At 27.9% G+C, this 126,520-nt stretch overlaps 1 protein-coding gene and 1 long non-coding RNA gene across 6 annotated transcripts; both read right to left on the bottom strand.

The window, feature by feature from the left end:
• Nucleotides 1–6,607: 6,607 nt before the first annotated feature.
• On the bottom strand, nt 6,608–96,067 carry LOC135930975 (arf-GAP with coiled-coil, ANK repeat and PH domain-containing protein 1-like). Of its 5 annotated transcripts, none has more exons than XM_065467794.1 (22): nt 95,995–96,067; nt 95,891–95,948; nt 70,021–70,079; nt 69,720–69,786; nt 69,401–69,454; nt 69,276–69,334; nt 69,104–69,203; nt 66,257–66,340; nt 66,059–66,103; nt 65,844–65,954; nt 43,055–43,129; nt 40,669–41,054; nt 39,149–39,230; nt 32,744–32,991; nt 28,643–28,762; nt 26,227–26,409; nt 24,670–25,126; nt 21,788–21,895; nt 21,396–21,511; nt 20,632–20,742; nt 16,309–16,355; nt 6,608–6,757 (listed from the first exon to the last, which is right to left on the bottom strand). In XM_065467794.1, the coding sequence occupies exons 1-22, from the start codon at nt 96,045–96,047 to the stop codon at nt 6,705–6,707; spliced, it is 2,676 nt and encodes an 891-aa protein (XP_065323866.1). In that variant the 5' UTR covers nt 96,048–96,067; the 3' UTR covers nt 6,608–6,704. The 5 variants fall into 5 exon arrangements, with proteins under 5 accessions (XP_065323866.1, XP_065323867.1, XP_065323870.1 ...); XM_065467796.1 differs by lacking the exon at nt 6,608–6,757 and adding an exon at nt 14,525–14,997; XM_065467795.1 differs by lacking the exon at nt 16,309–16,355.
• LOC135922290 (uncharacterized) lies at nt 91,337–92,183 on the bottom strand. Its single transcript, XR_010570829.1, has 3 exons — nt 92,133–92,183; nt 91,889–92,084; nt 91,337–91,685 (listed from the first exon to the last, which is right to left on the bottom strand). It is a non-coding gene; the product is annotated as an uncharacterized LOC135922290 (long non-coding RNA).
• Nucleotides 96,068–126,520: the final 30,453 nt, after the last annotated feature.

Raw genomic sequence — 126,520 nt, forward strand, 5'->3', positions numbered from 1 at the left:
AACTCCCAATTTCGATAAAATATCTAGTAAATGATTTTCTTTTCCTTGCCTATAATTTAATTCCAAATCAAAACTACCCACTAATAATAAGCACCGTTGAAGTCTAGGTGAAATCATCAATTCTTTATTGTCCTTCTCAAATAAATAAATTAACGGCTTATGATCCGTGTATACTACAAATTTCCTACCAATTAAATATTCCCGACAGACCGAAAATAACAGCTAATGCCTCTTGTTCAATCACCGAATACCGTGTTTCTACATCCCGAAATACTCTCGAAAAAAATAATACAGGTCTCTCAATTCCATCCATTAAATGTAACAACGCTCCACCCACACCTTTATTCGATGCGTCCACCGCTAAAATCACTTCCAATTCATTATTAAAACATACCAAAATGGGTTCCTTTCCCACTTTCAATTTCAATGCTATAAACGCCAATTCTTGTTTTCCCATTCAAAATGTATAATTTTCTTTAATAATTCCTATAATGGCGCAGCCAATTTAGCAAAATCTTCTATAAAATGATGATAATAATTCACCATACCAAAAAATGATTGTATCTCAGTTTTCGTAGTCGGTTTATTCATATTTGCACTACTCATTAAATTTTTATCTAAGGGCCTAATTTTTGTCCCTTTATTTTATGACCCAAATATGTAACTTCAGTTACTCCCATAACACTCTTTTCAAGACTCGCTTTTAAACCTTTATCTATGATTCTTATGAAAACTTCCTCCAATCTCTGATTGTGTTGCTCAACCGTTACTCCCGTCACTAAAACATCATCCATATAATAAAAAATTCCTTCTAAACCTTGAAAAACTGCCGCCATAGTGCGCTGAAAAATCGGAGCAGAAATACTTAACCCTAAAGGTAACCGACAAAAAGTAAGTACCTTTAAACGTTGTTATTGTCAATTTCCTTGTACATTCTTTCATAGGTAATTGCAAATATGCACATGAAAAATCTATTTTAGAAAAATATTTTGCCCCTCTTAAATTTGCTAAAATTTCTTCAATTCTTGGTAACGGGTATTTTACTTCAACTACCCATGGATTAAGAGTAACACGAAAATCTGCACAAATTCTCAACTTTCCATTGGCCTTCCGAACCGGAACTAATGGTGTTGCCCATTCACTATATCCAATAGGACAAATAATTCCATCACGTAAACAATTATTTAATTCATTTTCCATTTCAGCCCTCCATTCGAAAGGTACCCTGCGAACTGCACAATACTGTGGTATAAATCCCTCCTTTAAACTTATATCTACTTCATAATCCACCAAACAACCCAATTTTTCCTCAAAAATTTCTTCATATTTGACCCCTAAATTTATCACCGTATTTCGTAACTTTTCCAAATTTTCATGTGACTCTTTTTCTTTTAACAAATCTTCGTTTTCTATCTTTTTTCTTACAAATTTCGCCGGGAATTTTAGTGATACAGGCAATTTTTCATGATCTAAATTTGATTCTTTATACATTTTATATAACTATTTTCTAACTCGGATTCATCTTCAAATACCTTATTATCAATTTCCAACTTAAAATCCTCAACATTAGCTTCCAAAACATTATCGATTTTCAAATCCAAAATTTTATCCATTTCATTAATATAATTTTCGTCGCAATTAATATTTACAATTTCAGGAAAACCCTGATCAGTTTCCCCACTTATTAATTTTACATTTTCCATAATTTCCAAAATATTTACTAAATTTTCAATTTTATTAATACCTTTAATTTTATTTTCCACACAAACAATTTCTCCATTCTTTATACTTCTCTCATTACATTCTAATTTGATTTCTTCGTTCATTATTTCATTTTTACTCTCCAAATTTTTAAAATCATCATTAGTTTTTGAAACAACAACTAATTCCAAATTATGAATTTCTTTAATTTCCTGATTATTATTCATCAAATTTTTAATTTTAATATTTTCTGACATCATATTTTTTACCAATTTATTTTCTACATTTTTAATATTCAACTCCTCTACGGTCATTTTTGGTATTTCAATATTTTCATTAACTCTATTTTTTACTTAAAACATATCCCAAAAATTATTCTCCAACCCAAATTTCGATATCCAAGCCCACCCCATAATCGCACCAATTTCTTCCTTAAGTATCCAAAGATCCAAAAAATACATTGTCTCTTTAATTAATACTGGTAAATTCACCCTTCCCAAAACTACAATTTCAGTTATATTTAATTGTTTTACTATTATTTTATCATTTATTCTATGGTTATAGGGCCATAATTTATAAAATTCTTTATATCCCATGACCGATATAGTAGCTCCTGTATCCAATAACATTGTAATTTCTTTACTGCCACATTAATTTTCACACGCGGAAAATCATCATAATTACTATTATTTTTTCCCACTAAAATTGGCATATTACAAATTTGAACGTTTGACTTGGGTTGCTCATTTTCCTTATTTTTGATAACCGAATCATTATTACTATTTCTTCTTTTATTTTGATTCCCAATTTATTTTTAAAACTTACAATTCGGTATTAATTCGCTCTTTAGATTTAATGGGTTTTCCGATGTAATAACCCCAAATGTTGTTTTTTCACTATCATACAGTCATACTATAGGACAATCCCTCGCATAATGTCCAATATTTCTAAACCGAAAACAAGTTATTACTTGAGCCTTCATTTTTCGTTTCTTTAGGTATTACTTTATTATATTCATTTTTAATATTCGTTCCTGGTAATCCGTTTTTAACAAATGGAAACGCATTGATACCTGTTTGTTCCCTTCTTAAACATTTATCCAAAGTATGTTCCTCTAGAATTTGAACATGACATTACCTTTCGTTCGTTTTCCTGTATTTTAAAAGTTGACACATAACTTTTGTCTGCATTGTAAACAGTATTTCCACATCTTCCACAAACAATTGGCATAGTTTTTTGCAGAATTCTTTCATTATTTGATAAATATTTTCTCTTTTATTATCTTTATAAATACGTTCATATTCATTTTTCTTTTTTTTTATTTGCTCCTCCATTTCTTTTATTTTTATTCTCATTTTTTCTACTTCCAATTTAAAAATTTCCTTTTCCATTTTTTTTACCTCAACTTTTACCATCTCTTCTTTCTTTAGATTTTCTATTTCTTCTTCTTCCCTTTTTTCACGTACAATATCTTCTCTTTATATTTTCCTTATTCCCTCAATTTCTTTTTTTTTTATTTCTTCCTTTTCTTTTTTTACTATTTCTAATTCATTTCTTCTATTTAAAATTTTTCTATTTCATTATTTTTTATTTCCATTTTACTTTTTCCGATCCCTTTATTTTTTTTCTTCTATTTTTTGTTAAATTTTATCCATTTCCAACATTAATTTTTCAAATTTATTTTCTTCTACAGTATCTCTAACGATATTAATTTCTTTTTTAATATCGCTAATGATATTTCCTTTCTATATTTCCATTATTTCATCTTTAAATTTAGATATATCATCAATAATTTTTTCCCTTTCATCAATTTTTTCATTCATTATAACTTTTTTCTTTAATATATTTTTCAATTTATTTCTTCTCCATACATAAATTAATCCAATAAGTACAAACATAAAAATAATTATTACTACATTCTACATATTTAAACGTTTTTATATTTTGTTTACGATTAAACATGGTTATTTTTTTATATTTCAATTTTTTATTTTATTAGTAGTCCTTCATAATAGGTTTTATATAATAATTTATGAATTTTGAACAGATAAAATTACAAAAAATTAATTAAAACCTTTATTAAAAATATTTTTACTTTAGTTAACGATAACAAATATATAAGAGTGATTATGGTCATAATTACAGTAATACAAAAATACATTTTAAAATAAAATTAAAAATATATTTTACCTTTACCTTTAAATTTTTACTTTATTGTAATTTTCGTATAGTGATTAATACTTGCTTTATGCAGAATAACTTAGTAGTCTTTCTTTTTATTTTTAAAAAAAAAACGGCACCAAATTGTTTGAAATGTAATTATAGAATTCTGCAAATAGATTTTTCACACTTTAAAAATTTTATTTTTTTTTCTGAATTTTACAACATAAAAAAAATAATATTGAATAATGATTATAATTTTTCTTTTTTATTTTTCACAACACAAAAAAAAATATATTAAAACAAAATATTATTATTTACAACAGAAGATAGGGAAAATCTTCCCGAATCTATTCGTATATTTGCAAATTCTGTTAAAGCAAATGATGACAACAATCTCTAGACACTAAAAAAGTTCTTAGGATACAACAAGCATCATGCTGCCATGAACATGATTTTTATAATTAAATTTTATTTAATAAGAACATATTTGTATGTAATACGTTTCATGATTATTTATTTTACAATAAATAATTTTCCTAAAGCACAATTGGTTCTAAATTTATTTAAAATTTTATATTGTCGTAATTTTTAAGGATTAGTATTAAAGTGACTCGTTCATAAGATTGGTAGTGCATTTTAACTATTATTTGGTGCAGGGTTGCCAGATCACAATTTAGCGGTGATTCTCACGATTTTATGCCTCTTTATTCAATCACGTTTTCATAAACTTAACGCTTTCTGAGAGCAAATTAAAAAACACTTTTTCTCAAGTTACTAAATTTTTAAGAATTTTTCAAAAATTTTATGAGCAACCCATAGAAATTGAGGTAATATAGACTGGGGCGGGTTCCAACTTCTTTTAGAAAATAAGTTTTCGTTTCGATTAAGTTCATGTTATCAAAAATTGCGCTAAATAGACTTTAAAATTCTTGAACCCGAATTCGGATACAGAACCCTTTTTAGTTTCGACATAAATATTCTTAAAATAGGATAAAATAATGTCTTTTTATAATTCTTTCATAGAACTAAACCAAGTTCATATAATCAACAACCCAAAATTTGGCAATCTACCAGACATTTTTCTATAAACTCGACTCGACTTAGTCGTTTAAAAACACTAAAAACCAAATTATAAAAATATATTTAAAAAACTATATCTAAATAAATTTATTACAACATACTATTGTACTGTTGTTAAATAAACGGCTCGATTTGAGCCGATTTCAAAAAGGCAAACTCAATATTTTAGCCAGAAGAATATTGCCCATGCCTTGAGATTTCGTTAATAGATGAACAAACCTATCTGCAATTTATGAGCAAAATTTTCAAGCTTGTGTAATATTTTTAAAAATAAAATATTGAGTTAGCCGTTTATAAAAATGGACTCGAATGAAGTCGTTTTACAAAATACATGTAAAAAATAAATATAAATAATCATAATTTACTTATAAATAAATAAACTAAAAAAATTGAGCTAACTCATTCGGTTATTTGAGTGGCTTGATTCGGAGCCGTTTTTAAGAATACGACTCGAGTTCCAAGTCGTTATATGCATTCTTTACCTAATAAAAATTAATGTTATATGTTTTTGAGTTTTTAATATTTTATCAAAATGTGCAAGATTTTTTTAAATTAAAATATTCATAAAATTATCCAAAACAAAGTATAAGCCTATAGTGATAGTGTATTTAAATATATTTATATTGAGTTATGGAGCCCACTCATGTGGCTTATGGGTGCAAAACAATTTAACTTTGTTGATATTAAAGATAAAATTATCAATAATCAACACAAACAATTGGAAGATTGTAAATGCATATATAAAATTCATAAAAAAATATTATGCTTATATAAAATTCATAAAAAAAATATTTACATCATATTTTACCAAAAAATAAAGAAATAAATGACATAAAAAAATAATAAATATAAAAAAATCTTTGAGTAATCTTCCCATAAAAATTATAGAAAAATCCCAAAAGATAATTTACAAAAAATTATAAAAAGATTTCAAACAATTGAAAATATTTATTTATATTATGTATAAAAAATTTAAAAATAAAAAATAATAAAAAAATATACATGAGGGAACTTGGCATGGTACATGAATTCTAGATTATTATTATTATATTTTTTAAAATATTTAATTGACAAATAAATAAATTTTGGCTTAAATCAAGAGTCGGCTCGGGAGTCGACTCAAACGGCTCTGCCGCTAGAGTCTGAGTGGTTTTTTACGACTAGAAACTCAACTCGAGTTAACCATTTAACAACACTACTTCAAAGAGAAATTAAAAATATGATTATTAGATGCTCTTTTATATAATTTTCAACTATAAGTTTACTTTTTACATCCGTTCAGCACAGGTTTAGTAAAAAAAATATTTTCAGGCTAAGCCCGGGTCAATTTTTTATTTATGATCCAGTCATTTTAACCGGGCAGGGTTTTAGTCTTGGCAAATATTATTTTCAATTAGCGAAATATTTATATCATTGTATTTAAAAAAAATGAAAAATTTGCAATGATATAGTATTATCTTATTATTTATAAAATTGTTAAAAAGAGTAGATTAAGAATTGAATAATGAAAAAAATCCCAATCAGCTTCGGACATAGGACTAGATCAGGCCCAATCTTTGAACTCAACTTATTAAATCAAATCGATATGGATAAATTATTCGAAATAAATATAATTTATTTTTGATATATTAACAGGATTAAAGCTAATTTATTTAAGTTTTGGTATAAAGATAAATTATAATTATCGGTTATAATAATTAAATCGCTTCAATTCGAGGCGCTTGAAAACAGATTTCAAACAGTATAAAAAAATTTCAAGTCTATTTTTTCATTCGCGAGAAATCGTTCATAACCTCGGTGAATGTTGTATCGTCTAAAATATGAAAATATATAACTAGTTTAAGGTAAAACGAATAATCAAATAAATATTAAAAAATATTTATTAATAAATCACTCATAATCTCCCTCTTAATTCCTAATTTATTTATTTTTCTCCATCCTCAAAAAATATATAAGTTTAAAATAGTTATTCCCAATAGAAAAATGAATTAAAAAGTCAAAATGGTAGCCTTGATGCGTAAAGATAAATAATAATATAAGGCCCCAATACTTTTGCAGACCTCTAGCTTTTAAGATCTAGTAGCATGGGCACCCGCAGAAATATTTTATGGTGATACAAAAATATTCATTTTTAAAAATTTGAAATTTTGGTTTAATTTGAAATTTTGGTTTAATTTTCTAAAAATATTTCAAGTTTCTTGAGCTATTTTAATATATAGTGCTTTATAAGTTAATTGATAAATAATCCAATCATGATTCATTCAATTTTTGTGATATAATTTTAATTGAATATTGTCTTTAGAAAAAAAATGATATTCTTATATATCAATACTAAAGAACATTTTTAGAAAATGAAGAGGTATAAATTTTAGTTTTTGAGTTTGAACTATTTCACATATAGAAGTTTCATCATTATTTATAATATTTTCATAACCATCAATTATAATACTTGCTACTTTTGTAGAATAGTAAATAAAAGAAAATATCCTTTAATCTTAGAAATTTTATATAAAATAATATTACCATTTTATTATGAGTTTAACTTATTTCTATATAATCATTATTAGACTATTTAAGGAACGCAGGTGTCGGTAAATAGTCACATTAAAAAACTAGTAAGCTACATATATATTTTTTATTTATTTTTTGCAGCTAAATCTTCATATTGGTGTTTTATAGAAATAGATAAAATAATATATATATATATCTTAAAACTAATTTGAAAAATTGTGAAATTTAGCATTATACTATTAAAGTACAATCCTAGCCTAAACCTGACTATTATATCTAATATATATCAACCCCACTAGCCTACATCAGGTATTATTGGCCTATATAGAGATTCCTTTTATTTTAACCAATTATAAATAATATCCTCGATTTACAATTTTTTTTAGTATTAGAAATATTCATTAAAAAATTCGAAGTCATATCAAATTACCAATGTCGAAAAAGCTTGTGCATTCACCACAAGGTTACCCGATGATGAGTATACAAAGCTAGAAGCTATATGCACACCAATCGAATTCAGTAATCCTACAATTTCGCTCGAAAAATTCAAATTACTACACCCAGATAAATCATACCAATCATACTTAAAGGAAATTAATGCAACTATTCAAAACAAAGGTGAAACATTTAGCAACTGGGTAAGTCGTATATGTATATTAAACATTAAACAATAAATGTAAATTCATTGATTATAGCAGAACAATAAAGAAAGTAAAAATATTATCTATAAATAATAATATTCGCTAGAAAATTTCTCGTATAGACAATATAACCATAAGTGGAGTTTTGAAAATAGGGAAGGAAGTAGAGGAAGAAGAAATGAATAATGATATAATTACTAAAGTAGAAAACATAAAAATAGAAGGTGAAACTTCATTAATAAAACAGATAGATGGGCAGAAGGGCAAAAATGAGGATACAGATGGTGAGTACGACTACAACAGGGGACCAAATTCACAAACAAATTATGTGAATAGACACCAATGGGCACCAAGATATAACAACTATTAGAGATGTAGCTCTAAGGAAACAATTTTAACCTAAGGTATCAAAGTAATTTCAACTAGATATCAAAACAACTTTAACTCAAGGTTTTACAATAAAGAAAGAGGATACAACGGGCCAGGCGTATGATAATTTTTCAAGATTCAATAACAGGGACAATTATAACAATAATTATAATAATAATTACAATAATTATAAATATAATAATGATAATGATAATCATTACAAATACAATAGACAATACAACGAATCAAGATTCATACCAAGATACAATAATCATATAACAATAGATATCAAAACAATGATAGTAACCAACCTCGATACACGAACAAAATTTACACTGTTAACACAGAAGAAATAAGAGGACAATAATGATAAAATAGAGGAAAAAGAATATAATTTATTTAATATATATATAAACAATGAGTGCTGACAATGATAACACGATCAATCATGCTTATAAAGTCACGGTACAGGGTCAAGATTTACGATACTTCATTGCTAGAAAGATTGAAATTAAAATCTTGAATAAATCGGACACGAAACTTACAGGGTATGATGGAAGAATGATAAAAGTATTGGGCTGTTCAATTTAAAGCAAATTTCGAAGAGAAAACTCAAATTTTAAATGCTCACATGGTCCAAAGTGACAAGATTACACTTCTGGAAAGGACCTGGATAAATGTTTTTAGGAATAAACTAAACAAATTTGTAAATCTGATACGATAGAATATTTAATAAATTAATGTAACGAGAAACTCAACAAAAAGCCAATATGTCGCATACATCAAACTACACTTAAAATCAAATGCAACACCAAAAATTATACCACCAAGGCGTGTTCCTGCAAAAATCGATCTATGATAAAATTATTGAACCCGTTCAAGATGTTCGCTAGGCAAGTCCACTCACACCTGTTTTTAAGAGTGATGGCTCATTTAGACTTTGTGCTGATTTTATGAATACCATAAATCCAGCTTTGATAGATTTTAAATATCCAATACCACGTATTAATGATTTAATTTCGAAATTATCAAAAGGCAAAAAATCTACAAAAATTGATTTCAAAAACGCTTTCCTTCTAGTATCAATACATAAAGAATCTCAGATTTACTCACGATATCTACGCACAAGGGTTACTACAAATTTACAAGACTTCCTTTTAGATTGAAAACTTAGTCAGCTATTTTTTTAACAAACTATGGATCAAATATTCGGGGATATGAAAGATGTCATATTTTACATCGATGATCTACTTATAACTGGTGATGATGAAGAGGCTCATTTGAACAATATAAAAAAGTGTTCGACAAAATATTAAAATATGGACTTATACCTAATTTTACCAATATATTTTTTAAAAAAGAAATACAATTCTTGGGGCACGACAATGACGATAAAAGTATATATCCAAATGGAGACAAAATAAAAGCTATCATAAACATGCCTGAACCCAAAACAAAAGAGGAATTAGCTACATTTTTGGGCATGGGTAGTTATTATCGAAAATTTTTATGTAACTTGGCATACATAGCTGATCCTTTATATATGATAGTCAACAAAGAAAAATGGGTATAAGAAAATACACATTAGAAAACTTTGATTTGAAGAAGTTAATATATACTCAGCCAACGCTAAATTTTTACAACCCAGATTTACCTATAGGCATTGCAACTGACGCTTCGAAAAAAGGTTTAGGTGCTGTTTTATTTCACATTGAAGGTGATGGTAAAGAAAAACTTATTGGGTTAGCATCAAGAATTTCATTAAAATCAGAAATAAATTACATGAACATTGAAAGAGAAGCATTGTCTATAGTATATGCAATAAAAAATTTCAAAAATATCTCATTGGAACAAAATTTACATAATTACAGACCATCACTCGAAAATATTTTTACAAAAGGACTAAAAGATAACACTTTTATATCGACGAAATTTCAAAAATGGAATTTGGCGATGGGAGCTCACGATTTTATGATAATTCATAGACCTGGAAAACGAAATATAATACCAGATTGTTTGTCGAGATACCACAGGTTAATAAAGAAGAAGAGATGATTTAAAACATAGATAGTGAAAAAGTTGATAATATATGGGGCATACCAGTAAATTTCAAAAATATAGTGAAGGAAACAAGTGTGGATAAAGAATTAATGGAGATCATAGACAATATTAGGAATAGTGAACTTATAAAGAAAAAAACTTATAAAAATATGGAAATGGAATTGAGCTTGATAAAAGATTGCCTTTTTAAGGAAAATAGGAACATAATACCACGAAAGATGAGAAATGAGATGTTACAAGAGTTACATAAAGAAAATCTAGGCGCTGGTAAAACCAAACTATTAGCAAGAGATTACTTATGGTGGCCTGGTATAAACATAGAAATAGATTAAGAAGTAAAAAATTGTGATACATGCAATAAATGGGCAGATAATCCACACAATATACAAAATCCATGAGGAATAGTAACAAAAATTTTGAACGTGTACACATATATTTTACTAAATTTGAAGAAATTAATTGGATGGTATTTGTAGACGCATATAGCAAGTTTCCGATAATTAAAAGAATGAAAAACATAACAAAAGAATCAACTATTAAAGAATTGACGAAAATAATCAGCTTATTCGGCATACCACAAAAGATAGTGACTGATAACGGAACTACTTCACTAGCTACCTATTCAAAAAATTTTGTGAAGATCATGGAATTAAACATATACTTACAGCTCCTCATCGCCAACAATCTAATGGCCAATGTGAACGAATGGTAAGATCTATGAAAATGAGTATGAAAAGAAATAAGAAAATAACATGAAAATAGACTTTTTATCGAAACACTCCAAACGCTACAACCAACATGATACCGAGCAAATTGATATTTTCAATAACAATTAGAACCTGGCGGGGCTTGATTAAACCGCTTGAAGATGAAGATAATGAAATCGGAAAATATTAAAAAATAGAAATATCGGATAAAATTTGGTACAAAACATTCAAAGAAAATATATGGGACAAAGGAATCGTAACACATAAAGATGGGAACTTATCGTACAAAATAAATACTGAAAACAATATTATTAGATGACATTTAGACCAGATAAAAAAGAGATCAACCAGAGTTGTTAACGCTCCTTTTTAAAAGTAGCTAGCTCCCGCTCCCGCTACTACATTTTTAAAAGGAGCTAGCTCCGGCTTTAAGTAATGGTGTGCCACTCCATAACCGCTCCTTTGATTTTCATTTACAAAACAAAATCATATTTTTTTTTATCAAAAAGCTTTATTTATATTAAATGATCTATCAAAATATATTAACTTTTAAAAGTAATAAATTTTCTAAATTAGAATCTAACAAACATCCACACCTCTCCCCTAAGTCCTGTTTTGCAATACTAAATAAGCACTCCACAGGAGCATAGAGGGAAGCGGGGTATTGTATTTTATAAAGATATTTTTTAATTCAGGGAATTTATCAAAAATAGTAATTTTGGTATCATTATTTAAAAAATATTTGTCCAATATATTATCTTCTAAATCCATAATATCTAAAACTATTTTTTATTATACATCTATAAAATGAATATTAATATGACTTACAAGATTTTCCAAAAAATTTTCAATATAAAAAGGAAATCTTGATGTTTAATATTTAAAATGATTAGATGAAAAACCAATATAAAACTAGGCTAAACATTTAATAATGGATAAATTTAAATTAAATAAAATATTGAATTTTAATTAATAAATATAATTAATATTTAAAAAATAAATCAATTTATACATTAAATTTAAATGAGCGGTAGAGCGGCGCTCCTTCACACCAGCCCTAAAAGAAGCTAGCTCCCGCTCCCCAATTTTCAGGTGTTTTTGAAAAAATGTAGCTGTCTGTGCTCCAGGAGCGCCGCTCCTTAACAACTCTGAGATCAACGAACATAATTCCAAATAAAAATATTGCAACAGATATGAAAGAAATAAATTATAATAATAGTAATAAAAATTCTACACCGAGTACACAAGTTTTTATAAGGGGAAGGAGTGAAGAACAAATACAAAATCAACATTAAGTTCAAGATCAAAAATATTATATAAGACCGAAAAAGATTTTTAATTATAAATAAAAATTAAATAAATTTTTTTTATAAAATACTTACATAAAATATAAGTATAAGAAATTTTTTTTGAAATTGACGAAATATTAGAAATTTGATCAAAGATAAAATTGACGAATAGATGATGATAGCAATTGACGAATAATGGAAATTTGGAACGATAACGATCAAATAGCGAAATACCAACGAGTAATGATCCAACAAACAAGCATAGACAAATACGATGGGGAAGATTTTTTAAAAAGAGGGAAATGTTAAGATATGCAAAATAATGAATTTTTTTTGTTATCATTTTTTTTATACTAAAGGTTTATTCAAACAAAGTGTAAATTTTTTTAGTTAACTTAAATTTCGTAAAAAAAATGTTAAGTTTTACCTTAAAATCATTTGCTTAACTAAAAAACGACTTATTTATTTTTTATATTTTTTGTAACTTTGTAGATATTCATATTAGTTATTATAAAAAATATATAAACTCAACGAAATTTTAGTGAAGTAGATAATAAATAAACTTTTAAAAATAAAATGTAAAAATCATTTTTATTTTAATAAAATAGTTTTCATAAAAAAATTTAAAAAAAAAGATGGTATCTTCTGATTGATATATCAATGATACTTAAAATTAAATATGAAAAATTAAACTTAAATTAAAACATATGGACACTTGGCAAGCTATAGATGAAAACTATTTAAGACTAGATATTGAAATATTCAAAGATAAAAATTTCTTGGCTGATATGTTCAAGCTAACGTTGATGACGAAAATGCAGACCAACCACAGGCGAAAAACGATTCTCATATTAACTCAGATTAAAATGAATGAATTTAATGTGTCAATATGATAAAATAATAATATAGTGCTGATATGATAATATTTATGCCAAAATACCGAAATATGTAAAATATAAGACCAAAGACAATACCAGGTATAATTTTTGATTAAACCTAACTGTTCCACCTCAGGTTCAGGATTTTCAAGCAGGGGAAAGTTAAAGAAAATTTAAAGTAAATAATTTAAAAAATAAAATATTTAAAATAAATTAAAGATCTAAATAGATATTCGTAAATTGATGATATTTAAAATAAAGATTTAATAGATATTCGTAATTTGATGATATTCAAAATAAAGATTTACTAGATATTCGTAATTTATGAATAAAATATGATATGAAAACTAAAATTTTTTTGAATAGAAATATTCATAAATATTGAAATTAAATAATATAAACTTGATGATAATAACAAAAACTACTCTCAAATTGTGATAACTAAGTAAATACCACGATGATGCAAATAAAAAAAAATTATGATGTCTATATCAAATCAACACGTTAATAGTTTCGATACGGATGATCAAGATGATGACGATTTAGTTCTAAAAGATATGCCGCTAAAGATCGATACACAAAAATTAACTCGACGACTAATTCGTGATAACAAATGCCGAAATTAATTGCTATAACAAATACGATCGCGGAAAACAAATATAATGGATTTCTCTGAGAAGGGAATGTTGTACATGTTAAATATATGACATTTTAATATTAATTAAAATAATATATTAAATAAAATAAATTATAAAATAATTATAATATAAAATTAATTTAAATAAATTATAATATTATTAAAATAAATTATAATATTAATTAAAATAATTATAATATTCGAATAACCTTTTATAAAATATATCGCGAGTTCTACTTATGACCTTTTATAAAATATATCGCGATTTCTACTTATGACCTTTAATAAAATATATCGCGATTTTTACTTATTTATTTCTTATTTCATTTTATTTTATATTCAAATGTATATTATTTTATAATACTATATAAACTTAAAATTTTAGATATATTGGATCATAATGTAAAAAATCATTTTTATTTTAATAAAATAGTTTTCTTAATCTTAGCTTGCCATCATGTGTTTCCATCAAGTTTTATTATTTTTTTTTTCAATATTTCTTATTGTTATTTCTGATCAATTTAAAAAAATAGCATTAAGTAATATAAGAAGTTCAATATCGGTATCAATTAATATTCGAATTTTTAAAAATGATACAATCTAATATATATTACACATAAAATATATTTTATATTATAATTGTTTGGTCGAAAAAAGATAATATAATTGTTTAATATAATAAATGTATCTATTTTATATATCATAATCGCGAATATAAAAGAGGGGGAAAAGAGGTACATATATTTCTTAATTTGAGAAAGAATAAGAAAAAAATAATAAATTTCTAAATAATTAAGAGAAGAAAAAGATCCAGATTATTCCGGCCGCTCCCATGAAACATATGAAATTAGATTTTATAATAGGAATTTCTATGCTTTGACGTTAGACACCTTCTTTAGAGTCTCCTGATTAAGTTCATAAGGTTCTGCCAAACTTTTTGATTAGGTTAAGAGCCTGCTTCTAGAGGATGTTAAGGTTGTGTGTTTGTTAAGTATTACTATTTATTTTTAATTGTATTTTATATATGAGCTTAATTATTTTTCATTTGATTTCGCTGCAATTCTTATGGTTATTGTAGGAATTAATTTTGTAAATATAAATTAAGTGATTTAACTTTATAAAACCTAATATCTACAATAATAAAAACCAAGGTATAGTTAAAAAAAATAAAAATTCCCCACATTGAAAAAATTATCTAAATTTAGGTGATCATTGAATAATCAAATAGGGGAGATTGGGGACAGTTTGCCATAAAAAATTGAAGTGCTATAAAAAATAGACAAAGCAATTTTTCTAAAATTTTTTAAAGTAATTTTATTCTTTACATATATCTCTACGGTAGAAATTAATATTTAAGAAAAAAATCTTTTAGTTTTTAATTAATACGAAATTTAAAAAAATGAAAATCTAAGTTTTATGAAAAGTCAATCATCTTCATATTGTCACTAGTGGTCCTAGACAAACTAGTGGCTTATGTTTTTATAAATTTAGTTGAATGTTTTTTATTCAAAATAATCCCTGCTTAAAAATATCTAATACGCACCCCGCTAAAACCTACCCCAGGTTTTCACAATTAATTAAAATATAATTTTAAGATATTAAATTACCATAAATTGTGTCAATATTTATATATAATAAAATATATATTTCTTTATCATTTAGAATTAATATTAGGTCCAAACAACGTTTATAAAAAAAAGTTATTAGTGAAAATGTAAAAATTTAAAAAGTTACTTTGGGTATGTTGAAATTTAAATTTGCATTTAAAATTTTTCATGAGCAATTTTGTCCGAAACTTTTTTGGACCTACAAGCACCTTATTAAAATACATATTTGGCTTAAATTTCAAAACTTAAACTTTATTAATTTTAAATTATTCGAGAAGGAAATACCTATCCCGGGAACACACTATCTTTGGTCTCCCCTACTTTTACTGAAAAATTATTTAAATGTTTATAAATTATAATTAATATTAACATAGCCAGCTTAAAAATTTATAAAAATTCCGACTTTTTTAAAAGTTAATTGTAATTTTTTCATGGTAATGCAAGTGCACCATCTTGCACTCTACTGCGGGAGCCCATTTCTGTATTTATTCCAATGATTTATATTGGTTATATCTGCATTTTGTCTATTTTAATTAATTTCTTTTAAAAAATAGGGATGTGGAGAGAATTTTCAAAATAACTATAACATTAAAATATTAGATTAGAAAATTATGAGTGAATTAGAACATATTAAATTAATGATATGGAGAAAAAAATAACGAACCTGATGTCATATTATCCGTTTCTAGTCTTAATTTACCAACACGCAATCTATAAGGGCCCGGGGAAAACAAAAAAATTAAAAAATATTTTCTAAACAAATTAAACCTCTTATATTCATGGTGACTAATGATTAGTGCTACAAAATGAACTAATCGGTACTAAATCCTAATACCAAAAATTATTTATACTTATATAATAATAATAGTCTACGGTCAAGTGATAATGGTGGCTAGTTGATTAAGTATATATTAGATATTAGAAAAGGTCCAATGTTGGCTAGGAGTTTACACCAAAAGTATGCTAAATTTCACAATTTTAAAATTCTTTATACCACCTGATTAATCTGTATAAATTTATATAAGAGGAAGGGCCAGCTTTACACTTAAAAAAGAGTATATATATAGCTTTTTAATCATAGTGTCCTTTTTCAAACACATATGACTCTTTTCAAAAACCGTGTCCTTTGGTAATAAATATTTAAAAAACACTATGTGTTTGATAAAAATACCTTACATGACTTATATGGCAATATATGGCGTGAAATATCAAATATGGGACAATTTACACACCGCGCATCCTGTAGCAATCGTCGTAATTATTTTTATTCAATTCTTTTCCTTCAATCGCAAGCTAATACATTTTAATCCGACTGAATTTCATGAATACCGTTAAAATTTTCTTTCTTACAATAACTACGGTATAAACGATTTTTAAATGTTTTAATTTAACTAAAAATATGTAGAAATATCTAGTAAAGACTTAATTTATAGAGGGAGGTATGTTATAGGGCTTTTTTTAGTCCATATGTCAATGTGCGAACTGCATTATTGCGAATGTTGATTATCGCGAAAAAATATCTTAGCGAAACATCACCGCGAATTTATTATTGAGAATGCACTATCGAGAATGCATTAAAGAGAATATGTTAAAGCACATTATCACGCCTGCATTATAGAAAATGCATCATGGCGAATGCAATAGTGATTTATATTTGACAAATGGTTAATATAATTAATATAAAGTATTAAAATCCCTTTGCTACTTGTATATTTTTTCCACTTTATAATAAGGAGTTCGTCAATTAATATATTTTTATTTTTTTAATATTTCGAAACTATAATTTTGTTACCATTAAGAGTGCCGGCCCCGTAATTTTTTCCACCTTTTTCTCTAAGAAAATCTTTAAATTCTCTACTGCTATATTCTAACTCATTTAGCAAGTTCAAATTTTTTTCAAAGAACTAAAGACCCAACCTATTTGAAGTATTTATATTTACTGATATAATTAAAATTTATTTTTTATGGATATTTATATTGGTACAATACAATGAAATGTATAAATACAGGGTGGCTCAAAATGAGTATTATGACAATTGTCATCTCTACAGGCTTAACTATCTAGAAACATGCTAAAAATATTTATTCCAGCCTATTTTAACTAAAATTATTTTAAAATTTCTAAAATGAATATTATAACAATTGTCACTTTTCTAGTTTACATTAAAATTATACTATGCCAAAACATTTTTAAAATAATCATTTTTATTTATTCCAAATATTAAAAATATAAAATGTGTATTATAATAATTGTCACATTTACAGCTAAATTATTCAAAAAATAAAATAATAAAAGATTTTACCTCAACGATTATATTTAAAAAAAATCACAAAAGATTTGATCAAAAAAGATTTTGATCTGATTATTGAGCAAATGTTAAACCCTGATAAATATAAAAATGCAATTTTCACCAAACTACATTCGAGGTATTGCAGCTAGGTAATTCATTCGCGATAAGCAGCTTTAATATTTTCGCGATAATGCATTTCGTGCTAGTTTTTAAGGTATTGACTTGTAACCAGTGTTGTAGTCCTAAAATTTACGGCGGGGGCAAGCTATTCCTCTAAAAAAAATTAGGGCGACGCTAAAATGGGCAAAAAATAGGCGAATTTTCGTTTATCCAAGAATTTGAGACAACTTAAAAAAAATTTTAAATTAGTTTACATAGAAGCATTTTATATAAAATACATTATATCCACATTTTATAAATAGCTATTTAAAAAGTTATATAAAAATTGAAAAATATTGCAAAAAATATGTTACATAAAAAGTAAGGTAATTTTATAGAATGCATTTCATAATTATATAAAAATAATTTTATTAGTATAATATAATGTATAAATCGGAATAGATAAAAAAAAAGTCTAAAAGAAACTATAATATTCGCCATGGTTAATTATTTTAAATATTTTTATAATATTCGCATGTTTCCTTAATAGGAGGTTATCGTTTGCAGACCTGTGACTTGTCAACCACATTTTATTATTTGGAGAAGATTTCCAATTGAGAGAAGGCCCATTAACGTTTATCATAATTAAACTGGAAATATGTTTTATCATAAGAATTGCATGAAAATCTGTCATAATGACATTTATAAGATGAAAGCCGCGCTCACATTCGGCAATATTATCTGGAATTGTGTTAATACAATTTTGAAACTCTTCGGGGGCATTTATTACTTTATTATCATCAATATATTCCCTCATCATATTTATTGCGAGATCCACATAAAGCTTCAGTGACAAAGTCATTTAATTTGCTCTTCCACTTAATGAATGTGAATGTCTGATGGACAAATATCTTTTATAAATATTCCATATCAGATAAGAAAGCTAAAAAGATAAAACTATGTAATATAATTTAGTATTTTTAATTACAAGAATTATTGGAATTAGCATCCATTAAATTATTTTGCATTTCTTATTAAGGCAGTAATGAATAGATTTTCGTTGATCCAGAGTGCCTTCTGGTCCTTTTCAATATTACTAATCCAAGTTTATTTATTGCCTTAGTTTCTTTTTCATATGTTCTCCTTTAGAAATATTAACTAAACATTCATTTAGAAATTATAAGAAAGATTTAAAACCTACCAGACATATCCTTAAACGACTTTAGAAAAAGAATCGTTCGCTCTATTGATTTTTCAGCTTTAGGTAAACTAATTCATCTTGCCTGAAGCCTTAAAGACAGATTAAATAATTCAAATAGAACATCATACATTAAGGCAAGATCTAACACCCCTCCACAATATAGGGCGGAGAGTCCGTTAAATTTTGCACTGTTGATAGAATTTGCTTAATTTTTGAAATGCGTATACAGGGCCTCATATTTATTTCAAACAGCCTTAACATTATGAAGACTGCTAGACACCATTGTATATCAAGTACCATTCCAATCTTAAGCAACCGAAAGCCCCATTTAGATGCTATTTGTTGATCCAACTTTGTTAGAATGGCTATATAAATAAACCTTATATTGTGTCAATTAAGGCTTTAAAGTGATTAACGACTATGACACTTTTTTTTGCATTTAGAGAGCGCTAATTCTAAACGATGATTTATTAAATGCCTGGATATGATTGTTAGATATAATGTGAAAAGGCACGGTGCTACACCAGATTTCTCCCAATCATGACACTGGCTACAAAGATATCAAAGGAAAGCCATTTTTAAAAAAACCTAGGGGATTTAAAAATATTCAGTAGGGGAAGTCCCTTCTGGATCAGGTCTAGAAATATAAAAATATGTTAAACAACAAAAGAGGACCTGGTATCGATTTTACATAAGCTGGCAAGTTGTAGATTCATCTACAAGGATAGCGATTTTGGATTGTAAATTGATAATATATTTTACAATTTTCATTTAGATTTTATTGGAAAAACTTTCAATTATTGACAAACGAGAATACCTAGAATGCAAGATATGTCCTAAACCATCGTGTTCTTGGAAATCTATTAACGATTCAAAATCTAAAAATACGCGATTTGCTTTCAGTATCTTCATCTCTTTTTAACTAAAAAAGGCACTGTGAAAAAAGTCACTATTGTTTCTGAAAATGAACACGATGTGACTAAAACAGCTATAAATATATTTATTTTTTGTTTTCCTGAAATACTTTTTTTTGTTCCTTTTTTAATTTCTAAATTTCACAGGAAATTTTTGAACATTAAATTTTTGTGGATAATAAAATTTGTTTAAAAGTAGTTAATAAAGTTAATATTGTGCTCTAGATATGGTTAAAAATATGATATTTCTCCAAATAATTGTAATATCAAGGAAATTTTTTATAAATATAAATTAACAATTACCATCATTATTAGTTACCAATAAGTTAAAATAAAGAAAGGATTCAACGTATTAAAAATCTCCTGCTGCTTGTACTTTCAAATAATTATTACTCGAAGTATTTTAATCTATTAACTTACATATAGGTTAAATTTTTGATAAACTTTTAAAAATTAAATGTAAAAAAAATCTTTGCACATACAAAGTAACTATATCAGCATTTTGAGAGGCTATGGCTAACGTTAAAGAGTCAAGCCCGTTCTTATTTTTGGCTTCAATATCGGCTCCTCGCTTGATAAGTCGGCATACGACACTTAATTTTTTAATAATTTTCTTAAATTTATTTATCTATAATGAATATAAAGATAATACCTTTAAAGAGAGTTTGCTAATTACCAAGTATCAAACATTTAAAATAAATATTCAATTACATTTTCAAATACCAACAACGTCCATTTCATTATAATATTTTGTTTGCTAGACTATCTAAGTAGAGAAAATGAAAGGATCAGGATTCTAATTTGATAAACATTAATCTCCATATGAATCTAATCAATAGATCAGAGGGGACTTTAGAACGCGTCAAATTTTAGAGAAAAAGAACATGATTTAAAATTTTTTTATTTATAATATAATTATAAAAAATAAAAAGTATTTAAAATAATTAATTTATTTTTACCAATATAATTTATTTATTCCATTTTTGGATTCGCTGTTTTTTTTTAAATTAAAGTTATTTGAAATTTAATTAAGCTAAATTATTCTTCGAGATCTGGAACTCGGAAAACTCTTTAAAATATTATTATCGGAACTTTTTTTTAAAGCAAATGATAGAACGATAAATAGACAATGTTTTATGTCTCTGCAATAGACTAAAACAAGAATTAACATAATTTTTTTATCTCAGAGATTAGCTACAGGTTTCCAATAAAATGTATTGCCTTATTATAACGAAAATTATTTTACTTCGTATGCCCATTTATGGTGGCTAAATGAAGAGGAGTGAATTGATACTTAGCTTCTTTAACATCTTGTATGGTACTGCAATTAAGCAGAAAGTATTCGACAAGACTCGCATTACCCTTAAATCATTATTATAACAATATAATTATATGATATAAAAATAGACAATGATTAATAAAGTGTTAAATAGCAAATAGATTATTATTTAGAAACATCATTTTATGAATATATTTAAATTAAATTATCTTATTCCTTCAAGATTAAATTTCACAAATAATAAAATAATGTGTTTAAAAAAATATATATTATGTATATAGAAACATTATCCATTTGAATTTAAAATCAGAATATATCAATTTTTTTAAAACAAAACTAAATTTATTTAAAAAATTAACTATTAAAGAGGCGAAATGCAAAGGTGTGAAGTCGCTAACGAAAGAATTTGTAGTTTCACCCAATTTGGTAGTATTGAATTTGGCCAAAAAAGCCTTTAGATTGTCAAACTATAAATATAAAAAATATAATTAATTATAAATAAGAAGAGCAGGGCGTTGAACTCGTTTTTAATATCAGGTTTGTGTTCAGGAAAATTGGTATTATATTCTATTTATGCAAATGTATGTTATATTAGGGGTTTAATTAATAAAATAGATTTAAAAAAGATGGCATGGCATAATGCCGTTATAGTTTATTCGACGCGCTCAGAAAAAATATCGTTCATAATAGAGATTTCAACTTATATCTAACAAAAATAACCATAGGTATTAGCTGTAGGTAGTCTGATTATGAAAGACTTAGCTATAGTTAATTTTAAATAGCTCTGGATAATAAAAATTTTTAAAATCAGTGAGCCATATCCCCAATGACTATAAAAAAGATGAAATAAAAGAAAATGAGAAAAATTAAAGAAAAATATTTTTTTATTTTATATAAAATTAAAATATAGACGACTAATGGATTACATACATATGGGTGGCTTACTGATTTTAAAAAAAACCTAATAAACTATTTGACGGAGCTATTCAAAATGACTCTGGACATTAGCTAATAGCTATTGATATTTTTGTAGGCTACAGCTTAGAGGAAAGCGACTAATAACTGAACTATTCCCCATCTATAATCCAAGCGTATAATAAAAATATTGCAAATAATCATCGAATAAGTCCTTGTTGACAAAAATTGTATACACACGCATTGGAAAAATCAATCAGACATAGGTAAGATTTTTAAAATGTTGTTAATATCCTTTGTTGTTTATATTATTTCTCATGAGGAATACGGACACAAATTGCAATATCATTCAACCAGTGGCGTCTATAAAGATATATTGTAAATATTTTCTGGCATAGTAGAGCCGAGGATGGAGAAAAAATATGATCTGCATATCATGAAGGATATTAATTGAAAAGCAATTATAAATTTAATAATATAATTTATATTGTTAAACAAATTAGATAGTTTTAAAAAATTTTTATAATTATAAGAAAAATCGTATTTGGTAAAGATAAATAACAAGCTTTTATTTTTTTTTGACGGTTGAGTCTGAATTGTAGATAACACTTGAAACGCGAGAGGATATTAAGAAAATCTCAGAGTCTTACTCTGATGGTATATCAGGATAGTAAGATTTTGATGTCGAATTTTGGTATAAAAATCTTGACACAATAGAGTACTCTTTGAGACCAAAATATTTGCAGGCCTTTTCCATGTGTAATTGCACATATTCCCCCTGATATCAAAACATTATTTTTTTATTTTAGCTACCTTACCGATTAGTACCTGCACTAATGAAAGGTCAGTTTTTTGAAAAGGTTAAAAACTCATTTAAGAAATAGCACAGGTAAAAGCGTTTAAATGGATTAGCCCTATTAAATATTTATAAGGAGATTATTCTAAATAAAAATTTGATTCTAGATTAGCCAAATCTCAGAGAAAAGTTTTATAAATTCAAATCATAAAATTGCAATATGATTATATGTTCCTAATTATATATTTTTTTATATTATACTATTTTAAAAGCATTGCATTTGCAATAAGAGTTATTTTATATTTTGATATTATAATCATTTGCATTAATTATAATTGTTAAATTATATTTTTTTAAATACTGTTATGTGCAACAAGATTTACTCATATTTTGTAATATATTTTTTTAAATACAGTTAATAGGATTTTATTTATACTAATTTAATAAAAAATAAAATATATTGAAATTCTCTGTAAAATTTTGTTATATGCAAAAATTAATTAAAATAATTATTTTTAACATAGAAATTGAGTGATCATAAAAAATGGGAGGTTTGAGGGCGAATTTTTTTTTCTACACCGAATGGATTGAATTAATTTACAATTGAACACTAAACATTGATAAAATATTTAGAATAATGTTTACAGTCGCCTATTAATCATAAATTTGGCCAAAATTTTGTTAATAATATTTTTTCATTTATGCTGGCTACTTAAGTGATTAGACACTAATAAAGCACAAAATATTGTAAATTTTAGAATTAGTATTTCCAATTGTTCAGCCAACTTTAACAAATAACAAAGATGATATAAAGATATCTACTGAAAAATTAATATATATAATATTATTTAGGTACTCAGTTGAAGGTGGGAGGAAAGGGAGTTTGGGGACGAAGCCTCCAAAAAATTTTTTAAACCCCTCTATGTAAAAATCTTGGCTACGCCAATTCTTTCATCCAATACTTATATCCAGGTTTTTGACCGGAATTTTAGATATTTTTCAAACTTGATGTTGAAAGAAACCGAATTCCATAAAAAAAATTTATTCACTGCATAAATTTGAATTGTAATAATTCAATAAATGATCAAAAATATGAATCCTAACTAATATATTAAATATTAAAAAATGTCTGTTGATACATTGCTCTTTTTAAACCTAAATTAAGATTCTAATATCTTTGAAAGAAGTTACCTTAATGATAGCAATCTATAACCCAAGCCCAGAGTAGATTCTGATGAAATATTTGTAATTATATTATTGTAGATAAAATATAAAAATCGGTTAATCACAGAACCTCAATTCTATCCAAAATCCTAATATATTGATGCATTTTAATTTTTGAGCCCGACCGAACCCGTATGGGTCCAGGTTCAAGGAAAAAATAAGTTAGATTTACAAAAAATCCTTTTGAAAAAAATACATAAAAATCGGTTAAATTATTTTATTAAAAATATATAATTATTTTATCAAATCAAAAACCCTATTTTAAAATAAAACATTGATAAATGTCGATTAAAAAAATTCCTTAACTAAATAGTCAAAACGTGAAGTATGAAAAGCGGGCAAAAGGCGAACATCGAAAAGAAATTTTTTATTAGGAAAGCAGCCTAGAGATAATGCACTCGCTACACTCTTAAAATCCAATTTAGTGTCATTAAGCAACCAAGGGGAAGTTTCTTCGTTACTACAATTGCTTTCGTTAGCAAAAGACAGCAACCCTTGCAACATCAGTGCGTGCCCGATTTCAGCAATATTCACTCCAATTCCATTGGTAAAATTCTCAAAAAGATCAATTTTGGACTTTATGGGATCAATTTTAGCTGTTCCTGATTCTATGTTACTATTGGTGGAGAGCTGTTGGTTTACTGAATCTGGATGATTGTTCAACAGGCGTGTATACGCAGGAGAAAGAAATGTTATGAGGTTGTTAGGATCCATCCATTTTTTTTGGATATATTTGGATCTGATAAATGTTTCTCGATCTTCCCTTGTAATAAAAGACAAAATAATATAAATATATAATAGTTTTAATACTAATATTCTTTTTATCACAATGTTGATAGATAATAAATAAAAATTATCAGTATATCTGCAAGCCCGTGCCATAGCCCGGCTAAGGTAAAAATTTCTATGCTTAAAATCCCGACATTTTTTATTTCCCTTTGAAAATATTTAGAAAATTATTTAGAATAAATTCTTAAAATGCGGGCTGGGCCTAAAATAAGAAAATCTAAACTTGGCTGGAAAATTAAAAAATGTAATGTATACTTGAACTGGACTTGAAACTGGGGTACCCAAAAATTAAATATAATGTAATTAAATTTATATTATTTTACAATAAAATCTAATTTCAAAATCTCTTACAAATATTCTGCGCTCTATTAATTTATTTAATCTAAATGAGTTACTTTTTTTATCAATCCTGAATATTAGATAGCATACTCCCTTTCTTGAATTATTCTATATTATTTAACCTCCTTACCTTAATAATATAATTCTGAATCCCTATATTCTTAATTATTTGGTTCCTTTGTTTAAAATTTACCTCCATTTGTTAAATTTAAATACCGATCTATAAGCCTAATTAATTAGCAATAAAATCTGTTAAATTATGGCATTCCATTTTCTTAATTAGATTTATCTATGTTAAATATAAAAAAAACTTTTATATTTTTATATTAAGGTCATTTTAACTTGTTTTAAAATGATTTTGTTTAACATTAAAACAAATTTTTCTTTTCTTACTTTAATGTTTAACCTTAAAATAATTTGTTCTTTTTCTTACTTTAATATTTAACCTTAAAAATAATTTGTTCTTTTATTACTTGTATATAGTTTAATTTTTGTACATATCTAATTAAATGAAATATAATATATAGAATAGAATTTTGTCAAATTGTAGCATATATTTTTAATAATAAAGAAAATAAAAATTTTAAAACGTTTTTATAAAAAAAGAATTTAAGAAAATAAAATATAAATTTATCTATTTTATCTCTCTTCCTTGTTTTTAATCTATCAAGTTATAAAAATTGAAACAAAAAGTTGATAATAATAAATAAGTGGTATTTTACGCAAGTGTTATACCTAGAAGTATTCTTGTTTATGTTTATCGAATTCGTTTCGTAATTTTTGTCACCAAGGGCAGTTGAATAAGAATATACTGAATTTATAACCAAATTTCCCAAATTCACCATAATTTTAAGGTGATCGCGATCCCAAACATCTAAATATATGGACCGAACCTTTGATTTGTGCACTCCTAAACTTCTATAAATTATAAAGGAAATCAAACAAATGAATTTTAATCTCCATATATTTTTACATTTCTCATTAAGTTATTTTTCATAAAAATAATTTATTATCTTATCATACAGAAAAAAGAAAAATTTTATAACTTTTATCATTAATTTATTAACAAGATATAATCACTATATTAGAGCTGTCCGATATAATGGAGTCGGATTGGAACCGATATCGAGAATAATAGGATCAGCTCAATGCCATTTAAAAACATTCGATTTTAAAAAATAAACAGGCAATAAAATAAATTTTTTCTTTGGCGCATGCACCTATTTTTAAGAAAATGAGTTAGAATAACATACAATGTTTTCTTTTTATAGATTATTTATAATTGTTTGCAATAAGATGGAAGATTAATATTATAAGAAAATTTTTTTTAAAAAAATTAGTTACTTTCTTCTGCTATAAACATTCACTGATTAACTAGAATTTGAGAAGTGATTTTTTAAGAACTAAAATAAAAAAACGCTTTCACTAAGAGAAATAAGTAAGGGAAGAAAATATTCTAATTAGGGGAGACTGGGCTAATTTCAGACATGGGGTAAATCCGGGCAGCCTTGGTATTTGAAAATTTGACTTAAAATTTATAACTAAAGGGGGTTTATATAAAAAAATTGATATGTAAAAATTTAACTTTCGGACATTTTGAGAAAATTAAAATAAAATTTCAAAGATTTTTAATAAGAACTTATTTAATACCAATCGTATTTATGTATATACTACCTCCGGGCGAACACTATAAATGTTTTCATTATTCATTCATTTTTTCAAAATGCCAAAGTATAAAAAGAAAAATAATCACATAATAAAGATTATATCAAAATTTTCAAAATGCATGAGGGCAAAGTATCTATTTTTGTAATACATTTATGATTATTTTTTTTAATATATTAAATAAAATTATAAAAAATGAATGAATAAATTATAGTGAAGGACATATCCCCGGAGATAATCTATATAAGTGATCAGTAATAAATAAATCCCTGTTCAAAATCTTTGAAATTTTATTTTATATTTGTTAAGGGTTCAAAATCGTTCACAGTATCAATTTTAATGTGTGGAATTTAAAGAAACTAATCTTAAACAAAAAAAATTTAGCAAACTTTTTTTTAATTTTTAGTTATTAAAAGGGGTTTTTTACATTAAAATTTTCCAGTTTAGAAGCTGATATTTTTTACAAATTAATTTTTTATATATTTCAAGTCTCAAAGACAAATATTTTTTAAATATGAAGGTTCTCAGGATTTACCTCATGGAAATAGCCCTGGTTTCACTTACACTTTGTTTAAAGAGCGGTTATCCACTTGTAATAAAAAACCCAAAATTTTATAAGATGGGATCCTATGCCAAATATTAATCAACAATAGTGAAACTATTCACGTATCATATATATATTGATCAAAAAATACTTAAACTGACAGTTCTCAGTGAAAAGTGTTCACCCCAACAAAATTTGAGATGTTTGAAAGAGATATTGATTCAAATATCCAACATGTGATATGTTTTGGTTCGTATGAGAGGAAAAAGTCTAAACAGGTGTTTTGCTAAAGAAATTATATATATTTTTCTCCAAACATAGAGACATTTATCTACAGAGCCCATTGACTTGACAAATGTATGGTTTTCGCTAGGGGATTTTATATTTTAACGAGAAATGGTGCCATGTCATACATTAAAATCGACAAAATTTTTCATCAGGCAATGGTTTGGCTTTACTGTGCATCTGCCCAGATTTTAATTCAATAAAAATGTCTGAGCTATTAAAAAAATATATATGCAAATATAGATCTAAAAATAGATGCGATTTGATGAATAGAGTCAAGTACCTTGAAGGAAACCTTTTAAAAAAAGTGTAAAATCTTTATTTGAACTGCCTAAAAAAAATAAGCATGTCATTAGCTTTAAAGAAATAACCAGATATTAGAGCGGAAACTTTAAAAAAATAACCAGATACTAGAGCTGAAATGATGACTATTTTGATTTCTCGAAAGTTAATGGCATTCATTTTGATTTGAATACTACCTTTTTGATGCATCATATCATATTATTTTAGATAATATTAATAAAAATTAAAATAATTTATTATACCATATAAATATTAAAAAATTGAAGTAATGTGGATTTTTTTTAGTCCGGCGTTCTAATATGATTTAAGGTAGTATATGTATGTTGATTAAATTGGGATTTAGTCTATATAAACCTATGAATTCCTGAACATTCAATGCAGAGGGTAATTCCAATGTTAATACTAGCCCATTCTGGATTCGAGGCATCGCAGTCACAGCATTTAGAGTTACCAGGTAAATTTAATATATCCTGTCTAAAAAAGTTTAACAAAAATGAACAGTACAAAAATTTGTTATAAATTATGGAGGTTATCAAGATATTTTCCCGGTAAAACATTATTTATAATAATAAAAGGTATCTGGATTATCTTATTCATAAGGGGTGGGCTAATTTATTTTGTTACTATCTTGGCAGCTAAAACATTATATCACCATATAAAAGAGCCTTGCACAGACCTGCCCGAGCCCTATCTTAGATAACTCAGATATTTTCTCAAACTCGGTCGGGCTGAACTAAGATATAGGTAAAATTTCCACCTTCATTAAAAAATTGTACCATTCAATCAAATATTATTTTCATTTGGATCAGAAAATTGTTAATTGGATATGTTGGACAAAATTATTTCTGGCCTGGACCTGAAGAGTACCTGTTTTATTATTATAATTTAAACATTTCTAATTATCAAGAATTTACTTTATAAAAATGATCGATAAAAAAAATTTTGTTTCAATTATTCAAAGTATTCTAGAAGGTTTAAATGAATCAATAAAAATTTGTGCAATATTATTTCATTTTAGAAATTAAAGTGCGAAATTAAGAAAAGCGTATCACGACATTTCGGCCCATTTTATTTTAAATGTTTATAAAAAAACTTAGTAAGCAGTATATTTTTTTTAGTTTATTAATTTTACTATTAAAAAACTAATTTAAAACAAAGGTCATAAAAAACAATTAACGATTAAAAAAATATAGAGCATATATATATAAATTAAAAATATGTGTATGTTAAAATAATTTTAGAAAGAACACCTGATGGGCTGGTAATTCATTTAAAATTTGTTGTATTTCTTTCTACTACATTAGAATAGGTATTGTCTAAAGAGGTCTTAATTGTAGTGAAACCACTAATTGGAGAACCAAAACGAGTAAATTCCTAGTTGGTGAGAGAAAATTCAGACTATGACATGTTAAAGAAACCTTTAATGAACATAAGATTATTAATAATGTCCGGAATTGTCTTTGTTAAAGAGATGCCACCGTGAAGGAATCATCTAAATACCAGACGTAGTTGATAACTTGTATCGAATGTATTAATGTTTAACATCAAGGCAAAATAATGGTACTCAATGGGTCATCTTGTTATATCAAGAAAGAGTAATTTTGGCATAGAATTTTAAATATGTGGGCTCGGAGTAGGTATGAAAAATGAATCTGGTATATTCTGGATAGTTATTGCAGAAAATGGGAATAAACTAGATGAATTTACTATCCAATCCTCCCTTAGCCTAAAAAAATTGATATGCACGATGGATTTTAAAGGTTAATGATGCTTACTACCTTAAGGTACTACCTATCAAATTTGAATTTTATTTATTTTTCATTTGGATAGGCACTACCAAATATATTTATAATATATATTTGAAAAATCGTGATTTATGGAAAGCCTCTATGGCCTAGTAGGCAAGAGCTTGGCTTACTGATCCCATGGTCCTGGGTTCGAATCCCGGGAATGGTCATGTTTTTATATTTAATCTACTTGGTGGTTCCATTCTTGGGGGGATAATATATAGGAGGCCGGACTCGACCACGTAATTCCGTAATAATATATTAAATAATGGGTTATATTACATTTTAATAAATTTTGGTCGGTATTTAGCAAATTAGGTTGGTATTTAGAATATTTCCATACATTTACTAGGGGGTAAGCATCATTAACCGATTTTAAACATATAATTATTTTTCCATATATCCATTTTTTATACCGAACCGTTATAAAGAAATATAAGCGAACCGAAGCATCATTAACCTTTTAAACACATAATTATTTTTCCATATATCCATTTTTTGTACCGAACCGTTATAAAGGAAATATAAGCGAACCGAATTGATATAAATATTTTAAACAGGTTCATAATGGTTTTAAAAAATAATGAATTATATTAACCTAAATTTTATAATTTTCCTTGGGGACAATTTAAATTCGTGATTTTCAATTAAAAAATTTTTAAACAATTAAATCGCTTATCTTCATATCAATCAGTAGCAAGTTTATTGTTTTTACTTTATATACTCAATTTAATAGATATTAGGCAAATTCCTAATTAATTTGATAAGAAATAATCTTAAAACAGTTATCAAACAAAACTATTTTTAGTTAAATAACAAGTTTATTTTTATATATATTAATGATTAATATGTTTTTATAATAATACTTGCTTTTAATTTAAGTATAATTCCAATATTCTCTAAGATCTGTTTTTTTAATCTTAAAATAATAAAAAATCTTTCAATAAATCTTCATTTTAAATAAGTTAACTAAAACTGCATTAAATTATTTTTATTATTTTCATTAAATTATATGATTATTTTTTTTCAAAAATAAAAAAAATCAAATCTATAAAAACAGGAAAATTTTAAATCGGAAGAAACCGAACCCTATACTTAACGGTTCGAAACCCTGGTTTATAATATTGTTTCCTAGCCCTAATTTCCAAATAATATTGGCAGATTATATTTAGATAATTGTATTATTGAAAAATTTACATTAAAATATTCATTTTCCACAAGGATTGTAGTAATAATATAAAAGAAATTAACAAAAAAACAACTTTGCTTCCCTCCCCCAATGCTTTTAGCATATATGAGATGCTTAGGGCTAGGTATTAATGTTACCGAAGATATTGGAATAGAATTTTAAATTGGGTTATAGATTTCCAATAACGGATATTTAGATATTAGTATTATTATTTATATAGTTTATATTTTACATGGCATTGACCTCACTATCAGACTATTTTTCAAGTTAAATAACGTGTAATTATTTTAAAAAAAGTTGCACTCCTGCTCAATATTTACGTTATTATGTGAGAGAATTGTTGCCCTAAAGCTATGGAACAAGTAAAATGCGAGATATGTTTCGTCTGAAACTAATTTATATAAAAATTAGTGGATAAACATTCATTCCAATCAGATAAAAAAGATAAACTGAAAGAGGAACAAAAATTACTTATTATTTTCTGATATCTTCACCGGTAGATAGTTCTAGACTTTTGAAAAAATAAATTTAAATCTTTCTTAAATACTTCCACTTATAGCCAAAAAAATATTGTGCCCCGGCTATAAGCATACCCAGTAAGAGTGTTTTTTCAGTCGCTGTTTACTTTAAATTCAGGAAATTCTTAATTATGCGCTCAAATTCAAACAAAATAATTTTTACATGTTAAATATAAAAATTGTTAAATTTCTAATATTTTTATATTAATAAATTTTATTTGGAAAAAGTTATTTCAAATAAATTATTATTTTAGTTTTTATGCAAAAAATTAATAAAAATAAATTTTCAAGGTAAGAAATTTCGGTGCGCTGCCATCGATATAAACGGCTGTTTTTTAACAAAATGCCTCCGCTGCCCATATATTCATCGGTGCCCAAGTCTAATATGCTATATATGGGATGGCTAAAAATATTAATTCATTGATAAATATTGATTAGTTGCATCAAACTCTGGAATGATTCTTATAAACACTACTTAAGTATTGAATGCTTAAGTTATTTTTTACTCATAACCCTGAGTCCAACACCACTAACCTTGATTGTCCTTAAACTTGATTCACCGCTTATTTTTTATTTATTTTATTATTTAATCAAAATTACATTTTTTAGAGGTCGCGCGCTAAATTTTTTTTGTACCAAAGTCACTCTGCCGAAATGTGGTATAATTAGAAAAAGGGGTGTTAAAGTTTGAATTATTATTTTTTAACATAACTTATTAAAACTTTATCTTGTAAATATGAATCATTCTATTCTATTTTATATCATCTTTAAATAATTTGTTGATTTCTAAAATATCATAAAATCGCTATAAAAAAGGAATAGATAGAACAATATTTAAATCAATTAAAAGATTTATGATCCATCCTTATTTTTTTGCCCAGATTTAAAAGGAAGGCAATATTGAGATATAAATTTCAAATTCATCAACTAATTTATTTGGAATAATCCATAATTATATTACATAGTATAAATTCGATCCCGTTCTAATATCGAATTTCGCGAATCGTAAATGGCACCAACATCGATATCGAAAGTATCTGCTTGCCAAAGGCCAGAGTTTTCCACGTTGAAACGATCCTTTTTTCCGGGGTAATATTCAAGGGATTCGTTCGAAAATTGCTGGTTATTTTTAATCTCAGAAGCATCTAAGCTAGAAGCAGAAGGCCCTATTTTCGATGAATCAGAACCTTCGACATGGTATTGCTCGTTCTAAAAATGCATGCAAAATATAGAATTAACTTAAATGTACAGTTAATATTATATTATTTTAATGAAATCAAAGGTCACTGAATGAAAAGTTAACAGGAAAAGAAAAGTGTTAAAAAACAGTTTTGTTTGCAATCCATTTTATTTTATAAAAAGTAATTTTATTCGCTCATTATAAGATTTTAAAAAATGACACAAAATTAAGGGCGATGAAAGAAACCCATAATGTTATTAAGGGATAAATAAAATTCATAACATAATTTAATATTTATGATTTTAACTTTTAAATAAAATTTTATATTCTTAAATTTAAATATGTTTTTGGGATAAAAGGAGGATGCGAAATAAAATCACATACAGTACGAATTTACCTACAAGATCTTCCTCCCAATAGTGTAATTGTCAAATTGGATTTCAAAAATGCTTTTAACAGCTTTGTTTCATAATCATTTTTTAAAATGTTTCTATAAAAAATTCCCCGATTACTCTAAATTTTAAAAAAGTGTTAAGACATTATAACTCCCTCTTATTCAGCACAAATATAAAAGACTTCAATGAAGGCATTCAACAGGGAAACCACTTGAAGCTCTCTTATTCAGTCTTGGTACTCATGACCTCACTCATGATCTTAAATCTAAATTTCATTTAAATATTTGGTACCTTGACGATGGAACAATTTGTGGTTCTTTTTCTAAAGTATTCGAAGTTTTGAACTTTCTTAAACCCAATTCAAAAAACATAGGTCTAATCCTAAACAAAACGAAGACAGAAATTTGTTTTCTTATAATAAAGTAGTTTTATCTGGTTACAAAACCATTGAATTTATTAACACTTTATCAAACATCATTTGAAGAATCTCTAGTCAAAATATTTGACAACATATTCAGCTTGGACTAAATATCCTTCCATCAGATAAGAGTCTCTATTTAATTTGCAAATAAGAAGTTCGGATAAATAAAATAAATATAAATGTTCAAACTTTAAATACAATTGCATCGAAATTTCCACAAGTTTTTTTAAAAAAAATTAGGAGAAATTAAACTCCAACAAGCAGTTAACCACATACAAAAACGCATTACCGATAACTTTACCAGCAAGAAGAGTTCATTTCCGCGTCGAAACCATTGAAGCTGAGTTGGACAGACTTTTAGAAATTGAAAAGGTAGATCCAACAACAGTTCCAATCACCTAAGCCAACAGTTATCATCTTAAATAAATCTGGTGCCGTGCGGATATGCGGAGATTTTCGTTTAACAATAACAAATATTTAGCGATAGATAACGATTTAGTACCAACTTTCGTCGACCTGACAAATAGGATGGCAGGTTATAAAATATTTCGACAATAGATTTAAGAGATGCATTTTTACAATTCGGAGCTAGTACAGAATTAGGGACCTTTTAGTGATTTCGACTCATGTTGGTTATTTACCTAAGAATCCCTTTTGGGATGACTAGCGCTCCAATAATATTTCAACGCTTTATGCAAAACCTATTAAAAGGAATTCCTATTGTTAGTGTATTTTTAGAAGACGTAATAATTGCGGGCGAGAATAATTGATCATATAGTTAATCTATAAGAAGTATTAGGAAGATTTAATAAGGCTGGACTAGCAACGACGTCCGATGAAATTAAAATTGGAGAAAAGTCAGTTACTTATTTGGGTCAAGTTATTGACGAATTCGGAATTCACCGCACAGAAGATAAGATTACAAACATAAGAAATTGTAAAACACCGTCAAATGTTAAAGATCGTTTCTATACAAAATTTATATTCTATTTGTGCGCCTTTACACCTACTAATGAGTAAAAATGTTAGTTGGTTTTGGTCAGCTCAAGAATATAAAATATTTAATAAACTTAAAATATATAATCAAAAGATGATACAATAATTCCTCTTTCAGCCGATATTTCTGTAGTGATTTCTTTTGACGCTTCCGAAGATGGTCTAGGAGCTGTTATTGCACACCTATTTCTTAATGGCCAGAAGAAACCGATTTCTTAAGCATCGAAGACACTTTGGGCGGCTGAAAAGAATTATGCCACCATTGATGGTTAGGCTTCGGCGATCATGTTCGCCAGAGAAGTTTGATCAAAATATTTATGGAAGACATTTATTTTGGTAACGGATCATAAACCTTTAAAAATATATCTTAGATAAAAGAGACTTAAATAAAATAACAAATAACCGTTTAATATGGTGGACGACGAAGCTATTAAATGATTATAAAATAATTCATAGACCTGGTATTCAAAACAAATGTGCCGACGCTCTGTCCTGTTTGGGGGTAGGGAGAACAAAAACCAATGAAGTTATGAAAAAAATCGAAGATGAAATCAGAGAATTAAAAATTAATTTAATAGAAGATTTATCTTTCACTCGCAGCAAAGGAGCAATGATACCAATCTAAAAGAGATTATTAAATTAATTAAAAATCATTGGTATATTGATAATTAATAATTATTCGTAGATTTTAAAAAAATTTATTATAATTAAAGATAATATTTCGTTTGAAAAAGGATTATTATTTTATAATGATAGGGTTATTATCCCTGATAATCTAAAGAAGGAGGTTTTTAATGTTATTCATCAAGGACATCCTAAGATAGTTGAAATCATGATGTAGACAATATGTTTTTTGATCAAATCTTGATCGTGATGTTTATGATTTCGTTAAATGCTGCAAGAGTTGTCAGGAAGGAAGACCGGGAGCCAGAGAAGTGTCATTATACAATAGGAACATTCTTACCCGACCTTGGGAAGAATACATATAGATTTGAGAGGCCCCGTATCTGGAAAATATAGGTTAATTTGCGTAGACGCCTTCACCAAATGGGTTGAAGTTGCAATTTCACCACATATTAATTCGACGAGTGCAATAAATAATCTGCGTAATTATTTCACTAGATTTGGGTTACCTCGTTACATTTTTTCAGATAACAGTACTCAGTTTACTGGATCTGAATTCAAAACGTTTCTTTTTAAAAACAACATAAAACATTTTAGACCGACCCCTTAGCCAAAAATCGAATGGTTTGGCTGCGCTATATAAGCAAGATAAAGACGCGTTTCTATGCTGGAAGGAGATGTGGAACTCCGGACCAGTTGAATTTAGCGAATATTTTAATTACTCGAAATATTTTAAATGCGACTACCGGTAAACCCCTGCCGAAACGATGTTTGGAAGGCCGCTCAGGACGACGTTAGCTTAGTGGAAACTATCAAGTTGCGTCTGAGGGTATTGTAAAAAATAAGCATGCCGACCAACTAAAGGATGCTCATGTACAAGCTAAAGCACCCTTAACAATGACTGAAGTTTTGGACAATGCAGAATATAATGAAAATACAACCTTTAAAATAAAGAGTTTCGAAGCCCCCACTACGTTATCATGACGAATTTAATTTGTAGTAGGGAGAACTGTAATGTATTAACTCTAAATAAATTGTATATTGTTATTTTGGTTTGAGGATACAATTTGATTATCGCAAATGTACTTTCGATATATAAACCAATGACATATATAATACCTAGACTGACGATTCATTCATTAAAATGCATTTTTAAGCGTCGTTAAAAGCAAATCAGCTGGACCCGCCATATTGGTAACACATATAGTAATTATTCTCATGTTAAAAACTACTAATAAATTGATAACTTGCTTCCTTATTATCTCGATTATCCGGTAATTTTTAAAAAAGTTTGCATCAGATATAGGAATAAATTAGGCTCTCGTTTAAAATTTTAATAATGATTAGTGTAACCAAGATGGCGTCTCCAGCTGATTTGCATTGATGTACACTTTTAATGAATGAATCGTCAGTCTAGGTATTATATATGTCATTGATATAAACATAGTATTGTAAAAGGATCTTTTTTTATATTTTTCTCAATTTTAATTTATTTCAATAAACACCACATTTAACAGATACAGCTTTTCCCGATATAATAAATCACAAAATATGTTTTTACCAATAATTTCAAAGACTTACACCATTTTATCCATATCTTCCCTCCTTAAAGACATCCAACTCTTTCAAAATAATGATTAGACGGACATGAATGGTTGAAAGCTTTGCCTAGAAAAAACGGAATCTATAAACTAATGAACAGATATTAGTTACCCTACGTCATAGATTCGAATGCCACATAGTTCAATCTCATAGTTGCCTGAATTGTAACTTACTAGTTAACATTAAGGGTAAGGATAGACATGGATTAAATTGTATTAACTAAGTCAACAGCGCCATTCATCAATAAGCTTTTCAGTCTATTCCCTAAAAAAAGCAGATATCCCTAATATTTTAGAACCTTGCAACCTTCGATGATGGCCTCACAACTATCCTTCTCATCCGGGATTCAACCAATGTTACCACCTTATCAAGAGCAAGCAACACTCACTCAGTGGTGTAGCCAGGATTTTCCAATGGAGGGGGCGGGGTGGGTTTAAAAAAATTTGGAGAGGCTTCGCCCCCAACTCCCATTTTACTCGGCCTTCGGCAGTGTCCCTAAAAAAAATCATATATATATTATTGATTTTAGGTGGTCTTTAAGTTAGCTGAACAAGCCCTAATTCTAAAATATGACAATGTTTTGTACTTTATCAGTACCTGACTTTAACCGGTATAAAGGAAAAAATTATTGGTAACAAGATTTTGGCCAACCTTAAGATTAAAAAGTGACTGAAAGCATTTATTCTGTAAATTTTATCAATGTTTAGAGTCTAATTGTATATTAATTTAATCCGTTTGGTAGACAGTATAAAGAAAAAGGAAAATTGCCAAAATAAATATCGTGCTAAAATTGAAAATATAAAAAATTACATATCTGGAGTACGCTAATATTTAATGCCTGGCTAGTACTTTCGATTAATGATTAATATGAGAACCACAAAAAGAAATAGTTATAAACAAAATGAAAACTATGACATCAAGCTTTAAGCGTAAAGTGAGCCAAGCTTTTTAAACACTAATTTAGAAACTTATACTAAACCATTAAGTAGAGCTTAATTAGTAAATTTTATTTCTGTCTAATAGTTAATTTGCTGAGAATAATTTTTGATAAAAATTAAAAATAGCCAAAATTGGCATCATGCTAGAAGGAAAATTATAATGCATTATTAGTACTCATTTCATTAGTTCGTCGATCAGTTTTTTCAGCTAATAAATAAAAACTAGTAATAAGCGAAATAAAAATTACGGCACGTCTTAGGTTCAATCTTAAATATCGGATTTTAAATGATTCAAAAATCATTTCGTCTGAAAAGATTTTTCTTTCCCCGAAGATATTTTTGAATCTTATGATTCTATGAATTTCATAGATATTATTTTTTCTTTTCAGTTTGTTTAATAAATGAAGTAATTTTAATCTCATTAAACAAGATAAAACGAAGATACTAGAAGCACAAAAAGCAATTAAAAAATTAAGTAAACGAAATATCTAAAATAAGTTTTACTCTTATTATCATTAAAAAATATCCTATCATCTTTTAAACTATGAGACTTAATGTGAGGTAGCTTTAATACTTTTATATTTAATAGCGGCATAAAAAGATGGTCAAATTGTGGCATATCTGTGCTTAACATTTGTTGAAATAAGAATAAATTATTGATTGTTTCTTCATAATGAAATTGACAAACTAGAGAAGTTTTTTGCAAGATAATTCAAAATTTATTTAAAAAAATATTAAAAAATCAAATACTGAACAAATTATTATTTATAAATTAAAAACATAAAAATAGTTGTTTTTTATATTTTAGGCATTTATATTATCAATTTGATAAATTAATAAAATTTTTATTTTTTTATGGGAAGGGGGGAGGGGGGAAGGGCGTTCTGTCTACGCACTGTCTCGCTCAAGCCAAAATAAAAAAGATAAGCAAATACAAAACATTGGAGAACTTTATTTTTACTCCAATAGCCATATGCATGGACATTGGACATTTTGCCTCTAACACCTTCCTTTTTTAAATATTAGGGGAAAAAATAAATATGCAAATGTGACAACTTTACAGAGAGAATCAAATAGTCTCCTTAGATTTTTGATTAATTGGAAAATGGCTTATTTCAAATACGATGGATAAAAAAAATTATAGATGCTTAGCAAATCCATATAAAGTTATCTGAGTTGTTATAATATAATAATTATGAATATATTATACGTAGGCACTGCTAATTCCAGATTGAAGAGCGCTTATCCAAAATTGGCAGAGGGATTCTGAATCGGCTTGCAATATATGACTCCTTGGGTATTATTATTTTTGTATATAAATGTATTTATTTAAGTCTACTTATCTCGCATATTATGAATTTAGTGAGAGAGGATTTTAAGAAACATATTGAATGAATGAAATTTTGAGGGTAGTAAAATTGGGCTGGAAGATCAGTGGAATTTATGAATGAATTAAGTTAAAAAAAACACTAAATAGTTTGAAAAGGATATTGATTACATTAAAAAATTCATTAAAATTTTTTAATTTATTTAAATTATAATAACTAAAAAACAAAATCTTAGAGAGGAATATAGGAGAAATAAAATAAATGAAGATTACATGTTTGATGGTTCAAATAAAATGGAAATTTTTAATTGACTTTAAATAAGAATATATATTAGTTAGCCGAGTTGGAAAGTACCGCGAATTCTTGTATCTAATATATAAGATTTTTGTATCTTGCGCTCTATTCTTCTTGAAATTTTTATAGATATCTAAGATACTATTTTATTTTCAAAAGAATCTTGTATCTGACAAATAATACAGATACTTTTATATTTGTGTTTAAAAAATTAAATATTTACTTTTGATGATTTTTCATTCTTGAGTTAACTTTGTTGTTTTTCTTTCCTATCTTTATGTTTCAACTAATATTAATATATTTAGGCATACAAACCTTACTATTGTATATTAAATAATTCAATTTTGTGACTATGTCCATGTTTATATTAATTATTGTAGAAAATAATCATCATATCTTATTTTAAAGGGTGGAATTTATATCGTGAATATTTTGTCCTTTCACAATAATTGGTATAAAATAAATAATATTTGTAATGTCTGTCTATTGTATTTTCAAAAATTTATTTTATAGTGATGTCTCTAGTTGTTAAATATTTATATAAAATATCGTAAGAATATATTATTATAGTCGTCGAAATATCGTGTTTGCTAATGTTTCCGAAAATTTTAAAAAAAAATGAAAAATTTTTGGATAGTTGGGGAAATAAATCATAGTGATGAAATTTATTAGGAATTTATCTTTCAACTCGTTGAAACAAACAACATATACATGGTATTTCTCTATATACATCTGCTGATTGATTACAAATCTCTCCATTTCATCTATTATTGTTGGGAGTTGGGTTGAAAAGCGATGATATTGATTCTTTGTTAACCAATGGATTATCTTGACTTCCTTATTTATTAACTTTATAATACTTGGCAGAAAGAATAGATAAATTTTTTATAAAGAATCTTTATCTATCTAGATTCATTTTTAAGGACCTGACCAACGTCAGTTAACAAATAATTTGAAACTTTTTAATAAATTAAATTACTTGAAGAAAAAAAAACAATAAGAATAGCTAAAATAATTAGTTTATGGTTTCTATTGTTTTTTTCCAGTTTTTCTTTTCTTCTCCTTTCCTTCCCCCCTAAAAATGTCTTGAATGAATAAACTATATAACTTGAGAGGCGATATAACTTCAAAACAAAAACGTCTATCCACGAGGTCGGTCGCGGGCTTGACCGAACAAAGTCTTAAATCCGGTTCCATTACCTTGTAGCTCGATTGATGCCAATTAGAATTCTCGATCTCGTTATTCCTTCCGCCCGTTTTATCGTAATCATTGCTTTCACTATTAGAATTGCCATGAGAAAAATGGTTAGGGGTAACAGTAGATTGGGGATGATTTTCCGTTCGCCTGCAATAAACAAGCTGGTTATCTTTGATGAGGAACCAGCGTCGGTTCCAAGATTTAAATTTCCCGGTAGTGCGCTTGAAAAGGTACCCACAGACTATGCCGATATAGGTAATAGCGGTGTTGATATTTGAGGAGTTGAGAGAAAGTTCCTAATCAATGAATACAACAATCAAAATTAATGGTAAAAAGAATGAAAGAAGGAAGGATAATGAAAGAATCTTCAGAAAAAAAGGTTAAAGTGAATATTAAATTTTTTAAACAAAAATATAAAAAATAATGATATGATTTTGAAAAGGTTTAATATAATCAATGTGCCATTAGTGCCATGCCTATGGTAGTGTTGGCCAGCCATGAATTGAAGTCCTTGGTTGCATTTGCTACATTTTTCCACCCATGTCTCTATATCTTGTTTATATTAGGCAATCACAGGTATTACCTTGTTAGCATTTTCATTTTTACCATCACCGTATGTTATATCTAACACGCTATTTCGGTATTCTTGTGGTAACATTTTTGTTTTCCGCAATAGACAACCTCTGTTTTAATTTTCTCCCTTTTTTCTTTTAGACTGGGCTATAGCGAGTTTATTAAACTGCCCTTTTTCGATTTCGTTCGCATTTTCAATCGTTTGTATTAAATCGAGATTTTCATATTTTGAAATTTTATTTCCTTGCATTGGCAATCGAGATGTTACATTCTGTCTGCTATTTTGATTTTGATCCTATTTCATTTTCATACCTCTAATAGGACGGCAAAGCCCATTCTGCAATTTGGCAGTGGATGTTGTGGGTACATCTTTCCTCGGCTGAAATAAACTTATCGGTAGCTTGCGATTTGTTAATAACGTGAACTTTTACTTATATATAAATTCTATGAATTTGGTATTTCAAAATATGATGGCGAGGGCTTTTCTCCCTATTTGACTATAATCTCATTTAACATTCCTAACGCAAATGCAATCGGTCTCTTCTTCTTTGTCCCATGTTCATCTACAATTTACTGCCTTTTCTAATAATTTGTATCATGGTTTAGCCATGTATGGAAAAATTTGAAATGAATTTTGATGAGTACGTTGCCAAACCTAAAAAAAACTGTAATTGGTTTACGTTTGTGGGATATGGTGCTTGTATAGAGGATAGTAAAAATAATGATATAAATATTATTGATTAAAATTTTTTGCATTCATATCAGATTTCACAGTGTTTAAAGAGTTCCATCTTTAAAAAACACTCTTCATAAAATACAATACTTCTCTCTATCCAATATTGTTCTCCAGTTTAGAGATTATTTAGTCCAGCAAAGAATATTTTTGGTGAAAAAAGATGTTCGTTCCTAGATGCAAACTTTAAGAAATTGTTCAAAAAGCTACAAAATTTATCAATTAAAATTATATAATATTTTATTATAAAAATCTTTATTATGTGTTATTATATTTCAAATTTTAATAAAGATTTTATTTACAATTATAGAAAAAATATATAATTGGGGCTGCAATATTTTATAGGGAAATTTTTTCGACATAATTAAGGTAGCTACTAAAATAGACATGCTAAAGTAGGTAGTCAGTACCGCCGCTACTATTTTAGAGTCGTAGATATAGCATGTTACTTTTGAAAAGTAGCGTTAATTAATTGATTCATACCCTATACCTTTTATTTTTCACATGTAAGTTGTTAACAAAGAATGATTTAGTTTCTATCCAATCTAGTTCATTTATTATATTTATCCTAGCTTATGTATCCAATTCCATCTATAATAATTTATTTCACATCTACCCAAAATTCTGAATTATAACTTTTGTTGCATGATCTAAAAAAATTAATTGTCTCTTTCCTACATAAACGAGCAATGTGGCCGATTCTGCTGCACTTGAAACATGTTGCATTCTTGAATCGGCAATTTTCTATTTTTAAACTTCCGTCATAGAAATGGCATGGATTCGTTTTTTTTGTAAAATTTTTCATTTATTAATGTTATAATTTGTTTTTTTGTTTATTATTATAATTATAAACTTTTTAAATTAGATTTATATTATCATATTTATATTCTTTTTAAATATAAAAATTATTGTCAAATTTAAAGAAATGTTTATGTCAAATTTAAATCAAACATCATATTGTGAATAGGATAATATTTAAAATGAAAAAACCTTTTCCTTGACGAGGCAATGCCTTTCTTCCATGAGCTTAATAGAGTCGATCAAACGTTTTTGAGCGGTTTTAGCCTTTTATTAGTTTAGTGTAATAAAAAAAATTGAGCTATAAAATATGAACAGTGACCCAGAGACCAGAATAAAAATTTTTGTTCCATTTTAGAACCCGTTTCTTTATAGTCTTTTAACCCTTTCATGCACAGAAATTTATGACTAAAAAATCCAATTCTGCAAGATAATTTTTTTATTTAAAATAATGAAAATGTATAGCAAAAATCTCATATAATTTTGTTATAATTTTATTTTTAAAAATAAAAAATATTTCATAATATATTAAAAAAATTAAAGTGGGACATTTGCTATACCACTGTCCATATAAACATATTTATGATTTATTATTCATGATATGGTTTAAAACAATTTAGACTTTATGAAAGATATAACGCCTCATCACAAAGAGCATATCTGAACGATGTTCATCGATAACTGTTGAACAATGAGAATATCTTTTCCTTTGCTCTGATCACATTTGCATAACCAATAGGGGGGAAGGGGAAATCCCCCATGGCAAATTTGATTGTTTTCATAAATATCATTTTAAGTTAATTTTGTAAAAATCGGTTCACCTAACCCCAGTCTCCCCTACTACGTTTAGCTATTTTACCTGAGCATGCTATTGATGCGCTCAATCGGTGTAAAGAAACCTTGACTCAAATTACTAATATTTTGAAGTTGTTTTATATTCTACCATGTTTGCCTATTATAACATGTACGAATGAAAGGACTTTCCAACTTAAGAAGGTTGATATTTATGAAGTAGGGGAGACTGGGGTTAGGTGAACCGATTTTTACAAAATTATTTATAGCTCCTGGGTTTTTTTAGATAATATAAAAAGCAATATATGATTAGATACCTAAAACTATACTCTATAAAGGTGCCTTATAAAAAAATTCTAGAATATAATCATTTTTTTGAAATTTTATTTTTTGTAAAAGTCGTAAATTTGCCCAACAAGCCCCAATAGCGGGGTGAGGCAAACCACTTCAAGGGGCTTCCTAAACCAATGGTTTTTTTAGGCCATAATAAATTGAAATATATTTTTATTTATTAATAATGATACATATACTATAATTTTATTCTTTTATTGTTAAAAATATCATAATACATATAAATTGAAGCTTATTATATATAAAAATTGAAACTTAATTTTGGTTAATTTAATACACATTTTGGACATATAAAAAATTTATCAAAATTAGGACATGTACCATGTGCCCATTCGTGGCACATTCTGCACTGGTACCACTCTTCACCATTATGATGTTTGATATATTCCAGCTTACAACAAACACAAATATCTTTGTGAATAATTTTTTTCACTATTTTTCTCTTGTTAATATTTTCTTTTTCCATTATTTTCTTTTCTTTCTCAATTAATTTCTTTTTATAAGGAGATGATGTAAATATCTAAGCTCTCCTTTTAACTCTCTTGACTCTTTCCTTTTTGGGATGAGGCAAGGATATTGATAAATTGCACGATGGTCCAGGAATATTATCTAAATGAACATAAGACGTAGATGGAGTATCATTACATATATCTAAGTTTCTGTTAGTATTTAAAATATCTTTTAATACCAAAGATACTGAGCTTGATTCTAATAATGGGTTTTTTGGAAGTTCACATATAGAATCTCCATAAACTGAGGCTACATAATCTTCTTTATTGAATATATCTGTATTCAGTGGATATATTCCACAATATTGAGAGGTGATGCTGCTAAAGGCAAGACATCCTTAATAACTGATGGAATATCATAAATTGTAAATAATTTATGAAGTGCATTATTGTAATATTTTTTGAGAGGCCCAAAAACAGACCGATCAAGATGCTGTAATTTATGGGTGCAATGGGTGGCAAAGATAATAGAATTATTCCCGTATCTATACAAAATTTGACAGCTGAATAGGAGTGGTGTGATATATGATTGTCAAGGATTAATAAAACTTTGGACTTTGGAGTACACCGAGTGTGTTTAGAAAAGTGCTTCAAAAAAATAATAAAATCCTCCTCTTGCATACATCCAGAACCATTTGATACCCCTATAGAGCCAGATGGACCATCTCTAACAAAATAGTCATAATATTTTTTTCTGGGAAAAAGAAACATTGTAGGAATTGTATGACCAATTGCATTTACAGTAAGCGCTAATGTTATTAAGGTACTCCTTTCTGCGGAAGTAATAGATACTACCTGTTTTTGACCCTTTTGTGCAATAATCTCGGATGGGGTTTGAACTGTGGTAAGTCCAGTTTCATCCATGTTGTAAATTGCCATACATTCTAATTTATGTTCATCTAATATTCCTAAATATTAAATGTAAACATTTATTTAACAAATCATTTAATAAACTTTTATATAAATAAAAAAAGTATAGAACATTTTCTTCATTAATCCAGTTGCCCTAGCCATACTTGTAGCTTCAGGGGATCTTAAGGAGAGAGTAGGATTTCTTGACATAAATCCTAAATACCAGTCATGGCCAGCCATTGAATTGTCCTTCCAAGATTTAGGAAATTTTTTCTTCATAGCTATAATATATAATTAATTAAACACACTAAAATTACACGAATGATTTCTTTATCAATACTTTCCACACAAAATAAAATCTTCAAAATGTCATATCTATAAAATTAATTAAAACTGCGTTTTCGTAATTTTTTTATTCAAAACTTAATTATTTATTAATATCCTTTTCCTATGTTATATAAAAAAAACATCACGTGATTATAATTGACGTGTTATAATATAAGATATGTATTTATAAACTATGATTATATCTAATTATCCTGAAGATAGGACAGATATCTCTGATAACTCTACTATTAGATCATCTTTCATCGTTTTAAAGTTATCTGGTATTTTATTCATTAGTGTCTGGGGGCATAAAATTGTTGTACCAGGGGGATAGAGTTTTAATCATCATGGTAAATGATGGATTATCAACTAAGGACATTGGCTGAACTGTATTAATTATAAAATCAACAATAATTTTATCAGCCAATTTCTGAGAAATATTGTCATTTGGATTATTAATTAATTTGGTTTGAATTGAATTAGTCTTTTTGGATGTAGAGTCGCCTATACCAAAATTATTTTCCATTTCCTTAAAACTCATGAACAGTCTTATAAAATAAATATTATTAGAATGTAAAAATGACAATTTACCTTTAGGTGTTTCTTGAGGTTATAGCTACTGGATTGATTTGGGAAAATATTTTTTTTTACATTTTAAACAAATAAATTTGAAACCAGTTTTGGTTATATATTTATTTAAAAAAATTTTCAAATCTAGGGAATGGGGAATTTGTATTATAGCTATTAAAAACATTTTCTTCCCTTGGTATCTTCCATTTCATTAATATCATTGTCTGAATCACTTTCAACGATTTGGATATCCATAGGCCATGACATTTTAAATTATTAACACGTGATTTAGGTTTATAATACAAATGAAAATATAAATTACAAATTGAAATTATATTTTAATTTTAAATTTTTTTTTTTTAAATTAAATAATAAATAATATAATTATAATTAATTATGATATTATATTTAAATTTTTATGTTTATACTTACCTTCATTATATTTTTTAAAAGTAGTGCTTAGCTACTTTCAAAAAAAGTAGCGCGCTAAAAAATTAAATTATTACAAAAAAAGTAGCCGCTATTAGCTATAGCTACCAAAAAAGTTAGGGCGCTAATTAGCGGTCTACTTTAACAACTCTGCATTTTTGATAATTCTTTTTAGGAATGATATTTAATTTTCACTAAATTTTTGGCAGATAATTTTTTTATATTAGAATTTTTTACATATCAAATTATTTAATTACAATTGCTAAATTAAATTAATCGTTTGGTTATAATCAGTGTTGTTAAACGCTAATTTTAAAAGTAGCGCGCTATACTTTTTACGCGATTTTGATTTTTTTTTAAAATATTTTTTACATAACTTTATTTCCACAAATAAAATATTGGTATAAAAACATGACTATAATTTGTTACATATATATATATATATATAATTTATTTAATATTGCACTTTAATAATAATAACATTTCGGTACTGTCATCCTCAAGTCTAGAGCGACGATCAGAAAATATAAGCTTTGCCATACTAAATAATCGTTCAGCACTAGCACTTGAGGGCAACGCAGTATTAAATTTAATAAACACACTTTTTATATGAAAAAAATCATCAAAGATATTTAAATGAGTATTTTTAGATTTAAAAAAAGCATCTAGAGGTTCAATAATATTATTATTTTAAAAAAATCATCTATGGAAGGCCGCGGTTTCCATCTTTCTATAGTATTATATCGTGGTTAGGCATGACATTTTTTAACGTTACCATCAGCCTAGCAAGTTGCCCTTTAGATTCAGTCAAATTAATATATGGCCAATTTAACTTGAAACTAGGATGAACGATAGCAGCTATTACATTATCATCATCATACAGATTTGGAAATCTAATTTATATAAAGCGATTGTATTAATTATAAAATAAGAAGAATACCTTTTTAATTTTCAAAATTTAAATTTATCTGAGATTTAGATTCATTTATAAAAAAATATTAAAATAGCATTAAATTATGGTAAATAAAGATTTTAAAAATATAATTATTATACACAAGGTAATTATTAATATATTAATTTTGAATTTTATATTAATATTAATATTATATATTATTATAGATTGTGTTGTAAATTAAGCCAATTTAAATTATGGCTAATCAAGCAATAAATATATAATTGTGTAATAGAAAATAAAAATAAGTTTTGACCTTTTCTCAATGCCTTTTAGCATAGACTCTGTGGTTGGCAAAATTTTCTTGCATTGAAACCGATATCCAGTAGTAATTTTTTCTTCAAGATTAAAGTATTTTTTGAATTTTGGGAAAGGATAATCTATATTTTTCTCATTTTTCAAAGAAATTTCGCTATCTTCAACAATCTCACACATTTTTAATAACTAGATTTATAATGCTAACTAGATTTATAATGTATATTTTTAAATATAAATTAAATTTCAAAATTAAATTAAATAAAAGGATTATAATTTTAGATTTAATAAAAAATATATTTTAATAATTTTTAGATGTATTTATTATGTAAAATTAAAAAAATTAGTAGCGAGCTACCGCTATCGCTATTTTCTAAAAAAAGTAGCCAGCTAAAACTACCGCTACTGAAAAAAGTAGCGTGCTATTTTAACAATGCTAGTTATAATATACCTTTTTAAAATTAAATAAGTTTGAACTGTAATACTTAACGATATGTAAATTAATAAAATATAATAATTTTTAAATTCTTATTTTTAAAATTTTATTGTCTGCAATTGAGAAATAAAAATTAAGTGAAAATTAAAAATAATTACAAAAGGAATTTATCAAAATGAGGAGAATTTTTTTTTTAGAATAGATCAGAAAAATAAAGATTAAAAATGACTTAAAGAGATTGAAAAGGTTAGAAATGTATGTAAAAGATTACAATATAAGGAGAAAGAATCATAAAAAGTCAACATAAATCTTATGTTTGATGAAAAAAAAGTAAAGAATTGTTTAAAAAAATGGAGCAGAGAGGTAAAGAAAAATAAAGGAAGATTTATAAATTATTTTTAAAAAGATAAAAGAATTATCAAAAATGAGAAGAAAAATAAATTGAGAAAAGATAGTAAGAAAAATAAAGTAAAGAAATCGCAAAAAGTTAGAAATAAAATAAGAAGGAATAATAAAAATTTTAAAAAAATTGCGAAGAAAAAAAATAAAAATAACGATTTTCCTTTTTTGAATGGGAATTTTCATTTTTTGATCGGACCTTTTTCTTTTATAATTGAAACCCTTCCTTTTTTAATTGGGACTTTTCCTTTTTTGAATAGGAAACCCTATACTTTGGTTCCTCAATGCGAATCTTCTGATTTCGATAAACTTTACAAAGTCCGACCTTGTATCACTTTGAAAAACTTTAGAAGGGCTGGTATGCTATCAAAAGTGATTGTGGACAGTTTATCAGCAGAGCTCAACCATCCAACACCATCTAATAAAAAGAAAGTGCAGGAGATATGCTGCTTTACATTTACCTATAAGATCAGAGCAGTGGCGTATCCAGGATTTTCTTATGGGGGGGGGGGGGGGGGTAATTTATTTGGGGCTTCGCCCCAAACCTCTTTTACCTGGCCTTCGGCCAGCTTTTCACTGGCCTTCGGCCTGGTCTTATGTTTTAGCTATTCTAATAAATTATTCATAATTTAATAATAATTATATTTCTATTTTTAACTATTATTTACCAATTCATGCTTATGGATATTACAAGCCTATTTTTTATTATTTTAAGTTAGGTATATTATATTTAATAAAGTTTTTTTAAATGTAAAGTTGAAATAAAGTTTAATGTCATTTTTTTTATAAAATTTGCTTTAAAAACTAGCTTAAATTCTCATAGAATATATTTTTTTTATTGAAAATACCAATAGTAGTGTGTATAAAATATTGGCTAGAAAATAATTTAAAAAACAAGTTTTTTTTAAACTTCTTATCAAATACAATATTATACAAAAATTTTTATTAAATACTATAATTATAATGTGATTTTTTTTTACCAATTCATCAAGAATTTCGTTTGTCGTGGGAACCAAATATCTGTGGATATTCAACAGAGCTAACCCATTTAACCGAGATTCGGAAGTAATAGGGGAGACTGGGGTTAGGTAATCCGTGGGGCTTGACTAACCATTTAATATTATTTTAAAATTATAAAAACTAGAAGGTTAAAATTTTATCCTAATATAGATTTTATTAGTTTACATCTATAGACAAAAAATCTTTTGAAATGATTTATTATTAAAAATTTTATTTAAGAAATAAAATTTTGATGAAATTTTCTAAAGATTTTTACATGACAGAATTTTAATTTTTATTAAAATTAATATTCATTTATATATAAATTAAATTTTATAGCAAAGTTTAAACATTCTTCTATAATTTGGGAAAGTTTTATGAATATTTATTATGTCTATATAGTATTTCAATCATGATTAGTAAATTTAGAGCTAGCGGGGCTTGCTAAACCATACATGTCAATCCATTTCAATAATTTTTTTTAGCAATTATTACATTATTCGATATGGTGCGAAAATATAAATCCAAAAAAATTAATATAGGAGAATCATTTAATATTGATAATTATTTAGAAGTATATAAAAATTTAATGAATTAATATTATAATTGTAATTAGGCTATTAGGGTATATGAAAATTGTAAATCAACAAGGAAGACTAGCCAACTTACAGGTAAATTTATCTACATTATCTGTCTTATTTTTAAGATATAATCACAATAATTTTATGTAATTTTTAAACAATATAATCAATTTTTAGCAATATTTAATAATAGAAATTATGTAAATATTTTTATTAAATGTAATTTATAAATGATCTTATATTTTAGATTGATTACAATTTAGGTGAAATATAGTATTATTGTATTAATTTTATGTAATTTTTAAACAATAAAATCAATTTTTAGCAATATTTAATAATAGAAATTATGTAAATATTTTTATTAAATGTAATTTGTAAATAATCTTATATTTTAGATTGATTACAAATAAGATGAAGTATAGTATTATTGTATTAATTTTATGTAATTCTTAAATATTAAAATCAAATTTTAGCAATATTTAATAATAGAGAATATGCTAATAAAATCTAAATGGTAATGGTAAAGAGATTATCATTTTTAAATTTTATGTTCTTAAATGTTAAACTTATGATTAAATAATTATATATTTTACTTGACATTTTTATTTTAGGTATTCCTAGATCAAACTTTATGAGATATTATAAGAGATATCAAGAAAGTGGCATACTTACTAGTGTAGGACAAAATAATAAAAAAAGGATATTCACAGAAGAAGAAGATATAACTAAATATCTGATTCAATCTAGCCAAATTTTTTATGGCCTTTCAATTAAAAAGGTATAGTTTATTCTTCATTATTTTATATTGTTTTTTAGATAATTTCGTTTCTGCTATCTGATTTTTGTAGTTTCGTATAGTTTTTTTTTTGACAGTAGTTTTTTTGGTTTCGAGGATTTCTATTTCTGTCTGGTATTTTTTAGTGGTGCTCGTGACGAAGATCGGAAGAGTTAGAGTGATTCGGTTTTAAAGGTAAAACAAAATTTTTATTGATATATATTTTATCTGATAAATTTTTGGCAACGCAGTAGTACTAACACTAAATACGGATTTCATTGGGATTTTTTTTTTGTAATAATATCTGTATATTCTTTTTATATAAACATTTTTATTTAATTTAAATTAATTGGGCGATAATATTAATTAAAAAATTTATGAGCAAATGGTTTATTTTTTTAGGCATAGTGGGGAGCATAGTTTTGGGGATAAGGTTCTCTTTTATAAGGATTTGGGTTATAAAATTTTGTATAAGAACTTTAATGAATTGGATTTAGGTAAGCAGGTGATTACTATTGGGATATTGGTAATGATGTATTTATTGAGTATTATATTGAAATATTTGATAAAAAGGGGTACTGCGGTACTGGCAGGCATGTATTGCAGTTGGAAGAAGGACACTGCGGTGTCAGATGTTTATAGAGAAAAAATGGCGGAAAGGTATTTTAATTTAATATCGGATATATATGGGAAGAAAATAGCAGACTTGGAAAGTAATCTAAAAGATGTTTTAGAGGAAATCAAGGCTGAAAATGTTGGGGAGAGGTCAGTTAGGATCCTCCTGGAAATAAAAGAAATGAAAGAAGCCATCAATGCGTTGATAAAGGAGAGCAAAAATCCGGTTAAGAGCCAGGTGGGTGATAGAAATATCAATAAAAAATTTAATTTACGAGGAAAATAAGGAATTGCCAGGAAATAAAAGATTCGTGGAAATGATCATTTGCCATCGTTGCGGATGGAGAGGACATAAAAGGGATACCTGCGTGGTCCCAGAGCATAGGTTTAAAGATGGATTTCCGTTAAAGAAATCTGAAGTAGGAAATGCTAATGTAAAGATGGTTAGTTTAAACGGGGCCAGATTATGTTTTAAATGTAAAAGGCCGAGACATGTAGCTGTGGACTGCATGAAGGTATCTCAGAATTTGTGTTGACTATATGATTGCAAGGTGAATCATATAGGAGTCGGGGCTCCGAGAGTTCGGAAAAATTTGTATAATAAAACATTTAATATTGTTAGTCGAGATAATGGGAATGATAGAATAAAAATAAGAAATCATTCTCGTAATTTCCCTGAGAGGGAGGTTAGTCGATTTAAGTGGGAACAATATCCGAGGAATATTGTTCGTTATTCTCTTAGAAGAGATGTTAGAAATTTTATTTGGGAAAGATGTCCCACAAATCTTGTTAAAAGAAATGTAATTGTCAGTAATAAGAATTTAAATTCCGAGTTGAATTTAGGGAGCAATGTGAATGGCAATTAATTTATATAAAATAAACGCTGATTCTCCGATTAAAACATATGATATTTTAATGACGGAAAGATTAGATAGACCATGTTTGTGTCCGAGGGTTAGTTTGAAAATTGACCATAGGAATATAGAGATGCTATTTGACACCGGGGCTAGTATTTCTTTAATGTAGGAGGAGAATTTTTATAAGTATTGGCCTGGGGGTAAAATTGAAAAAGAGGCTATTTGCGTCAGGCAATTTGATGGGTGGGAAGTCGCTGTGTTGGGAAAGACCAAATTGGGAGTTAATCTTAAGGATACTATGTTTTTTCTTGATTTATGGGTAGTAAAGGAAAATGTTGAGACGGTTATGGGTTGGGATAGGATTACCAAGATTGGTCCTCCTAATAATTATTGGAATTGTGAAATTTCGGAGGAGATGATGGAGAAACCGAGTAAGTTGGATTTTAATGATGAGATAAATGAGAAGCAAATTATGGTCGGGGAAAAAGAGGACTGGAGTAAAGTTATTCAAGTTATTCCCGTTTTAGTGAGGCAGTATGGCATCATTTTTGATGAAAAATTAGGTTGTTTGAATGATTATCAAGTTGATGTTCAACTTAGGGAGGGTTTTTCACCGATCTTTTTAGCTTGTCGGCGAGTTCCTTTCGAATGGAGGAAGGAGATCGATGAGGAATTAGATAGATGGGTAAAGGACGGCATTATTATTCCTGTGGGATATAGCGAATGGGCAACCCCGTTAGTACCAGTCAGGAAGGCAAATGATAAATTGAGACTTTGTGCGGATTTCAGGGTCACGGTAAATCGATGGGTAGTGGAGGTAAAATATCCGTTGCCTCGGATTGAAGAGATTTTGGCTCAGTTAAAGGGGGCTAAATATTTTTCAAAGTTTAATTTTTCTTCAGCGTATTTACAGTTACCATTGAAGGAAAAAATTCGTAAATTATTGACGATAACGACGCCAAAGGGGTTATTTGCTTTTTGTAGATTACCGTTTGGGTTGAGTGTATCGGCGCCGATTTTTCAACGGACCATGGCGTCAGTTTTTCAAGGATTGGAAGGAGTATTTTATTATATGGATGACGTGTTAATTACCGGCGTGACGCCGGAGCAGCATAATCAACGTTTGGAAGAAGTGTTTAGGAGAATTTGTGAAAAAGGATTGAGAGCTAGTAAGGAGAAAAGCGTTCTGGGCGTAACGGAGGTAGAGTATTTAGGTCATCGCATAAATGGTATTGAGGTGAAACCCCTTGATAAAAATTTGAAAAATATAACAAATATGAAGCAGCCGAATAATAAGATGGAGGTACAGTCGTTCCTGGGAATGGTAAATTATTATCATCGTTTTGTGGAGGATTTCGCCAAGTTGGCGCACCGTTATATGAATTACTGAAGAAGGGAACTCATTTTGAGTGGAAGAGTGAACAGCAATTAGCTTTCGAAGTTTTAAAGGAAAAGATTGGAAAAGAGCCAATTTTAGTGTGTTTTAATAACGACTGGGAGATCATTTTGGCGGTGTATGCCTCGAGTAAAGGGGTTGGAGGGGCGTTGTTGCATTTAGTGGAGGGCTTGGAAAGACATATTATATTTTTCTCGCGTGTTTTTCGTGAAGTGGAGACCAGGTATTCTGTGATTGAACAGGAGGCCCTGGCAATGATTTTCGGTTTGACAAAATGCCGTGAATATTTGATTGGTAAAAGATTTGTAATTTTTACTGATCACAAACCGTTAATTCACTTATTTCGAAAAGACAACCGAGAGATGATGATGTTCCCCGGGTGGAACGGTGGTTGTTGCTGGTGGGCAGTTTTAATGTGGAAATTCGTTATCGTCGTGGCAAAGAAAATTGTTTGCCGGATATTTTATCGCGATTAGGGTCGGATGATGGAAAGTGTGAGTTGAAGGAGGACAAGGTCGGGGACATTGAGAAGGCCCTGGTTTGTTCGCTTTCGCATATGCTCAGAGGGAGTCCTACCAATTGGGAGGATCTTAAGTTGAGGATTAAATTATGTTTAATGCGGAAAAAGCCTTGGGAAGATGATTGTAAAGTTTTTAAAAAGGTGGAAGAGGAATTGTCTGTGGTGGATGATTGCCTAATGAGGGGTAATCGAGCCGTAATTCAGTTCAAATTACGGGGTAAAATTTTAAATTTGTTACATGCTGGACATCAAGTCAAGGAAAGATGAAATCGTGGGCTCGTGAGTATGTTTGGTGGCTGGGTATGGGAAAGGATATTGAAAATATCACAAAGAAATGTGAGCCGGGTAATTCGTGCACGGCGATGCCCCGAAAGGAAGTGGGTCAGATATGGCCCATGTCGAGGAAACCATGGGAACGTTTACACGTTGATTTTTTCGATTTAGATAAAAGGTCGTATTTTTTAGTGGTAGATTCGTATTCGAAATGGATAGAGTACGAGGAGGTACATGGGTATACCACGAAAATTGTTGTACGGAAAGTGAAGGCATTAATGGCAAGGTTCGGATTACCTGATACAATTGTATCTGGTGGAGGACCTGCCTTTGTTAGCGAAAATTTCAAGCAGTTTTGTAAGGAGTCTAGGATTAAACACATTTTGACCCCGCCCTATCATCCCAGCTCAAATGGTAAAGCTGAGAGGATGGTAGCAATTGTTAAGAATTGGATAAGGAAGGCCGGCAATCACGGGGACAGAGCGTATTTGGCCCAGTTGTATTACCTCAATTCCAGGAATAAGGAGGGAGTGACACCTACTGAATTGTTTTTGGGCAGGTGGTCTAGGGTTCCCCTAGATTTTCTAAGGGCAGAGAGTCACGAGAGGGGAATTCTGGAGGACCGAAAAATTAAATTTGGAGTTGGAGAAAAGGTATGGACTCGTCTGTTTGACGGGAGGGGCAGGAAATGGGCCATAGGCATTGTTGGGGAGAACAGAGGTTCAAAGTTGAATTTGGTTCAATTGTAAATGGGCGGTACAGTTATGCGCCACAACGATCATATACGACCCCGGGAGTAGACCAGAGGTAGCTTAGATGACAATACAAATATGAAAATATATACATAAATAAAATGAAGGTGCATCCCGAAGGATTAGACTCGTCGCCGAGCCGATATATAATGTAGTTATGTGATAAATGAAGATTTGGGGTAATGTATTGTACGTGGGAATGGGAGGTTAAAGGGATCAAATAGGAGAGGGGCTCATCTTAGAGAGGTGATAAAAATGTTTATGTGAAAGCGAGAAATTGAATAAAGAGATTATCCCGGTAATATTACGAGAAATTAAAGTATATGTATGTATATGTAATGGTAAGTTAAACTGGTTTAATGTTCCGGGTGTCGGTAATAAAAAAGGAAAAGAGATTGAAATTGTGGTAGTGTAATTATTGTAAAAAGGAAAAGAGATAGAAAAGTTGTAATTCATTTCGTGAGTATAGTGTAATTATTGTTAAAGGGAAAAGAGATAGAAAAGTTGTAATACATTTTTGTTCATAGCCTTATAGGATAAATCACGGCTGTTGAACATTAGTATTGGTACTGGGAAGATATTTGTAAAAAAAAGAGAAATTAAAAAGTTTTTTTTGGTTAGCACGTGCGGCGTGTTTGAGTTATTTGGTACTGGGAAGATATTTGTAAAAAAAATTAAAAAGTTTTTTTGTTTGAGTTATTTTTTTTTTCTTCCCCCCTTTCTCTTGTTTATAATGTAATGGCCCGTGTATGTTTGGAAGACCTTAAAAGGAAATAGGAATAGATTTAAAATGTGTTTATGTTTCGTAACACAATCATTGATTGTTATTTTATTGGTAAATTAGTCAGTGTTGTAAAAGTTGTAAATACATAATCGGTAATTTTTTTTTGCATTAATTAATTTATTTGTTTGTGAATTCATTTTTTTTAAAGAAAAACATTACCATTATTCATTTAATTTTTGTGTGAAAGTTTTGTTTTAAAAAAAAAACATTAGCATTATTCATTTAATTTTTGTGTGAAAGTTTTGTTTTAAAAAAAAAACATTAGCATTATTCATTTAATTTTTTTTTGTGTGAAAGTTTTGTTTTAAAAAAAAATGATTACCAACATTTTTCCCAAAACCTCGAATAAAAAGGGCAATATATATCCCTGAACAATAATCTCCTCATAGTTTCAACGTATAGCATTGGAGCATTATCTAACGGTCTATCCATAAATATTTTCACAAATCGGCGTAATGGAGACTACCTCTAGGTTGGTCGACCTTGGGGACTTTTATCTCCAGGTCACGTTAATCAAAAAAAACAATGGCATGATCTTGGGCTCAAGACCCACTGATAAAAACCAACCACCTGACCCAGGAGTTCGTCGGAAAAGATGTTTCAATTGTCAGGGCGAGGGACACCTACGTCACCAATGTTCCAGACCCCTAAGGGGAACCCGGGTACCTTTGGAGACCGTTTCCGACAATGCATGGCAGGGACCAAACGACGGGAAAAGACGAGCGTATCGCGAGTTAGGACCCGTGGCGACTTCGGTTCCTCAAGGACTCATAGCCAGCATGGGTAGACCTCCGCAGAATGATCAAGACGGTAAAGTATCGATACCTTCCGCAAGGGGATCTGGCATTTCAGTTGGGAACGATATATTGCATCGAGCGGTGGCTGCGTTGGCCACGCATGTACAACCGTCAGTGGAGTCAGCATTTGGAGAGCCTAGATCGGGCACAGATGATTTTTGAAGAAATGCCATGTCAGCATAGGGATATATTCGGGGAGACTGAAGTAAGTCAATGAACTTTCCCTCGTATTTTTTTTTGTTTGTGTAATATGTATTAGATTTTTTTTTAAATATATTTTGAATACATTTTTGTTTTCTTGATATATATATAGGTGTGCCGGGCCCATAAAGGGTGGGCATGTCGTATCTTCAGGATACTTAGATATAATCATAGTTTATAAATACATATCTTATATTATAACACGTCAATTATAATCACGTGATGTTTTTTTATATATTTTGTTTATATAACATAGGAAAAGGATATTAATAAATAATTAAGTTTTGAATAAAAAAATTACGAAAAAGCAGTTTTAATTAATTTTATAGATATGACATTTTGAAGATTTTATTTTGTGTGGAAAGTATTAATAAAGAAATCATTCGTGTAATTTTAGTGTGTTTAATTAATTATATATTATAGCATTGATTAAGTTTTTCTCTAGTTTGTCAGTTATATTTCGTTTCTGCTTTTCGTATAATTTTTTTTTTTGACAGTAGTTTTTTTGGTTTCGAGGATTTCTATTTCTGTCTGGTATTTTTTAATATCATATATATGTACCACGGGAGATAGTTGAACACATAACAGAAGGTAAAAACTTATTTATATTTATAAATTGATCTGATTAAATATTTTTGAGCTTATTTGGGAATCATAGGCCATTGACTACACCCTAGAACTTTAAAAAGAAGATATGTGGCATTAGCCCTCAAAATGATAATAGGATGCCAGACATACGATGTACTTGCAAATAAAATTATTGATAATCTATCTTATATTAAAAATATGTATATAAGATTAAATACGCCCTTACCCTCAAGTGCTAGTGTCGAGAGATTATTTAATAAGGCAAAACTTATACTTTCTGATCGTCGTTCTAGACTTGGGGATGATAATATTGAAATGATTTTATTATTAAAATGCAACAAATTACCATAAATATTTATTTTTATTACATAAATTTTTTTATAATCAAAAGCAACTATATTTTAATATTTATAAATGTTGATTTTTATATATTTACTATACAATAACATTATAAGCAAAAAATAAAAAATTTGTTTGTAAATTTTTTTTATAAAAAGTAGCTTAAAAAGTAGGTAATAGAGAGCTACTTTTTTTTGACAAATAGCGATAGCGGTAGCGCGCCACTTTTAAAAGTAGCGTTTAACAACTCTGCAAAAATGAGAAGAAAAAATTTGAGAAAAGATCAAAAAAAAATAGATTAAAAATGACTTAAAGAGATTGAAAAGGTTAGAAATGTATGTAAAAGATTATAATATAAGGAGAAAAAATCATAAAAAGTCAAAATATTGTTATGTATAATGGAAAAAAAAGAGTAAAGAATAGTTTAAAAAAATGGAGCAGAGAGGTGAAAAAAAATAACCAAAAATTTATAAATTATTTTTAAAAAGACAAAAAAATTATCAAAAAGAGAAAAAATAAAAATTGAGAAAAGATATAGTAAGAAAAATATAGTAAAAATCGCAAAAAGTTAGAAATAAAATAAGAAGGAATAACAAAAATAAATAAAAATTTGACAAGAAAAAAATTTAAACGAGTTTCCTTTTTTGAATGGGAATTTTCCTTTATTGATAGACACTTTTCCTTTCCTTTTGGGAATTTTCCTTTTTTGATTTACCCTTTTCCTTTTTTGATTGAACCTTTTCCTTTTTTGATTGACACTTTTCCTTTTATGATTGACCCTTGTCCTTTTTTGAATGGAAAACCCTGAATTACTATAGTTTATATGGATATGGATAAGCAGCCATTCAAACATATTTAAAAGCATTCGTTTGGCTACATATTGTTCGTAGAAATCGGGCATTATGCTCCAGGGGCGTTGCTAGCCTTTACAATCTCAGTGGGCTCAACTAAAAAATTTCTTATGGGGCGCTTCGCTTCCATACGCCCCAATTTGCGGGCCTTCGGCCCGCTTATGCTCGGCTTTCGGCCGGGTTTTATATTAATATATTATACTTTTTAAATTTTGTTAACTCTGAACAATTATTCTGAATTTCATATTTTGTATATTATGCATACAAAATAAACAAGCATAAAAATTATTAAAACAATACAAGACATTTTTAAAAATAATATTTTTTAATATAAAATCTATTTATTACAGTATAAAATATTTTCGATTGCTGATATAAAAAAAATTTGCGTCTAAAGAATTACAAGTGATAAAATAAATTTATTAATTCATACATATGCCTCAATTGATAATAGTTTTTAAAACCCACATTGCAATAATATAATTCTTAGCATTACATTGACAAAAGGTTAAACTAATATAACTCTCTGTTACCATTTTAGACTATGTTTTATAGAATGGACTAATAAGAAAAAATTTGTAGGCCTTACCAAATCAATAATTCTTGAAGAAGAGAATATATACGACTAGTCCTAATCATAAAATTATATCTCTTAGATGTTATGGAAGCTAGATAAGTAATCGAGAAAATTATTGTGAGATATTAAATTTCTTAAAGATTATCTTCCATTTTTAATGATATATACGACTAGACAGTTGATCATTGTTACTCATCTATTATGCAATCAAATGCTTTCAGCAATGATCTTAAATTAAATATAAGATGCTGGTTAATTTGCAGTCATAGTCATGACACTCACGATGTAAACACATATGAATGTTTATTATATTAGATAGATTGATAAAATAAAACACTAAAAATCTTTAGAAGAAATAATTATGCAAATATATTGAAGCCATGAGTTATTTATATGGTAAGGATGCCATGTTAAAGATAAATCATTTAGTAACTATAAATATAGGACCAGAATGATAATGAAACAATTAAGATGATTTTTTGTCGCACCACCTCTAGTTGGTATATTATATCTTAAATAGTAGTTTGAATAATATCAAAAATATACTTGTATTTAAAAATTTAACTCAAAACTGTTTTTCGAAAAAGAAAAAAATAGCTTTCCTAAGAGAAGAAAAGATATCAAATTTATTACATCTATTGTAAGATAAATAATAAAATGTTTAATTTTTAAATGATTTAAAACTAAATAGATGGCGTTAAATACTTAAATGCAATTGTTACTATATTTATTATCAAAAGCATTTATATAAAATTTATTATAATATTAACTGTAATATATTATATAACTGTAAAATACGTCTATAAAAGTGGCATTTTATCTAATATTTTATAAACAACTGTATATAAATAGGTGACAAGAAAAATGGGAGAAGAAAATAAAAACAAGCTTTGGAGCAGAATTTGACGCTGAGTTCGAATCCGTTTTCCAAATGATTATATTTATTTAATTATGGTTATATAATAATTTAAATAATAATAGTCAATTAAGCTTCAACTGTTAATGCTAAATTAATATTTAGTGAGTGATATTGATATTCTATTTTTAACACAAAATTTGATTGCAAGCTGACATAGTGAAAATATAATTTTATGTATTAATCTAATCTAATATTTAAAATAGTACATTTAATAAATATTTAGACAGTCTTATTAATTTTTTAAATAATAAAATTAAATTGATATATTACTTAATAGAATTATAAAAGAAATCGTTCAGGGGGCAAATCAAAAAAATTTATTTTAAGTTCAACGGGTTAAGATTTCATTTTAAATAAATTTTTTTGCTTTAGAGGGCTACTCAAATTTTTCAGGGTGCTCGAGCCCCTGCGCGCCCCCTCCCTAACGACGCCACTGTTATGCTCCAATAATCCCAGTAGGCTGGTATGTTATTAGCAAGTTTATCGCTAAAAAAATTATTTCAATTTCAAAAATATTGGCAAATTTAAATCTATAAAATAATAATAAATATAAGTACTAAAGAAAAAAATATTTATTTTAACGTTTCATACTTTGAACTAGTGAAGGTCACGGTCCGGTCTTTGGTCCGGACTGGACTGATATCCTAGGACCGGACCGGACCACGACCCTTAAGAAAAAGATCAAACCGTAACATTTTTTTTAACCTAATTTAATTTGTTTTATCATTTTATTAAATATAAGAGTATTATATAAACAATATAAAATTAATTATGAATAATATAATAATTAATGTAAATATTTAATTTAAATAAATCTAATGTCTTTGTTTGTAGAACTGCCATGGAAGGAATTAGAAGAGGGATTTAATGGAGGCGGTAGATCTATTCCATTCTTTAACCAAGAGTCCATACACATCAAAGCTTGTATTGTTTTGTTTGAAAACCTGTTCCTTTTTTTAGTGACAAGATCTCCTGCTTTCGAAAATATTTGTTCACAAGGGACAGATGTTGCTTGAATTGCTAAAAAATTTCTAGCTGCTAATGAGATGACTGGAAATCTACATAATAAACTATATTGACTATTTACAAAATATAAAAGAACTTTTACTATTGGCTTTCCACCATACTAATATGTCATCCTTTAATGAAACAAGAGGTTCATTCAAATAGGTGTGAAGTTCTGATATATTTTCTTCAATGATTTCTGCCGATATACAATCCCTTTCTGAATTTCTTTTTGGGGATAAAATTCTTTTTAAAAAACTAAATTCATTGATTTCCTCCTGGCACAAATGTTTGAAAATTAGGATTTAATAAATAAATATTAAAAATATACCTGAGAATCCGTTATTCCTGTATAATTTTTATTTTCCTTAAATATTTTGAAAATTTGGTCATATACTCAATCTATTAAGAGTATTAGGCATGTAAACTTGTTTTAATCTCGGATCATGTTGAGACATATGATTCATAGGAAAATAATTCTTTGAGATATTTCTGGATTTTAACCAGCATGTTATTAAGAATTTCTTTTCTTGTATTGTTATTATCTTTTTTTAAATTATTTAAAATTTCATTATTTATATTCTCCATATATAACATGGAAATCCCAATTGTAGGATATTTGGATCCTGATAAATCAAGTGTGGTTTTATAGAAGGGCCTAAGAAAATCTACAGCCACTTTAAGGTCTTCTTTTTCACACTCAGTAAAGAAAACCCCTTTAAATTGTTTGTAATTCAAAAAAAAGTACTTCTTCTATAGCACCCATGTTCTAAAAATTAAATATTTTTTAAAAATAATTGGATAAAAATGTAAATACCTCATAAATTATATTCATCATTAAATAGGAGCTATTCTATCTAATAGAGATATAAGAAGGGATTTTAAATTTTGTAATACCATTATTTTCACATATAATTTAATCAAATATGCTACAATTTGGTCTAAAAGCAAAGTTAAAAATTTTTAAACAGCTAATTTTGAGAAAATAAGAAATTCTTTAAAAGATATTTTAAATAAAAATAATTCTTTAATAAGCTTTACAGCAGATATGTGGAGATATTGATTCTTCTTTTACATTAAAAATATTTTACTTGATATAAATCATATCCCATTTCCTCATACTTCTGAAGAAATATCCTTAGCTATAAAAGAAGTAATTGATGTATATCAATTGGAGGAGAATATACTGACCTGTACTACAGATAATGCCAATAACATCCTAAAAAGCATATTTTGCAGAATATTTAAATGGAACGAAAATTTAAAGGCTTCAGATGCTGTGCCCATATTCTAAACCTAATATCTCAGGAAGGTTTATCATTCATTACAACTATTCTAGAAAAGTTAAGAGGCATAGCCTTTTCTATAAATAAATCGCCCAAAATAAATCAAGCATATGTACAAATATGTGAAAATAATGGTATTACAAAATTTAAAATCCCTTCTGATATCTCTATTAGATAGAATAGCTCCTATTTAATGATGAATATAATTTATGAGGTATTTACATTTTTATCCAATTATTTTTAAAAAATATTTAATTTTTAGAACATGGGTGCTATAGAAGAAGTACTTTTTTTTGAATTACAAACAATTTAAAGGGGTTTTCTTTACTGAGTGTGAAAAAGAAGACCTTAAAGAGGCTGTAGATTTTCTTAGGCCCTTCTATAAAACCACACTTGATATCAGGATTCAAATATCCTACAATTGGGATTTCCATGTTATATATGGAGAATATAAATAATGAAATTTTAAATAATTTAAAAAAAGATAATAACAATACAAGAAAAGAAATTCTTAATAACATGCTGGTTAAAATCCAGAAATATCTCAAAGAATTAATTTTCTATGAATCATATGTCTCAACATGATCCGAGATTAAAACAAGTTTACATGCCTAATACTCTTAATAGATTGAGTATATGACCAAATTTTCAAAATATTTAAGGAAAATAAAAAAAATACAGGAATAACGGATTCTCAGGTATATTTTTAATATTTATTTATTAAATCCTAATTTTCAAACATTTGTGCCAGGAGGAAATCAATGAATTTAGTTTTTAAAAAGAATTTTATCCCCAAAAAGAAATTCAGAAAGGGATTGTATATCGGCAGAAATCATTGAAGAAAATATATCAGAACTTCACACCTATTTGAATGAACCTCTTGTTTCATTAAAGGATGACATATTAGTATGGTGGAAAGCCAATAGTAAAAGTTCTTTTATATTTTGTAAATAGTCAATATAGTTTATTATGTAGATTTCCAGTCATCTCATTAGCAGCTAGAAATTTTTTAGCAATTCAAGCAACATCTGTCCCTTGTGAACAAATATTTTCGAAAGCAGGAGATCTTGTCACTAAAAAAAGGAACAGGTTTTCAAACAAAACAATACAAGCTTTGATGTGTTTGGACTCTTGGTTAAAGAATGGAATAGATCTACCGCCTCCATTAAATCTCTTCTAATTCCTTCCATGGCAGTTCTACAAACAAAGACATTAGATTTATTTAAATTAAATATTTGTATTAATTATTATATTATTCATAATTAATTTTATATTGTTTATATAATACTCTTATATTTAATAAAATGATAAAACAAATTAAATTAGATTTAAAAAAATATGTTTGTTAAACAAATAAAAAGATCGGTCCAGGACCTTTTTATTTAGGACCACGGTCTGATCTTTTTCTTAAGGGCGGTGGTCCGGTCCGAGGGTATCGGTCCGGACCAAAGACCGGACCGTGACCTTCACTAATCATATTTCCAATATGTGGGAATATATAATAAAGTTACAAGAGGCATATTGTCTTCTGAGGCAAAGGATTCATCAATATAATCTGCTTTCATAAGTTAACGGCATTCTGTATAGTGGGATTCATTGGAACCCAATAATTTTAAAAATAGGATGCATTATATATAAAAATAACGAGTTATATATATATATATCAACAACGTTGAAATAATATATGTACAAAATGTAACAATAACAAATTAAATATTTTTAGAAATATGAATTTTTAAAATATCCGTTTTTAACGAGATTTTTTTAAAAAAAATATTAAATAAACATCATCTATTTATTTTATAAAAAAAATCAATGTTTTAAACATGTAAAAATGAAATAAATATATTTTACATGTAGTTTATGAAGGCCTAGCGTGAATGAAAGGGTTAAATTAAAAATGTTCAGTTCCTGTTCTTCAGATTTTTATATTTGAAAAGCTCCGTAAGCAGGAATATATTCCAAATAATTTTTTTAAACCATGTTCCCGTTCCGTTCACATGTTCTTCTAAAATCTATTTTAATAGATCTAAGTTCTAGTGTATTTTTTATTGGTCATACCAGCGCATAAGCAATCATTTATTTTAAATATATTTCAGTTTGAGGTGCGATGTTTTAAATTATATAAGTTAATATGGAATAAATTACAAGGCTAATCCATCTTGTTATATATAATAAACTGTTTTGAATTAAGATTTCTTATTTAAAATATTGAAAACCCAAAAAAATTATATCTTAAAATTATTTTACATAATAAACCAAAAAGGAATAGCCCTTGCGAAAGAAGTAAACAATGAAATTGTATGATTTATGTTTTATCCATAGTTCACTTAAGGCCTTTATTTGTATCTAACATCAGCGCATCAATAATTTTCTTAAGGAAGGGAAAGGGACTTTTGAGCGGTTTCTCCCATAACTCTTATTGGACGGCTTTACGCTCTTTTTTTTAAGGTTTCTCGCAGGTTTACATTTTTTTTAAATAATCTTGGTTTTACACTTTTCTTAAATACATTTTTTCTAAAAAATTCTAATTATAGTCATTATTTTAAATTATTAGCTTACAATTTTTTTTAAAATTAATGGTTATAATGTCATTTTCATTGTCAAATAGCTACATAATGCCTTAGCCTATCGCTAATCGCGCAAATACTTTGAAATGATACTATGAAAGCATGAAATTACCAAGACCCTCATTGCCAAATGGCCACATCATGCCTTTTCCTATATCTAATGTACGCTAATCGCGCAAATACATTGGAAGTCATTTTATAAATTTTTTTTTATAAATTGATGTTCAAACACACTGGTAGTCATTTTAAATTAGTAAAAAAATTATGTTTTCGAAATTTATCGCTTCAAAGGCATAGGTAACCATTTTATATTTACCCAATAAAGAAAACTTAGGAACTTAGATGCTATTGGCATTTTTTTGTTAAGAAACCGGGTGCCTTAAATAAGTATTTGATATTTAATTTTAAAAAATAAATTAATTACCAATTCTTCTAAGTGCTGCAAATCGATTGGAGTTGTATTGGAGCTATTTTTCCGTAAAAGTTGATGACCGCTCTCGAAAAAGGTTTCGTGGCCTTTAATTAAAGATAGCACCTAAAATTGAAATAAGTAAATCTACAACTAAGTGGATAAATGAATAGGACTAAAACATATTGATATTTATTTATAAATAAATGTATAGATATTAAATAAATTACCAAATTTATGATTGCAAGTCTTTTTGATTGAGCAAATTTGTTGATCTATATTTTATATTAATTGGTATTTTTAGAATTTTTAAGGCAATCGACATGGTATTAAGACCCAAATATCTTGAACACAAATTCCTTAGATAGAAAGAAATAGCTTGTCCGGCATTCAATAAATATAAGAAAATTAATTAAGGAAAAACATACGTGAAAGGAGTAATCTAAAACCGTGTGGCCGAAATAGGATCTATGAGCTTTCAAGATTTTGCAACTTTCTTCCGATTCCATAGTCTTAAAATTAAAAATTATAATTTCAAAAAATGTAAATTTTTTAAAACCCCAAGAAGCCAGTTCACGCTCCCATTATTGCGGAACATAAAATCATATTTTCATCAAAATTTTATTCAAATAAAATTATTAATTAAAAAAATGAATAATTATTAAATAATAATAATATAACAGCAAAAAATATTTATAATCTATTTTTTAAAATGTCAATTTTATTTTATTTACAATTTCAAATATTAAAAACGTTTAAAAAATATATTAAAACTTATATATTAAAATTTGAAATTTAAAGTAGCAAGCAAGTATTCCAAATTTGAATTAGGTAAGTGATCATACTTCTCTCCTAAACCTGAATCATAATCCATCTCAGCAGAAACACTTGAGGAAAGATGGGTGATAATTTATAAAAAATATTTTAAGTGACCAAAATGATTACCTAACTAACATAATTAAAATGGAGAATCGTTGCTATGCGCCCAACATAATATAATTTAAATATGCAATTGACATATTTTAGTAAAAATGCATGATCCGACTTTTCTAGCCGTTACCACCGATGATAACACAGTATCAGCCGATACCACACATAATATTGTAGTATACATTTATTGAAAAAAGCAGATATAATTCATAAATATTATTTTTTATTTTATAATTAATTTATGAAATTCATTAAATTATAAGAAATAAAGATTAACAGTATCTGCAAATCACGGCTTTGGGTTCTATTTAAAAAAATTTCGGCCGGACAGGGTCGGCTTAAATTCTTATATTACATTTTGTCAAATAAATTGATATATTTTATAATTCTTGCAAGAATAAAATTAAATTTTTCTATATTTAAATAAATTTCGGTCGGGACAACTAAAATTTATTTTTATTTCGGGTCAGGCTTTTAGGGACAAATTAAAAAAAATTTGTTCCGGACTTGAAAAATTAAGTTAGTTGATAGGTCTCCTTTTAAATTCATTAAAAAATAAAACAGAAAATAATAGTTTCTTAGATTACTCAATGAGTTGTATTGTAATGCAATATATAGATATGGTTAATTTTTAGCAATATATGTATGTACAATTAAATATATCTATAATAAAAGTATTAATAAATTTTTACAGGAATATATTTTACCCTATTTCATCTAAAAATTTAACTAGTAACCGCTAAATTTAGCCTATCCCACTTAGGTGCCTACTAGAGGTCTGCATTGGCAAGATTTCGGCCTCCCGCCCATCTAAGTGAGCGGGCAAAAAAAATTTTAAGAAGGGGCTGGCGGGTTGGAAATAAATTTTAAACTATGGGCGGGTGGGTTAAGAAATTTAAATAATGGGCGGGCGGGTTAAAAACATTTAAATCATTTAATAAAAAATTGTTCCTATGAACTTTTTTGGATATTAAAAATTTTGGTATCATAAAATCTTTTTTCTTAAAATAAATAAACTTTTTTGGTATATTTATAACTACTTTGGTGGAAACGGCAAGAGATTTTCCAAAGCTATCAAGATTAGCAGAAAAATACAATTCCTGCCTTCTTCTGAACGAGGATTTGCATTGCTGGAAGGTTTTTAGAACAAAGAATGGCCATAATTAAATTTTATAATAGCAGGATTGGGTTAAAAAAATTTATAAACATTGGGTGGGCGGGTAAAAAATTTTAGACTAATGAGCGAGCGGGCGGGTAAGGAAATTTAAACTAATGGGTGGGCGGGCGGGCATATTTTTTTAAAAACTATGGGCAAGCTGGGCGGGCTGGTTAATTTTTTAAAAACATTGGGTGCGGGCTTATAGTCCAAAAACCCGCCCAATGCAGACCTCTAGTGCCTACTCCCTTTAAGAAAATTTGGATACAAGCTGCTAATTGACCCCTTATAAGTTCAGGAAAGGTTTCCTGTCCTAATTTATTTACTAAAAAGATAGACATATCAGTATTGTTAGCTATGTTTTTTATCTTCATTGGAATCATTACCTCTTATAGGAGATTGCGAAAATATATCAAAAAATTGGATAAAAATGAATTATCAAACTGATATGATTTCATTTGAATATTTTGAGTATTAAATAATAGTGAGTTCCTTATACTTTTATTGGCATTATTAGATAAAATATTATCAATGTTGAACATTTTAATTTAAAAAAATATATTAATTGGTAAAGATTTATTTATAAATGGTTTATTACTTGTAAAAAAAGGAGTTTTATATAAAAATTTTTAAAAAAATTCCCAATTATTATTATTTTTGTGTAATTTTTTAATATTTCAAGCATCATTTATATATCACTTAATAATCTTTGTTTTTATTGTTTTCGTAAAAATAACATATGCAGCTCTGCATGTGATAGCGTTTGCCTTGTGTAGTCCCACTTTTTAACAATTTTAATCTTTGATCCTACAAACTGACTTGTAGCTAATAAATATATTTGGTTTAGATATCTCACTTCCTTTTGTTCCTTTTAAAGGTAAGAAAAAATTAAGTCCCTGAAACACATTGTTTAATTAATTACAATTTAAGAAATTTAATTTGTAAGTATCCGTGTTTCGTTGGTTAAATTAAATTTTTTTAAAAGAAACGTGTTATTCATTCATTTTTATTTAGTTATCATAATGGAGACTGGATATTATTTATTATTAGTGGTAATCAAGATTTCCATAATTAATTATAAAAACATTTGTTCAGTTGTGTTACGACGTCACTTAACCAAAAACAAAAGCTACTTCTTAAAAAAATAATAATACACCACCAAATAATTATAAAATTTTAATAAGATAACTTTAGATCGAGATATTTGAGAATTTTTGATCAAGGCAACATCCAGATCGTCGCTCAATTTGTCAAAACATTTCTTATTTTCGTGGAGGGGCTTGATCTCGCTAATGAGAAAATTAATGACTTTTAAAAAAATGAATTAAAAAAGGACTATATTTATAAAGATCATGTTTTACCTGTTAATAAAATAGGTCCCATATTTGAACATACATCTGTTAACGCTATCTGCCAAATTCTTAATTATTTTTGATTTATAGAGGGAAAAGGAAAGAACTAAATAAATAATAAAATATTTATTTACTTCTTGTAGTAATTTGACTTTAGTAAAATATTCGAGTGTGTCCATGAGGCATTCCTAAAATTGGATATATTTCTTTATGACATTTCAGAAAATTATAATTCGGGCTAATTCGCGTAAAGCTATTATAAATGCTCTACAGATTATCAATTTAACTCTGCGGTTTTGTTATTAAAATAAGGACTACATTCACGAACGTACATTAACATTCACTATTAATCAGTATACTTAGGGTAGTTAATCATTATTACATTTACCAGAATACTTTTACTAGGTAATAAAATAATAAATAATCTTTTTCAATATTATAGGTCCTTTAAACCTTAATTTCGATGTCATTTGCTTTGGCAAAATATTCGGAAAATTCAGCTAAAATCGGTAAAAGAGCTCTGAATTTAAAAATAATTGATATTTTATGAATAGATATTAGATAGTATGTGGTATACAAAACCAGCCCAAATTTTTTAAACAAGTCTCATAAATATTATCCCAAAACGCGGCCTAATTTAAAAAAAGGCTAATATGGGGATACGAAAAATAATATTTTAAAATGTATTTGATCTTTTCAGATAGGGTATAAGGGTTGGTTTCCAAACTAATATATTGTACATTATATTATATACTTGAAAGAATGAGAATATAATTTTGAGGCTTCCTGGAAAAGGTGAGTTTGGTATATCAGCTAAATACAAATTTAAAAAATAATATTTAGGTAGATAAAAGAATATATTTTGAATTCAATTCTGCTAGGTGAGAACTGTATGTCAATAAAAAATTGAGTATAATATATGCAAATCCTCACCTAACGAGTTTAAAAAATTTTGATAATAAATTTCAAATATAAATGTTAAGAAAATGTAGGAAAAAATTAATATATTATTTTGCTAACATTTTATATCTAAATAACAGAAATTTTCTGAATCACCTCTTAAAGGTACATAAAATTAAGAAGAAATTCTGATTCACCCGTCATCAAATAAAAAAGAAAATTCTAATTCACCCGTCATTCGTGAAGGGTTATCTGTTAGTATATATTTTTAATTACCACTAATAATCTAATAAAATATTTTTTAAATAAGAAGCAAGTAAAAAATAAAGAAAATCAGTTAAATTTCTTGATTTAATTATAAAACCTAATAAAAATTGAGTATATTAATTATTTAAATATAACGGTACAGTTCCGAGTGGGTTTTTAGCTTTGAAAATATAACAAATTTATATTAGTTCATTCCGGTTTTTCGAAAATAACATAACATAACCAATTAAATTATTCTTATTTATCATTTTTTTATATTATATTTGATAATTCCTTTTGGAATATTTTTAAGATTATGTTATGACTCAGAAAATTGTTCTTATATGTATTAAGCATAAATAAAAATATATAGCAGATATCTTCAGCAAATTATACCTACAAGGTGAGAAGAAAAAATTTTATAATTCGATCATTCTAAGAGCTTTGAGGTCAGTTCAAATTCCGTTGATTCTAGAACCTTTATGTCGTGATCTGATTTTATTTGAACCAATGGCTCCCACTAATCAAACTGCGAACTCCCAGAAATTTCTCAAGATTACATATTCATTCGACGATAGTTTCGACTACCTTAACAACCTTTGGGAATCGCGCTTTATACTTTTTTAAGGAACTAGGTTCTCACATTCGTAAACTTATTGATAAACCTCGTGTAGGCTTTTTCTAGAAACATACTACTCCTTGCTATTCATAAGGCTATACATCAGCTTCATCCCATGTAAGATGATTGTTTTTAATAGTATTTGTTTTTTAAATTTTATATACTTTTTTTTTAAATATGAATTATAAGCAATTTTAAATATTATAATGGGTTTTTCTTGAAGGCATACGCATTGCATGAAAATTAAATCTTCAAAACAAGTAGCATGTTTTTTTTAACGGAGGTTTTCCTCTATTACCCATCACTGTTCACAAAATAGAATATTTTGGAGGCCTCAAAATAGCTCATCAAAATCAGATAAATTTTATTTATTCTCTTCTTCTAAATACAAGTAAATATTTTCTATTATAAGGATAATAAACAAATTAATTACCAATACATAACTTAATTATTATTATAAATAATTAAGCTTCATCATACAAGATTTTTTAAACATAAATGATATTATTTCTACTAATATAATTTGCATTAATTATTAAAAACACATTTTTTAGTATACATATTATATTCTTTAATTAAACTTTATCCATATTTAGGAATGAGCATCTCAGAGAATTATTTTAAATTTGATTTATAACTTGGATAAATTAATGTTACTATTTTTCATTGTTAATTTATCAATAATAAAAATAAATATATTAATTCATTTATTTTTTAAAAGTTTTAAATGTTAACTCAAAAAATATTTTTAAAAATTGGCCTAATATTGATTGAAGTATATATTTATTTTATATACTTCATAAAATCAATTAAATATTTGCTCCAAATAAGAGGTATGAGAATATTTTATTTTCCATTCAATTAAGTTTTCAGGAAATTATTTCTATTCCAGTGTTTCATTTTTGTAAATATTAAAATAATCTGGATCAATTAGTGTGACTATTTTTTATTTATTAATAATAAAAATATTTTTTAAATTTTTAAAAAAGTTTTAAATGTTAAAAATAATTTTAAATGTAGTAAATCAAGTATATTTATTGAATTTGTGCATGTACAGGCCTAAAACCTTTAAAAAAAGATAAAAAATTTATTTCGTCTTTTTCTTCTCTTAAAGAAAACAATGATTGAAATATCTCTGGAATTAGGGCAAAGCAATTATTGCTGTTTAACTTTGTAAAAAAGTTTTAATTAGTTTTCAGGGTTAGTTATTTTAAAGATCCAGGCCAGACTGAGGCATAATTTTTCATATAAATCAGGGGAAGGTTTTAAAAATATCTAATGTTCTCTCTTCTTTTATAAAATAAATTATAATTTGAATCTCTGGGATCTCAGAATAAAGTGATTTTATTCTAAAACTTTACGATCAATGTCTAATTAAAATAATGATGACGATGAAACTAATGAGAATGAATAAATAACATGGATGATAATAAAAAGATGATAATACAGACTAATAGAAATAAATGAAAAGAATGATGATAATGATAATGTGGCCAATAATAATAATGAAATATCATTTGAATGATAATAAATATACTTAGGGCCGTTTACTGTAACCAGAACAAACGACTCAACATACAAAATTTCTTCCTCCTTTAGAGAATAAGAAAAATTACTCATAAAAAATATATGAGGAAAAATAAACAAATTGGATAGTCAGGTACATTATATTATGATTGCATATTTTCTACAGATACCACTATTTCACAGGAAACGAAATAATATATAACCAATATTTAAATTCCTTCCTTCTACACTATTAGCAGGCTACATAGTGGTACTGTCCACTATAATAAAACGGGTAGACATCATGTATGGGATTCATATATTAATGAAAATACGTGGTGCACGTTCAACCCCTTTGTGAGTGATGAAATTGCATGTGCAATTTCTGGCGTGATAACGAATGAAATATTATAATCTTCCTTAATATATTATTTTTTCAATTTATTTAAGAACATTATGTTGGTTTTAAATAAATAACATTGGTTTTGTAAAAAAACATAAAATAAATTTTTTTAATAAATGAGATTTAAAATTATACAATTAGATAAAATATAAAATTAAATTTTAATTTATATATAAATTTCAACTAAATTTTAATAAGTTAAGAGCGCAAACCATAAGCCTCTCCGAATAGAAAGATCTCGTGCTATGAGTTAAATTTTTTTAATTTAAAACCGACATCGATGTAGGACCGGACCGGATTTAGTCGATCAAAAAAAATAAAATGAAATGTCAAAAAATGACTAAAAATGAATTTTAAAAAAAAAGAAAAAATAAATAAAAATAACATTAGGTTATATAGTCTCCTTAAATTCTAATACATATATAATTCAAAATTAGTAAATTTTGTATTAACATCAAATTTTAGCGTAATTAAGCAAGAATTTATTCTTTTTCAATTTGCAACAATTCTCTCTCAAAGGGCATCAATAATAATGCCCTATCTTATCCGATATTTACCATCGGCCTGTAGTTTAAAATTTACTAAACGTTTTTCAGAATTTACTTGAGTAAATGATAATGCTAAAATATATTCACATTAAAGTAAGTTTATTAATGTGCATAGTATTTATAGTTTCGAAGAATTTCCTAGGCAAATATTATTAAGCATTGATTATACCTGACATTGTACTCGGAGTTATTGTTATTATCTTGAGTTATCTTATTTTAATAGACTCCACACTCAGTCTTCATCAACACAAATAGTGTTGTCGAAAACATTGATTTAGGCGCTTTTTCCAAAAAATAACCTAAACCTCATAATTTAGTCTAAGGAAAGACATCCCTTTATCTTGCAGGTATTTGACAACACTAAATATAGGTGATGGAATTTCCATTTCTGACTGTCACAGGCAAATGAAGAAAATTCATAATTTGAAACTGTATACTTTCATCACAAAATACCCAAAGCTTTTTCCGAAATACCTTTGATATTTATTTCATCAAAGCGCGTTGGATGTAAATAATATTGCACATATTTATATGTACTTTATTATAAAAAACTGTTCGGTCAAACTATTTAGAATTTGATCAATTATAGGGTGAATACATCAACTCTTAAGGTCAATCGATTCTGTTGGGAGTTTATTTTCTCATTAGTTATTTTTTTAGCATTTTATTTTGTACTAGATGCTATCTGAGAGCTTTATATAAGAAATCATTTAAATGTGCAGTCGTTGCATTCGGATACAAAAATCTGTGAAGAAATTATCGAAACATCATGAAGGATATAATAAGTGATTGTTACTTTAAAAGCATACGTTCTGAACAATGAATCTAGGAGATAATTCTCCGGAAAATAATTCCTGTAAATAAATTTATCAAACAAATTATTAAAAAAATAATTATGACAATAACAAGTGGTTAATGTTAAACTTAACCCAATTTTTAAAATATTAATTAACCCTAAACAATATAATGTATAATGTTATGGTTTAATCCTGAACCCAGTTTTGGTGAAATTAGGGATGTACCGATAGTTTTTATAGTATCGGGCCGATATTATAAAATATTCTGCGGATAAAATGGAGCTTAACTATAAAAAAAATTTATATTATAAAAGTATGATGTTATAAAAATTTTAAAAAAAAGTTATATCTAAAAAAGTCATTTATTTCTATAAGACGACAAATTATTCTGGCAATTTTTTATTAAGAAATGGGCTGTAAAATAAATCAAAATGGGCAGTAGAAAAAACATTTGGTAGGTATTTTAAATATTCGGGCAGTTAATATTTAATTTTCAAGTTTTTTATTGATTAGGAGAGTATTTAAAATAAATAGATAGTTTGAAAATAATTTGGTAGGTATTTTAATTTTTTATTCCAGTTTTTTCATTTACTTGGGAAGTTTTAATTTTCTACAGTATTTATTTTAGATGTAATTTAGTAAAAAAAATATAGGAAAGATGTTACAAGAATTTACCTTCTTTATATGATAATAATGACATTACAGACATCTCAAATTCTCAAAATTCCTAGTGATGTAAAATTAGAAATGAAAACTTTATTTAAAATGGGTCCCAAACTTATAAATTAGGCCTAAAGCAAATTATTCGTTATTCGATTCGTATTTTACGAATACGAATAGCATAATTATTCGAAAATTTGAATCGAATATAAATAAAAAGAAAAATTATTCTCCGAATAGTAAATTTTTATTATTCGTTCGAATTATTAGTATTATTCGAAATTATTCCTAATTGAAATTATTTGTAAATATTCGTTTATATTCTTAATTTTTAAGAAACATTTTATTTTCCGTTAGTATTCGTAAGTAAAAATATAAAGCAATTATTATATTTTCCTATTTTTTTTATTTTACTTGTATTTCTTTTTAATCTTCATAAGAAGTAAAACTTTTAATTGTTGTATATATGATAATTTAATTAATTTTTTTAAATATTACTATTAATATATATATTTCGGGTAAAGTTATGAAATCATTAGGTTTTATTTCGCTTGTTATTTTCTGTAAATTTTGATACGCTAATGACAATTAGCTTAGTTTTACTAAAATCCTTAAAGGTGCCATTTTATAATGTCTTATTATTTTTTTGCAAAATATAATCTATTTTTTATAAACAGAAAAAATTTCAAATCAAATTGAATATTCGATTCATTTTATTATTCGTACGAATAAGAGTAGCATAATTATTCTATGAAAATTCGATTCGTTTTTTTGCAGGCCTAAAAATGATTATGTAAAATATACAAAAAAAATTCATATTACCTTCAATAAGTCATAAGAAATTTTTTACGGGAATAAAGGCAAAAAAATATGGGTCTTATAAATTTAGTTTAATTTAGATTTTTTATACCTACAAAAAAATTCCTCAATCTAGCCAGTCATTCAACTAAGCTCCATGTAGGTGCCACCTATACCCATTGATAGTTGTAGGTACTTCTGATACAAATAAGCATTTCCATTATTTGGGAATTGGAGTGTGTTGTAGTGATAAATAGAAGATTATAAATTTGTTATCTTTCAATAAAGGTGTAAAACAGATATTTGGACATTGTGTTAAAATATAGTATTAATATCAGAAGCTCCAAAAGCCATTTACAGTGGCTTTAATTTGGCTTTTGGTAACAAATCAATCGTCATATATTGGGCTCATGTTTATCAAGCAAAAACGACGGAGGTTAATCTTCAGAGGTTAAAAAGGCTTTTGTTGTACAATAACATGTAAGTTTAATCATCACTTAGATATAAACATTTATAAATTATTTTCTATTTATTAGATTTTCTCCAATGATACAATGTTCAATAATAAATTGCAATTCCATATTGGATCTAATTTTTGATATATTTGTAAATTTACTAATTTTTATATTTGATATGTTAATTTTCATAAAATATTCTTGATAACTTATAATAAAAGAGATATTTGTAAGGCTCTACAAAGTTTAAATTAAATATTTAAATATAATTATTTTTAATAAAAACTGCAATTCCATAACAATTTTGATATTTTATTTAATTCGCTAATTTTTCCATATTTGATATATTAATTTTCATTTTTTGATTAAAAAATGCTGCCCATTTAGATAAATTTACTGCCCATAAATTTATAAATAATGTCCAAAGGATTAATTATTTGATAATAAAAATACTGCCAATTTGGATTAATTTACTGCTCAAAAAATCATAGCCTTTTTATAAAAAAAATAGAAAATAAACAAGGTGCCATATTTGTTATTTTTTTTAGCATTCTGCTTATAAAAGTAAACGATAATTACAATAAAAATATGTTATATATTACGAGATTCATGAATATAATATAAACTATAACTGATCATTATAATATTTTTAAATGAATTATGTTATGGCATAGTTAAATTATAGATCTTGAACTATTGAAAGTATATGAGACAAGTAGATGTTTGCATTAAAAATTAAAACGATTAATATGTTTACAGAATATAAAATCAGATATGATATCGGATCGGTAATTAGGCATCAATTAATATTGGATCGGCCCTCCAAAGGATGGTATCGGTACACCAGAATAAGCAAAACAATTTTCATAAAATAAACAAGTGCAAAACTAAATCACACGCCTATCCTAATTACCTGGTGGATATCTAGTTTCTGTGATATTAAGCATAATATTTTCATAATCGAAGATTTAATTACAATGGCCAGCACGAATTTTTATTTCGGCTAGGATTTATAAAATCGTATCATTTTCAAAATCTGAAATGTTTTTTAAATTCAAATCCCCAAGATATTCCCCATCAAATTTGAATTGAAAGCATATTAATCCTAAATATATCATGAACGGATATTAATTTTCACAGTCAAATCGAAATATTCTATCTGGAGAAACCGCGATTATGAATGAACGAAAGAAATAATACAAGAATGGTAGGTTGTCAAACGTAAAAAAAGTAATATTTAATAAAAATATATAAAAAATAAAATAATTTTTAAACAATGAGCGATGGGTTAAAAAAAAGTTTTAGATAAATGGGCGGGTAGGTGAATTTAAAAAAACCATGAGCAAACGAACTAATTTTTTAAACAGTGGGTGGGGGGGGGGATTCGAGTCAAAACCCACTTATTGCAGACCCGAAGCAAAGTCCAGGCAAGGTAAATGGTATAAATTTTTTTTAAATAAACCCGGGCGGGGTATAAATAAATTTTTCAACAACCAGGGCAATGCCGAAAAATATATTTATCTCATAAACCTGGGCCGGGCCAATAATTATAAAACCCAGGCCTGACCGGACCGAATTTGAAAAACTCGACTATTATCATATATAATTTAAAAATTGTATTATAGAATGATATATCATATTCATTCACATTTATATTTCTATTTCAAAACCATTTATATCTCGTTAGAAAATACTCAACTATTTTATAAAAGAAAAGTAAAATTGTTTTTAAATTAATAATTGTTATCTTTAGTCAAATATAATACACTACTATAGTATCTTAATTAAATAGTAATTGATTTAGGAGACTAATTTATAATTTATTTTTAGTCAAAAATTACATAAACTATAATAAAGAAAGAAATAGTTAATTTAAACAAGTCAAAGATCTGCAAAGCCCGCCCGTTAAGAATTCTTGCACAAATTGTCTGATTAGTTAAATTTTAAGAAAGTCCGCCTTAGCCAGTTAAATTTTTGTACGAATTTTCCGGTCATCACATTTTTAATATCAATATTTAAATTTTTCCAAATGTCAATTAAGGCACTTATTTCTTTCTACAACTACCGTTCATAAATCAATTGTACGTTTATCTTTAATTGATAAATAACTTGTTCAATTTTTTTGTAAATTTACTATATTATATATAGATTTCGTATTTTATAGTGCACACAAATTTAACGTTTCAACGTAGCGTTTCAAAACGCATATAAAAAAATGTAACGTAAATTGAATTGTTAATTTTTATTTTTTTAATATAAAACGTCTAAATTTAAAACAAAAAAAATGCTGTCCAATTTAAATGAATGCATTTAAAATGCATTATTTGCGTTTTGAAACGCTGCGTTGAGACGTTCAATTTGTGCGCACTATTAGACAGCTCTTAAAATACAAAGAAATAATATTAAAATGTATTTACATATAAAGTTTCATATTCAAAAAAGGTAACAAAAGTTTAATGTATGGGTTGGCCTATTAAAATTTAAAAAAAATAAGAGATTTGCGAGGCCCTGCCTGTTTTTTATGTATAAATTGCGTGGCCTGAGAAGTTTTTATATACGAATTGCCAGGCCCGTTATAATTTTATAAAAAATTAGCACAAGTGAAAAATATTTATTAAGTATTTGTAAACACAGAGGTGAATAAAATGCCTTCAACACCATTCACAGGAGTTCATTTCTACCCTACTTCCTACATCATTTACCCAAATATTAGAATTTCCTGGATTTCCCTCGTTCCTCAAATTCGGGATATTTTCCATATCCTCAAGAAATCAATAAATGCAATAAATATAGGTCTCTTCTTAATTCTTTTATTTTTATTCCTCTATTTTTTAGTGTTTTGAGAAACCCCGGTCCGCAATCCCTAAAATTTTTAAATCAATTGGGTAGAAAAATTTTAATAAGGACAGGGGTTAAAAACGAGTCCCTATCTCTCAAACAAAAAATTCAATTAGAAATCTTAAAAGGGAACTACAAGTGTTTCTTCGAAACACTCCCTTTTCCCTCCTAATTCTTCCTTATTTTTTTTATATTATTGTTATATATAATATACATATTTTTTTATTAACAATTTTTAATATTATATATAAAATATTTTAATGTCTCTCATAATCTTTATTGGTAATGTTTATCAAACAAATGATTAATCACTAAAATGCTAATAGAATAAAAATCCCAAAATAAAAAAAAGAGATTAATTATAGTTTTTATTTTTAGTCAATCAACCATACAATATTTTAAAAAAATACATTTCGCCAAAAATGAACACAAATGTCCTCTTTTTCTTGGTATAAATAAAAAATAATCTTCATTTTAGAATAAAAAGGATAATTTTAAAAGTTATCAGATATTAAATGATTTCGCATTATCTGAATATCAGTAAAATGCCGAATTGGTATAATATTAAAATCTGGCCGAATTTATTTTTTAAAACCCCGGGCATTAAAAATAAAAAATTATTTTTATAAAACCGAGCCGCAAAAAACTTTCATTCACCCAAGCTGGGTTAAATAATATGGGTCAGGTCAATTTTTTTTACAAATCTAAACGTTGGTCCGTGCAATATATTTTTGTACCTCTGTATATAGATATGACCTAACGAAATAAAACGTACTGAAATATATTAAATTAGGGCTGTGCCGAATTCGATCAGTAACGATATTTAGCGTTTTCCAAAAATATCGGATAGGGCCCATACGTGTAAAAACAGAACCGATCCGATTTTTTACTAAAAATGCAATTCTTAAAACTTATGAGTAATTAAACTTTGAATTATTATTATATACATCATATTTATTTATTTTTAATAAAAAAAAATTTTTTAAATATTTAAAAAAAATTAATTTAAAAAAAATAATAAATTTCCCCGAGTTACTATTTTACATTAATAATATTTTCTAAATAATTTTTTTTTAAACATGTTATTTATTTTTTTAAATAGATTAAAGTTTTTTTATAAAAATAGAAAGGAAAACCCAAAGTTATATTTATTTTTAATTTTTTAAAAAATAACATCAATTTTATTATTTATACTTTAAATAAAGAATTTTTTTCCTATCATCTTTTAAGTTTATTAATTTTTTTTTTAAATTTCGATTGATATTTATGTGTAAATAGTATTTTTAAAATATTAAAAAATGTAAATTGTATATAATTAGTATAATAAATTATATGTTGGGAGGGAGGAGGTCAAAAAAGGGAGCCGTGGATGGCGATACAATTTGATCTGTTAATATCCTTTGATACACGCTGACGAGGATAGAAGTCTTCCTGTGGGTCACCAGTGATGGCGCGAATTTTTTTACCAAGGGATTTGAAGAAAGTTAAGGCATGATTGCCGAAAAAACCGGTTGTGTCAGATACAATTGGTATGAGATTGCAATTGGTTAGGGAAATGTATTTGTTAATTTTAGAGTTTTCCGCTCGCATGAATGAGTTGTTACTAAATGAGGGAGCGAAACGGTCGATGCAAGTGTAATCCCATGCTAAAGGAGTTCCATTACTCCAAGGTATTAAGGTCAGCCCATCTGGTCGGATACTATTTTCAGTTGAGAGGCCACAGGTTTAGAGGGTTGCGGGGATTTGAGCTGAGCTTAGAGCACGGAGAATAGTGCCGTTAACTGCACTGTGCCGAGAGTGTCTACCTTTAGAGAACAAGTGTTCTAAAAACATTACTATTACCAAAAGAAAATAGGGAACCATGTCCCCGGAAAAAAGATGTCCTCTTTTAGGTGTCTCATTACTAGACCTGTGCGCCGCCGATTAATGCCGATATTTTTATGCATGCCGGAAAAGCCGCCGATTGAGATCATCGATGGTGTATAATTTTTAGAAAGCATATTAATTATATTTATAAATTAAATTATTATTATTTTAATTTGAATACTAACATTAATAAAATTAAAATATGAATTGTATTCTATTGCACATTAAGCCCGGCCCGGCCCGAAATTTTTTTTAAAGTTGTGCCGGCCCGGCCCGAACCCAAAATTTTTTTTAAAGTTGTGCCGGCCCGGCCCGAACCCAAAATTTTTTTTAAAATTTTGCCGGCCCGAACCCGAAATTTATTTTTAAAAAATTTATCAGCCCGGTAAGGCCCGAATTTATTTAAATATAGAAATTAATTTTTATAATTACTTAAAATAAAAGACATATGTTATACAGCGTTTAGTTTCAATAAATTAAATCAAAAATTTTTATTTTACATAAAATATTCAATATAAAATTGATAAATTTAGATATATTTAATAAAATTTCCAAGGTCCGACCCAACCCGGCCCGAAATTTTTTTAAAAATATTAGGCCCGGCCCAGCCCGAACCCGATTATTATAAATAAATTAAGCCCGACGGACTCAGGCCGGGCCTAACTTTGCAGATCTCTAGTGAATATCATTTACATTCATTCATACATCATATTTTATTTCCACAAACAATTCATATTATTTTTATGGATTTGCACGTTTTAAACCACCCTATATACAATTATGAAATAACAACTCTCTCTACTAATCATAACTGGGGGTACTTTGGAAATCTTATTTTGAAGAATGAAAATAAGAAAAGCACAATAATGACTGATTATATTTATTGTGAACCTTGCTTAAAATTGGCAAAAAAAGATGAGGAAGATTCGAATAAACATAATTCATTTTCACAGTATTTTATTTTAGACTTATATTTATATATATTTTATATTTTAGTTATGAAATAAAATGTTTTAATAAAAATATAAGTACAAGTAATCTATCTCGGCAATTAATTATCACAAACTATCAGAAAAAATGAATAATTATAAATCCATTCAAAGTCTAAAAATGTTTTTAAAGCCAACATCAAGATGCAGCAACATTATAAAAGATAAAAAATGGCTCTTATGTTAGTAATATTGTTTATTATTATTCATTTAAAACTTTTAACTGGTTTGTTAAATTATTATTAAGCTTTATTTTGAAAGTTCAAAACAACTAAATTTTTAGTTTATTTATTGCCAGCTCTATTTTGAGATCTTTTTAATATATAATTTATTAAATTAATTATGAAAACTTTATTTTGAAAGTTACTACTAAATCAAATTCATAATTTGTTTCATTCCAACTTTAATTATTATGTTTTTTAAATGTCTTTTTAATGTGTAAACTTAATATATAATTTATTAAATTATTTAGTAAAACTTTATTTTGAAAGTTAAAACTAAATCAAATTTATAATATATATCATTCCAGCTCTAATTATTTTGTGTTCTTTAAATATCTTTTTAATGTTTAAAATAAATATGAAATATAATAGTGCAAAATTATGTTTTGATGTGCTGCTTAGATTTAATGCCATTTGATTCTATAAACAATAAAGGAATGACAGATTTTCTAAAGGTTTAAAATTTATATAAAATGATTATTAAAAATCGCCTAAAAAATAGAAATATAAGATAATTGATTCCTCGTCAGAATTGCCAAATAGGACAACCATTAGTCGGGGTGCACTAGACGATGTTTATTTATCTATAAAGGCCCATGTTTTAAATCTGATTGATTCTGGAGCAAAATTTTGTTCAAACACTTTTGATTTATGGACCGATCATTTCAAGCGTCGAAATTTCACATTTAGTCTTCATCATTTAGATGAAAATTTTGATTTAAAATATTTTACCCTAGCAACTAGAAAGTGACTCAAAAGCATACTGGGGAAATAATATTATCTGAGATTGATAGTATTGAAGAGAAGTTCCATTTTAAAGCCAAAATAATACAAATGGTAACTGATGCTGGGGCCAATGTCTAAAGAAGCGTCAGATTAGGGGATTATGAGCATCATTTATGCTTAGGACTTCATAATTTGATTTTAGTTGATGGCATAAAAAAGTTAATAAAAATTGATATTCTCATTAAAAAAAATTAGAGAAATTATTTCAGCTCTTATATATCGAGTAGCTGATATGAAATGTGAAATTGAGGCTGAACATCGTAAATGTCTGCAGTCAATTTATGAGACAGGTAATATATTGGATATTGTTGATTCTGATCCATACCTTGATGACCATTTTGATATGTCTGATGAATCGGATAATAGAAATGGCATTGCACCAACCAATCTGATTAATGCAAAAACTTTAAAATTAAATTGCCCTACCCACTGGCATAGCATATTAATTATGCTAGAAAGTGTTCGCAGTGTAAACAAAATTCCTATAAATAATGTTCTAAATAAAATAGGAAAACAATCTTTAAAACTCTTTAATAATGAATGGGATATGATTGATGAGCTTTATTATTAAATCCATTCCGAGAGTCGGTGGAATTTCTTTCCACCTAAAAAGGATCGACAATAAACTTAGGGTTATTATTTCGCAGTGAAATAGAAACTCATATACAAATCAATAGATCTGATTGCTCAGATATTATATGCTTTAAAAGAAAATATGAAAAAAAAAGCTTGATCATAGGTTTCCCATAACTGAACTTCAAGTTATTTTATATTTTTATTAAAAAAATTATATTTTGGATCCAAACCGAAACGAATATCGGTTCAGATTCAGGTTCGGATAAAAATAACGGTTCAAGGTTCAGGTTCGGTTCGCAAAAAATAAAAATATAGGTTCGGAACACTTTTGTATTCAAACCTACATTAAGATTATATATAAGGAAAATTTTTTTTTTATTTCATAATTAAAATAAAAACCTTCATTTTTATTAATTGCACATTATAAAATAATATTTAATTTATAAATATAACAAATAAATATATCAATGATTAATTTTAATATTAATAATTACTTAAATTTTTTTTATTAGGCTGCACAATTAATATATTTTCAAAATTATAAGGAGATAATATAAATTTAATTGTTGAAAAACATCCTTCCACACTAACTTGGGTAGCTGGCATTGCCAGTATGATATCAGATTATGTGTCATTTATAATACTATATGTAAATAATTTATATATTAGATATAATTTTTTTCTAGGCATTATAATTTATAAGCTTAAAATATTTAAAAAATATTGTAAAATGGCAATATACTAAAGTTTATAAAAATGATGACTGACGTTTATCAATCAAATGTGAATAATTTTTAAAACAATATGAATATAATTAAGATTTTTGCAATATACTACTAGTAATAACTTACACATTATTTTATAAGCATAAAATTATGAGACTCGAACCGGTTCAGAAGCAATTTAGCGGTTCGGTTCAGGTTCGGCTAGAAATTTTTTAGAGGTTTAGGTTCGGTTTAGGTTCGATAAAAAATACCGGTTTTTACCGGTTCGGTTCAGGTTCGGTTTGGATCCTTTAAATATTAGATATTAGCAACTACTTGATCCCAGATTTCAAAATCTTAAAGTTGTTTCAGAATATTTAAATTCGAATTCTACGACATCATTGGAATTTTTAATTCGATATTTAAAACTTTTAGAGCATGATAGAAATGCACAGAGTGAAAATCAAGTTGAGGATAATGGTCAAACATCAAGCTCTTATATAGCTAAATTAGCTCGTAAACATTCCCTTCCAAGTAACGATTATAACAATATTAGTAATCTAGAGCAAGAATGCCATATTTTGCTCAGCCAAAATAATATCCCAGAAGAGGATGCATTAATCTTTTGGAAGAAAAAGCGACTGGAACTTCATATGCTTGCTAATTTAGCTAGGAAGGTTCTTTGTATACCTGCATAGCGAAAGAATTTTTCCATTGCTGGATTAATACTCAATGCTAAAAGGACTTCTTTATGTCTCACAAATCTTGATAAAATACTGTTTATTCATGACAATTATAATTTTGCTAAATCTGAATTCTGACTTATTATATTTCATACTTTATATTTTGCTCGCATTCCAAATTTATTTTATACAATAGAAATCAATAGAATATTTCTTATATATGTAGTTGATGTGACTCTGATCTGAGTAAAAATGCAATTCCTTAGTCTATTTCTGAGAATGAGAAAATAAAATTTAAACTCGAGAGACAGCAAATAATTTAAGATCAATTAAACCATTTTAACAATTTGTTAGAAAAGATCGCCCAAATAAATTATAAAAAATGTAATACATTAATTTATAAATTAAATTCATTAAAAAATAAATTGATTTATAAATTAAATTCATTAAAAAATAAATTGATTTATAAATTAAATTCATTAAAAAAAATTTTAAAATAAATATTGCGCCGCCGCCGACCAATAGCCCAAATTGACCTCCCTTCGCTACCCTGCTTAAAGTAATGATATTCAACCTGTTTTTGATGCACTCCCCAACCTCTAGAATTCTCTACCAATAATTCTCCAATTCCAGACTGGATAAATAATCTTTTATATAACACACTACCCTCAACGATATCTAGGATTCCTCGGGGAGTCAAAGCACTTGAAGCCAGTAAACTTAATACCACTATTCAATCACTCAATAATAATATCATAAATGTTGACAACTGTAGAAAACTTTTTAACTTCTGTTTTACTCACTTGAAGGCTCCGTCGACAAAGTTAAACTTAACAAAACAAATTAAGTCTCAGTTAATCAACCCAATCCCCAACAGCAATGCCTCTTGTTCTTCAATACCTAGCTTTAATCATAAAATCCCAGATTTAAAGGCTAAACTTATCAATCGTAAAATTAATGCCAGTAATATTAAAGCGGCTCTAAATTTAGCAGTGTCCGAAGACACCATATCCCCTGACAATTTGGACACTATACTCTTACTACAATCTATACATCCCCAAGATTTTAGTGAACTACCACCACCATCTCTAACCATTCCTACTCCTCCTCTAACCGCCATAGAAGTTACTAAGGCAATAATCTCCTTCAGAAAAGACTCCTCAGGAGGACTTGACGGTTTTAGAGCTATATATCTTCAAGACCCACCAACACTGAACTTATACACAACATAACAACGCTGCTTAATCATATTTTAAACAACAACATACCTTCTTCAGTACAACCTCTTATTCACGGTGCACGCTTAATAGCCTTAAACAAAAAAGATGGCGACATCCGCCCAATCGCCGTTGGCTCTATTTTCCGTCAATTTATATCCAAAATTATTTGTACTTGAAATAAAAAACAAGCTCACCGAGCGATTGATTCTCCATCGGCTTGGCTTTAACATACCTTCCGGTTGTGAAGCGGCCTCTCATGCCACGCGTATCCAACTTACTCTATAAAAAACTGCATACTAAAAGTGGATTTTAAAAACGCCTTTAACTCTCTTAAACGGGAACATTTTCTCCCCATTTTCCAGAATATTTTCATTACCTTTTTGCCTCTTATAACAAATCATCCTACCTTAAATTCAACAACACAATAATTGAATCAAGGCAAGGCAATCAACAGGGTGATCCCCTTTTGGACCCGCTCTTTTTTGCTTAGATATCCAGTCGATCATTGAAATGATAAATCGTGAGACAAATTTGACCCTCAATGTTTGGTATTTGGATGATGGAACTCTTGCTGGTCCACATAATGAACTCCTAAAAATAGCCCCCATAATAAATAATCTAACCAATATTACAGGGTTGTCTCTTAATAACAAGAAATGCGAATTTTATTCACCAGATTAAATCTTTACCGCTCCTCATAACTTCACATCCGTTAATCTATCCGGGTTCAAACATCTTGGATCCCCAATAGGAGGCAATAAAGCAATCGAATATTTCAAAACAAAATTTCTCCGTAATTTCCACCTTTTACATAAAATCCTTAAAGTTATTCCTTCCCATCAAGCTTCAAAAACTTTTTATTTATTCCCAAAATCCAACATGCCTTCCGCTCTGCCTCACTTTTCTTTTCCCGGAAATTCTAACCCAACTAAAATCATCAATCAATGACTTTTTAGAAGGCATCTTCAATATAAAATTCAGCCCTAATTCTTGGATGCAGGCCTCCTTGCCTTCGAAATTTGGGGGGCTCGGGCTATCACCTGCGCCACTCAGCCTTGCTGCCATTTTAGCCTCAGAATCAAGCTGCCGCTTAATTATTCTATCACTTAACAATAACTTCACAGACCCCCACCTCACGCCCTAACAATCTGGAAAGAGAATTTCCGTGATCCAATCCCTACATCACGAAAGCAACAGGACTGGAATCTTCCCTTAATACGCCACTCCGTTGAATATCTAATATCGAGTGCTGCGTCTAAGGGATCCCAATCAATTCTTTCACATTTACTATCACTTATTTAGTTGATGAATCCTTAACTGTTGATCATCTCTCTCTCCCACAACAACTGCAAGTTCTACAACTTTTACATTCCTTATCAGGTTATGAATGGTTAGAAAATTTGCCCAGCTCAAACTTAGGACTCCTCCTAACAAACGAAGAATTACGCATTGCAATAGGTCTCCGTTTCGGTTGTAAAATACTGGCCAACTCTGCATGCACTTTATGTTCCCACCCCGTTGATTGTTTCGGAAATCAACCTCTTCATTGTCGATCCTCTAAAGGTAGTAACTCTCAGCACAGTGCAGTTAACGGCACCATCCTCCGCGCCCTACGCTCAGCTCAAATCCCCGCAACCCTCGAACCCTGTGGCCTCTCAACTAAAAATAGTATCCGGCCAGATGGGCTAACCTTAATACCTTGGAGTAATGGAACTCCTTTAGCATGGGATTACACTTGAATCGACCGTTTCGCTCCCTCGTTTAGTAACAACTCATTCGTGAGAGAAGAAAACTCTAAAATTAACAAATACATTTCCCTAACCAATTGCAATCTCATACCAATTGTTTTCGACAAACCGGTTTTTTCGGCAATCATGCCCTAACTTTCTTCAAATCCCTTGGTAAAAAATTCACGCCATCACTGGTGACCCACGGGAAGGCTTCTATCTTCGTCAGCGTGTATCTTTTGATATATGCAGATCTAATTGTATCGCCATCCTGGGCTCCCTTTATTGATCTTCTCCCTCCCAACATATAATTTATTATACTAAATAAAAGAATTATTTTAAATATGGTTTCTGAATTATGGAAATATTTTAAAAAAGACAAAGATAATTTTGCAAAATGAGTTATCTGCGGAATTCTAATTTCACGGGGAGGAATACTGAAAATTATTTTTAAAAATCTAATATATTATAATTTTATAATTAAATATTACAATTTTATAATTCATACCAAATAAAATGGATATATTATTATATTTATTTTATCTATTATAATATAATTTTTTTTAAATTATTGTTGAAATAAAAAAATTAAATTAAATGCATAATTCTTTTGCATAAAAAATATTGATTTCTTAATTACATTTGGTTCAAAGAGGGGTGGTGAAAAATCAATATAAATATCGGTATCGGATCGGTTTTGAACCAATATCGGAAAATATCGGATCGGATGGGTGAAAAATATGCACAGTCCTAAATTAATAAAAAGGGGTAATAAAAGAAAGTAAAATCGAAATAAAATAATGTAAAATTGTATAAAAACGAAATAAAAGAAAGTAAAATGAAAAAAATAAAAATTAAATAGAAATAGAAATAAAAATAAATAAATGTTTAAAAAAAAGTGTATTTTAAATAAAAGAATGTAAAATCAAAATATTTGCTGTTTTCTAACATAAAATCTTATTATGATATTACGAAATACGTAAGAAACGTTTTTTTAATATTCAATTCGAATATCATATAAAAAAGTCATTATATCGTTCTTACTAATTCTCAATCAAAACGCGCATTTATTGAAAAAAATAATTTTTACATTAAAGTCATCATTTATTCATTAAAAATCAGCATAAAAAAATTTCGAAATGCATTTATTTGCTTAAAATAATTTTTAATGATACAAAAATATATTATAAAATAGAAATAATCTCCTTTTTTTAATATAAAATATCAATAAACTTATTTTTGAATAAAAAGATAGTTGTGATTTTTTTATAGAAAAGAATACTCAAGCATTTTTTATCGGATCGGGCCGATATTTCACCCATTTTAAAATATCGGTTCTCTCGGCCATTACTATAAAATTTTCCGATCCGATCCGATATAAAATGGCGTCTTTAACAAAAATAATGTTATAAAATTTTTAAAAAAAGTTATATCTAAAATCATTTATTTTTATAAATAAAATCGAAATCCATTTTTATTGTATATTTTTTTAATAAAATTAATAAACATTCTGCAATATTATTATTTTTTTGAGCATTCTGTTTATAAAAGTGTGCGATAATTTCTTCAGAATCTGTTTTTAGTGAAGCTGGTGATATTGACAGTTACCATCGCTGCAGGCTGACCTCTGATAAATTGGAAATTTTGGTATTTCTAAAAAAAAATCTTCAATTTATAAATGTTAAATATTATTTTAAATATTTATTTCAAATTTCATAATATATTTGTTTATTACTTATTATGTATATAGATTAATATTATATAAAAGTGATTTAACAATAAAAATATTTTATATACTTTTAGAATTGCATTTGAATTGAATATAAAATATAACTAATCATTATAATAGATTTAAATGACATAAGTTATGGTATAGTTAAATAATAGATGTTATACTGATAAAAAGTATATTTAAAATTAAAACCATTGGTATCTTTTCAGAATACAAAATTAGATATGATATCGGATCGGTATTCGGCCGATATCAATTTAATATAGGGAATATCGGATCGGATCGGCCTCTGAAAAGTGGTATAGGTACACCCCTAAATATTCTTATCTTTTATGTATGAGGATAACTTATATTTGGACAGTAATATAGAAAATATGTTTTTAATGAAGGAGGTTAAGAATGGTATTATATAACTAATTTTCTTTTCTAAAATGATCGTCATAGTGTCATCTTGAAAACACTAAAAGGATATTTGTTCATTAATATAAAAATAATATTATTTAAAAAATGCAAATCGCATGTGCATAAATTAATTGGAACTTAAAAAGAACATATTTTATTGAAGAATAAGGAAAATTAACTATTAAATTGATTGTTGATAAACGGCTAGATTTGAGCCGATTTTTAAAAACGACTAACTCAATATTTTAGCCAGAAAAATATTCCTAAGCCTCGAGATTTTGCTAATAGGTGTTCAAACCATTGTGCCATCTATAAGAAAAATATTCAGATTTGCGTAATATTTTTTTGGATAAAATATTGAGTTAGCCGTTTTAAAAAAATCGGTTCAAAACGAGCTGCTTAGCAACACTAACCATTCCATAACATGGCAACAAGTTAATCGCGCTTTAAAAATATAGTAATTTCAGCAGAGATTTTGCTAAAAATCCGGAGGAAAAACTTATAAAATTGAAATTTCGTAATATATTTTAGCGGAAATTGAGAATGACTGTTATATAACACTAAAATAATTTTAAAAAAAATAAGATTACATTTTTCTGCTGACCTTGGGTTATCAATAATATGCCGACAAATAAAAAACACTTATTCATTCAAGTGTTACCAACGTTTCTGAGAGAGGAATATCAATGAAGTAATTCAAAAAAGGAGAACCCTGTTTAGCAGGTTGTCAGAATGTATAACAATAAATCGCTATTTTTGAAAAAAAGGGCGTGTTACCAACGTTTCTGAGAGAGGAATATCAATGAAGTAATTCAAAAAAGGAGAATATTCCTGTTTAGCAGGTTGTCAGAATGGATAACAATAAATCGCTATTTTTGAAAAAAAGGGCGCTTAATCAATGGGATCTATATATGGATGAGCTCACGTTACTGAACGAACAATTAAATCAGTAAAATGCAATTAAATTACAAGAATATTTGAACGAATTATATTTTGATACAAAATAATATAACAAATTGTACTATAGTTATGGATGTTGTTCCATTTCATCTAGTGTTGTAACCAGAGTTGTTAAAAGATACTTTTTAAATGGATCTAGATACAGATACAGATACATAGTCTCAAAAGTTATCTAGATACAGATACAGCGTCTAAAAAGTTATCAAGATACAGATACAATTTTTAAATGTATCTGTATGCTCTTATAGGTTTGCATAAACCTAAATTAATATTATATTGTGAAAATTCATGAAATGAGCTAAAAATTTATTGACGCGATATAACATTTATCAGAATATAACCAAAATTATAATTTTAATATAATATATGAAAATATATGATTAATAATTATTAGATTTCAGTAATAAAATATTTTCAAAATTTTGATCATTTAGGCATCCTCGTTTATCTGTGAAGACATTTTTAGCAACACTAAATAGTCTTTCCACAGGGGCGCTTGAAGGAATTGTAGTGTTATATTTAATAAATAACAATTTTATATCAGTTCTTTAAAAATGCTAAAATCTCTACATTTATTTTTGAAAAAGTTATTTAAAATTTGTTGATTATCAAAATTTAAATCATTATTAGAAATTATATCTGCTGTAGGGTACTGAAAAAAATCTGAAATTAAATTATTTGTTTTTTTTGGCAGGTTATTTGCTTGCAGTCAGTTGATGATTTTGATAATTCACCAGCTAATCTTTGTATCAATTGTTTTCTTTTATAATGGCTGCATGCCATCTATAATAAAAGCAATAATTAAATCATCTAAAGTGCCTTGAGTTAAAGTCAAAGGTCTTTTAGCAAAAATATTATTGGAGGATGAGCCTTGCCAATATTTTCTTTAGTATTTTATTTTCATTCCCCTTTTTTATTTTTGTTAACAAGGTTGGATATTTTCTCTTAAAATTTTAATTAGAATTTTAAATATATAATATCTATACCCTTATGTGCTTCACGATATTGCACGTTGAAGTCATACTGACGGATATTTTTGTATTTTTAGGTAGACACGGCAAACCTTTTACCATCAGAGAATTAATTGTTTTCTTTGTTTTGAGATATTATTTTAAAATATGCTCAATTTGGCCATGGTAAAGCAATAGAACTTGTTGCTTCCTCTTCTTCATCGATATAGATCTAAATAAATATATAAACTTAAAAATTTAGTTATAAAATAAAATTTACCATTTCCATATTGTAATATTAAAATTTGTATGGTTTATTGATAAACTCGGACATAATATTTAAATTAATGAATATTTATATATATTTTTTATATATAAGTTTTAATATTTTATGTATATATAATTCTTTATTATAGTATTAATAAATATTAATATATAATATATATATATTTATTTATTTCATAAGCTCATATGAAATAAAATAAATTTTACAGTCAAATATTTTTATTTACAATAAAAAAAGGGGTATATAAAATGTATCTTAAAAAGTATCTAAAAACAGATACAGATACCTCTAAAAAAATATCTAGATACAGATACCTTTCTAAAAAATCTATCTTGATACAGATACAGATACTACATTTTTATATCTAGATACAGTATCTAGATACTTTAACAACTCTGGTTGTAACAGCTTGTTTGAGCCAATTTTTAAAAATGACTAATAGTGCGCACAAATTGAAAGTTGCAACGCAGCGTTTTAAAATGCAAATAATGCATTTAAATGCATTCGTTCAAATTTTTTCATTTTAAATTATTTTTTAAAAGACAAACTTGCTTGCGTTTTTCAAAACTTTTTAAATTTTGAAGTGATAAAATTCTTATAAATTGTAAGAATAATTATTTTTAAATAATATAATAATATTTTTAGGACATGGAACGATGAAATTAACAAAAGGTTTGCAGAAATGCTGAACCATAAAAAAAAGTTTCAATGCTATGAAACATTTATCAGTTATTGGTTCCAGGTATAAATATATAAAAATATTATAATTAGCTTGGCATTGGAATTCCCTGGTTTTGATAACAGTCCTCTTTATCTCAAAAGATTGAGAAACTTCAAGGATCAGCTGAATAAGGAGAAAATAGGAAAACCTACTTAATTAAATATTCATGTTATTTATTATTGATAAGTTGATAATAACTACCTGGAAAATAAAGAATAGGGCTGTGCCAATCCTCAAATTCTGATGATCCACAATTTATATTGATTTTATTTACCATCTATATTTGAATAAATCCCACAAAATATTATTCATAAAAAATATAAGTGTATTTTGTTTTCTTTATTCTCAAAAAGTTAATTTCCTCATTTAAAATGTTAATTTTTGTGGAACTCTCAACAACAAAAAAACCTAAAGTACTGAATGAATTTAATAGGTTATTAAATTTTGGAAGAAAACCCATTTGGGATGCAGTAAAGCTAATTTTTATCTATAATTTATTTAGACTTTTTATAGATAGCCTTGTAGAATTTAGACAACCATGTGTTTAAAACTGAGGTTTTAAAATTTCTACACTATCTGAAGACAAATGGTACCTTACCAAAACCTACATATGAATCTGCATTGACATATTTAATAGCATTATATAAATTATTTATTTATCATAAAAATATATTATGTATTTTATATTAATTTTTATATTGACATTATATTCTTTTAATAAAATTTTTATATATTTATATTTGTCTCTATTTTCATATTTAATATAAGTTAAATGATATATCAATTTAATTTTTCTTAACATTCAAATTATATTAATGTACAAATTAACATATAAATTAAGGGATATATCAATTAAATTTTTCTTAATATTCATTTAATTACTATGGTTGATATTGAAAATCTATTTATAGAAGCAACAGATAAATCTTATTTAGGTATAGTTATTACACTATAAAAATTAAATTATATGTCTTAAATCATATGGAAATTTCAATTGTATCATGTTGTAAGACAATAGAATTAATATTATTTTAAGTTTGAGGTTCATTCCCCAAGTTTTAAAATAGCGCAATGGGCTACATCTAGAATAGTGTGCAAATTAACATGATAGAAATTAAGGGATATACCAATTAAATTTATCTTAATATTCAATTTAATAATATCATTGTATATAAAAATTAAATATGTAACTTAATTTAATATAAAATATTTTCATAAATAAATTTAATAAATTTAATAAAATATAAAAATTTAATAATTTATAAAATTTTTAAGTTTGTCTCTAAAAATTTTTGATTCCATTGAAGTAGAATTATTTTCCCTGCTAGGCAATAAAGGTTTTGTAGTGATTTTTTGTTTTAATGATTTAAATTTAAATGCTCCACATTGAAAAAATAAAACTTAACGCATCAATTTAAATATAGCTGCGTTTACGTTTTTTATATGTGTTTTGAAATGCTGTGTTGCAACGTTCAATTTGTGCGCACTATAACTCAATATTTTTAGAAAAATATTTGCTAAGCTTTAGGATTTTACTGATAGATGTTCAAACCTTTTTGCTATGACCAGAATCTACAGATCGGCGTAATACTTTTCCAGATAAAATATTGAACCATTTTAAAAATCGGTTCAAATTGAGCCATTTAGCAACACCAATTTCATCACTCAATGTGATATTAAATTAAATAGTATCTACGAGTTCAGCCAAAAAATTTTATTTTTATCTCCTAATCAACCCAATTGAAGAGGTGTAAAGAAAACTGAAAACTCTTGTGAGAAAAGGAGAACCAAGTATAACAAAGTTGAATTGATAAATTGCTCAAATACAAAGTTAAACATTAATAATTTAGCATTTTGGTATAATTATTGCCTATTTTCCCCCTTTTAAATCTATATATATCAGCTTAAGATTGTGGAGGATATCTTTCTCATGTAAAAAAATATATAAATCATTTAGCCATGACACACATTAAACAACAAAATATAAAAAAAAATTCATATTAAATATTGATTATTGCTATAAATCATTTTCAGGTATTTTGAATATTTTAAATATACTTTTATGCAATACCATTGATGCACAATATTATTTTAATAAATTTATTTCGATTATTTCATATACTTTTATATGTGCAATTATTTTAGCCAAATAAATTTATTTAGAATTTTTAAAAAAAATTATATAGAAATTAAAATATAAGTTTTAATGTAAAAAATTAAAACTTATTTTAAATGAGAATTTGTTCAAAAGAATGGTAACATAAGGGGTATTGATATCTTTTTATAATTTCTTATATGATGATTAAATTGAATAAGAAAATATAAATAGTTGTTTATTTGTGCTCTCATAATAAGAGTTTTTGTTTGAAGACAACTGCAAATCTAGTAAAATGTACCAAAACAAAAATGAAATAATTGAAAAATATGGAAAATATGTCTGACTTATTTTCAACAATAAATGTAAATATTCTAACAAAAATTTCTTAAAAAATATATTTATGAAATGAACATGATATTAAAATTTGTTTAAATATATATGGAAAGAAATATAGCATATAAAATTGACTTTATATTTCAGGCAATAAACATTTCCTTCATTTTTATACAATATTATAAAAAAAATTAAAACTTGAAATATATCTTATTGGTGCTGCATTTTATCTTATTCATTTGAAAAATTATTTATAATTATCTTCATATATAAAGTAAAAAAAAATTATTTACAAATCAATATATTCCTTTTTTTATCAATAGATAATAATAAATATTTCTAAAACTTCAAAGATAAAAAGTATTTATTATTCTTGTTATTAATAAAATATTTAATTAATAATTATATTTATTCAAAATTCCTATAAAAATTAAAGAAGATATCTTAAATATACACATATAAATATTGATAATTTATATATAAAAAGTATATGCAAAAAGTTGATTAAATATAAATTGTAGAGCAACAATATAAATTAAATTTCACAGCATTGTATTTATTTTATTTAAAAATAAAAATATAAATGAATTTAAATATCACTTTTTCTAATATGAGCTCAAAATTTTGTGAGTAAAATTCAGCTTTATATAGATCCCTCCTTAACGAATAATATTTCTTAAAATATTTAATATATTTTATAAAACCTAAACTTTGGTGAGTCTTGGAGAGCCTCGTCAAAATTTATAGCAAACCGCATGTTTAAATGGCACTATGCTTTATATTTATCATAAATTAAATTTTGCTAAACTTTACAACAATCGGTAAACAGCAATTTATTTTATCCAAGTTTTATTTTTATATCTTATTAATATTTATTATAGCAAATATCTTCTTTACCTATCCACTTGATTTCATTAAAAACATATTTGGTGACAAATAAGCATCGTTTAAATACCCAAGAATTTGACCGAGAACTTAATTCTCAAGGATTATGCCTCATTAAATTTTTACAAGTGTATTGTAATTTCTTTTTAATTTTTCTGCCATTTTTATCTTTTAACAGAATTTATTATTTTATATATGTTATACCAGGGGACTGGACATAAGATCAAGTAGGCATTTTGCCCAGGATGCCGCGAGAAAATGTCGATTTTTGATACCGATAAGTAAAAAATTAAAAAAGAAGTCGATTAGAAAAAAATTAACAAATATATATTATTTCTTTTTAGCATATAAGTTATGACTTTTCTCTATCACATAACTATATTTTAAATATTAAAAGTTATCATATTTCGCTTAATAACATTTAAAATATCATACTAATATATTTTTTAAGGATTATTATTTAAATATTTATATCTTTTGTGATTTTTTTTAAAAAATAAATATATGTCCTTTTAAAGAGAGTCATTTGATTGATTTTTATTATTATACATTATTTTTTAATTTGTTATTTAAATAGAATTCAACAACTATCTTTAAAATATTAAACAAAATATTATCTACGTAAGCATATACATATTAGAGATAATAAAGTTGATGGGTAAACAAATCCTTCAGAGGATCAGCCACAATAAATTACTTATCAACTTTAAAATTGAAAATTTAAATCATGGAAATTTCCTTGAGATGATAAAATTCATATCAAAAAATGACAAAATACTTAGACACCATTTGAAAAGCCAGTGTTTACATCGGCGGGATGGGGAAACAAATATCTCCAAAATATATTGGCATTTTAGGGGGGGGCGTATGTATAAATTTTTGGAGGTAGATATTTTTTGAAGGGGTAGGCATTAATCTTTGGGCCTAGGTATTGTTTTTGGGGGTAGTTTTTGACTAGAATTTTTTTCTTTTTAAATTAAATAATTAATACGATTGATCTGTCTATTAACAAATTATAAAAAACTATAAAAAAAATTTTATTTTTAAATTTTAAGCCTTCTTATTAATTTATAATAATATTTATAATTTAACACGTTAAATATTAATTATATTCTTATTTGTTAATTTTTTAAATAAATTTTAAAAATTTCGGTAAGAATATAATAAATCATTTAAAATTCTAGCAATATACTTTTAATATTGGTATTAAAAATAATATTTTTGATGGGTAAACAAATTTTAATTATATATTTAATAATGAGCAAACATCCAAAGTTATTAAAGATTCCCAGATTATATTTCTTTCATTGATCAATCCCAATGGAGTGACCCAACCAACTTTTCAATTGCTTATTGATTATTAGCAAGAATTAGAGATTTAATTATGTTTTATAGCCTAAATAGGTCTAAAAGGATGTAAATAAAATTTTATTGTGAGATTATAAATGGCAGCTTACAATTTTATTAGTATCACTATAGCATTGTGGTTTGGCGAATATAGCGGCCAAAGGCCCCGATATTTTTTTTTGAAAATGGGGTAGATTTTGTAGGGGGTGTGCCTCCATCAAATTTATAATTTCTTTTATTTTTAATTAAATAAATAAATATAGGTTGTAAATCCAATTTGTAAATATTGTCTGGATAAAATTTATAAGAAAAATATAAAATATAATGAAGGATGCTAAAATATGAAGTAAATTGAAAAAAAATAACATATTAATTTTATTTCAAATTTTTTTATTTTATTTATATATTTTTTAAGTACAAAAATGAATTTTAAAAGGGTTTGAAAGATCGACCAATAAACAAAATGATCTCAATTACGATCCACAATTAAGAGAAAATCATAAATCTTGGTAAATGCCAATAAAAAGTAAGAAAGTCATATTGCATTTTAATAAATTTTGGTCGATTTAGGAAATTTCTTATTTAAAAATGTAAAAAATTTTGATTCATTCATCTTCAAATTAACTAGAAAATCTTGATTCCCTATCATTCTTGAAGGAATATGAGCTAAATTTTTTTATTATAAACTAATATGAAATAATTTTTTCAAAATTAAGATAGTGTTTGTTTTCACCATAGACTTATATTAATATAGACTGCTCAACGCCCAATTGTATAATATTTAAAAAAATCATTCATTTGGCTGTCATTTGCAAAGAACACATACGGGATTAAAAATTTTGACATATACATATTTTCGACATAAAGACATATGTAGTTTAATTCTGTAAACTGGCAACGAGTAATTCTTTTATTATGAATAAAGAAGAAAACCCAACTACTGTAAATGGTAAAAGTGATGAATCAAACATTTTAATTAATTAGAGTGGTGAAATGAATATGTTAAGTGAAACGAATAATAGTAATAAAGTAAATAACAACTTTGAATCAATAACCATAACCCAAGTAAAATTTGACAATTTTAATAAACAAAACAATTTTCAAGATTATATTGAATATATAAAAGATGTAAGAGATAAGAGGGATATTAATTGTCATAATTGGTGTTTTTTTTAATTATTATGTAGGTACATATTATGTTTTGTTGTAAATTCATTGTATTTATTTTTTTATCACGCGCAATAATTCAGTTCTTAACATTAGTGCGTTGTTTTGACTTTGGATTATAAGACTCAGAATAAGTCATGTTATTTGTATTTTTGTAAAAAATATTTTTTATTTATCAAATTATAAGCTATAAAAAGGCCGTTTTTCGGCAGAATATGTTATATTCACTTTTTATTTTTCTTTTCTTATTTGAAGTTAATAAAATTATTTATTCCAAGCAGCATAACTGCAATAGTTGGTGCCGTGACCTTAAAAGGTAAGTTTTTATATTTATATTTTTTTTATGTAAAAAAAAATAACTTAACATTTGTTGGGTACAGTGGGTAAACTGTGGTATTGAATTGTAAATTTGTTAATGGCACAGGGGTTCTATGGAATATTTTTTTTATGTAGAAATTTAATGGAGTACCGTGGTAATTGTTGTCACAGGGGTTTTGTGAAATTTTTTTTGTATGGAAATTCGGTGGAGTACCATGGTTGTTGTTAAAGGCACAGGGGTTCTGTGGAATATTTTTTTGTGGAAATTCGGTAGAGTTCTGAGTGTTTAAAATGTGTTATGTACTGATGTTTATTTCGGTATATTTTATTAATTTATCATTGTTTAACATCACAAATAGTTAAAATATTTTTAGTTAAGTTAATTATTAATTTTTTGTGGGTAATATTTTGAGCTATATTTTATTTTTGTTAGAATATTTGGTATTGATTAATTAATTTAGAGATAAAATAAAGCAAATTTTTTTACAATCGTTTTAATTATTTTAATTGTTTTAATTAATTTTTTTTGTAGTTAGATGAAGGGATTTAAATTAACTAAATATGTGGAAATACAGTAATGTACTGGGAGCGATAGTGATATTGCTTATTTGGTTGGGAAGTTTATATTTCGGTAGAAGAGAAGGCCTAAATAGGTGTATTAAGATACGGGGGTAAATATTGTTGCTTGAAGGACACAACGAGGAGGAGGATAGGTATGGAAGGGTACATGGATGCCTGTGCAGGAAATATTGCAAGGATGGGCGAGTAATGAGGATTTGAAATTGAGCGAAGATGATAGAATTAGGATATTAAATGTTTTGAATGTGACCACAGTGGTCACATTTAGACGTTTTGCCCCAGTAAGCAAGACAGAGTGAGATGTGCTGGATGTGGTAGATTTGGGACTCTGGAGATATTTAAAGAGAGTTAAATTGTATGTTTTAAATGTCGGAAGCAAGGGCATTGGGGGCGAGATTATGAAAAATAGTGACTGTATGATGACAAGGCAAAGAGAATGCAGGCTGGGAGATGGGAACGGAACGAGGTAAGCATCAGCGTAGGGAAATGGCAAAGGGAAATACGGATGTTGCAAGGAGAAGGAGAAGGGAGTATTGTGTATGATTCCTTTTCGAGAGTATGGATTAATCTGAATGGAAAGGTAGTATCAATGTGTTGTTTAATACGGGAGCGGCAATATCGTAAATTATGGCCGAGGGGAGTTATAAGCAAAGAGGAGATTTATGTGAGGCAGTTTTATGGATTGGAAATAACGCTCATGAGCTGAGGAAAAATTGAAGATTTGTATACGGGGGAGCTACAAGTGCTGGATTTGTCGATAATGCATCGGAGGGTAGAAACAGTGTTGAAATAGAATTGGATAAAGAGAGTTGGTCCGGCTTACGATTTTTGGGGGATATTTGCGAGATGGGGGGTGTTTTAGCGAAGGTAGAGATGTGATCATGAAAACAGTGAGGAATGAATGGGAGGAAATAGAGCCGAGAGGTACGATGGAGTGGATGGAAGGAAGAGATAAAATCGAGATGAATGAAGGCGAGTCTCTTTATTGGGGAGAAAGTCAGGGAATTACAGTGAAAGATTGTGTAGATGCGATGAGAAAAAATCAAAAGTTGAGGAAAATGGAAAAGGGGATATCTGAGAAAGGAGTGAGACTACAAGTTTGAGGTGTGGGAAATAGAGAATTACCGAGAAGATGCAAGAAGAGGGAAAGGAGACAGGAAGGATCGAAGGGGAATTGGAATGTGTGCATAAGGAATTAGAGCGATTGGCAACGGAGTATGAAGAAATTTTTAGTTAGGAGTTGGGTTTTTTGAGAGATTATGAAGTGGAAATAGGGATGAAGGATGAATTTGTGCCAAAATATTGTGCTGTTCGTAGAGTACCATTTGAATGGAGGAGGTAGCGAGAGTTAGATTGCTGGGTAAAGGAGGGCATAGTGGGCCCGGTTGAGTATAACGAGTGGGCGACGCCTTTGGTACCCGTGAAGAAGGCCAATGAAGTTGCGGTTGTGAACAGATTTCCGATTAACGTTGAATCCATGGGTGGTTGAAGTGAAATATCCGTTACCCGGGATCTAAAAAATATTGGCGAATTTGAAAGGGGGCAGATATTTTTCCAAAGTAGATTTTTCGAATGCATATTTGCACAGTTGCGGGTCAGAATTATTGATGATAACCATACCAAAGGTGTTGTTCACCTATCGGAGGTTGCCGTTTGGGTTGAGCGTTTCTGCGCCCATATTTCAGTGGACGATGTCAGCAGTGTTTTAGGGATTGGAGGGAGTATTTTATTATATGGATTATGTGTTGGTAACGGGGGTCAAATGTTGGAGCAGGTATTTCAGAGAATCCAAGAGAAGGGATTGCGTGCGAGTAGAGAGGAAGGTATACTCGAAGTAATAGAGGTGGTGTATTTAGGGCATTGGATAAATGGAGTGGAAGAGTGGCCGCTGGATAAAAATATGATTGGAGTTGAAAATATGATGAAGCCGCAAGTAAGGCGAAGGTACCATCCTTTGTAGGGATGGTAAATTACTATCATCGGTTTGTTGAGAATTTTTACCAAAGTGGCAGCATCGTTGTACAAGTTATTAAAAACGGGGGTAAGATTTTAGTGGGGAAATGAGCAAGATGCCGTGTTTGAATGTCTGAAGAGGAAAATTGGGGAGGAACTAATTTTGTTATGTTTCAACAACGAGTTGGAGGTGGTCCTGGCCGTGGATACGTCGAGTAAGGGAGTAGGAGGAGCGTTGTTACATGAGATAGATGGAATAGAGAGACAGGTATTGTATTTCTCCAGAGTATTCCGGGATGCCGAAACGAGGTATTCAGTAATCAAACAGGAGGCTTTGGCAGTGAGTTTTAGGCCGACCAAATGCAGAGAATATATGATTGGACGGCGGTTTGTAGTGTATACGGATCGCAAACCTTTGAAATATTTGTTTAAAAAGGATAACAAAGAGTTGATGATGTCTCCGCGGTTGTAGAGGTGGTTGTAGTATTTTCGATTTGATGCTGAAATGTGGAAGGGGACTAGAGAATTATTTGCCGGACATTATGTCGAGATGTGGGGCAGGGGAAGTGGTTGAGGACAAAAGTGTGGTAGTAGGGGAAAAGATAGAGATGGCTATGGTGAGGGCGATGTCTAAAGGGGGCCCGGTGAGCTGGGAAGAAATTCGGGTGTCAACGATGAAAGACAGAGATATATGACTGGTAAAGGAATGTATAATTGGGCGCAGGCCGTGGCGAGATGGGGATAAAAAATACAAGAATGTGGGAAAAGAATTAACCGTATTGGATGATTGTGTAGTACGGGGAAATAGAGCGGTGGTACCTAATAGGCTGAGAGAAGCTTAGTAATGTTGCAGGCGGGGCATCAGAGAGTGGAAAGGATTAAACAATGGGGCCACGAATATGTGTGGTGGCCGGGAATGAATGAAGAAATTGAGAGGTTGGCTAAACAATGTGTAGTGCGTAAAAAGGGGCCAGTATGCCAGCGAGGGATAAAAAAAAGTACATGGCCAAAAACGCCAGAGCCCTGGAAAAGAATACACGTATACTTCTTTGAGTTTGATAGGAAAGAATATTTCCAGGTGGTAGATTCATACTCCAAGTGGGTGGAGTTTGAGATTGTGGGTAAATTAACAACAAAAATTATGGTCAGAAAATTGAAAAATTTATGGGCGAAGTTCGGAGTTGCCAAAGTAATCGTGTCCGATGGAGGTGCGGCCTTTAGTAGTGAAGGGTTCAAAAAAATTTGTATGGAGAGTGGGGAGAAACATGTGCTGGCGCCACCTTATCTTCCGAGCTCGAATAAGCAGGCTGAGAGGATGGTGAGAGTGGTAAAAAATTGGTTGAAGAAGGCAAAATTTGGAGAAGATGAGATATGGGTTTCGATGGCTTATTATAATAATAGCCGGAAAGTGGCGGAGTTGTCGCCGTCGTAAATGTTCTTGTAGCGGAGAAAGCGGATTGGATTGGGTGCGTTGAGGCCTGGAAAGAGAAGGAAGGGGAAAAGATTAAACAGGAAAATGGGGGAAAGTTTGAGGTAGATCACACAGAGTGGGCCAAGTTGTATGGAAGTTAAAAGAAATGGGAATTGGGAGTGGTGGTCAAAAAAATGGGTTGAATGCTGTCCCGTATAAGTTCCCGGACAGGAGAATAGGGGTCAGGCATGTTGACCAGCTGAGAAGGGGAATTGAACCAGGGCGGTTACGGTCCAGAGGTGGAGGACGGAGATAAAAGGGTAGTAAAGGAGTCGGAGTTTTTTTATTTTTTTCAAGTTTATTGAAAAATCGACGGGTTCCACTTCTCCAGAAAGAAAAAGAATGGTGTATATATTATATTGTATCTTTTCATAATTATTAATGTTTATGAATATATTCCTTCTTAAAATAAATTTTATACTCTATAATATACATTGTCTCAACTAGATGGGCTAGATATATAAGAAAACTATGATGTCTAAAAATTATCTTATCTTGTTTATATTCCTGATTATAGGAGTCAATTTTTATGTAAAGATATATTTTGGCAAATTAATTTGATCTCATAGTCGAAATATGTATTTTATTTCATAAAATGTTATATAGTTTATATTTTATTGAAGGATTTATTTTAGTAGAAACCTAACAAAGACCCGAAATGAAAGAAAATAAAATTGTATATTCAAAAACATATATCGAAATATTTTTTTTTGTAAATATAGTGGGGGAAGGTGAGTAAAATTTTAAAGGTTTATACCTCATGAAACTTGAGGTAAGGGTTTTTTTTATATTTTTGTATGGTAGTATGTTTTCGTAAAAGGAAAAATGAGATATTTAAATTGATGTAAGGTCAGCTTAATTCATATATAATTATATAAAGCATTAAGAATCGTTTATACTTTTTTATTTTGTTAAAGTTGAATATGAAGACAGTAAGAGAATAAAAATGGGTATGACTAAATACTGCGTTGCTAAACTGCGTTGCTAAAATGCTTTGCTAAAAAGCAATTAATCATAATCAATCATAATTTGATTATATAATATCTTTTAAAAAAAATTTTTCAAAAACATTTTTTTTATTTTACATAAATCAATTTTTAATTAAGTAAAAAATTGATATTAAATATCTATAATTTAAAATTCTATTTTTACTTAATATTATTGGAAAAAAATATATTTACTAGCTTAAACCTTATTTTTCAATTACAATATTTAACAAATTTATATCCATAAGTGGGCGTTAAATTCATAAATAAGTAATATTCTTAGGAAACCAGAATAAATATTGGATAGCGCTTTTTTGTATTTGGGTGTAAATAATGTGAAAAACCTAAAATTTTTTTAAAAAATAGAGTTTTCTTTGACATTTAATTAATGAGTAGGTTTAGAATCGAAAAATTATAGAAAGTTTGTAAGGAACATATTTGCTGGCGTTATTAATCAAAATCTCTTCATTTTTGGTTTATAATTGTATATTTAGGTGTTAACATTATCCTAAAAAATATTTTGAAAATATTATGATTTGACGGAATGCCAAGCTCAAAACCGACCACTTACTAAATATTCGATCGACCAAATTTGATATTAATATTATTTGGAAAATGATCATTTTTGGTTTATTTATCTATATATATGTGTAAATCATTATCCAAAAAAATATTTTAAAAATATCGTGATTTGACAGATAACCGATTTGAAACCGGCCTAATGACTAAATACTGCGTTGGTGGCGCTCTCCATGGAAAATTCTTCATTTTAGGTTTATAGGTGAACAATAAGGTGTTAAGCATTATTCTAAATAATTTTTTGAAAATATTAAGATTTGACCGAATGGCGAGCTCAAAACCGACCACTTACTAAATATTCGATCTACCAAATTTGTTAGTTCATTTTTGGTTAATTTATCTATAAATACGTGCAAATCATTATCCCCAAAAAAAATTTTAAATATCGTTATTTGACCGATAACAGATTTGAAACCGAAATACTGCATTGCTGGCGTTGTCCGTGGAAAATTCTTCATTTTTGGTTTATAAGTGAACAATAAGGTGTTAAACATTATCCTAAATAATTTTTTGAAAATATTAAGATTTGACCGAATGACGAGCTCAAAACCGACTACTTACTAAATATTCGATCTAACAAATTTGGTAGTAATATTATTTGTGTTCATTTTTGGTTAATTTATCTATAAATATGTGCAAATCATTATCCCAAAAAATATTTTAAAAATATTATTATTTGACCTATAACCGATTTGAAACCAAAATACTGCATTGCTGGCGTTATCCATGGAAAATTCTTCATTTTTGGTTTATAAGTGTACAATAACGTGGTTTATGTTTTGACCTAATGCCGAGCTCAAAGCCGACCACATATTTTCTTTTGTCTTACTTCTTTAGATTTTCTTTTATCTTATTTCATCTCGATTCTTTCTTCATACATTTTTCTTCTCTCTTCCTTTTTGCTACTTTTTATATCTACTCTCATCTTTTTTCTTTCTAATCATACCAGTTTATCAATGATTTATAGATGAAGATTCCAGCAATTTATTACACTCGAAATAGAAAACAATAAAATAAAATATTCGATATTTGCGAATAGATATTTATAAAAAAAAATAGCATTATTTAAAGATTTTCTATTACATGAACATTATGTGCGAAGTTTGAAAGCTTTAGAACCTAGAGACTGCAACCGAATATGATAGTGGTAAGCATGGCCAGAACTTCTAAACCCATCACTATGAACTTCTCAAGAGTGTATAGATTCTACGCTCGTTTTTTTTGATTTTAATTAATCTATAGTGAAAAAGTCGATCTTCAAATAATTTGATTATCCATGTAAAAACTCAATCATATATTTTTCGAAGATATGCTCTAAGTAATTATAAATTCAGAGCATTGCAAAGCGTCCTTCCTTTTCTTATGAAATCCATTTAACTTTAGCCACAAACTTTATAAAATTTAATGACAATAATTAAATAGTGATTTATATAAATCTTTATTATTTTTATAAAAATTGTAGAAAGCATCTTTGTATATTTTATGATTTTAACATTTTTTTAACTAATTAAACACGATGTTACGTTTATAAAAAATATATTTGCTTGAAAGGAATAACATAGCTATATCCAAAATATAAGAGAAGCCAAAAAATACATTAAAAATACAAAAAGTATTTATTAAAGAGAGACTAAATATAATTTATATATATAATATTGTTTGTATTTGTTATATAGTCCTTCGTTTTCGAACAGAAACTATTTAAATTCCTCTTAGGCGTGAGTTTTTTGCAAACATAAGACTTTTAAATAAAAATTTAGTTGAAAAGGTTATATTTATGGATGAAAACAAGAATTTTTATATCAATTTTAATATTTTATAAATCGATCACACCCTCTCACTCATTGTTAGATAGACTTGATGATAATATTATATTTTTTAAATTTTCTCAAACTACTTGATTTATTAATCGTTTCTATAATATTATACAAGATACCCGTGTCCTGAGTCAAATGCCCCGGCCCTAAGATCTTATTAAATTAAACATTGACCTTGCCAATTTAAAAGAATGGGTTTAATAAATATCAATTCAATAACTGGAAAATCATATAATAGAGGGTTTAAAATTTTTTTCGTATCATATTTTCAAAATTTATAAAAATACAAAGAAAATTTTTCATAGTAATGAAATATACAAATTTACAGGCCGAGGTCATAAAATGTTGTTATCGGTCAAATCATGATATTTTTAAAATATTTTTTGGGATAATTTTTTACACGTATTTATAGATATATTAAAAAAAGTGAACATTTTCCAAATAATATTACTACCAAATTTGGTAGATCGAATATTTGGTAAGTGGTCGGTCTTGAGCTCGCTATTCGGTCAAATATTAATATTTTCAAAAAATTATAGAATGCTTAACACTTTATTGTTCACTTATAAACCAAAAATGAAGAATTTTCCATGGATAACGCCAGCAATGCAGTATTTCGGTTTCAAATCGGTTATCTGTCAAATAAAGATATTTTTAAAATATTTTTTGGAGTAATGTTTTGCACGTATTTAAGATAAATTAACCAAAAATGAACATTTTCCAAATAATATTATTACCAAATTTGGTAGATCGAATATTTAGTAAATGGTCGGTTTTGAGCTCGGCATTCGGTCAAATCATAATATTTTCAAAATATTTTTTAGGATAATGTTTAACTCCTAAATATACACGTATAAACCAAAAATGAAGAGATTTTGATCAATAACGCCAGCAATATGTTCCTTACAAACTTTCTATAATTTTTCGATTCTAAACCTACTCATTAATTAAATGTCAAAAAACCTCTATTTTTAAAATTTTTTTAGGTTTTTCACATGTATTTACACCCAAATACAAAAAAGCGCTATCCAATATTTATTCTGGTTTCCTAAGAATTATGCATTTGGATATAAATTTGTTAAATTTTGTAATTGAAAAATAAAATTTAAGTTGTAATAAGCTAGTAAATATATTTTTTTTCCAATAATATTAATTAAAAATAGAATTTTAAATTATTTGATATTTAATCTCAATTTTTTACTTAATAAAAAATTAATTAATTATATCCGTTAATATATATATTTTTTTTTTGTGTTTTCTCCCTTTCAAAGCCATCTCATGGTTAACTCTTGTTGTCAAGTATGCTTAAAAATAGTTTCGCTTAATTTAAATGGCGTGTTTAGGAAACATGGTTCACCCGCGTGCCACAATTCTGGAAAATTTCCCCTCTCTTACGGCCCAGATCCTTTAATTAACGCCCCTCACTCGTATGACCCCATTCCACCATGTTCCTCAAGCTCTGTTGATTTATTCCTTAATTCGCATAAGCCCCCTGTTCTTTCTAGGATCCCTATAGCCGCCCGAGAGTCTATCTCTAGGTTCCTCATGTCACTTATAAATAATTTGAATTCGGATTTCTCCTCACTACCATTATGGTTAGACCTGGTTAGTTTTTGTTTTCGAGTCCTAGTTAAACCCAAAAATAAAATAAATAACTTATCTGCCTTAATTAAGGAAAAAGTTTCCAATTTTGGAAATACAATTATCGATGAATTTTCTCCTTCGTACGCTTTAAACCCCAACTCCTTCCGTCACAAATTGATCTCTGAAAAATTAGATCTTGGAGATATTAGCGGTGCGGCCCGAATATTGTCTTCCGATGACTCTATTTCACCTATCAACGTTACCATATTTAAACAACTACTTGAAAAACATCCACGAGCGTCCCCTTTTAACATCCACCCGCATGCCTCCTCCCCTATTCCCTTTACCTGTGACGAAGTACTTAAGTGCTTAAAGTCCTTTAAAAAAGGGACGACAGGGGGGTTGGACGGCTTCAGACCTGGTTTCTTTGTGGAGTTAATTCAATGCCCTGATAGTGGCTTCATTGACCCTTTGTTGAAAGCATTAACCGAACTGTGCAATAATATCCTCGTACGCGAAGTTCCCCTTTGCATTCGTCCTATTATTTTTGGCGCCCGTCTTGTCTCCCTGACCAAACCGGATGGCGGCGTTAGACCCATAGCCATAGGGTCATTCTTTCGTCGCTTAGTCGCCAAGGCTATCGTAAATAGGATTCGGCCTAAGGCTAGTTCCTTCTTATTTCCTTCACAGTTAGGATTTGGAGTGAGAGGTGGGTGTGAAGTGGCCTCACATGTTGCGCGTATTTTTATAAATACTGAGGCCGATAAGGTTTTCTGCAAGTTAGACTTCAGAAATGCCTTCAACACCATCCATAGGAGGGCATTCTTACCATCTTTTTTACACCATTTCCCAAAATATGGGAATTTCCTTAATTCCTGTTATGGATTCCCTTCGTTACTCAAATTCGGGGAATTTTCCATATCCTCCGAAGAGGGGATACAGCAAGGTGATCCTCTAGGCCCTCTGCTCTTTACTATAGGGATTCATGATTTGATCAAAAATTTAAAGACTAATTTCCAATTAGACCTTAATTTATGGTATCTCGACGATGGCTCTTTTGGCGGTTCTTTATCCAATGTTATGTCGGCCATAGAGTACGTTGAAATGGAAGCTTCGAAAATTGGTCTTTCCCTAAATAGGAAAAAGTGTGAAATTTCCTCCCTCAACAATAAGGATTTTATTCCTCCCTTAGATTTTACAATCATTCCGCACGAGGAACTCTGTCTTTTGGGTTCCCCTATTGGTTTTTCAACCTCCTTTTGTCAAAAAACTTTTGACGATTTGATCCATTCCCTTTCCAATTCACTCAAGAATCTTCCTCATCTCCCCAAGCATCAGTTCTTCTTTCTCACCAAAAAATGTCTTTTTCTACCTAAATTCTTACATTTATTTAAATCTTCCCCCGTTTTCCAGTACAATACTCTCCTTAAGGTCTTCGAATTAAAATTTAAACATTTTATCGAATCCCTTTTAGGCTTAAATTTTTCCGATTTCAATTGGTCCCTCGCCTCTATGCCCGCTTACCAGGGTGGACTGGGATTGTTACCCCCCTTCCTTATGGCAATTGCGTGTTTTCTTTCATCTCGAATATCCTTCGCCGATTCCATTTCCTCGCTTATCGAGTTGGACGATCCCCTTCTATCTTCAGCTAAACAAGAGTGGCTTACTCTAATCACCCAAGGCTCCGAGCAGCCAATTTCCTGCCATCTAAAGAGCTTCCTGGTCCCTATGCTCCAATGCTCGTTTGAAAAACTTTGTATGTATCCTGAGCTAACTAACCTTCAACTGCTCAGAAACGCAAAAAAAAACTCTAACGGCCATGAATGGCTAGACGCGATTCCGAGTGGTAAAAAGGAAACGTTACTCACAGACGATGAGTTTCAAACTGCCATTGGCCATAGGCTTGGTTGCCTTATCCCTTCTGTGGACACCTGTGCCGCCTGTCACAAACAGGTTGATCCTTTCTCTAGACATTGTTTCTCGTGCCTCAAAGTCAGTGGCCGTTTCCTGAGGCACGACAACCTTAATAGGTTAATCGGCAAAGCCTTGATTTCGGCCGGTTTCCCCAATAGCTTGGAGCCATTGGGTCTCCTAAATGCTGACGGTAAGCGCCCTGACGGCATGTCTTTAACGTCTTGGCACGGCGGCAAAAGACTTGTCTGGGACGTCTCTTGTGTTACCTCCTTTCCGGCTAACGGAAATACCGACTCCTTGGAACTACAAGAAACCAATAAGTTTAATAAATATAGATTCCTCCCTAACTCTTTTTTATTTATTCCCCTTATTTTTAGCGTCCTTGGAAACCCCGGTCCCCAATCCCTAAAGTTCTTAAATCAATTGGGTAGAAGAATTTCGTTAAGGACAGGGGTCAAAAACGAGTCCCTATCTCTTAAACAAAAAGTCCAATTTGAAATCCTAAAGGGGAACTACAAATGTTTCTTCGAAACACTCCCATTTCCCTCCTAGTTTATCAAATATAGTCATTGTTAATTTTATATATATTTTGCATCGCAACTATAATATAATATATATTATATTTTTTTTTGAAATATGTATTATTATTTTCTTTTCGTCTATTTTTATATATGCTTATTTAAAATTAAAAATTATATTTGCATTTTATTTCTAAAAAATTTATATTTTATTTCTTCGTTTAAATTTTAACATTAACGGATAATTTTTGGATATAATTTTATTCGTTTTTATAGAATATTCATTATCGTTATTATAACATACAACTTTATATTACTCTTTAGTATATATAACAAATTTTTTAATCTTTTGATTATAAATTTGTTTTATTCAAAATTTATCTACATTAAAAAAAATGTTTCTGAAAATTTTTTTTAAAAATAAATATAATCAAATTTTGATTGATTATGATTAATAGCTTTTTAGCAAGGCATTTTAGCAACGCAGTATTTAATAATACCGAATAAAAATTGGATTAGATTTTTTTTTTTTAAAAAAAGGGAAAATATTATATTTGTATTAAAGTTGTTTTTTTAATGAAATATTTTTTGTAATTGAGAAAAAAATGTTTATGAAAGAGTAGTGTTGAGATTGGAAAGGGAAGAGTTGTTTTATAATTAAGTTTTGATAAACCAAAAATGTTGTACATGAAAAGTATTATTATTGGTAAAAAGTATTTAAGAAAAAAATGTTTTTTAAATTAATTTTTATATGGGTGCCCTTGATTATTTATTTAAAGTTTTTTAAAGAAAAAAATTTTTAGGAGTGTTGTAAGATAATACTTAAATTTTTTAATAATGATAGGGCTTTTAAGACAAGGTTTATATTCTTTTTGATTTACCCCGTTGACTTATACAAGACGATAGAAGAAAAAGTTTTATGAAAATATTGCGGAACAAAAGAAGATCAAGTGGTCCGCTGAAAACAACTACTATGGTGAAAAATATGGCCAGGAGTAATACAGAAGTCTACAGCAGGGGCAGCAGTTCGGTTGTTTGTAAGGGGGGGGGGAAGATGTCATAATTGATGTTTTATTTAATTATTATGTCGGTATATATTATATTTTGTAAATTCATTGTATTTATTTTTTTATCACGCACAATAATTCAGTTGTTAACATTGGCGGGTTGACTTTGGATTATAAGACTAAGAGTAAGTCATGTTATTTGTATTTTGTAAAAATTATTTTTTATTTATCAAATTATAGGCTATAGAAAGACCATTTTTCGGAAGGATATGTTACTTTTACTTTTTATTTTTCTTTTCTTATTTGAAGTTAATAAAATTATTTATTTCAAACGGTATAACTGAAAATTATTTATTCCAAGCGGCATAACTGCAATATTAATAAATAAGGAAATCAAAAAAATAATTTATTTGCATACATGGGGATTAGTAATTTGGCAGAGATGGGGTCTTTTATATATCCAAGAATATTGAAGGAACTTAATTATGAGGTGATAGTTGAAGTTGGCAAGGCAGTATTTAAGCCCACTTCAACTTTATTTAGCCCTAGGATTATGAAAACATAATGAAATTAAAGTTAAAAAATGAAATTTTAAAAGAAAAATTAAAAAGAAAAAGATTCAAAATTAAGAATATTAAATGCGAAAACTAAAGAGTGAATAACTCCAATTGTTAAACCCTTAAAGTATGAAAAATAATCTACAATTATCACGCGTTTTCATCTCATTTGCATAGTCTAAGATTCTAATAATAAAGTAATAATATAAATAAAACATTATTTTTTTTTGAATATTAACACAATCTAAATAATACATTTTTTTGTTAACTAATATTACAATACCCTTCCACTTAATAGATCCACCATTCTGCAAATGACCAACTTTCTCTTGATTTCAACTTTACTGATCTTGTATCTCCACCAAATCTATTCTTCTTAATCTTTAATGTCTTCTAATTTCTAACTACGGCTGTCCCTTGCCTAGTATTCTTGGTTTCTAAAGACAGTTTGTATCCGATTACAGTTTGAAATTCTTGAATTCTATCTTCTGTTGCTTGTCAACCCCTGGTGATTAGTTATCTCTGTAGGCGAACAAATTCATAACTCATGCTTTTCAAAAAATCCACAATTGCCGGACAACATTATCGATTGATACTATTCTTTCTTTACAACTTTCTCAAGTCCGTCGTAAATTCTATTAATAAGTTATGCTGGTTCATAACGTTCTCTTGTAACTAATAGCTCTTTATCGCAGTAATTGATAATAACGGGTAATTGATTACGATTGCTAGTAAACGATAATTGATGAATTCCTGTCTCTTTTTCAACTTTTGTTTCTTATAGTCCGTCTTAAATTCTTTTTAAATTATCCTAGTCTTTGCTTGTTTCTAACGGTCTCTTGTAACTAATGATTAGCAATTTATCTCGGTAACCGATTCGATAAGATTGTTTTCACTTCTTGTTCCTATGATTATCGATTTCCTTATATTACACTATGATTTTGGTAAACAATTGGCAATATTGGTAAACGATTAACGATTGCAGCATGAACATCTTGGCCATTTGTTCTATCTAGTAGCTTGTTTTCAACGTTCTCTTGTAATTAATTAGTTCTTTTTATCTAATTCTTGTAACTGTGTCGATCTTTTAGACTTTCGATTTTTCTACTAAGTTACTTAGATATCGCCTTTGTCTTAAGGTCTCTTTATTCCCACTTGATCTTTGTCTTAAGGTTTCAGGTAATCGCATCTAATCTACTCCTACCCAAAATAATCTATTTAACCCTTTATAACTTCTGAAATATTTAACATTTTCTTATATTTTTTCTCAAATTTATAAACACAGTCCAATATACCGATAAAATATGTAATATGTCCACTTCATCTTAATGTATAAGGTTATCGCCTCTAATCTAATTCTTCCTTACATAATCTATTAAATTTTTTAACTTAGAAATATTTGCTCACTTTTTTCTCTAAATTAAATCTTAAAATAATAAAATATGCTAAATAAATTATATATATATATCAAATTCTACCATCCCTTTACTCTCAATGAAGCCTAGATTCATATCTTCTTGAAACATCTGCAGGTATTCGTCCTTTAGATATCAATCCACATCCTTTGCCAACCATGTCTAAAACTGTAAATATAAAATTCTCTTGAATATCTTGAATCTAAAAAATCTTAGTTCTAAATTTTTACCCAAAAAATTTTGACATCTTGTGGTAATTACGCATTTATTTTGTTTTACTTAATAAATCCTTGTACCTTCTTTATGCGGTTCACGCCCATTGTTCAAAAACAACTGGAATAAATATCGTTTTTATTCTTCTTTTTCGTTCACTGTCGTTGAAAACCAAATGGCTTTTATCTTCTCATAAGTTTCGCACCCGTAAAAACAACTCAGTCACGTTTATCATCAATTTTCAACACACAACAATTATGATTCTCATAACTCTCTCAGACTTGTTAAAAACAAATCCATCTATCATCCACTTAAAATTATAAAACTCATAATTTCACTTGTTCATCAACAAATCGATTATGTTTTTTATCAATTTTAAAACACATAAATTCATGAATCTCATAACTCTAGCACAACTTGTTAAAATAACTTATCAATTATATTTCTAACGCACTTTTTATTTCACAATTATATATATTTTACACTCAATTCTTCTTTTTTAAAAGTTCTTAAATTCTTCTATATTTTTTTTTCATTTTACACTCTTGTAACTATTCTTATTTTAATTAAATATCAAAAAAAAAAATTATTCTTCTCTTCCGAAGTATTTCGTATCCATATCATCATTATTCAAAAAAAAATTATTTCTTCATTCTGCACGATTCTTATATCTAAAACCCCATTAAAACATTTTAAAATAGACTTTATCATTTCCTCTTTAGTATTTATCTATTTTCCTCTTGTTTTTCTATTTACCATTATTAGTATAATGTTGCCTAATTGACCTCAAATCTTATTAATGATTAAAAATAAAAATCTTATCTCTAATTGAGCTCGATTGAGGCATAAATTTTCTAATGATGAAAGTAGTTTCTCTTTATGAAGATTTTTGGTTAATCAGCAACCTAATATTTTACTAAATACTATCACTTATGCGATCTTATTCACATATCAGATCCTTGAGGCTGTTTTATCTCTCGCAGCCCTTAAAATAAAAGTTAAACGTAAATCATAAGAATTTAATTACAACATCAACTATTTTCTAACAAGAAATGTATATTCGTCTTAGTCTCTAATCTTATTCACCGAATTTTTTAAATTATCATATCTTAGCAAACTATTTGTTTAATTTTAATCTTCGCATATTTTCAATTATATATTATTTTTACAAATAAATGTATTTAATCTCTCCAATTAATGTTCCTATTTCTTTGTCATAGTTATCTCTAGTGATCAATTTGATAACTTACAATAATTCTAGTCTCAGTTTTGGATTCAATTGGTTTTTAGTTTACCAGTAACTTCTAAATAAAAAATTCATAAATTATCACCTTTAAATAACTATAACACAAACTTCTTTATATCTTATCTACTATGTATGCTACCTTTATAAATCTTTGTTTTTAATTTTAGATTTTATATTCCTACACAATTTTGTATCATAATCTATCAATATTTACAAAAATTAGTTCGAAATTTAAATGAGCTACCGTAAAATAATTTTTCTTTTTCAACCTACATCTTTAAAAATAACTTTAAATCTCTTTCTTATCCAAATTTAATTTAAACGATAAATTTTCTTCTTTTGTTTTTCCCAATACTTTAAATTTTTATAATTCTCGAAATGTTTTTATTACAAACTATTTTTCTTACTTCTTTATTTTTTCGAATTTTTGCCTAAGAATGCAGTTTGACAACCCTTCTTGTTCCTATGTAACCATTGCCTGGAATTAGACTGAATGTTGAAGTTGCCCAGGAACACATCCACAGTCGAGCACCATTGTAAAAAGTGGAAAGTTCCTTAAAGAAAAATAAAATAATTTAATATATATAACCATAACTATTACATCATTATAAATAATATAATAATAATTATACAGTGAAAACATAATATAATTAAAGTTAAAAAAATGAAATTTTAAAAGGAAAATTAAGAAAATTATATGCGAAAATTAAAAAGTGAATAACTCGAATTGTTAGACCCTTAAAGTATGAAAAATAATCTGCAATTATCACGCGTTTTCATCTCATTTGCATAATCTAAGACGCTAATAATAAAGTAATAATTTTAATAAAACATTATTTTTATTTGAATATTATCACTTTTGTAAGTGAGCATTTAGAGAATACAAATATATTGCATAAATAAATTAATTACTAATACTTTATTATTTAATCTAAATTGTATTTAATAAATCAAAAATAAAACATAATTAAAATAATAAAAGAAAAATTAAAAGATTAAAAATTATGTTCGCAAATTCATAATAATAATTATATTTCAAGTAAAATATTCCCGATTATATATACCTTTCTATACTATTCATTTACATAGTGTTTAAACAACAAATTAAATAATCTTGAACTTTATCTAATCTGAATAATACATCTTTTTTTTATTCATTTTTCTTTAACTCATTTAAATCTTCCAACAATCACATTCTGAATAATATATTTTTTTGTTTAACTAATATTACAACAGCTTTGGCAATGAAAAAGCTGAGGATGAAGTTACAAATATGATGCAATTGGAGAATAATCAAGGAAATCCTTTTAATCAAAAGTACCCATATAATATTAAAGAAAAGGGAAATTTTATATATTACAATAATAATAACAATTTTAAATACAGAGATAATAGTATGAACAATAATGATATGGGCAAGAACAATGACTGCTCACGATGTGGAATAACTCATTCCTCATTCCAATGTTTTTCATCAAGGGTGACAATTGCCAAAAGGTAGGGCACTACTATGAAAAATACTGAGGGACGTAAGCTACATGTTATGCATCAAGATGACAATGCATCATCAGATTCAATTAATAATATCTCCCAAATTGGTAGAAACTGTGCTAAGATATCCGTTAGGATAAAACCGATGGAATTTGATTATGATACGGACGCACAGGTATCGGTAATTAGAAAACAATGAGAAGAAATTGGCAGACCAAAACTTGGACCAACAAAATCATTGTCAGTTTACGCTAATCAACAGCTGGACGTCCTTTGTGAAACTATTGTAAGAGTGCGACTTGAAAATATATGCAGATCATTACCGATTTTGGTTACCCGTTCAAATGACATACTACTATTTGGACTACCATGCATACTGGTTTAATATATCTATCCCACGACAAGTTACCATACGCAGTATCACAAGTAAAGATGTTATATTAATTGATAAACAAATTGTTGACATGAAGACATAATTTGTCAGTGTCTTCGATGATAAGCTAGGACGAGTGAATAATATGGTAGCATAAATCTGAGTGAGGTAACAAGGCCAAAATCATGGCCAGCGCGTAGATTACCCTATCCATTACGAAAACCAATTGAAATGGATCTCTAAATATTGATTAAATCAGGAATATTGAAGGAGATTGGGCCAACAAACGCATATGACATGGGTTACTCCAACAGTAAACTTGCGCAAAACAAATTAAGAAATGATTTGTGCAGATTTTAAGGTTACATTAAACCCATTTGTCTTATATGACTATCATATAATACCAATTGTGAATGATTGGCTAAATTACAAGAGGGGTTGAAATTTACTGTCATAGATTTAAAAGATACTTATTTGCAGCTATCAATAAAAGAGAGCTCAAAGGAATACCTAACTATATCAACCCATATTGGTTATTTTCAATATCAATACATGCCTTTCGGCCTTTTTAGTGCACCAACTATTTTCCAGCCATATAAGGATAATCTATTACAGGATTGCCAAATGACAGGAGTATACCTGGACATGGGAAAAAATAATGTAGAATTTTTAAACAATGTGAAAAAGGTATTAATGAAATTAAAACAGGTTGGTATGAAGGCAAAATGGGCGAAAATACGTTTCTTAAAAGAATCAGTTTCTTTTCTAGGATTTGTAATAGATAAAAATGGCATACACCCAGCGAAAGAAAAAATAGAGGCTATTCGAAGGATACCCTCTTAAGAATACACACCAATTGCGATCTTTTTTAGGACTTATGACGAAAGATTTCTACCACATATACATGGTATCGCCGTTCCACCGCATAAAATCATTAAAAGTTCCTTCAGTTGGTCTGACAGGGAACAAAAGGTTTGATAAAATAAAGCAGCTTTTGTCGACAAATAAAATTTTAATTCCGTATTGGTCAAACTTGCCAATTATATTGAAAAGTGGCGCCTCCAACACTAGTTTTAGAGCTATGTTACTTCACGTAGTTAAAAAGATTTTTAGCAGACCTATAGCTGTTGCTTCGCGAACATTATTGGAGTCAGAGAAAAATTATGCACTAATAGAAAAAGATGCACGAGAACTTTTGTTTGGAATGGAATAATTTCATTCATACTTTCATTTTTGAACGGAAATTTATATTACGACAGATTGCAAACCTAGGGAAAAATGATTTGGTGATAAACGTGAACTACCAAAAATATCCAATAATCGATTAACGCGCTTACCATGCTAAGGTATCCACCTACGGTTTTGAATCATAAAGGAAAAGGAAAAGAAAATATAGTGGCTGATACATTATCTAGACTGCAAGTAGCAGGTATGGAGTCAAATAACGATCAGAAACATGCATTAAAAATTATAGCTATAAATTTGCTCGATATAAATCTTGGTCAATTTGAACTCCAGAAAGAAACAAGGAAAGATAGATTGCTAAATAGAGTAATTAAAAACATTGAGCGAGGGTGGGTTTGATGCGAAAAATGATGTAGAGTTAGTTTCTTTTAATAATAATCGGGAGGAATTGTCAGTAGATCGTAATATTATTGAATGGAAAGTTAGTAATTCCAACTGTGTTGATGAAATCAATATTAATTATTATACAGAGATGGCATCCAGGAATAAATGATATGAAATCAATTTTTAGAATGTATTGTTGATGACCTAATTGCGGTAAAGACATTGTTCGTCAATGTATGCCATGTCAAATTAACCGGTCAAATATAATAGATGTTCCATTATATTCGTGGAACATATCTAATATGCTATGGGAACGCATTCATCTGGATTTCACGGGACCTATTAGTTGGAGTTGATGCACATTCTAAATGGGTTGAGGTCGAGTTGATTAGAAAGATCATGTCTACAACAATAATCAGGGCTCTAAGAAAATGGTTCGCACGTTTTGGAACGCTAAGACAAATTGTGTCAGATAATGACCCTCAGTTTATTTCTGGACAATATCGAAAATTCTGTTTAGAGATATTAAATTAATACATTTAACACCTTACCATCCCAAAAAGAATTATTTAGCTGAAAAAACAATATGAACACTTAAGAGTCGATATTTGCCACTAGAAAAAATATTAGGAAGCCAGGGAAAGCTATGGGAAACTATGGGAGAAGTTTTGACATCATGCAGAATGGGCGAACACCAATCAACTGGACGTTCACCGCAAAATTATTGTTGGGGCGCAATCTAAAAACTGAATTAGATTGGTTACATCCAAAGTATGGAACAATCTAATATACGACAAAAGACAGCTCACGATGAACATAGTCATATGAGGGAATTCAAGACTTCACAACCGATATGGGTATATAATAAAATCAATTCAGGTTGGAGAAAAGGAATTATAAAATCCAGTACTGGTATATATTCCTATTTTGTAAAAGTAAGGATGGAACGATACGAAGCATGCGGATTAACTGCGAAAACGGGATGTAGCGAACGAAATGGAGAAGTCAGGGAGAGAGGAAGAAAATGAAGAAAATATGGAGTCAAAAATAGTTGAGAATTTGGGAAATTTAGAGATCACCTATAGAGAATGATAACGGCGTAATAGAAAAGATGGATAAAATTCGGGTCCCAGAATATGTTTTTATTTTGAGAACTAGTAACAACAATAAGGCAGAAATCACAACTAGGGAAATGGATAAATGTTATATAAGATATTATTATGGTTCATACATTTTATATTACATTCTATTTGGATTATATTATCATGATGATTGACATATACATATATTTGGCATGAAGACATATGTAGTTTAATTCCGTAAAATTTTATTAATCTTTGTTGATTTTATTTTTATACGCAAGCTGAATTCACTTCCTTTAAATTTTAAATATTTTTCCATTTTAATGTCTATATCTTATATCTCTTTTTAAATTTAACTAACTTGGACTTCAAGTGTGTACACCGAGATGGAGGTTTCGATTTACTTGAAAGGAAATTTACTCATGTCCTCGCTTAATATTAATGGTATAATGAGTAAATTAACGATTTTTTTTAGACTTATGGCTGATAAAAAAAATGGGCGTAATTGCGATACAAGAAACCCACTCTAAGGATGACAATATGGCTACTTTAGTAACTTTGTAATGTATAGTTCTGGCAACACTTTGAATAATTGGTCGGGGGTTGCCTTCCTAATCAGTAAGAGAATATGTAAATACGTGGATAAATTTTAACTCATTTCGGAAAGATGCTATCTGTTATACCTGAACACTTGATTCAGACGAACAATCCAAGCAGAGGTGAAAGGCTTCCTTTCTTAGATAACCTTGAAAATTTTGTAAACTCACTTCCTAGGAGTCGTAGTTTGATAATTCTTGGTTACTTGAATCTAGGATTGGGAAGGTGGACTCCTTTATTAGAGACAAGATAATTGGTAATGCATAGTGATTACAGTAAGAAGATCTTGGAGATGTGTAGAAGTATTAATCTAAAAATTGAGAACACCTTCTTCTCCCACAATGAAAACAACACTATAACCTTTAGAAGAAATAACATCAAAACACAAATTGATTTCTTCATCTCTAAAATTGATGGTTGGTTAGTGTTATTAAACGGCTCAATTTAAGCCGATTTTTAAAAACGGCTAACTCAATATTTCATCCAGAGAAATATTATGAAAGCCTAAAGATTTTGCTCATAGATGGCACATAGGATTAAATATCTATTGGCGAAATCTCGACGCTTAGGTAATATTTTCCTGGCTATAGTGTTGATTTAGCCGTTTTTAAAAATAGGCTCAAATCGAGCCGTTTAACAAAACTAGTTGGTTAAAGATGTGAAAGTAATGCCGAACATTAATATTTCCGTTCATAACCTAATCAGAGCGAGCATCACTTTAAGGAATTTATGGAGAAACTCCCCGGAAAAGAAATGTAAAATACCTACAACGACGGGAAGTTAAGCTGAAGTTGGATCAAGATTTAAATGATAGAGTGGCAATTTTCCTATATTCATCGGAATCTTTTTCTGTAGAGTAAAGCTGGTTATCTTTCAAAACAATTTGTTTGGTGCCTGCAACGATCTCCCTATTAATAACAATTCTTCTCCGAGACACGAATGGTTATCCGAAGATACCGTTGATATGATAGCGGAACTCAAGCTACAAGGAAGGTGCATTGGTTACCTATGGACTACAATCCATAAACATCTTAGGAAGGGAAGGATCTTTATTGCTAAAAAAGCTTTTGAGATAGACAGGGAATGAGGGAGAATAGACATTTGACGCCTACAAGAAGCTCAATTTCTTCTGCAAAAGTGTTAAAGACACTCTCCCCATAGATAAGACTGGAAATTAATAATTTGAATACTGACCTTTAAGAACAGATGGCGTTATGGCTGGATCATTATATGGGTATCTCTGATTTAAGGAGGTCAACCTTAATTTCATCCACTAGCCAAAATGTAGAACAATCTAACGCGAACAATTTAGTGGCTGAAATTGCTGCCGGCATGAAACTTAGGAATAATAAATCTCCGGGTACAGAGAACATCTAAAAGCAACACCCTCAGTGATTTCGCGTTTCTTACTGATATTGTTTAACAAGATATGGCTCACTGAGATAGTTCCAGCGGATTGCAACTATCTTTTGCAACTTCCCGAAAATCCCAACTCCAACCAAATTCAAGAATTATAAAGTCCTTGCTCTTACGTCTATTGCATCAAAGGTTTTTATGAATTTTTTAAAAAACCACATTCTCTCCTCTACACCGAACTTTTTATCTACATACATTTGTGCTTACCTTCCAAGAAGAAATATAAACGAACCGATTTTAGCTTTAAAGATTATAATGCAGAAATGTGGGTAAGTTACCTTTTTTACTTTATTTTTATCGATTTTAAACGTCTTATGATAATGTTAATCATGACTCTCTGTGGAAGATCTTAGCTGAATGCGGCATTGACATAAATATTATAAGGATCCTTAAAACACACTACGGCAGTATTTTCGCCTCTTTCAAAATTAACAATAAAGTTTCTTCATTCTTCAGGACAAAGATAGGGATAAAGCAAGGGTGTGTTGTTTCCCCGTTATTGTTTAATATAGTCATAAACAAAATCATAATAGATACGCTGGAAACTGCAAATCTTTTAGAATTAAGGTCCAATCAGTATTGTTTCTTGGAAAATAGGGTGATATATTATGCGGATGACATATTGTTGATCATAAAAAGTTTGGAAGAAACCCAAAATTTGATTTTTATATTAAATTCTTTTAGTCTCAAGGTTGGCCTGGATATAAACTTTGATAAAACAGTGATAATGACTTCGTCACATGCACCCCCCTCTAAATAATTTGGTAGTAGGGGGCAAGTTTTCAAGGTGGTGAAATCCTATAAATATCTAGGTGTAACCATTGACAATAAAGGCAGTTGCAAAGAGGAATTATAAATCCGTATACAAAATGCTAGGGTAGCTTTTTACAAATTTTTCAAACTGTGGAAAGCTAGGGAGATATCTGTTTTTACAAAAATCCCTATTTTCAATTAAACCATCATTCCGATTCTTCTTTATGGTGGTTATATATGGGAGATTACTAAGACTGAGATCAGAAAATTGCAGACATTCATGAATAAATGTCTAAGAATAATAAATAGCATCTTCTGCCCTAATATTATATCTAATGAAAACCTTTGAAGAAGGTCTAAACATACTCAGGTACACGTGACTTTAAAAAGAAGCGCCATACTTTCTTTGCTTTTTGAGAAATCATAGTAATAATAGTCTCGTTATTGATGCCACTAATTGGTTATACTGCTTTAATGGGGAAATATATTGCAAGTATAAGATATTATATGGTTCTACAGAGCTTTAAAGGACATAATGGATTTAAACTTAAATATGAAACAGTTCCTGAAGCTGAATAAAATAAAAGGTCAATAAGGAAATTACTAAAACTAAATCTCTCATTTTCTGGTTTCGGGTTATTTAATCTTTTTATTTTTCACTTATTCCCTGTCTTTTGTCTTTCACTCTTTGAATTACATCTTCACTAACACTATTTTCTTTTTTCATTTTAACTTATTATTGGTTCAATGTACTTTAATTAAAATTGGTACCTCCCATTCTGATTAATGTAATTAAATCATATAAAATTTCATGGGAGTAGCTGTATTTCATATACTGTTTCCCTTTGTATGTGTAAAGCTATGTTTATGGCGTCGTGTGAGTTTGTGATTAGAGTTTCTTATTATGTGGGCTAGAATTAAAATTGACATTTTTTAATGTTATATTTATTTCGGGAATGTTTTGTCTTTTACAAAGATTTGAGTTTGTATTGCTTCTTGGGCAGAAGATATCTTCTATTGCTTCGGAGGCAATTATTGTTTAAAGGATTGAAGATTTTCCGTTTGGTTTTTCTAATAGTCCCCTCCATAGATGAATATAGGAGTTATTGCGAATTGTGTTCCACAGTCTGGTTAACACCGAAATCTCTTTTGTCTTTAATACTTTAATATACGTATAAAATGTACCTCTCGTTTTTTGTATTCTAATTTTTCACTTTTTCTTTGCACCTACCTTTATTATCAAGTGTACCACTTTTACTTCGTTATCCCCAACTGTAAGTTTTTGGAGTAGTGGAATGTTGGAAGGAAGGGCGAAAAACTGTTTTGTTGAAGTTTATTGTTACTCCAACTTTATGATTCAAGGTCTCAAATAGGTATTTTTTGGTTTCTTCTATATTTTTAGATATTACTATGGTGTTCATCTGCGTTGATTATTATTCTGTTTTTCAAATCAACCACTCATTTGTTCCTATATCTACTAGATTTGCCATACCTGCTAATGTTTTTATTTATTATGATTTTAAGCAGGAGCGGCAATAATGTTTAGCCTTGTTTTACGTCTTTCTTTATCGTGAAGAAGGGGACATTTCATCGTTGATTTTGATGTATGCTAACACTTTGCAATAGTGGTTTTCAAGATGTGAATAATGTTTGGGTCTATCTCAAACTCTGAAGAGTTTCCCATAAAGCTTCATAAATAACATTATCAAAAATTCTACTAAAATCTACGAATGTGAAAGCTAATATTGACTCAAGTATGTTTTTGTTTGGCCTGTACGCCTATATGTATTTGGAGGAAAGATGAGGTGTAGATAATATGTTTCTATTATTTTTTAAGAGGACCTTAAAAAATCTTTGTGACATAGGATGTGAGGGATGCGGCTCGATAATCCATAATTCATCACTGACTTTAAAAGATAATTTTTTAAACCAAACAAATATTCATATCTCTACAGTGCACATTTTTCAAAAGAATCTATAATTCAGGTAATTTTAATTCAATTAAATAAATGTATTTTTACAAGATTTTTATTCTTCCTGTTGCATTTTTGCGTTACAAAAAATGCATTATGCAAATCGTAAAAAAAAATAATGTTTTATTATAATATCCCCGTCTATGTAAATGAGAAAAAAACGCGTGATATTTGTAGATTTTTTCATACTTTAACAGTTTTAACAAGTGGGATGTAGAATTTTTTATTCTTTGCTAGGGAGACTATATAAATGTTGATTAAAGAAAATGGATATATAATGGAGAAATTATGATGCGAAAAAGGATTATTTTTTTTAACTAAAATTTACTTTTTAATTTTTTTCTTTTCTTATATTAGTTTTATTTTTCTTTTATTTTGATTATGTTTTTAACTTATTTAATTATATTTATTATTATTTAATAAAGGATTCAACTATAATTTTAGTATATATTTTCTTTTTATATTTAGGTTTGATTTCCAATGACAAAATCTCCCAATTGAGTCATTTGGTGAAAAAGAACAAAAAAAAAGATATTTATTCCAGTTGTTTTTAAACAATGGACTGGACGTGAACATCATAAAGATGAAAAGAAACAGATATTTTAGTTTTCTTTAAAGAACAGGCGTGTACCACAAGATTACAAGATTTCTTATAAAAATTTAGAACTAAGATTTTTTTTAGATTCAAGATATTCAAGAGAATTTTAGATATAGATACAACAGTAGATAGACATGTTTGACAAAGGATGTGGATATTACCTACAAATGGCTCAAGGAAGATATGGATTTGGGCTACATTGAGGGTAGAGGGGTGATAGAATTTGACATAATGGTATAATAAATTTAGCGTATTTTGACGATGTATTATAATTTTAAAATTTAATTAGAGAAAAAAGTGAGCAAATATTTCGAAGTTAAGAAATATAATAGATTAGGCAAGGAAGAATTAGATTAGAGGCGATAACCTTAAGACGAAGTGAACATATGATATATTCGGTGTCGTTCACATTTGAGAATAAATGTGTAAGAAAAGGGGATAAATTATTTCAGAAGTTATAAAGGGTTAAATAGATTATTTTAGGTCGAAGTAGATTAGATGCGATCTGAAACGGTGAGACCAAGATCAAGTGAGAATAAAGACAAAGTCGATATCTAGGAACTGTCGTAAGATCTATACTGTTACAAGAATTAGATGCCTAGAACTTCAAAGACAAGCGACTAGATAGAACAAAGGGTCAAAACGTTCGAGCTGCAATCGTTAATCGCTGACCAATATAGCCAAGTGTTAACTGAAACTCTAGTCTAAGATACGAAAGTCGACGATATAGAGACAAGAATTCGTGGAAACAATAGTAATCGCAGACAAATTATCGTCAATCATTTTCTGAGAAAAAGCGTTGATCAATTACAAGAGAACATTTTAAACAAGAAACTAGATAGAACAAATGTTCGAGACATTCATGCTGCATTGGTTAATAGCTTACTAATATCGCCAATTGTTGACGGATACTTTAGTCTAAGATACGAAAGTTGATGATCATAGAGACCGGAATTCTGGGAAACAATCGTTAATATCAGACAAATTATCGTCAAGCGTGACAGAGTTAAAGAGCCAATAGGTTAATACAAAAGAACGTTAGAAATAGGCGACTAGCAAGAACAACTGGTCAATGCTGTCAAGCTACCATCGTTAACAAAAGTCGTCATCGTTTACCAGATAATATGCTAATCATTAATTACCAGAAACCGTTAGAAATAAGCAAAGATTAGGATAATTTACCAAGGTTAAAACGAAATATAATTAAAAAGAGCTAGAAGAATGTATCGGGAATCATGATAATAGAAGTGAATCGAGTTTGTCAATTGCCTATAGAGATTAAGAGATAATCGTTTACAAGGGGTTGACAAGAAACAGAAGGATTCAAGAATTTCAGATTGAAATCGGATACAAACAGTCCGTAGAAGTGAAGAATATTTGACAATAGACCGCCGTCGTTAGAAACTAGAAGACATTAAAGATTAAGACGAATAGATTTGGTGGAAATATAAGATCTGTAAAGTCGAAATCGAAAGAAGTTGGTCTTTCGCTGATTGGTGGGTCTAACTTAAGTGGAAGGGTGCGTAAACAAAAATAATGTTTTATTAAAATATCCCCGTCTATGTAAATGAGAAAAAAACGCGTGATATTTGTAGATTTTTTCATACTTTAACAGTTTTAACAATTGAGATGTAGAACTTTTTATTTTTCGCTAGGGAGACTATGTAAATGTTGATTAAAGAAAAAGGATATATAATGGAGAAATTATGATGCGAAAGAGGATTATTTTTTTAACTAAAATTTACTTTTTAATTTTTTTATTTTTTTCTTTTCTTATATTAGTTTTATTTTTCTTTTATTTTGATTATGTTTTTCACTTTGT

The sequence above is a fragment of the Gordionus sp. m RMFG-2023 genome, chromosome 1 (genome assembly GCF_954871325.1).
Source record: "Gordionus sp. m RMFG-2023 chromosome 1, tfGorSpeb1-WG-v2, whole genome shotgun sequence".
Lineage (NCBI taxonomy): Eukaryota > Metazoa > Nematomorpha > Gordioida > Chordodea > Parachordodidae > Gordionus > Gordionus sp. m RMFG-2023.

Bases quoted from the DNA above. Each gene is read 5' to 3' on its own strand.
- LOC135930975 (XM_065467794.1), bottom strand. From the start codon at position 96,047: ATGCGGTTTGCTATAAATTTTGACGAGGCTCTCCAAGACTCACCAAAG. The intron at 69,787-70,020 runs GTATATAATATA...TTTTAAATTCAG, and splicing joins TTATATTCTCATTCTTTCAA to AGCTCTTTTACCGATTTTAG. The intron at 25,127-26,226 runs GTATAACACTTG...TTTTATTACAAG, and splicing joins ATAAACAAGAATACTTCTAG to GGAAGATCGAGAAACATTTA.